At 42.2% G+C, this 132,810-nt stretch overlaps 2 protein-coding genes across 3 annotated transcripts; one reads left to right on the top strand and one right to left on the bottom strand.

The window, feature by feature from the left end:
- The first annotated feature begins 22,353 nt into the window (after positions 1–22,353).
- LOC120956258 (inactive dipeptidyl peptidase 10) lies at positions 22,354–127,783 on the top strand. Of its 2 annotated transcripts, none has more exons than XM_040377633.2 (17): positions 22,354–22,555; positions 45,926–46,827; positions 91,447–91,542; positions 98,017–98,131; positions 98,274–98,368; positions 100,914–101,041; positions 102,467–102,678; positions 103,307–103,466; positions 111,418–111,531; positions 117,380–117,503; positions 118,535–118,649; positions 120,168–120,282; positions 120,403–121,017; positions 121,092–121,444; positions 121,511–121,629; positions 122,060–122,245; positions 124,843–127,783. In XM_040377633.2, the coding sequence occupies exons 2-17, from the start codon at positions 46,798–46,800 to the stop codon at positions 124,891–124,893; spliced, it is 2,628 nt and encodes an 875-aa protein (XP_040233567.2). In that variant the 5' UTR covers positions 22,354–22,555; positions 45,926–46,797; the 3' UTR covers positions 124,894–127,783. The 2 variants fall into 2 exon arrangements, with proteins under 2 accessions (XP_040233567.2, XP_049465008.1); XM_049609051.1 differs by lacking the exon at positions 22,354–22,555 and adding an exon at positions 23,041–23,343.
- LOC120956259 (testis-specific serine/threonine-protein kinase 6-like) lies at positions 91,541–92,590 on the bottom strand. The gene has a single exon (XM_040377634.2). It carries the CDS (start codon positions 92,492–92,494, stop codon positions 91,577–91,579), a length of 918 nt encoding a protein of 305 aa, XP_040233568.1. The 5' UTR covers positions 92,495–92,590; the 3' UTR covers positions 91,541–91,576.
- Positions 127,784–132,810: the final 5,027 nt, after the last annotated feature.

Raw genomic sequence — 132,810 nt, 5'->3', positions numbered from 1 at the left:
GAGGATGATCGATAATGAACGTCAGTGAAATCGCTGCCGTTATCGTTCCTGACTGCCTTTATTAGTGGGCAAAATTTTACAAGGAGCAACGCTGCTGACGCTCTCCTCACTATGGTGATGGACCTCCCCGGCTCTTTCACTCACTCTCCACAGCATCATATTTTGGCAAGTCTCCTTTCTTGTGGCCCTGGGGTTGATAACCACGCACGATCAGGTTCGCCCCGGTGCGCTGATAGCAGTCATGTAGCAACATTTATCCTTCCTTGATCACCTTCGTCACCCTCCCAACTGCAAACCGCCAAAATGCCCTGGCTGGCGATACACGCGGTACCACGCGCCATCACGCCGAAAGGGCCGAAAAAAAGGCATTAAAAGCAATTTTCGTCACAGGCAGGTGTTTCCTGGACTGGTTTTCGGGATTGTGTTTTTACACGATCTCTCCCGAACGTTCTGCTTTCGATCGGATGTATTTTTGGGTTAGATTTTGTTTTTTGCCTTTGCATCTTTGGTCGCTTGCTACTCTCAGTTGCTTTCCTCTTTGTCACTCATTCGCCTCGAAAAGTAGGAAGCAAAAATTCCTTCACTGACGCATCATCGCAGCAATCTCCACCAACCACCGATCACCACCTGCTGCGGAACTGCACGGAGCAGCATGCACACTTTGATGCTTTCAGGGGCAGGGTGCAGGCAGATTTCGATCAGCATCGTATTTGAAAGGAACAATCTATGTTTCAGACGCTGCAAAGAAAAGGACGAGCAGGCGGTAGCGAAATACGGGAATTAAAAAAAAACTGTATCAAGCATAGTTATTTTATCTTCCTAAAGGTACCGTGAAACGAGCGATACACATTCCTACGCAGCTTCAGATGTCTGATCTCGGCACACCTTCGCACGTTCGGTAGTGTTGGAATGCGGAAACACGGGATGTGCCGAGCTGTTGAACGATTTGAATCAAATATTGATCCAGGCGATCCGGGCGATCGCCGGTCGGATGCATCTGCTCGGAATGAATCGGATGACGAAGAAAGGGAAGGATTCATCTTTTTTGTATGCTTCCGTGGCATTGTTGTCAAGCTGTTTGTATTTTAGATGGAATAAAAAATGGAAAAAAATGATCAAGTATCGGCTAACAGAAACATACAACAGTTTTTTGTGGTATAATACCACGTATTATTTATTTTTTTACATTCCAACTAATGTTTTTAAATTTGTTTCTATAGTTTAAAGTATGAGATGATAATTGTTAGCATGATTCTGTAATAAAAATCCTTTTTCTATCTAACATTATTATTTTTAAACATAAAACAAACAGCCACGTTCCCAAATTCGTTCGAAGATGAATGACAGTTGCAATTGCCTAGATATAATGGCTGCTTTAAGTTATTTCATCAATAAGTTGCTAAGTAATGCGTAAAATATGACAAAATGTTCAAACACATCCAAGGAAACTACAATTTTGGTCATTTTAGATAACCGCTTCGATCGTTCCCGCCTCGATCAAGTTTGAGAAACAGGCTGAATATGTCCACACAAACTGAAAGTTTATCTTATTTTTATTGAGTTAACATTAAACTGTCGTTTGGTTAGTAGTAGTGTCATTTTTGTGAATTTGTAGCTCTAAATATACATTGATTTGGAAGGAAGTGCTTAGTAAATATTCCGAGAACTCGCATGAACCATGAAATGAGTTGACTCGAATTATAAAGTGAGTGTTGAATGTGAGCCATGAGTAAGTCATTTGCAAATTCTTAAACATTCTTAAACATTATGAAACTTACGAATGATTGAATATTCATGACTGGTAAACATATTGATATTGGCTGTCTCATATTGATTGATTATTAAACACTTTGTTATTTATATTTGTGTTGGATACTGTGCTGGATTTGCTGAATTTCTGAGTCTCTAGCTAAGGTATGCTATTAAAATCTTTATTTGCTATTAAAATCAATACAGAATACAACATACAAATACAAAGTTCAATATAAAAATGGATAGAACTCAGTTTGGTATTCACTCTTTACTCAGTTTGCATTGAATTCAAATTTGCAGACACAAAAATTGTGACATGCTGCCAAAAATTGGTGCCTTACAGGCAAAGATAAATGAGTTAGAATCAAAATTTAGTGGATTTGTATAATTCTACTTATTTTCTATTTTCAATTAGATAGAAGTTCACATTGATTTGCATTTTTGTTTTTTTTTTTTGTTGTATAAAATTAACCATTTCGATTGGTTTTTCAACCATTTTTTCAAAAATCATAAATATCCTACAGTGAAACTTTCTTTTCGAAATATACCTTCCAATGCACTGCGCAAAGCAACGCGTGCTACAGCGAACCACCGATTGCCAAGACAATGTGCATGTTTTTAGTACTTGTTATCTTTGATTGCTTTGAAATGAGTAAAGAAACAAAAAAACCCTAAAGGAAAAACCTCACTTTATTGTTGTCACTTGAAAGCAGCTCCTAATGCAGATGGTGTGTTGATCGTTAGGTGTGCACGCGCAACAGGAGGCTGCCCTGTAGAGCTAGAAAACGAAAGAGACAAAGCGGAGATGCAACGAACAAGGAAACAGGACTAAATCAAATTACGTTCAGCTCACAGCACGCAGTGTGTTTCTCTTAAGAAATGGAAAAGAAGTATGGCATCTTAAGCCACTGAATAGCAGTAAGGACGAACAGCACCACCAACCGAAGCATCTTTAGAGTCCTTAGCCTGCTGCTCTCCTTCCAGCAGTGGGAGATCGCTAAAGATGGGCGATAGAGTGAAATATGCTCGGCACGAAGATGCTTTCGAAGCGGAATCCGGCATCCTTTCCAAACACAGCTTCACAGAATGCACTTGGGCTGATGGGTTCACTTTTTCATGGTTTTGTTTGTGCCTCTTTTTTTTTCTCTGCCCTGTTTTGTCTCCCTCCCGGACTGTAAAGAAAGGCTGCTTACATTCGATACATGCAAAGGACACCGTTCGGTGGCTTTTCCATTCGCTCAGGCTGCACAATTCACGGCCATTATGTCCGGAACCGTTCACACTATCCTAACGCACACTAGGGCACAACTGCCAAGGCGTACAGGCGTGGATCGCGCAAACGTTTCTTTGGAAACGATGCCGTACCCGGCTTTCAGGATGCCCGGCGATCTTAAAGAAGGTGCTTTATTTCGCTACCATCTGTGCCCGGAGCGCGGAGCTCCGCAGACACCCGTTTCGTTGGTGTTGCGATCGTCCTCCAGGTTCAGGTCAAAACCAGCACCACCATTAGCTTATGAAAGTGCACGAAGAAGCAACAGTTGAAGGAAGCAAGAAAAACCAAACAGCGAAACGAATTGCTCGCAGGCGTCTGCCATACCCTGAAGGTGGCCTTTGATTTCTTGTGGCTTCCCAGCTTCGATCGTGAGGCGATTTTTTTCCTTCCCTCTTAATACGGTCACTTTTATGAAAAGGATCAACCCGAGGATGCTGCTGCTGCTGCTTGTTTCAGCAGCCTTTCTTTTTTTTATAGGTCCGCTTGCTTTACATGTGCGTGGCACTGGTTAAGGCCGTTTTCTTCTTTCTCCGTTGAACGAGCGTGACAAAAAAAAAGGGATACGAAGCAAAACTTCGTTCAGCCTTTTTTTCGTCTCTCGCCTAACCCAACTCCCAGCTGTAGCGGAATCCTTTCGTGCGGTTGTTATTAATTTGATTGGATATTGTTTAACGTTCCTGACGGCGGTCGCATGGCCGTGCTTCCGAGGCATGCTGCCGGGCCTCGCAAGCACGGGAGCTTGGGACGCGCGTTCCGACAGCATGCCAGACGCACGCACCCGCACGCCAGGTGCTTTTGAGGTTTGGGAAGGCCTTCATGCTTTGGTTTTTTTTCGCCTTCCTTTGCATACTTAAGAAGAGTAACAGAAAAAACACAATCCAGCAGCCAGCAAGCTGGTGAGTGCAGTACAGTAAAATACGGCCCGCTCCACGCACCAGCCCGTGTCTAGACTATCGGGGTCCCTTCGGCTGACGGTTTGAGCCTATTGGAATTCGCCCAGCTGTACGACTCATTATCAGCCCACTCTGATCCGTTCCGATCGGCTTGAACAGCTTACAGTGGTTGCAGATTTACTGCAAAGCTATGCAGTTTGACTACTTCGAGTTACCGTTCGCTGCAGCTCTGGGGCTAAAACGTGGGAATGTTTAGAAGAACGTGTCACTTTTCTCGGTGTGTTTAGCTATCGTTACCCTTCGCTATGTTTGTTTAAGATAAATTAAATCTTTCGAAAAAGACTGTTATAAAGATAAACGATAATTGAAAAGCAAAAGGGTGTGATATTTTTGCGCTCGGTGTCCAAAATTGGTGCAGATAAGGAAGAAAGGAAGGAATATGTTAGGAAAACGAAGGATCTAGTGAACGGAGCAGACGTAAAAAGACTTCGTTTTTTATAGCTGAAAAAAACGCATTAATGTTGGTTTTGGCTATGCTTGAAGGAAACAATTACGATTTTCTTCAAACAGTATTCTTATATTGTACAATTTTTGAAAAATTTGAGTCTAGATGTGTGTATTGTGTGAATTCGCTCTGATACATACAAAATGTATGAAATGCGTATTGTGGAACAAAAAAAGCCAAACATATAATACTGACTACACAGATATTTAAAATATGCAATAAGAAAGGTAATTTAACCCGAAATGACGAAGCTGATAGAAAAAATGAACTGAACATTTTCAAAAATATCCATTATTTTGTGATATTCATCATGTTGATAAAAGTTAGTACGGACATGCAATGAATATGAACGAAACTGACTGTGAAAGATTGTGATATATGATAATTCTAATAAATCAAACCTTTTCTTATGCTTCATTAATGTGTAAATTGTGTAAGATTGGCGTTTCATTATTTATTCTAGAGTAAAAATAAACCAATAACATATACCTGCTAGTTCCTTTTGCACGTTGTTTTTGTAGTAATCTAGAATAATGATCTATTATTGCTGTGGGAATTTCTAAGAAATGACACAGTATTGCTCTTCTTCTTTTGTGCTATGACCTTCCCGAGCAATGTAGAGCTAGAGTTTTACCGATGAGACAAGTCCATCTATACTACCTGAAGATGGTCCAGACGGGATTCAAACCCGTCTGGCCCTGAGCGTCTATGCGTTAGATACTCTCAATGCGATAGGCCAGAGAGTATTTCAATACTTTTCAGTTTCTGTTGAAAATAACTCAGATAAGATACGTCAATCAATCGAATATGACATATTGAAAATATTAACTGAAATCATAATATATTGGTGTTAAAGTATTTAAAATGTTAAATAACACATGTTTTGTGTTATACGATTATGTTCTACGCAATTGGCTTCCTGCACGCGACAGTTATACACGAGGCTGTATGCAATAATTGGTTGCGTGCAATGGGTTGTGTGCAAGATTATGGCAACGTTTATGTTTTTCGATTTTCTTTTTGATGTGTGCACGTTCAGTTAAATTGATGGAATAAAAAATACTACTATTTTATTTCCTCTTATGAACATTTTCTATGTCCTAAATGTTCTTTTTATGTTTGGTATCATTTTTTAGTAACTAAAATCAGAAGAGAGAAATATAGGCTCTTTACATACAGGCGTTAATACACGAATTGTTTCGTACTAACTTTGAAATACAGAATAACTTTCTCATTCGGTCGATACAACAATTCATTGTGGTAAAGTAGGTAAACCAGACATCATCATCATCATCACTTATCTTCATCCTGTCATGAACTCAACTTTGCCTTCCTCACTCTAGCCAACCTCCCATACCAAGCCGTTACAGTGTGCCGTTTGCGTTGGAATGAGTATAGGACAACATTAGAATAAACAGATTTTCTGTGCAATGATACGCCTAATGACCAAGAAGGGCGTGCAAAAACTAGAGCAAAAAATCATCCCATTCTGCGAGTCTTAAAAAAATGGCATGAAATTCAGTTCGAACAGCCGTCACATGACGCAGGAGCTGTCTGCACAACAAGTCACACAGAGCTTCCCCCCTGTCAGAAACCTGCCCTAGACAGACGAGAACAAAAATCGTAACATAAATATTTGGTCACTTGCTCCATGGGGAATGGGGGCTTCATGTCACACCCAAAACTGTGTGGCTTATAGCGTATTTTTTATGTTCCAGTTCGTTTGACTTCATGAAATTCATATTACACACGCTTCTGCGCCTGTAGATGAGATTGCTTCCTAGAGGTCTCCACCGGACTTCTTGTTTTGCTCGGTTTGGTGTGATTTCTCGCAAATCGAAAAATGAGGTTTTAGATGCTACGGTGAACAACTAGAGGAATAAAAAAAAACACAGTGCCAATGAGCTAAGGATTGACCGAATGTTTCAAGAATGGAGAAAATGCACGTTATGGTGTGCTGCTTCGTCCATTTTCGTCCTAAAGGCTCGGTCGAGGCATCGGTTGTGGATGTTTATGCTGATTATGGCATCGTTTAGCAGATGATAGACGTAATGCTAATGTGTTCAAGGAATACCTCACTCTATCTCTCGTTCTCCTTGTTCTTCTAAGTGTTGTCAAACTGGTACTTCCTAGGTTTTGTTACCGCTCTCGGGGAATGCCGAGCTGGGTGGTAGCGCTATTGTCTAATAGAATAAAACGATACGACCGTGCCGTTTGCCGTAGAATCGGTGAAAGGTGAACTGGCAGGCCTTAACATTTGATAGCCATAACTACCATCTTTGATCCAAGCGATTAAAGTTTACGACCGAAAGGTTACCTCCTAGCCGTAGTTAAGATGAGAAATTGCTTCCTCACAACATTGTGCCTGCTGGAAGAGAGATTAATATGCGAGACAGCATGAGCAGTAGAGATTGGCCATAGAAGCAACAGCACACGAAACACCGAAACATTTTCCCACTAAACCAAGGATAATCAGCTAACGAGGATATTTGCACGCAGTTGAATCATTCGCACTACATCGTGCACGTTGCGGTTTATCATTTTCCACGCAATTAGCCTGACGTGCCGTTCGAAACGTTTGCTGTGAAACGGTGCGACCGTGTTTGTGGTTTTTCGCGTACGCTCCACCGTTCGCTAATAGTTTGATTGATGGTGTCAAAGTCGATCATTTTCTTCTATGATCCTGTGGTTGTTGAGGTGGCAAGCATCCGAGTTGGAAAGGTGCATGCTAATAACGTCACGCACAACTGCGATGGGTTTGCCAACATTCATTTGCAAGTCAGACAACGTTAATTAGTGGTTATGAATGATGGTATGTTATGAGCGGTATTGCACTGTCGTAATGGATACTCGCACGATGGTGGACATTGGTTTGAGATAACGCAAAAGGATAATCTAATCCACTAAGAGGGAGGAGTATCACATGTCATCATACAGCTTTGAATAATCAGATATGAATCACACTTTTCGTTAACGACCTTATAAGCGAAAATTTTAGTTCTGAATAACACATCAAAATATGTTATTATATAAGATGAGAATATTCCTCAACTTTAATATGTATGCAATACAGTACAATATTATATATTACACGATAAAGAAGTTTTATAACAACCTATTATTCTGACAATCTTTGAATCGATGTTTCTAGAAATCCCGTATCCAGCCGTATTAAGTATTAAGGCATAGAGAAGACCAAAAACTTACTCACTTACTTATCGGGCACTAAAACCGTTTTGCCGACTTGGTCTGTCTCAGGAGTGTCCGAAATCGCTCACGGTCTTGCACCTTCGTCTGCCAATCAGTTATCCGTTATCCCGACCTTAATGGCGGACGCCTCCACACCATCTTGTCATCACAATTCTGGCCTACCACACCGGAAAAAGAGACTTTACGGACTGGGTCGTCTGTTTCAATACGTAAAACATAGCCAGTCCACCGGATCCTGGCGAGCTTGATACAAGCTTGATGTTTCGTCAAATTTGGACAGTGTCCCTGTCTCAGAGGCGTATGTAAGTACCGGAACTATGTAGGTGCTATATAGTCCCAGCTTTGTCCGTCGCGATAGGTTATTTGAGGTGAACTGAATTATAAGGCTGTAGAAAGACTGGTTGGTAGCAGTATCCTTACGCGCAACTCAGCTTCCATGCTATTGTCAACTGATTTATAAGGCTGTAGAAAGACTGGTTGGTAGCAGTATCCTTACGCGCAACTCAGCTTCCATGCTATTGTCGTTGCTGACCTTTGACCCAAGATAGGTGGATTCTGGGACGACTTCAAACGTGCGTTCACCTATCTATACGTCACGCCTACTTAAGTTTAGATTTGTTGTTGTTAGGGTCGCTGATGTTGCCACCATCAGTTTGGTCTTTGCTTCGTTTATCTGCAATCCGAGGTTCCCAGCCGCTTGCTCGATCTCTTGGTAGGCTTCTGCTACATAGAAGAGCCGCAGACCAACGATGTTTATATCATCAGCGTATATCAGGATCTGAGTTGACTTATAGGATATAGTTCCTGAAGTCTCCACCCTCGAGTCTCGGAAGGCCCTCTTTAGCGCCAAGTTAAATAGAAGACAGGCAAATCCGCCCCCCAGACGCAGACCTATGGTGGTATCAAAAGGCCCTGAGAGTTTTGTATCCACCCTCACCTGGCAAGTGACGTTGGTCATAGTCATTCTAGCTAGCATTATCAATTCGACGTGCTGAAGGATCACGGAGAATGCTTCATAACTATTTTATCATTTCAGTTGTCAAAAATTTTGCTTTTAATTTAACCACCTCTAAATGAGAGTTTCAAAGCTGCCTAACGCTTACAACAGGCATCTAGTTCATCAAATGACCTCAAATGAATAAATATTGTCATCTTAATCTTCTTTTGTATATAATTATCTTATCTTAATTCAGTAAAATATTCAACAATCATCCCAACTTAAACAGGAAATGATACATTTATAAATCCGCAACCTCCGTAAAAGCATTGTCACGCTATTTTGTGTCCCATTATCGAACCATAAACGAAGCGTCCGACACTACCAATTAGCTATCCCGACAAAAGCCGAAACATCTTAATCAGATCTCGAAAAATCAGGCCACACCGAAAGTGCGTACCTTGTGTGTCCTCGCTCAGGGTGTTGTTTTGTTTGCCCAGCAAAACAACCGGTCAAACAGTGCTTTAACAACTTCTTCCCGATCCAACCACCCCGTGGCCGATTAAAGCTGCCAGTCCCACCACGGGGACCCAATTGTTTGAGTGTAAACAACCGGACGTGGGCCGGGTAAACTGCTGCCGAACGTCGTTAAATAACGAATATCCACGTCTCGCAGTTGTCTGAGCTAGCGCACACGAGACCTGTGCTGTTTAGTGTGCTGAGCTTTCTTTGCTCCTTGTTTTGTTATTTCCCCCCTCTATCTCTCTCTCGCACACTTGTCTTGTATTTTTTGCACTTTAGAACCATTTTGCTGCTAATATTTGCTCCACCATCATGGAGGAAACTTATTTCAGGCTTTGAGCCAAACCGTAAGGATAAGAAACATTTCGTGGCTCGCGGGAGTTTTTTTATTTTTTGGATTTGTTTGCATCCAACATATTCCAAAGCACAAACACAAGCAGCAACAAACATGGGCCGAGGTTTCGAACAGGGTATTAAATATTTACCAGCGTCGAGAGTGAAAGTTCACTGAGTGTCGCTGCAATTGGCAAACATTAGAGTATGGGAAAGAATTGAGCTGCTTTTTTTGTTGCTAACTTCACTCTGGTATTTGGTCCAGTGGTTGGTTCAAAAAGCAAATGCCGAACCACAAATTCTATAGCACAAGCAATGGAAAGTACGAGAAGAAAAGGAGTGCATGAAAACGAACTCCCACACACTGCAAGCATGGCAGCAGAGGGAAAAAACTAAAAAGCCACGTATAAAAAGAGGAAGCAAAAGTCGTCCTTTTTAGTTGTGGTACAGCATTATAAAAGCAAGTGACTGAAACTTTGTCCATCCAGAGCGCACACGGTGTCCGGCCTGTGCATCGGGATTGCTATCGGGCGAGAGTCGGCCAAAGAAGCGACAATAAAAAAACAACCATTAAAAAAACCAAGTCACCAAAGGGAAGAAGTTTGGCCGAGAAGCTTAACGAAATGTTTCCCAAGACCGGGTACCAGTTGGCGTGTAATGAGAGTTGCTAATTATTTTCAACACTCTCGCTGCCTCTGACCGGACGTCCGATCTTGCCGTCCGTAGTCGTGCCAGTTGCTGATGCCGTTTCCCACTTTACAGCTCAAGAATAATGATTTTGCATAACATTTCGTTCGACAGATTTCAACAGATTTGAATAAATTCTGTGTTTGCTTTTTGCTTGTGCTTCCTTCGGTCAAGCTGTGAAAAACATGTTACTGGAGAAAGAAATGAAAGAAAGAAGGGAAGCAAGGGCTATGGTCGAAGTAAGTTTGCTGCCTTATTTTGCAGAAAAAAAAAATAAAAATGGAAGAGGAAATTAGTTTATCGCTTCTGGTGAGTCCCGGCCCCGGATTGCTGAGGAGTTGAATGGACAGTTTTATGCTGCTCGAGATTCTGTGGGGAAATTATTGCCATGGAGTGGAGAGTTTTACGTTCAAACGATCATGCAGTGGAATAGTTGGACTCTTTGGTGTGTTGTAATTAATTTTATACCGTTTCTTGCGTAATGCACTTGATAGTAGAGGCACCAATAAAAGGAAATGTAGATCTTTGACATTTTTTTAGATTAGTTCTCTGTTTTTGTTGGCTATGTTTGGTATCATCATCTAAAATGAATATAGTTTCACAGTCCCCAAGTGAAATTGAAGTGTTGGTGTTGGTAAAGTGTTGGTTACGTTGAAAATAGAATTAATTAATGCATATGACCAAATGAAATGTTTTCGATGTGAAACTTGTGAATTGAAACTAATTACCATGATTTAATGTAATCAAAAACGATGAAATTATTGTTTTACTAACACTGTGAATAATAAATTGAGTAAGATTTAGAATTGAGTAAGACGGCTAAAGGCTAGACAAATAAACTAAAAACTGTTAAAAGAGAAAGATTGTTTGCTAGGAAAATAATAGCAAAACATAGGATCTTTTAGGAAAGAATGTGGTAACGAGTTGTGTGATGTTTTTATTACCGACTTATGGTGTTTCGCCCAAGCAACGCGCAACTATCGTTCTGGATGAATCAAATAGACGATCCCTTTAGTTCATCATAAACAAACTAAGATCATCGAAAATCAATCAGCAAAAAGTGACCACGAAACCCTCTTTTATATATCACTCGAGTCGGTGATCTTGTGTCGATCAAACACTCATCTCATAGATCTTGTGAAGCTCTTATTTAAATTGCATTATTGGGTAAAAATAATAAACCTCTTTTTTTTTGTCTCAACAACCGTTGTCGGTCAAGGCCTGCCTGTACCACTTGTGGGCTTGGCTTTCAGTGACTTGGATAAGGATTTTACCCCCCCCATAGCAGGATAGTCAGTCCTACGTATGGCGGCACGGTCCATTTGGGGTTTGAACCCATGACGGGCATGTTGTTAAGTCGTATGAGTTGACGACTGTACTACGAGACCGGCAAACCTCTTCTTGTGAACTGGTACGGAACATTAAAGAGGCATATCAAAACCTTTGATTTTCCAAAAAGAAAAACCACAACAAATTGCGGAATTTCCAATCCCAATTAAATTTTTTGTTGTAAGTTATGCAAATTCTTCAAAATTGTAAAAAAAACATAAAGAAGAAACACATAGCGTAAAATTAACAATAATTGAACTCACATCCTATTACCGTGATCGAACTTTCCCAAAAGCGACATGCGACAAAAACGAAAAAAAAAATCAAATTACACATCATCAAACGAGCCAATTGCTTCTTTCAGCAACCTTTTTCCACAACACATTGCCTACACCGCTGGATACCTTTGCCGGTTTACAGTTTTGATCAAACACTGTTTTTGCGGTTTTGCAAGGAATTATTTTCCTCTGTTTTTCTCGCAGCATCATCATCATCATCAGCGGGAGTGCGAAAAACAGCACCACACTGGTGTAAGCAATTATAATTTGAAGCATTTTCATCCACTCTCTCCCGCGGTGTACTATTTGTTTGACGTTGGATTTTCATCAACTTGGCGTTGGTGCATAGACGTGCAGGGGCTTATTTTAATTGTGACTGAGTGTGAGTTGAGTGTCCGAGTCTGAGAAGAAAGCAAAAAAAAAGTAATATACGAAGAGCACTGAGATACGTTCCGCTAGTATTTTTCAACGGCCGAAAACACACACTTTCCGAGCTAGGTCTGCTGTCTGCCTGAAGATGTTAAGGTCGAAAGCTTTCCAGGAACGAAATCGGAGCACGAAACAGAAACACACACACACACATACCTAAGCCTGTCTCGTTTACGAGAATGAGAACAGAGATTAAAAGCGTGCTTTTACGTTGTTTTCTTCGAAGGAATATTTTGTTTTCCATGGGATGCTGGAAGCGCCCGGAGGGAAATGGTTGTTCCCTGTGCACACTTTCGGCACTGTCTGGCAGCTGTGCTGCACGTAAAACGCTATCCTGCTTGTGGACATTGGGTGGAAGTAACTGGCAGCAAACGTTTGCGCAGGAATGTGGGAAATTTGATGGATGTTACGGTAAATGGATCAGTTCCTTATCACAGGTTGTGTGCGGGGGGAAAGTGTAGCCAGCGTTACCGCACACACACACACGCGCGCGTTATCGAACCTCCTGTTACGGTGGGTTCTTTAACGGTATTTCCATCAGTCAAATTCAGTGTCTGGTTCGAGCGAGTGCAAAGTTTCTCCTAGAAAGCGGCCACAGTTACATCGGAACAGAGCAGATCCCGTGTACTGTGGTGTTTGAAATCTTTAGAGGTTGTTTGTGATGTGATGAGCTTTTTTTTGTTAATGCATTTCGTTACATTTACCCCTCCCCCCCCCCCCCCCCCCGTTTGTTGTGTTATCTTCTAGAATTTCAGGGTTGTCGCTTTCGGGGGCTTAACAATCGGGGGGTCGAAGTAACCTTACACCAGTAGAGGACGGCTGATAGTAATTGGATTGAAGATGGTTATCTTCGAACAAGCGCGAGTGCAGGAGGCCGGTACGGGGTTTAACTGTTGGATGTTTAGACTGCTGCTGAAGGTTGTTTTTCGTTGCCTCCTTTGAAAGCGCAAAGGTCCTGCTCATTGCCTTGTGAAAGTGTAAACATATTTAAAAACACCCCGTTCGAGTAGAATAGAGGTAGATTGGAGAGGCACAGCAGGGGAGCAGTGCGGGAAGGAAAAAAACATTGTAATACTTTTATCGCCGAAACACACATTCTCTCGCTTCGCGCACACAAACGCAATGAATGCGGTTTTTCTCATCCTCCCTTCCCCTTCGCGTTTGTGTTAGGGCGTGAATGAGCTCTGGCAAGATTTCGTGTTTTAATTAGAAAAGCCAACAATCGGTTTATTGAAATGAACTTTTCGTCGCACGCAGACGGTGTCTGGTGGCGGTAATAATCTGGCAGCTGGAAAACGTTGGTACGGGAACTGCGCACGGGGAAGGTGTCGGGAATGGTATGAACGAAGCGCATAGTTAGGTATGTAATTGCATAGTTTGTGGGGCGTAAATTGAATGTGTGTAAGCTTTATCCGTTGGGAGTGCCGGCAGGCAGTATGGATACGCCACAGATGCTTCCAATGCATTCACAAGCACAATGGGGGTTCAAGGATGATGAATTTGCGCTTTTGAATTGGTTGTAGAAATGCAGTAAAATAGCAAATATGCACACCAGGAGCACAGAAAAGGTCGCATTGATTGGGTATTTAAAAGAGCAGTAAATACATCTTCAACTCGTATATTTCATCCATTCGTAGCTTCTCTAAAGCACTTGAAGGAATGTTTTACAGGATGATTTATGGATTTAAGGATATTTTAAAATTAGATCGTCTCTTATGGTTTATACCATTTTGATTGTATTTTTACTTTTCCTGTAACTGTATTGTATAATTGTTCAACTAATTTCTCTTTTGATCAGCAGTTTGAATAGTTATTACTCAGTAAGACTTAAAAACCGTTTTATTAATTTTTTTTTATTTGATTATTGAGTGATTGATTTATTTATTTATTTTATGTATTGGTGTATATTTATTTATTTATATATTTATTTATATATTTATTTATTTATTTACTCATTCATTTATTTATTTGCGTTTTATTCATTCATTTGTTTGTTAATATATTTATAATTTACTTCGTTATTTATTTGTGTTTACTTGTTTATTTATTTATTTATTTAATTATTTATTATTTTTTTTCAGATACAAAGGTAACTCTCCAAACTAACGCACTTGGTTATCGCTCTTGAATTTTCTTAACCTTTTTTTAATTCTAGGTCTAATGAAAATGTCCCTAAAAAAGCTTCATATGAATATCAAAACTTTTATCCGACATGCCAAATTCAAAACCGTCTCTAAACCCCATCTCTTTGCAAACTTATTCACAGCACAGCCACCACCGAATTAAAATTGAGCACCAACTGCTTTATGAATACCAGGTGAAGATGTACCACACCAGTAACGATGCACTCCAGCTTGGATGGTTCTTCAGACCAGACACACGCAGCACGACCGCGTAGTCGCTGTTTGACAAATGTAGCTGTTTTCCACCGATCGTTCAACAACAACGTCGAAGCGGTTTGCAAACGGCAAGTTGAATTTATGGTCCAACGCTCAATTGACGAAACGTGCCATGCCAGAACATCAACCAACCCGAAGCTTGCGAACCCAACCAACCAACGATTGAAAGTTCCGAGCTTAACCACAAGCGCTACACTCCAGCGCAACCACTTCCCGGTTTCCAAACCCGGAAAGGATGCTTCCCATCCACGTTGAATTATACATTAACTCAGTTCTCACCTTCACGCTAGTTTTGCTCGGTTCTGAGCATGACGGATGGTGGGTTAGTTTATTTTTACTCGATGAAAAACGGATCACATTTACCCGATTCGACAGCCAGCTCACGTTCCGGCCTCGAAGGTGATGAGCGAACGAGCTCTGATGGTACAAATTGGAGTTTAGGCAGTGTCGTGTACACACCGATCGGTGTTTTCGGGTTCGAAACGTATCCGCACGATACATTGATGCATGCATTATAGGTAAAGCGACCGGTCGATGGGTCGCATAAAAGTTGCTTAACTCTCCAGAAGTAAGCAGACAGACACTACTGAATGACAAAGTACGACGGCGAGTAAGAGAGTACGGTACATAAAATTGGATGCTCGACGATAACTCTCAGGCTGATGGTTATAGCTGGAACGATGAAGTTTGCGACATGTGTTGACGAGAAAGTTTACGATTGGTAAAAACTAGTAATGTGCTTCCTTTCGGGATATCACACAACATGACATGAAGTTTCTATTTTAGATTGGAAAATGTTTTGAGATTCTGGCTTTTTGAAATCAAATCTCAACTATTGACGCACGTGTCAGATGGTCAATTATGGTCGAATACCTTGCAAAATAATCAACGTTATTGATGATCTGCAAAATTATCTACAAAACAGAGAAAACAAAATTCAACTTACAGTTCAATTTACTGTCTGAAAGGGCTCAAATGTCTTTCAAAAGGCTCTTTTCATTTATTTATTTATTTATTTATCATTCAATGTTAATCACTATGAAAAGATTTCAATTTCTATTCTTAAATTCATTATATGTTTTAAAGCACTTTGCTTTGAATTATTTTGTTTTTTCTTAATATTTTTTGGCTTATGTAGTTCATGCCAGTCGTCGCTAAGCTAATGTGGTCAAAGAATAACTCTTTACTCTTTCTTACTTATAGCTTAAGCATAAACTATACATTTATATGAAATCATACCGTTGTTGTTTAATTGCTTTTAAAGTGTTTGATCCTGCAGAGATATTGGAAAATTAGTTCAAATTAATCATTTATACTTTCTTGGGCATTCATATGCAATTTTACGAAAGTTTTATTAAGTAGATTTGATGATCTTTTAGACGATTATGAAAGAACTTATTTCGAAATTTAATAATCCTAAAATATTGATCGATGCGTTATTAGATTTATACACATTTAAGCCAAATCATACAAAAAACACTTCCCTGAATTTCTCACAAGTAAATCATCAGTAGAATGTAAGGTTATCACAAAAGAAACTCAATGATAAAACACAGAAATCATGAAGGTAAAGAAGCATAACACTGAAGCTAATTTCAACCGAATGCATACACCGCATGTAATATATCAACACAAACTACCAGCGCCACAAACTAGCTTTATCATGCTTCATGTTCAGTGAAGCGCAACAAAAGCAACTCCCTCTTTGTTGCTCTCCCACAAAAAAAACCCTCAAAAGGGCAAACGAAATTCAACGCTCGAAAATGGCATGCGAAAAGTTTTCGTATTAAGCACCCGACACCACGTGCACTGTCAAACTCTCTCGCAGATACAACAAAAAAAAAACTCCTCCCAATACACTTTTCCCAATTGTGTGCGGTGTGAAATGCATCGAATTGCATCAACACAAGCCTGCATGTGCTCCCGCTTCCGGGGGAGGTGATGGGACATACAAGTTTCCCGTTGTACGTACACTGGCGCACGTACCGTCTAGGGAAATACGCCCGGAAATGTTCGTGCTTTTTTACATTTTACATTGGTATGAATAATTTTCCAAAAATAAAAAAAAATACCACACTGCTTTACAGTCGCTCTTTGATCTGGCTGTGCGCTGTAGTAGGGGAGAGTATTTATTTTGGTCCGGGTGAACCCGGGTCCCATATCTCGGAATGGCGTGAGATGTTGTTGTTGCACAGAGGTGCAAAGTTGACGATGATGTGCAAATTAAGCACCGGAGCATTTACATGCAAACGTGGACACAGATACGGTGCAGACCGGGTGAACGGAACAGGGACAGAACGCTTTCGGTTTACAGTAACACGCTTGGGCTGCTTTACGTGCCTTCGAGGGAGTAGATTGTCACGGTTGCCCTGCAGTGGGGGTGGTAACGCATAGCCGTTTACTCAGGACGTGCGTCACGCTTCAAAAGAGGAGGGAATCACACGGACGATTCTTGTAGCATTCTTGTTTAAATATGCAGATTTAAAATTAATGGCACAACAAAACCTACAACGTTTGCTTCGAGAGCTTTGATCAATGGCTTCGTTTATGTTCAGTGCTTGGGGCAATGTTTGTTCTACGGCAAGATGCACTTGTTATGTCCACATAATCATTTATTCTGAAGAACAAAAGTAAAAACGATTTACATTTGTGAAGCAGCATCACTAGCCTTACAGGGTTTCCCACGATTTATTGGTTGGTTCCCACGATTTATTGGTGCGTTCCCACGATTTTTTGGTCATTTCCCATAATTTTTTGGTAGCAACCCACGATTTATTGGTCGGTTCCCAAATATTATTGGTCGGTTCCCAAATATTATTGCTCGTTTCCCAAATATTATTGGTCGGTTCCCAAATATAATATAATATAATACCGACCAATAATATTTGGGAAACGACCAATAATATTTGGGAACCGACCAATAATATTTGGGAACCGACCAATAAATCGTGGGTTGCTACCAAAAAATTATGGGAAATGACCAAAAAATCGTGGGAACGCACCAATAAATCGTGGGAACCAACCAATAAATCGTGGGAAACCCTGTATCGTATTACAATGACACTAATTTGTTCATCATTGCTGCAGTGCTTTTTACTTGCTGATCACTTTATGTACTCACATACCAATGCAAATGCACTTTCTTCATCTATAAATGATACAAACATCGGATGGTTTGAGATAGAAAAAAAGGAACGCAAGCATCATCTGCATCATAATGTTTTTTTTTTTGCTAGCTTGATATGCAGCTAGCAGTAAGAGCAGTAACGAGTCATAAAGCGCGTGGAAAGTAGAATAAAACTGTCCAGCTGGAAAATGATAAAATTATAGCGTCATTACGAGCGTCCTCCATACCCTTGAAGCGATGGTAATGGATCGCTGTGAGTGGTTTTTTTTGTGGTTTGGAGATTGAGTATGGGTTTTTAATACAATTTGATGGTATTTTAAGCGATGTTTTAAATGTGGAAAGAGAAAAGCATACTCGAGCAGGAGCGATTGAGTAAAGCTTAAGTACAAGCATATTTTATTGATGTAGTTAGAATTGTTTGTATTTCTTCTGATGAGATTGTAGTAAGATTGTGAACTGCTGAGCTCATTGGGTCCTTTTTTAAAATTGAGCCAATTGTATTATTTAAGGTCAGTTTAACTGCATTTTTCAATGTTTCATATTTCATATTTACTGGATTATTAATTAATAAGTTCCTTTGTGGATTTTACATTTTCTCCGATAACATGTTTGAAAATGACAATATTCCTCTTGGCTTTAACCAAACCAACAAGAAAGCACCACCAGCAGGCTCATTTGCACATCAGACAGTGAAACGAATTAATATCCTATCCCATCCTGCACCCCGCAACATTTGAATTAAATTACACTCCTCACGCACGTTCGCACACACACACACCCATTCGCCTATCAGCTGACGCGCTGAGGCCCTGATGCAAAAGAGGCAGAAAATGTGTACCACTTTGCCAAGGTCACCCGAAAAAGGCAAACCGGCACCGATAAAGTGTAATAGAAAGCTTTGCTAGTCATCAGCGTCATCATTGCCGTCAGCTTCGTGATCATCATTGTCATCATTGATTGTGATTGCTGGCCGGGTGCACGGGAGCAGCACCGTCGACCCTTTTATTATTGGGCCAACAAAAGACGCTCGGTTGGGTGATTGCGAATGCCGCCGGTAAGCTGCATCTTGATAAACCTTTTTTTTTGGCGTGATTATGAGAAACTGGCTGCGGTGGGTTTGTACGTATGTCTTGTCTTTCTTGCCTGGGCTTGTCGAAGCAAACGAGCGAAATGAACGTTTCGTAGCTGGCCCAATTTTAGCGATCGGTAGATGTGCTCCAGAGAATGGCATCTTTGGGATGGGATTCATTCGATTTTATGAGATAAACACGTGTGCCAGCGTTTGTCAGGATGCGGGGCATCGGTTTTATTTCTGAAGCTCGTTTTAATGCCCAAACCTGGTTAGCCGTAAAAGTGATCAAAACGATAAATCTGCTCAGAAACCAATCACAAGAACGATAATGCTATTACGTATTGGTATATTAGACGTTTTTCCTTCCTTCCTACGCTTTTCCGCTCCCATTTCTACCGAGGGGGAAACAAACCCCAAGGAGAAACGTTGGCTTTATTAAAAGTGGCTCTAAGAAGACTAAAGTAAATAAAAAGCTGCAGCAAACATTGATTCATTCATTCACTCATCCAGATGCAGCTAGCTCTCCAAGACCACACGAAGAGCGTGTCCAGCCAATGACGCTCGCTTCCAAGGTGACTTTACTCCAGAGCTTTTGCCGAAAGACTTAGTGCACCCGGGAGACCATGGGGAGATTGGCACACAGTCTATTGACGGCCGGTGTTTAAGATTCGAACCGTTATCATACTTGCAGTTCGTTTATGCAGCAGGGGGTTGTAATTGGTGGTGGAATACCGAAGAGGAGGGATAAAAACTGCTACTAGAGCAGGATCTATAAAGGTTGGAAAAGAAGCTGCACCAGCAGCTATTAATCTTGCAGTGCAAATTTATGCAGCGTTTATTTGGACTGAACTTTGCATTTATTGCAGCTGCCAGTGAGGTTGGGCTTTTTGTAAGACTGTAAAATAGGATTGTAAAATATAAGGGTTAATATTAGTACCTGCTTGAATCAGATTATGTCTTTAAGTAGCTTTTATTAACTAGGTAGGACATACAATTTGTATTTTAGCGAAATATTTGTGTAAGCATTGATTAAAAATGACAAACTGCAAGCTCAAAAAAATGCTCTTTTGTTAAACAACCTCATGACAGTGGAACAGATGGACCGTAATAAGTTAGTTCTCATATAAATAAAGTTAGTTCTTATCCAACCTACTCAATAACAATAATTATGACGAGTAGGAAGACAAATATTAACAGCCTGTAGTGTTAGATTACAATCAAAAAAATAATCAAGGAAAATGTTAAAGTGCTCACTCACTATGATTGTATGAGAAACAATGCAACAAAACAACTTGTTTGAGTTTTCATTGTGATTCTTTGTGTAAAAATACACAAGATTAAGATAAAAATATTAAAATTTTCAACAGTTTTGCTAATTTACTACAGTTTTTTAAGCAAAAAATGTATATGAGCATAATGTTTGCTTCGTTATCACTGATTATCGATCATATTACAATTTTATTGGTCAAAAGTATCATACTGAGGCTATTTTTGTTTTTATAAATTAACTTCATTAAATAAATGGTTTATGGTTAATAAATAAGCGATTATTAAAAATTTTTGATTTTCTTTTTTTATCTTGCTTCTAATTTTGCCAAAAAGTTTCGATAGTAATTTAAAACTGAAGAAAACAGCCTTTTTTAAAAGGAAAAAGCTCTAAACCGAGACATATTAGTGGAAGTATGAACTCCTATTCGCACCTATCTTTCATAATGTTAAAGGTTTATTAATGATAATGATTTTTTTCTCATTCTTAGAAATGTTGGCCCTTTAACATACATACTTTAATATACCTTTTAAAGCAACAAAGTGTACAACGATTGTTGGGTGCATGTTCCCACTTGCCCCATGAGTGCCATTTATCCGCTGCAGCTAAACGAAACCGGGAACATTTCATCTCGTTCCACGGTGAGCAGCCCAACCGTAAGCATAGTTTTCTCTTATTTCCCTGCAGGAAACGACAGCGTGCAGTTGGCGGATATTATTTATCGTGAGTGATTTCAATTTTCTCTACAATGTCAAGCGTACCTCCGGTACGGTCTCGAGAGATTACACGTGTGTGTGTTTTTTGTTTTGTTTTTATCCTATCGTGTTGCACACCCATACTCCAGCAGTCGTGCAGATGTAATATGAGTCTCGGGACGAGCAGGAAGCCCACTGCCGTTGTGGGGACGGTGCGTGCTCGTGCAAAGTACGCTCCCGGTACGATTGTTCAACTCGGGCTGTTGGCAGTTTAAAAGTGTGGAAAATGTACTCGGAAAGTCCACACATTTCCCTCAGCAGCAACGCAGCAGGGGACAGCAGGTGGGTAAAAAATCAGCTTCCAAAAGCTTTCATCAGCTGAATCTATGTGGGGCATTGGGAAGAATCTAGCTTGGAACGAGGGGGCAAGAAAAGTAGGTTGACCGTTTTCCATTTACCGCTGGTGAAGTTTCATCCATTTTTTATTGTTAACAATTTCTCAAAACACTTTAAACCCTTTTCTGGAGTGTTTTATTCGTTTCCATGCCACGACAACACAACAACTTCCCGGAGCTACTAACAATTGGAGCGAGCAAAAGCGTACCAAAGCAACTAACGTACAAACAGAAGAAGATGAAGAACAAAAAAAAACATAATAAAATAAAAGCCCCAACAGGTATTTGGCAAAGGTAGCCCTTCTTCCCTCACGCAGACAAACACCACCAACACCAGAACAAAAAGCTCCCAAAATATTGTTTGGACGCTGATGGGAGCAGCATAAAAAAATACATATACACAGTAGCGTAGACGCGTACGAAGAGAATTTGTATTGTGAGACACAGCTTTTTTTGTACACTTATCCCTCCACGAGCCCTTATCGCTGTGTCAAACGCTGTGTTGTGTTGGTGACCTAGAGCAAACTGTTCAGCTACGCTCTCAGTTTTTTTCCCGCTCTCTCGCGCGCTCTCAGCAGTGTGCCTTGGGAAAGCGACATTTCCATGTGACGAGCACGTTGTATTGTGGTGTGGACTGTGGACATCCGCCAAGGAACCGACAGAGTCCTGGGGGCTATGTGGGCCTGCTTCCTGCGCATGACCACCAGCATGTCGGTCACTGTGCTGCTGTCGGTGGTAGTGTGTGCGATGCTGTGTATGTGTTGTTCGCTCTGTTTGTTATCCTGGCACCAGGACGTTACCGAGAGTGAGAGAAAATGAGACATTACTGGTAATAGTGAGTGAGGATAGTGGGAGCAATGTTCATCACTGTTGGTCTAAAAATGATGTGCTTTTCTTCTACGTCGAATATTGCTAATATTTAAATTAAATGAGAGAATTTGACATTACCACATCTTTAATATATGTTTTATAAATATTAAAACAATATTTAAAAACAGATTAATCCAACATAACTCATTTGGGATATAACGTCAGTCTGAGCAATTTCATTTAGTTGGAATTCCATCTCACGCTTCCCAAACCCTTAAGGGATTAATGGGGTCGTCTCTTCCGCGGAGCGAGCTCACGGACGCGCCGGAGCATAAATCTACATACTACTACTATTACTACTACTACTACTACTACACAACACACTCAACAGCTCCCGGCCCGCGTAGCAGTCTGTGGAGCTCAGCTGCTTCCAAACAGTCTGCCGATAGGTTAGTTTCTCTGTAACCGTGTGAGCATACAGTTCTCCACCGAAAGGTTGCGCTGCAAACGACAGTACCACCATTCCCTAGCTTCCTGGAGGCTGGGAGCATTCACATCTTTGTGCATCTTTGTTCCCGGGAATATCAGTGTCCCGTTGACGCGTTGGACAGTGGCGTGCGATAGGCTTGTGTGTGAAGAAAGGTAAAACATACTAAAGTGCCAATGGTGGTGAAACTTGTTAATGGCAGAGTTTCTATCAGGTGTTCCGTCTGCTCTTGCCCGTAATACGGATCAGAGTGTGCTGTAGGTGAATAGCTTCATCGCACGTGTGCGTTGTCAAGCAAAAATTACTGTCGTGCCAGTGAAATTATCTCGAAAAAGTTTGACCATAAAGCAAAGCAAAGCGCTCCAAATGACAAGTTCAACAAATCTCAACAATACGGTAGCGAACAGTTTTCCCTTAAATCACTACACATCACACATCTGCCTGCCTGCTCGGCTGTGTCAGGAACGGATTCGCTCTTCTCGGTACGCTCCCGGATGAAATGGAGCATCGCATTTTCTCGCCCAGTTTCTCTTGCTGTTTTGCTCTCTCTCTCTCTTCCTTTCTCCCTCTCGCCAAGGTTAGATAACTTCGCACGCTCTTTTCTGTCTCGTCCGCGCTCCTTTCTCTCCATAATCAGCTGTCAAACTTTTCGCACATTAGAACACTGCGTGTGTGTCAACTAACCGTATAGCTGCGTTCCCGTGTGCTAGTGGGGGGTTGTGGGTGGCGGAGGCGCAAATTACGAGCACATAAAAGCAGGCTGTCCCCGTTGCGTCCACAGTACGCGTGTGTTAGTGCGAGAGCTGTGTGACTTCCAGCTCCAGCTGTGTGTTCGCAACGCGAGTGAGTGCACTGATTCGCTTCGATTAAAGCTGTCCGTGGTGCAGATCGAACGTCTGCGTGTTGTGTTAGCGCTTTGGCAGTTTTGAAGGCAAGAGTAATTGTAGGTGATATTTAACGAAAGAAATATAAAAGAAGGTATAGGTACGATAAACGAAGATAAACAAAATACCCAACACTGTGCTGGTAAACGAAGAAAATTCATAACTTCTCGTCTTCAAAGGAGCGATATCAACCTTATCAAAGTGTACGGCAAGCAGGAAACGAGTCAAACGTCAGTGTCAGGTGTGCTTATTGCCTATCTGTGAGGTCGAAAGCGTGATTCAATTAGCTTTCCGTAACGCTTTCTTCCGCGAGGCGGATTCCGATACCTCGATTCACCCGAAAGAACCTTTGCGTGATTGGTTCATAAATCAGTGGCAATTGTACTTTTGACGATGGCAGAATTATGATTTCAGCAACCCACACACCATCGCGCACCGTGAGCTCCCGCCGGACAAGGTAAGCATTTCAATCTGCCATAACGGTTCCCCATAGCAACTTCTCATACCATCATTCATACCATCCGCCCAGCGCGTGGGAGAGAGAAAGACTCAACTCAACTCAACTGGATGGACGGTTTCCCGCCGCTATCTTAATTGCTGGTACTTTCACCTCCAGTTCCTTCCTACCTGGTGCCGCTGTGTGCGCCTTATCATCGCAGCAAGTTTTTGACGATTTCTTGAACCGACCGCTGGGATCTTTGCTGCCGTTTCGGTACCCGGGGCTACTGCCCCGTTGTTAGGCATTTTGTTGTGACCCCTTGCAGCACACGCCCCGGGACGGACGCCCGCCGTGCGCCGTCCGGAGGGTGGAAAGAATTTCTTCACCATTTCAATTCAATCACAGCGTGAAACGTGCTCGAGCGCACGGTGGGTGGTTAGGTACTGCCGCCGTTACTGGGTTACTGGGATGGAGGGACCACGGGCGGAACGGGACTCAGGCGTTGATTCTGCTTCCATTCAAGACGCGCTACTAAAGAATGCCAAGAAGAAAAGAAAGAAAACGCAAGTGAAACATTCAAACCCTACACCCTCTCTCCCTACTTCATCGCCCTGGTGTTGTTCTGGTAGGTGGTGTACCATTTTTTCTTCTGCTGAACCACTTTTTGTGGGAGTTTTTTTATGGTTAGAAAGGCAAAATGAAGGAGCGCCTGCATGACAAAATGAAGCTTGCTGTCCATGGCATAGCGACGGAAGTGGAGTGGTAACGCACAAGGGTAAAAATAGGTATTTTTAGGGATTTGAATAGAGAAGAAAAGGATCCAAGGGGCCATTTTGCGACACTGACCAGCTGTGCCGATTTGCCGGCCAGCAGCACACAGTGGCAGCCATGAAGGGAAAGGGGCCTTAGCCGTTTGGGAGTTGGTTTCGTCGTCCGAGCGGGACTTGAAAACGGTCCTGACTACTTAATCACGTCCCTGATTGGGGATGGGGGGCAAAATGAGCATACAATATGTAAAGAAATAAGAAAATGTTGCCATTGATGTATGGAGAGCAAGAACATGCTGTGAAAATATGTTTTTACTTTTCACATAAAACGCAAATGGTACCGAAAGTAAGAGGCAAAAGATTGAATGATACTTACATACCGATTCCTTCCAAAAAATTCAAAAATAGATGCGTGATAAAGCTGTGCCTACGCTATTGATTGAAAATTTTCAATCACCTCCTTCATTAGCAAACATCCCCGAAAAGGTTTCTCTCGTAGATCGGTCGAAAGGTATTTTAAAAATTAATTCATAACCGTTTAATTATCTGCTGAATAGTTAAACAAGAAAACCAATACCTGGAAATTATATTTACGCTTCGGCGTCCTCAGTTTGACGCTAATGAACAGTTTGCTTCTTCTTTTGTCCCTAATTTTGTTCGCAAAATGTTTGTCAACATTTGTTGTCCTGACAGCATTCGACATCAGGTAAGGGAAGCCATCACCTTTATTTTTGTTACTTTACATCAACCCTGACTTCGGAGAAAAAGGGACGCCAGGGATTAGAATGCTATTTGCCCTTCCCGGAACGGGATCTGATCGATTGACCTGTACTATCATGGCGCAAGGAATGTTTCCCCATGGTCTTGCATTGTTTATTATGTGGCGTTATTCATATTTATGTCTGCTTCTTCGTTTCCGTTCCCTTCTTTTGCATTTTGGTGGCATTCAATCAAAACCGTCGGTAACAGCAGCTAGTGACCGTACTGTACCGTCACCTTGAACGGGGTTGGCCTTCCAGAACGTGTTCGCTCCACAACCAAAGTCAAAGCCAAAGCCACATTATGCAGCAGTGTGCTGTTGGGGTACAATCAACAGTTTTTTTTGTTGTACTTCTTTCCCGTACACATATCTCAACACACAAGACCTGGCCAATTAACGGAATTGTGGCTGATCGATATATGCTAATTCGGTACAGCTTCTGCGTAGCGGCTTTTGTTTTGGATGTTTACAGGTTCTTAATAGTATGTGCGCCGCACATGGGGTGGGTGGAATGAAGCGTGAGAACGTAATGTTTTATGTATTTATTTTCCTAAACCGATACCTAAACATAGACCAACGACCAACGGCGTAGTGGCGTTGCGCGTTAGTGGGCACGGGTGTGGGCCAAACGATTTCCAGCGAATAGCTTTGTGGAGGGGGAAAAAACCCCCCGAACCAAGAAGGCCAGTGGTCGGTTTGGCCGACCAATCGATACGTTTTGTGCGATTACAATAATTCTTCCGAGCGGCTGGCACATTCCAGTCGAGCTGAAAATCGAAAGCGATGGTTTTGATACAACTTCGATAAAACGGAAAGGAGAAAAGGTGGAAACACGGGACGAGAAAATTGAACCAAAACATTCTCGGGCATGGATGGATGGTCGATCGTCTTAACCGGGGGCCATTGAGCTGAGGTCTTGCAATAACAATAGAGGGTTTTTTTCTGTTTTCCTGCTCGCTACTGCCGGAGGGTGCCGACCGTTGCGGTTTCGTTTTGTTGTGGAAGAGTTTAGGAAGTGTTGTGGAAAGTTTTTTTTTTTATTTTGGTTGGCAGTTGAGGAGTTACGTAGTGCTGATGGGACTAAAATAAAGGATGGGTCGAACAGCTTATCGAAAAAGGATAAAAACGTGCGGGGGCAAACAATGGGAAAGACATTTGATAAAGAGCAATCACAATCGGTTATGGGTGTGTCTGAGTGGGCGTGTGTGTTGTATTGGTTTGATATAAAGATATAATGCGTCGTTGTCTAATAATCATGTATCATCATTCCATTGTTTGTGATCTCGATTAGGGCGTTGATTATTGAAGATAATATAGCTGCAATAGTTGCGTTATCGACAGCTCGTAATGGGAATCTCCTTCGGGATGATCCTTTCCTACTCTCGCTACTTCGCCCGTTTTTACTTCGCCTGCACTATCTACCCCTCTCTCTTACTTCGCCATAGCGTATCATGTTAGAGCCGCTGTAGAAGAACAACGATGTTATAGTTTTATTATTCTAGATAGTGTATTTAAATAATTTTTATAAAGCGAAAATAAATTCACTGTCAAAAGTAACCAGTGGATACTAAATGGAGGCGCCTAGTACATTTGAACTAAAATCCTTATGGAGACGCCTGGTCTTTGACGCTGATCTAGGCAATAAGAACTATTTACCCATATATTAGTAGAAAGTTGGATTTACGAAACAAACTATTTCTGCACAAATCGTTAGTAAGACCTAGAATAACCTATGCATCACCAATATGGTGAAACAGTTCAAAAACACATGCAAATAAATGCAAATATTTCATAACAAAATTCTTAAAAAGAATATTAAATCTCCCACCTTGGTACAGTACTTGCATTATTCATAGAAAAGTTATTTTTATGATGGCATCTGACAATGAGAACACAAAATTCAATCATTCAATTCATTCCATCCAGACCAAAATTTTAACCATTTTTTTACATTCAAAATGTTGTATTAACCTAGTCAATGCTTGATTATTTGTATTATTTCGAAAGCTTTATTCGAAAAACTTTAAATGGTAGTTTTCTAAAGGCTTTTGTTCAAATATCTTCTACTACACTTTTTTTACATACAAAGAATTGAAGCATTTTTAAACTATATATTTTCTTCAAATTTAATCTACACGTTCTAACTTAAATACAGTCAGCAATACGGACCTAACCGGACCATTCCTACTGAATAAAAAAACATAAATAAAGTTATATAAAACATAAAAGATTATTCTAATGAACAATTTATGGGATACTTTCTAGCCAAACGGCCTACACATTCATTCAAATTGTTGCCAATATACAATTTCTCTCGGTGCTGTAAAACAAGCGTATACAACCGCGTTTACGTTGCAATCAAATAAACCATTCACTGGGAAAACCGTTGTAAAACAGCAATATGCTATCGTACTTTCCGACCCATTTTTTATCGCTCGTTTATGCTTTGAAAGTTTTGAAAGGGTGGGAAAGGACTCATCGAAACGCCACAGGGTGTCATGTAGAGTCGGTACCACCGCCTGTCGTTCATTGTTTATTGCATTTAGCATTCTGGACAGTGCTGCACGGTCGAACAATTGTTGGAACAGGAAAAAAGCGTAACATTTATTTATCAAATTCAATACCACCGCATACCGCGTGTGCTCGAGAATTGTTTTGTTCCATTTGCCACACCATCATATACTCACCTGGATGAGTTTTCTCCATCGTCCTTCAAATTATTGTACTTCCGCGTCCATTGAATCGTGTGACATGGGGAGATAATAAATGTTGCAGATAATATGTGTCACTGTCGTGATATATTTGTCGTCAGACAGCGCTGATTCAAGCACTGTGCATTGATTTTGTCCAGTGTTCGAGTTTTGTTACGTGTACGGTTCATACACATAGATGTTGGTTCGTTTTGTTTTTTGCGAGTCACAATGCCTCGGTCACGGTCAGTGGAGCTTTGCAATGAATCAAGTGCTGCCCGATGCTGCTGTTTCGAAATTGGGCCGTATCGAATTGTGAAGTGATTAATATTCCTATCCAGAGATGGACGCGTGTGGAAAAGAGAATGTGGATGAAGGACCTGTGTATTGTTCTATGTGTGCGTGTGTTTGTTTGTTCTACCTATCCTTGCATCAACCACACCGTATCGTAAATCCGGGAAGATAGGTGGTCGTGATTGTTCGGTTGGGCAATCGTATATTTCCGAAAATGACTTAAACATGTGTTCCATCGCAGCGTGGCGTTTGTCGTCCATTCAGCGCGTTGATCGATGATGCTCGAAAATCGAGATCAGTGAACAGATTGGGCGCTTGCTGTCAATTTCGTTTGACGGTAAAGCCTCATAGCTCTTCGATTCAAGGACGACCGAAAAAAACAACCAAAATACTAATAATAGACAACAACAACAGGATTGCTTTTTCGTGAATGCTAATCAAAACGGCTGCAGAGAAGTTACCTAGAGTTTGGCGCTCGGATTTAAAACTCGCGCAAAAATGCTCGTCCACCCTGGGGCGATTGATTAGTATGCGTCGCACGGTGTGTTTGTGCTATGCAAATGAGCTTTGTATTTTGTGTCTGGATAGATGAGATAAGCTTCGCGCCAGTTTGAGCCCGCCCGGCGACGAGTGGGTGAGTGGCAGCATATCTTGGAAATGTTTCTCTCGAACGCTGCGCTCCGTGTGCGTGAGCTTACAGAATGCTTTTATGAGAAATTGTTCTTCATTACAAATTAGCATTCTTAAGGCGTGGCGTGGAAATTATCGTTCAAAATAAATAACCGGTTAAATTAGTGTTGAGTGTTTTTTTTGCCTCTCCCATTTTTGGTTAATTGCAAAAAAAATGTTTTTATGTCTACAACAGCTCTAAAAAAAGACAAATTATTAGCAAGTATTCCAACACCATTCATTAAACGCATCACTTGGTAAACCGTACAGTGAAGATGACTTTCTTCATTAAGCAACGGTCTGACGATGAGTTTATTGAGAAACAATCTTTCACTCTCTCTCTCCCTCTCGCTCGAAACCATTTATCTATTTCTACTTCCATATATCGTTCTTTACCGTCGCAGCCCCAACGCTTGCTGCTGAAGTAAATGTCAAGTCATCAATTTCGAGATTTCTCCTTCGATTGCTGTAGGAAAATTAATTTGATCGTGTAGCGTTATATGACGGCTTTGACAGCTTTTTATCGCAACCGCTCGGAATTCAATTCTACCCCGCGTGTACGCTCTGTTCGCCTCTCCCCCCCCCTCCCCCCCATTCCTCGCCTGCACTACATCAAGAGTAACGTCAGCAATCAATTTAAGCATTGAGACATTATCGGGCAATATTCTATTTCATTTGTTCTTGCCGCGAGTGAAAAACACATCGCTACAATGTACGATCTTTGTTCTGTGGTCCCGTTGTTCCAGCTCCACCTACCCACCCATTCTCTGGGCATTCTGGCTTTAGTAATGAAGCAATTAGTAAATGGATCGCTTAATGTGAATCATGGTGCATGAGTGTGTGTGTGCTGCGCTGGTGAGTGTGGATAAAGCAGCAAAATCAATCTGGTTCAGTGGAAGCGATAAGGCAGCCAGAATCGTGGCTACCACTGGAAAACATTAAATAAATTATTCGACAATGACCCAATTGCATTTGCGTGCCGAGGGGATCAAAGATAAATTCACTTCGATGTGGATTCGATGTGCGGGAACAGGGAACGTAAAATGTTTATTGCTCATTTGAATGCTTTTTATCCTACAGAATATTTTTCACTTTTAATATGGTTGTTGACAATCATATTTTCTAGCAAATAAACTCTGGAATATAGTTCTATAATTATTTTAAACCTTAAAAATTATTGCGGAGCTACATTTTATATTTAACAAAACATATTTTCACTTCATTTAAGCTTGTAAAAAATCTTCTCACATAAAAAGGAAAACACATGACAAGGTTCCAGACTAAGTCATTAATCCTTCAATGAATAGCTTTTATGCCAAATATTGTTAATCATTATCTCATGAAAGGGAATATTGTATAGTTTTCTCCACGGTTTAAAACTATTTAGTACTCACTTGGCTAGTCACGCTGAATTTTTCCAGAGCTGATTGAATTTTTTCAAGCAACTCATTTTATCCAATCAATTCAGTGAACAAAAGTCCCCTAGCGTTTGCATGTGTGGTTTGTTCCGTATAAGAAAAAAAAAACTCGATCGAAAACTAAAACAAACTAAGCTCGCTTAAGCTTGCCAGACCAACCGAGCTCAAAAAATATCCTTCCTTCCAAGAAACCCACGGGATGGTACCGATCCGATAACGATGAGTCGGTACTTTTAACCGTGTTCAGAACATCCGATCAACTCGTTCTGCGGAGCGAAGGCAAGATGGTGCAAACGGGCAAAAGGGGACGCGCAACGGTGTGCCCCTGTTTGGCAGGGGCAGGTGGCAAAGTTTTACGAAACGCCAGTCAACACCTTTCGACCCGGTTTGCGGTTGACTTGCGTCTTCGGTACCGCCGATAGACTCAAATGAGCCATCGTCGATAGTGGTCCCTGCTGACTCATCACCGCTTACCGTCAGCGTTCCCCAAGCGGGAGCTTGTCCTTTAGGGTGGGGGAGGAGGGCTCTTTTCTTTTGAGCGTGAATCGAAGCTCGCGCGGACCACCTTGGGCGTCGCACGGTTGGTACAGTTGCGGCGGATGGTGAACATCTCCACCGTGGTTTGTGGATAAAGTCATCCCGAAGTAATTATCATGGTTCACATCCTCACCACTAGTGGGCGTCTTATACACACACACACACGCACGCCCGAACTGACGGATGACTGACTTTTTATGACGTTCTGTCACCGAAGTTTTATTAGATTTTCATCAACCTTGCCGCGTCGCCGTAGCAGATGGATTTTATTGATCGAAGCAGCCGGGAAAAAGGTTGCTACAATTGTCTTCGCTTGCCCGCTTAGTGTCCCGGTGTCTACTGCCAGCTGTCACATGTGAGTGGTACACGTGCAGTCGGCAGGAGATTGGGCGAGAAGTGTCTGTTCCTTCTCCGTCCTCTCGTGTAATTTGATGGACAAACTTCACTCGTCAAGTGGGTCGTCTCGGACCGGATGACGGTGCGTTGTCCCTTACTCCTCCCAAACCGTGTTTTGCCTAGGCCATGGCGATGGGGGCTCCCACTGCCATTCTCAGACAACCTCACCCACTGCCCGCTGGAATGTGGTGGGTTTTCCGCTGTACATGGGATTAGGGGATGAAACAAGGACGAAATCTTCCTTCCAGATGTTATCGCACAAGTGGACCCACCAGGCCTCCGCGGCGTAGGGGTGAAAGCGAGTGATGAAAACACTGGGAACAGATTGAAAATAACCAAAAGGGATTCCTTCCTAGGAGTAGCACCCCTCCCCCAAAGGGACACGGTTCTACCTGGGACGCGGGTCTACGAGACTAAAAATACATTCTTCTCTCAGTTCCGGCTGTTTCCAGCCCGAGAATGGTTATCTCTTTCATTCCGGCCCTGACGTGACCTTCGTACGGGATTACCTTTAAATATGAGCAGCGGCCATCTTACTTGTTCCGTGCAGCACTCCCCCGCTCAAGACGCTGTAGGTAGAAAGATTAAAATATGCCCCCACCGGATCATTTGTTACTGTCTCGAGCCCAACGTTTTGTTCGCGTACGCATGACGTTTGTACGAATTTGCATGAAGCAACCTCTGTCACGTTTTGGGTAATTTTATTACACTTTTAAACATCGTTCAAACGCCTGCCGACGGGAAATTTGTTGCAAAGATTGCTTTTTTATTGTCTTTTTATTGCTGTCGAAATGAAGCTTAAGCAGGTGGGGGCGGGCTTGCTAAGCGGTAACAGATTGCCAACTATCGTACTTATTACGCAAAGCTTCCGGAAAGATTAAACTGGGGCTTACGTTAAATACGTAGCGTTTGTTACATAAAGGTGTGTGTGTGTGTGTGTGTGTAAGTGTGCTTTTAAATGAAACTAAATTAAGGCAGGTATGAATTACGGACCTTCTTTCCGAGTAGCATAACGCTGCTGCTTCCCCTCCGTGAGTTTACAAAACCGTCGGTTAACTTTTAACGCGGTTTATCGAAGCCGGGGCTGGGAAAGTTACGATGCCTAGCTGTTGTTTTCCTACCTGTACAAGTGGGAGGCCATAAATGTTGTTTAATCTTTCGTCGAATGAAAATGGTGGAATTTTTAACGAAATTGTTCCTTGTTTACCTTGCCTGCTACTATTGAGTTGAGTGATAATTTGCTTTATTTGGTTGTGGCGATTGAATATTAAAATCATTGTGGTTATATTAAATTAGAAACAATGAAACAGATTAAGAATGACTTTAAATAAATAAGCGTAAATAATTATTTGATTTTTGATATATTTCACATCATAATTCAATTTTCATTGTGTACATTTTTACTGAATCAGAAAAAAATCAAATAAGAATTTTTGTTTTCCATTTTTAGCTTTGTTTTCCTTCTATATGTAATTTTATCTTTTTTTGTTTTGCTAGAATTATTCCTTCTGTTGCGCCACATGGCAGAGCACCTTAATCATCATTCTTTTTATGACACATTTTGCAAAATCCTCTAAGCTGTGCAACATCAAACTCCTAGCATCACGCACTGTGTTGCTTTATCCTTCACACAAAACAAAGCAATTTCAAACAATATTGCTTCTTGTGCAGTTTGCTTCATCCGTTGTGCAAAGCTTCATAAGATCTGCTACTGTGCAGTGGAGTTTTTCGTTCTTTTTTTCGTTTCGGTTTAAATATGAATGAAAGAACGCACGGAAGGCATCGCTTGATTAGAAAACAAAAATAGCCATTCGAATGCCCCGAGTCCGGGTCCGGTCAAATGCATGATTGCTACCATCGTTTGAGAATTTCTCTCTCGACCGGCCGAGATCCCCAGAGAGAGAGCTACTCTGCCTGCTTGCCTGCCTGCACCCAGTGTGGAATGTTCGGCCACATAGCAGAGCATCGTAATAAATTCATGCCAACAGCAATACAGGCATCTCGTTCTGTGCGAGGCAGCTGGCATGCTGGCCGCAAGGCTCCAGGGAGCTGGTCCAATGAACCGTACTCTCGACCAATACCCGCCAACGCAAGTTTGTAATTTATTTTGCAAAGCTCGGCTTTCACCCTCGCCACAAACGCACGCAGCGCCTGTGTAGGCATTCTCGGGCTGGGACTGGGAAATTATGCTTATTAGCAGGGGCGAAGGAAATTTGTGTGTGTAGGTCTAAGCTAGAAGTATTAGCATACTTCTAGCGGATTGCTAGGTATTTTTATAGTTGAGCTGTAGTTGCTTATCCGGATTAGAGGAATAATTTTCCTGTGACTTATTTATTTCCTAGCCGGGAAATGAATGGTTTACATTGTTTTAGGAATTTATAAGAAACAAATCTCTTACTAGACACGATAATAACTTTAATCATTTTCTTTTATACCTTAAAACTGTCTAAGAACGCCGAAAAAGATGATTTTTAAAAAAATATGATAATAAATAAACATAATAATGTATACATATCATATTTTTAAATATCAGAAAAATAAAATACAAGCTAGGTTTATTTGAAAGTGCTGTTTGTGTTTGGTTTGGATTTTCCAAAGCCTAAAATGGACTTTAAAATGATCATCCTGAGCTTACTGATACTTGAAAATACAGTGATACCACGCCTAACCAGTTTAATTAATTCTAGTGTCTTGCTCGGTATGCGAAAAACTCGTTGTGCGGGAATTTCTTATTCATATAATAAATATGAAAAGTGAAATGACTGAATCCAGAACCGCAAATCAGCTGGTATAAATGTATATAGGCATAATTTCAACAAGAAAATGTATTCATAATACCTATATGTGTACAGATATTAGTAGTTCACTACATGCTACAACTATTGATCCATGTTCTTGAAAAAGGGGTCGTTTGCTTTAGTATTTTCTTCAATATTTTTCAAACTTGACAAATCTATTGTTTCGAACACGTGAGTTGTGTGTTGAGCTACAGTTTCTCTCGGATTATGTTTATAGATATTAGAGAAAACAATTTCAAATCATCGATTGCATTGTTGCAAAATATCAATTATATAGGATCGGCTTTATTGGTTTGTTAGACATTTCCTACTAGAGTTGTGTTTCCAAAATAATCAAGTTTCATTACAATTTGTTAAATTCATTGGCATTAAATCTACAACAGCACATGTGTTGCTCTAATCGCAGTATCAAAACCCAAGAAACACTCGTCAATATTTATCTCATTTGTGGACAACTATACGGCACTTCTCCTCCTGGGAATATTTTATATTAAACGATTATTAGTATCGAAATTCTCATTTAGCGATATTTTTTTAAAGAAATGCTCAAAATTAACAATTGTGAACTTAATAGCACATCGGTAGCAAAAACTGTATCAAAAATACAAATGATATTATTCGTTATGTGATTTTTTTTTCATTATGAGATGTGTTCGTGAGCATTTAAATTTGCTCGTTTTGCGAAAACTTCCTATTAAGTGGTACTCGTTATGAGGGGTTTCACTTTACATGGTTCATTTGCCAATTTGTAGCTTCACCTTTGCTTGAATTCAATAATTTCACATTTTAAGCCAAACATTTTACAACTCTCCCCCTTTTGTTGCTAACAAATGTCACCGCACCGTCCCAGACCAGCTTCCCGGCAGCCGATCATTTGTAGCCATAATTTAACTTGTACTAGCCCGTTGCCCCAGCTGCCATGAATATGAACGATCCCATTAATGAGCACTCCAACGAGACGGTTGAGCACCGCACTAATCTGGCGTCGAGCGGAATGTCGAGAGGTCATTACACTGGGCTTTCGGCCAGGCCACCCGGACCGCGCCAAAAGAGGAAACCATCGCGCTCGAGTTAATAAATTGTGAGCGCTCCCTGGTGACAGGAAGTATTTTCGGCCGAACCTCCCGCCACGTCACTCAATCCGGCTTCCGGGCCGCGCCTATTCAACTGGTACCGAGCCGGCTCGCCTTCCACCTGACCCGCTGTCTCTCTCTATCTCTCTCTTTTTTCTTATTCGCTTTATTCTCGATATCGCGTTTCGAACATGCTTTGGGCCCTATTATTTCTGATTCGCCTACTGACCCCGACTGGCATTGTCGTCGGTTGGGGCAACACAACACGAACGAGAAAAAAAATCCCCTGGAATGATTACGCAGGATTCGTGCATGTCAACCGATTCTCGAGGTGGATTCAGTGGTTTGCTACTTCCGGGAAGTCGCTTTTTTTGTCGATCAAGTGGTTTCTGGCCGCTCGAAACCATGGTTGCGCTTCATTGTGTGCCTACACGTACACGCTACTATTATTTAATTTTTGTTTCTGCAGACAGAAAAGAGCGGAAAACGATACTTTTGATGGGTGTTTTTTCCCCCACAATACCTTATACCGTGTGCACCACTAGCATCGGCGCCAGCAGCTGGTAATGATGGCAATAACAATATCGTAAAGGTTTTTATGGTGACGTTTGCCAGACCAAGCACCACCGGCCGATGGTGGTTAATGTGGAGGAGCAATGTCACCAGCGTTGCAAAAGCGGCCCATGCCCAACAATCGGTAGTAAACAGATATGGCTTGACAGCAAGAAAGTAACAAAAGAAAAAAACACAACGCGTCAACAGAAAATTTCCACGCGTTCATAATGATGAAGATGATTAGCGATGGTTTTTATGCCGTATAAATAGAAACCGTTGTGTTTAGTGAAGATGTAATAAAATCGGCGCAACAAATCCTTTCCAACGGCGAACGGTTAATGTCCCGGATTCGAATTTAGAAGAAAGTTGTAGGGTTATGCGTTGACGGATTTTATTTCTTTTAGTGGGATATTCTTCGTTGGTAAGGTTTGGCTGTGATATTGTCCGGTTGTTTGGCCTTTTAAGCACCTACATTTGACAGTATGCATCAATCAGTGCCTCCATTTGGTGTTTTAAACATTTCTGTTAAAAACTCAGCGAGGTTCAATGAATTATTTCATTGGATTCTACACATTTCATCTCCTGACGGCCAATTTTGACTCCTTTAAAACATTTAAATTCGGGAACTAAGTTGAAACTTTTATGCTCATGATGTGACTTACACTAGATCTTCTTATTTTTTTCTATTTGACGTAACGACCAATGCGGTCTTGTCCGCCCTTGCAGGCTTCTGAGACTTGTTTAGAACCACCACGCAGCCGAATAATCAGTCTTTGCTACGTGGGGACGGTTCATATGCGGCTTGAACTCACGACGAGCATTTTGCCGTACAAACTGCTCGTACAAAAGTCGTACAAACTATATCATGACTGTACTACGGGACACTTACATTAATTAATGAGGGTTTTTAAGACTGAAATTGCTCAAAATGATGCAAAAATGGCTACCTTCGAGGGAAACATTGAGACTCAATTAACTTTTTTTATCGAATTGTGAAAAATTTCGTAAAAAATAAGTATGTCAGTTGACTCTTTTAAAAACATGAATAGGGCACTTTGAACATTTCGGGATGCATTTATACAAATATGTTTGAAACATTTTATATTTTGACCCTTGAAAGCTCAATTCTCCAGAAAATAACATTCCTTCCATGCTAAAACTGGTTTTAGTTTAAAATATTTACCTTACCATTGATCGATTGTCGATTTGTAACATTTTTTCCTGCATGAATGAATTTTTTATGCTCACACACACAAACACTACACACCGTAACGAGCTAATAAAACATTCAATAAAAGAGAACGATTTCGCATATTGTCTCCACCTCCTGTCATCAGCAAATAATGCCCGTATGCAGTAGTTTCGTGCCCAAACCCCGACCAGGAACCGGCAACGTCCGCAAACATTAACGTCGTTGTACGGATTGGTCGTTTAGCTTGACATAAATTTCAAAATTGGAAATCAATACCTGCACCGGGTCCGCATACCGAGCACTGCTCACACACACACACACATACGGCAGTGCTGTCGCACTAATAATCGCAGCGTGTGAACTGCAGCAATGCGGAAGAAGCCCCCGTACGATGCACCGGCCAAAGAAAAGAGGTTCAATGTATGTTTTAACTCGTTTGTCATACGATACGAGACGATATGTGCCTGGCATGTATCCCCTTTGGGTGCAGTAGGAGAGCAATTGTTTCTTTTCCCATGTGCCGAGAGTGTTTTCCAGTGCGACCGGCTCTTATCTTTTTCATGAAGCACCGTTTCGTTTTGAAGGTGTGCCAATGTGAAGAGTTTTTGTGCTCGTTATATCGCTAAAGAAAAATGTATCTACGAGTGTGTGAGTGCGTTTGAAATCGATATGACCACACATGCATCGATGACCGTTGGGAGCCGTTTGCGAAAAAGGAAGCTAACCCGCAATTCCGTTCGGTCCCGTCGTTTAAATGAAGCAGGACAAGAAAACGGGTTCAACAAGAACTGCAGTGACGCAGCCTAAAGTGGGGAAGTAGAAAAAAAATCTGACCTAAATATAAATATAGGCTCCCTACCATGGGAACGTTGCCTACGAACCACAGCTCCGACCAGATTGTCTGCGAAAAGCGAGAGCAAGTGAGACGGTGAATAATGGGAAAAAATGTGACCGGTGATGGGCGAAGTTAAAGTACCAACACTTGCATTATCAACCGACCGAGAGCTTGCATGCGGACTGAGTAGAATGCGTAGAAAGGCTTTGTCTGTGTATGTGTGGATGGGTGGAAAGAGGTTTAATGGGAAGCATGGGAGAAAGCATGGGAAAGTTTTCCACCTTCTGTCCAATTAGCTCCCGAGTGAGCAGTGTCCCAGAAGCTGTGGCTTTGCTGCTGCTGCTGCTATGGTTTGAGGGGAAGAATGTGTTGCTCCACGATAAGAGTTTACCCGCTCCATTCATCCAACAACTCATCACGCCACAGTATCACATGTTCTCACATCCTTAAAGCGGACGGTTGGACGGTCCCATTGCAGGCAGCAGTGGTAGGCCAAAGCCATATTTTCCCTCTGCCCGCCAAAGGGAAAACGGTTATTGTGGTGAAAAGGACTTGTCTGCTTGTAACACTCTCCCGCGTACCTCGTCAAGGACTTGCCGAGCTGCCTTGGGATGGCATGGGCCGAAAGGATTCAGGTCATTCTGTGGTTTTTCCCAATGAAAGTGTGTGCGTTTGTGCAGGGGAAAAGGATTATACAAACTCGGGCGGGCTAGGAGAACTATTTCTAATTTGCTTTCATTTCCTGCACATTCCTTGTTCCCGAGCTTTCGCGTGGTTTTCTCAGTTGCTGGTGACACAGCCAAGCCTTGTCCACAAGGATCAGCGCACAAACAAAGGCAGCAGGTACGTACGCCTTGTGTCGACGACCCAAAGTCCCGGATATGCTTCAACAACTGGTCGCATCCTTTCCCGATCCGAGCGAATGGCGCCTGCACACTGAAAAGGACCTGTGATGATCGGCTTGTGGCATAATGAATGTTCCAAACCCTAAATGGTGGTGCTTCTCGCACGTGCAGCTCTCCTTGTCAACAGGGAGCTGTCCTTGTGCGAAAGCGGCAACGACGTCATGCGTATATTTGTCTAGTACGAGCAAACCGTCCAACCGGAAGACCGCAGCGACCGGTAGAGGGGTGATGGTAGTAGTGGTGTCAATGCATGAGTTATGACTGCTACCGGTGTGACGGTGATAAATTCAAACGGATCGTTTCGACCACCCTGCACGTACTCGCTCCAAGCGTTTCTTAGCCCAACCGCACGGTTGCAACACGCAACCGGTGCGCGGGAAGTCATTCCCCCGGCGTGGGTACAAAATTTATGCAACCCGACAAAAGCGAACAGTCAACACAAGGGGGGGTGGCGACCAAATTGACCTTCCGTCTTGCGCCTTCACAGAGCGGAGCGCATTGCATGGGCTTTTTCCCGAGCGAAGGGCAGCGAATGGTGTTACTTCGGCTTCCGGCGGCGTCCTTTTATGGGCCTCAATTTCCGGGCTTAAAGAAAGCAGCCCAAACAAGCCGAAAGAACAGCCAGACAGCTGGACCGTGGACCTTCAATGGACAAACGCCGTTAGCGCTCGTAGTAATACAGATTAGATTTGTTTCAATTACAACCGAATTATTCCAATTTGTGGCCGCAAATAAGTAGCGACCGCTCGGCTGGCCGGCTCGTTACTGCGATACTGCGATTACTCTGCCACTGTCCTGCTGCTGGCTGCTTTGTGCGAACGTTTTCTGCAGTAATGAACACCCGGCACGCTGGCCGGCCCGGCGGACCCGCGTACAGATTTTCCCACGGTCAAGTACAGGTCGCTTTTATGGACTTTCCCATCGCGAACGGTGGGTGCCGCGTTTGTTCGTGCTTTTGGTGGAGAATTTCCACTTGCAAGGCGGTGAGTAATAAAACATACTACACCGCCCATCAACTATTCCGCTTCCCGCTGGGCAAAACGGACAAGAATGCCTTCATGGGTCTTGCCGCTGGGTGGAATAGTGGATTGCAGGGGTTTTCGGCAGGGAATGCATAGGGCAATGAAATATTGCCTGTCATTGCAAAACAACATTGAAAAAGAGTAAATAATTAAATACATTTAGTAAATCTCAGAACGTAGCATAGCTCTGTCTCATGGCTAAGCGATGCTTTCAAGATCATCATGTCAAACCAACAATTCTCTTATCTTAACATAAGTTTTCGTTACTCACAATTTGAGTGTTCAAAACAAAATATGTTGAAAATCATACAAACGAAATGAAATAGCATGCTGATATGCTAGAAGTACGTATCTTACAAGTCAAAATACATCCAGAACTAAATTGCATTTTGTTATCATCATGTTTCTATGCACTCCACACTTGTCGATACACCTTATTCGTACCTTTCAACTGGTTGGTATAAACTTGACAAACGAGCTACAGCAATCTACAAACATGCTTCGCTCTTCCCCCCGCAACCCCTGCCCGATCCTCTTGACCTCGCGCCGGAGGCCAAAACCGTTGAGGGAACGATGCGAATCTCGCATCATCCGCCTATCGTAGACACACTGCGCAAGGTGAAAATGTACATTTCCCATCGTGAATAATTGACATGCAATTTGCCGCCCCTTTGTAGCCGTGCTCGATTGCACATAAAATGTCCGTCGTCAGGCAAAACAGTAGCAGTAGCAGCGGCAGCAGCAGCAGCAGCAACAACAGCAGCAGTATATTCCGTATGATGAAGCGCTTCGCATGGCGATATAAACTCACGGTTTTTGGACGGAATCGCTATATCCCACGGGGGTGATGGTATGCCATGGCCAAGCATATATCTGGGACGACGACCGTTCCGAGTTGCTTTCCGAGAACGGCATGGCGTCTGTAAGATATGCAATCCTTAGCGTTCTGTGTTTGGTGAGGTGGAAAAAAGATGCCCTAGTCACGCGAGCAGAAGATTTAGGCAGTTTGGCAGAATGGTTTAGATGCTTGGGTTAGAGAGAGAATGAAAATTTCACTGCATAGTTATGATTAAATTATGGTAAATTATACAAACTAAATAGTAACTAATGTGCAGTAATGTTGAAGGTATTCATGTTGAGCCATGCAGGAAGTGTTGAATATTATTTGAAAATATTAAATTTAATGTACACACCACCCTACTGTGCCCCTTAGCAAATTGTATCCTAGGAATAATTTGCAAACTTTATTGAGCTGAAAGATCGAACTTCTTCTTCTTCTTCTTTTTCTCGTAACGTCCTGGCGACGCGAACATGCCGACTATACAAGGTTTTGAGACTTAATTCATTACCACGCAGCCGGATAGTCAGTCAATGCTTACTACGGATGGACGGTCCATTGTAGGCTTGAACCCATGACGGGCATATTATTGAGTCGTTCGAGTTGACGACTGTACCACGGGACTGCCCCAACGGAGGGAACTTATAGTTCTATAAAACCATCCACGTAACCATCACTTAAATAAAGTAATGTTAAGTATGATTGATAATAGTTTCAAACCACTGATCTTGTACTTTCAATTTTTCGTGCTGTCCATATTATAGTATCTTCTTTTAATTCCTGGATCGTGCTGCTAGCGTTTAGAAAGGGACAAAATGCACATTCATCATTCCAAAAACTGAACATGTCTGATCATGAATTAAATAAGAATGAGAACATGTTACTGAAACAGATGAAATACTGAAACAATAAGTGATTACAGATGATAATCTATTAACAAATGTTATAAGCCGTCGGTCACAACCTCAATGCAATAACGTCGTTTCGCCGTTATTTATTTTAGACATCCCATCACGCAGCCATCACCATCATCATCACCAGCAATGATGATATTGTTTTCATCTACTAAAATCATAAATCTGTTCATTCTAGATTGGTATGGAATAAAAACTACCAATAAAGCCGAACATTATTCACACCCGGTGCGGCATCCGTATTGGCATCCTTTTTCCTGCTGCCTTAAAGCTGCGTTTTCCATCCGCTGGCAAATAATAAATCCGACCAGAAAGAACGCAACACAACACGCGACCTATACCGACGGCATTATTGCCCATTAGTGTGCATCGTCTGAATGCCCGCCGTTTTCCGCTTCCCCGACTGAATGGGGCGCTGAAGCGAGACCACATAATAGCCGTCTTGTGCAACGAACTGACAGCACATTGACTAGCCGGGCTGCCTCTCCCACCAGCGTGGAAGGGGTCGTTGGGAATCGGCGTCGAATGCCGCCCTGCTGATCCCATACCACCATCGTTGCCATTGCTTTAAGTGACACTCGCTGTCACTATCATTCAAAGGAGGAGGCGGCCTCCACACACACACACATACACTTTGACACTGATTTTTATTGAACTTACCACTTCTAAGCAATCCTAGCGATCGGTGACGTGTCGAAGGGAGCAAATGGAGACCATCCAGTGTTAGAAGTTTGTGGCGTCGTGGTGGAAAGTGCGTGGGGGACCATGTTTGAAGGCAGAGCTTACTTGGAACGTAATATATTCACCAACTTTATGAAGTTTTGTTGCCTTTCAGGACACAATCCATAATACTGGCCATTTTTTCTGGAGTGCAAGAAACGTATCCCTATGAACGCGGGCACATACACACACAGACAAATCAGCGATTTATTCACGTTTTCTGATCCTTCCTCCTCCGTTACGCTTGTAGGAGGGCGTGTAAAAAGGCAAAACTTTATTATTGCCAATCCAAATGTCTGCCGGAAATGGTGACCGACGGAATCGTGTTTAGCCTGGGTCTAGTAATGCGCGTAGTTTTCCCCCTTTGGAGCACTTCTCGTTCCTACTCCACGTAGCTTAAAGCCTTCCCTTCGTTGCCAAAAACGCAATCGACGTGGGTTATTTCTTGGGTATGGCCATGGACGAACCGTTTCGTGCTTCGGCTCTCAGCTAACACGCCTTATCTACGAAGGAAGCAACGATCCAGTGTGTAGTGTGGTTTATTGACACCGTTTTTTCCTACCTTTTTTCACACACGCTACCACAACCGAAACGTAGACAAGAGAACACACCGAAAGGGATTACACGAGCGTTTTTTTTTTTGGCAAAACTTTCCTCGATCAAATGTGTCCTCTGCAGCTGCTTCCTGGGACGCACTGCTGCCGCGTCCTTGCGTGTTCCAGTTGCCTGTCGGAAATGTATTCGATTTTATTGTGACTTCTATTTAGATATTATACAGCCCATGCCATAGCACCGCTTGCGCCTTTCCTACTCCGTTACACACCCACACACACACTGCTTTGGTTCTTTATGATGGAAAATGGCATTTGTATTGCCGTTTGCCGTGTGCCACCGTGGCCTTGCGGGTCGGGAATCGAGCGTGCCAGTACGGTTGTACAGTACCGTGCAAGGTTGTACGGTGTTTGGATCGGCTCGCCCTCTATTACGGCACGAATGTAAATAAATTGTCTGTGTGGGTGTAGAATTCCTTCCAGTAAAGAAGATTTTATTTCTTCTATTTCCTAGTTATCGATAATCACGCACCACAATCACTGCAAAGAATAGACCAATCGGAGCGTAACATTTTTCTACCGAACTTAAAATAGAACTTGATGCTCTTGATGACATGAACACAATTGTCTTTTTTGTGTGTTGAATCTTTTTATGTTTTAACATGCATGATTTCATCATTAAGATATTGTTAACCTAACCATTATGGCATAGTTGGTTGTGTGTTTAAATAAAAGAAATGCTAACATATCTAGAATTTCTATTGGAATCCAGTAGAGCTAGAGCTAACAGTGAGTTTAAAAATTATAAAAAATATTAAAAATTATTCTATTCTCTATTTTTTGGACAGATTTTGATGTGGTATTTCACCTATAGCACATTTGAACTAGCCTTCAACTTATTTAGATTCACATTATTAATTTGAACTAACCTTCGATATCAAAAACTTGTTGAGGTTATACTATTTTCTATTGAAAAATTCATCCTTTCAAACAGTTCTAAATACTCTCGGTCCCTTTTAACCTGCACAAACTATTTCAATATTCCAAAATTCCGGAACGCCATCAACAAATACGATACGATGCTTAGTGTTTCCGGAAAACATTTGCCACCATATGCTCATCTGCCAGCACTGCCCGGTTTCTTCGGCACTGCAACCGAGCCGGCTTCCGTTGTTTTAGCATTTAAAATTGGTTTGCTCATGATTAATTGAATGTGGTTCCCGGTACTGTCCGAAAACGGGTCCCGTTTGGGCAAAAGTTTTGTGCTGGCCCTGAGCGCTCGACCGTACACCAACAACAGCAGCAGACAAACGGGAGAGCTCAGTAGTGTGCGGAGTGGTTATAATGGATTTTCGACCGCCCCAGCCCCGCACCCAACGGTACGACGACGACAAATGCGTGCAATTTGTTTTGTGCATCATGCAACAGGGCTGCCGCTGCACGGGGAGAATAATTCATTGCAGCTCGCCAATGTACGGAGCATCATGAAGGGGGAACGCGCAGCGTACGCGGGTGAACGGAAACGAAGCTAAATTGGTTTTAAATTCAATATTGCTACAAATCGCTTTTCCCCAAAGCGGTGGCCCAGAAACGGTACGGGTACGAGTGCGAGCGAATGGCACGACTCAGAGGCTCGTTGTGGATTGTTGTCGTCAATTTTGCCATCCCGTGAACGACACGTTCGACATGGCCATTTCATAGCGGACTAATTAAATGCACGCGATCAAAACTCTTGTTTTCGATTACGGCTAAGCGGCCTAATAAGTGCTCGTGTGCGTTTTCTGTCGACAGTTGGTACACTCGTCAAGCGGCATTGATTTGCTTTGATGTACAATCTGTTGTTTGATTAGCAGAGTTTTGGAACAAACTGGGAGAAACTTGCCCAGATGCACTGTTAATTGGAAAATTGAATAATTCAATTCGAGTATATTTACTCAAAATGAGCTTGGATTCCCCAGAATTAGTGTTAGAATTGTTATTTTCAGGGCATTTGTTCCACGTAATTTAATTTAATTAAAATCTTGTTTATGTTTATGACCACTAGAAGTCTTCACAAAGTGCTTTTCATCAATTTAATTAATTTAAACTCATACATCAAATTGAAACTATTGAGTTTAAATATGAAAAGTATAAAAATATCTTTTGATAGAATCCATTGACCACTTCTTAATACCAACATTGTATTTTTATTTCTTTCTCAGAGTGCCAGAAACGGACCACTTCTTCAAAGCTCATAAAACCCCAAATCATGAAAACAACAAGTACACCGAAAACTATATCAACAATGTCACCTCCCCCAGTGCAGCGAGCTGATTTTATGCAACGAATAAATGGCACGAAATAAAATCGTCCAGAAAATGAACTCATCGCTCACGACGGTGTAGAAAAAGAAACTCAACAACGAACGGAGCAAAAATCAACGATACAATGTGCAACACACAGACCAGCACAGTGCAACCGGACATGAACGAACTCATAAACAACGGACATCAGCAAAGTAAAGAGCAGCAACCGTTACTGCTCCTGCTAGCGAAGAAGCGATTACTCCTGCCAAGAAAAAAAAGCATCCGCTGACCGGGAGAAAAACAACCGGTCGAGTGCAACCGTGCAGTACTGCAATTGAATTGCATTCGGAAGTGAAACCTTTGGTCACCGTGGCCGCACGAGCAGGTCACCTAATCGCATCGCCGAGGCGGACGATTGTGCGGCAGGACATTTTGTCCGGCAAAGAAATATGTTCTTTGCTTCCTTCGTTCTTTGTGCGCTTAATTCGCGTTGAAAAGGACGAACAGCGGAAGAATAGCACTGAATGGGTTTAAGATTTGTTTACTCCTGGAGCAAAGAGAGAAAGCACCACGATTGTGGTAGCCCAATCAATGCTCAATACGTCCAATCAGAGGTTAAATTGGTTGTTAAGAAAATAGTGTCTCGTCGTTTTACCTGTTTTGTACCCGATCTGATTCATTTTTTGTGGTTCTTTTTAATGAAAATTGAGATAATTTTCATACAGTTTGGTGGATTAATTATCCCGCCATTGAGCTTCTAAAACGATAAAATCGTGTGACAGCACATTCTTTTCCTTTCTTATTTTATGCTCTTTTTACCAATCATTAATCGTTGTGCTTCTGTACAAAGAACTCAAACATTCTGATTAACTTATACCAAAAGCAAGTGGCAAGTCTTGCCCTCGATAGCTTAAGAAAAACACAAAAAAACACACACACAAAAAATAAAGTAAGCTCCAAACTTCCTCCCTTTTTCTTAACAGCAACGATCCTGCCACCGTCACCACCACCACCGGGTGGCTGTGGTTGAGCAGCTTCCCGTGATAAAGACATCGCCAAAAATGCGAAAGATCACCGTCACAGCCAACACCACCGCCGCTGCCGAGCGCAAAGCGGTGAAAAGTTGAGCGTAAATCGCGCGGAAAAATAAAGTGATGAAAAGTGGTCCCCTTTTCGCCCAAGGTGCTGTGCTGTGCGGTCCCATGTCCTGTGCGAGTTTGGCCGAGCGAGTGAGTGAGTAAACCGCCACCAGCACCAGCAAATGAGTACATATTTATAGGGCAAAAGCAGTGCAAAAATCGTCACGCCCTGATGGATAATTATAATTGAAATCTCTTCGCCCACTCCCGCCAGTCCTTGGCCCGGTAACGATAAGGCTTGCGTGGCGCGTTTTTGTGTTTGTGTGGTGATTCGTGAAAGGGAAAAGTTTCTTCTTTTGTGAACGCGCGCGCGTGTGTGAGTGGTGTGGTTCTGTGTATCTACCCCGGTGTTATTGCCACAGTAAGTGAGTGTGAGTCCGCCCGGTTGCATTGTGTGTGCAGGCCCTCTCCCCCCTGTACAGCGCCCGGAAGCGTTCCAGGCGAGACGCTGTTCGCTTTTTGGCACGCTTCCAGCCGTGAAGCACCGCGAATTGCGAATTGCCATAAATTAAAAGCATCCCTAATCTCTCTCCGGCTCTACCGGCGAACTCCGCCCGCCCGACGGTTGCGCTGAGCTGTTGCGCTTCGGGACAAACCGTCGAACCGTGCGTGCGTGAGTGTCACTAGCCCCAAGGGGGAAGCGGAAAGCAGGGACCACAGCACCACACCGTCTCGGGTGGAAACGAAACGCATCGGAACCGTAGTGCCGCACCACCATGACGGAAGCGGACAACTACGACGACGAGGTAGGTGCAATTTGCTTTGAAATAATTAACCGAAGCAGAACAGCGCGGCTTCGAGTATCGAGCACGGGGATCGGATGTTGTGCTCGAAAGAAATTTGCTCTAAATTACCCGAGCGATAATCGCACACAGCAAAGGGATTAGAATGCGAAACACTTCCGCTTTCCGCGGTCTTAAGGCTTACCGGGACTGGGAAAGAGTAGCGAACGATGCTCGTTGTTGTTTGACGCTCAAGACGGTCACAACTAATTGGCTATATCCTGGACGGGGTTTCGAGGGCCACGTGATTGATGGTGTTTATTATGCAGCAGGGCCAAATCCCTGCGGTATTTGAGCATTAATTTTGTGTGATGCAAGCAGGGAAGCAAGCAATAAAATGGTGGGCATTTTTTCCATTCATTTCTTTGAACTTTGAAAACTTTGAAATCGTGCTACACAAAAGAACTATAGCAACCAAATCCGATTAGAAATGGTTACTTACAGGGTTTCCCACGATTTATTGGTTGGTTCCCACGATTTATTGGTGCGTTCCCACGATTTTTTGGTCATTTCCCATAATTTTTTGGTAGCAACCCACGATTTATTGGTCGGTTCCCAAATATTATTGGTCGGTTCCCAAATATTATTGGTCGTTTCCCAAATATTATTGGTCGGTTCCCAAATATAATATAATATAATACCGATCAATAATATTTGGGAAACGACCAATAATATTTGGGAACCGACCAATAATATTTGGGAACCGACCAATAAATCGTGGGTTGCTACCAAAAAATTATGGGAAATGACCAAAAAATCGTGGGAACGCACCAATAAATCGTGGGAACCAACCAATAAATCGTGGGAAACCCTGTATCTGTTTCTTCCTTTGATTTGGGATGGATGAAGGTGGTATATTACGTTAAAGAACGCACTCTATCACTCTCTGATAGCATTGAATTACCGATAAAAAGAAATCAACTACAAAAATACTTTATTTTACTTCCTTTATGCCATTTAATTCATTTAGCCTTTGCATGGTCGAGCGACTAACTCGGCGTGGGATTAGTGTACTCTCTGAACGGTTTAACATTGATGTAGAGTTCTCAAAGAATAAGACATAACAAAAAAGATATATTGAATAAAATTGTATGGCCCTTTCCTACTGAGTTGAGTCTTTACATCCACTTGCATCATTCAACTCATTCATTCTCTATGACCCAATGCGCATTCAATTCCAGGAGTACTTATACGGTCTCGTTTTCCAGTGAATTGTTGTTGATCTGCAGGCAACGAAAACGTACTAAAACCGACGGTGAAAGAGCGTCAAATCAATCAAATTAATAGGACGGACACATTTCAATCAAACCGAGTGGTTCCTAGAAACCACTATGAGCTTTATAAGTTTACATCCAATAAGATGTTTACACGACCAGAAGTTCCAATACGACAGGAAGTTCTAATAAGATGTTTACACGACTACACATGATGCAACATATTTATTAAACAAATAGCAAGGTCCATAACGCACACTTTTCATCCTCCTAGGGAATTATTGCAGAGGTAGAATCACAAATATGTCTTACGAGATTATCAGTTTTATTAATTTTTTAGTTAAAGTAAGACAGTTTTAAGGTATAAGTTGACATGTATTTCAATCTCAACTATTTGCCCGTTCATCTCACAGCAATCTCAAATATCGCTAAAGTACCGAAACTCTTCTTCTCTTAGTAAAAACACAATTCTCTCAAAAACACAGAAAAGGACACAATAACTTCTTCTCTCTGGAAAACAAACAAATAATTATCCATTAAACACAGGATCAGCTTTCAATTTTGCAAGAGCTTGCAAGATCTCAAGCAATAGCTGCCACCCAAAATTCCACCAGATATGCAAACTCCAGGTGGCAATGTGTATTGTTACGTCTCCACCTTTGCGAGAATTCTCCCACACGAAAAAAAAACAGCAATATCTCACCCAAAAACCACTCAAAATGGTACGAAATGATCCGCAAAATTAAACAAATGTACATTCCAACATTGTTCGCCCCAAATCGTAACGCAAATAAAACGCGACCCATACACACATTGGGCTGTGTTGTGTTCTTCCATTTCCCATTTTACTGAGCTTTCTTTTCGCCTTTATTGCTGCAAAAAAAGGCCTGCGGTTACAGCTTGCTACTGTAGAACATTTTTCATTTCAACTTCAGTCTCCATTTCCTCGGAAACCCGGTGCGTGAGCGGACAGAAAATCGTTGGGCCCATGTGCGCGCGTGTGTGTGTGTGTGTGTGTGTGTGAGTGGGTATCTTGTGATACACCCCGCGGGCCATTAATTTTACCAAGAACAAACTCCGCCTCTATACAAACATACACGAGCCAAACGCAAACCCCGCAAAAGCAACATAATTGCTCGGTACCGTCGAGTTTGCTTCACTGGCACTCCTGCTCGCCGCACTATTCCCCTTCCCGCTATTCTACCGTGCCCAGTAAATCCTACGATAACGATAAGCAACAGCGCGCCAAGGGAAGAACGGCCTCGTGACTCAACAATTCCGGTGAATTTGAGTTTCCGGTCGCCGGGGTTTCTTTTACGGTGCTACACGTTTCCCCTTCCCGTGGCCACATAAAACGCATTCAGTACGTTTCACTTGTAGAGCGAAGGCAAGAGGAGAGAGGAGGCTGAGGGTCAAAACGACGCCCGGGGGGGTTACTGGAATGGAGCTCCCCCGATGAACAGGAACCGAGCGGCTTTTGTGGTGCTTTCCAGCGCTTATCGTAGCCATTGCTTTTTATTTGGGAGGCAGCACCGTTTCACGCCAGTCATCGACACCGGATGGGTGTCCGAAGTGTCGTGGCATTTGTCGGTGGGCAGTTTCTGTTGGTGATTGTTAAAAAATAAAATCATAATTTTTGTACCCCCCAGCATGGTTCGTACAGGAGCTTGCGGGTATGACTTAATCAATTATGTTGCTTTTCTTTTGATGAAGGTAATTTACGATAGTTTGTTTTGCCCTCCAAACCGGTTAACATGAAATAGTTAAACGTTTTCCACGCTTCGTTTAAGAAGTAGTAGCTTTTCTGAATTTCAAAAAAAATATTTAAAATAATGGCTTTTAATTGTCAGGTTTAGTTTGTTAACAATAAACGTTTTTCTTGCCTTAGAATTCTGTGCTCATCGCTTTAAAATGTGCTCGAAAAACTTGTCATTGATGACAACATAAATTAGATTAATCAACATCTACAAAATCATATGAATTAATCCTCATCAACTTACAAAACAACTCTGCAGAAATGCCGAAATTAGATTATCTTCTTATTTCATTCTTGCGTAAGCTGTACATTCTTGCGTTGCCACTGTACCAGATGCTTAAGTTCACGGGAAATTGAATGATAAAAATACTCCATAAATAAAAAAAATCCTACCCATCTGTACCTACCTACATGCGTGCAATGCAAGACAGCAACAAATCCCTGGCCGTGACATGCTGCCAGTCAAATGTCAATTCCAACTGCCACAAAGCCGTACCATCCTTCACCTTTTGCCCTTCAATTATATGGCAGCTGGAAAGGTAGATGGTTGCACTGACAATGCATAGGCGTTTGAGATTGACACAAAACGTAGATGATCATGACAATGATGGATGGAAGAGGAGCGTGGTCTATCATGTGCATTATTGTATTGCATAACTTCGATGATTTTTATTTTTGCATGATGTTTTATGTGTGGTTGCAAACCAGATTAGTATAACAAATTGATAGTAAATCTCTTACATGAACATGGGAGATTTCTTGCACATCTGTGAAAAGGGGTCATCCTTTAACTACGTAATGCAAAAGTCGACACCAAAGCTTTTGTACAATACAATAAAGTTTGTAGAAAATTTGATTTTAATAGTGGAGCCCTTTCCGTTTTAAGTTCGTTGGCTGAAATTTCAGCTCCGTCAGCTGTTTGAATTGTATAGCAGTTTTCGAGCAGCTATCTAAGTGTGTATAATATACAGATGGGCTTATCCCAAGGTGTATGAATTTAGAAGGCTGATTTTTTATCGCTTCTGCTACTGAATGAAAATTTTAAGTGTATTTTGTGAATTTGTCAAGCCTTCAGAAAGCTTGTTTGAAAAAAAGTTTTCACCCATCCTGTCAAAAAATTATATTCAAATTTGGTTATAAAAAAAGCTATGAGACCACTTGGACTACATACACTTTGATTCTGGATTTCATCACCAGATCTCTTTAATGCACCTTGGGATTAATGCAAACACCACATTGTTTTGCCATTTTTCGAGCAGGTACTCGAATCCAATTCTAGCTTTGAGGCTAGAATAATCTAGACTGAAAATTGCAGGCTAGTTTTGTGTGTGGTTTTGTATGGAGTGTTTACATGATTTCAGCCTCCAACTGTCATACTCCATACAAAAATCTGACTAGAATCGTGAAGGGTCCCAGTATTAGAAATTAAAAAACGATTAAAATGAAACGATTTCATTAAGACCAACATGTTGTCATCTTTTTCAATTTAAAAAAATCAAGGTCAATTAATGTCTGAAACTATCGTGTACACAACATAAGCACGCAACATTTCTGCGCTAAAAGCTATAACGCTTCAATACTCTCCATTAAATACTATCGGCATACAATTGAGTGTAATCATTTAATCCTCATTTAATCCTTCGTGCATACTTTGATTACATTGCTGAATGTTTGAGTTTAAATCTGCATTAAGGACAACTTCACGTTCCATTGATTTGCCTCACTATCGTTGCAGTCAATCCATTGAAGGATGAAATGATATATTCTATTGAACTAGTTTAAAACATTGCACTTGCACATCAAAATGTAAGATGAACGATAAACTCACAGCAGCAAACAGTTAATTTAAAGTGAAATGCAATTGACAATCGCAAACACCAACACAAGTAACGGCCCACGCGTGTGAATGTGGGCCACACAAACTCTCGTTGGGTTAAAAATTAAACTCCAGTGAAAGTTTACATTCCGGCAGTAAACTATTGGCAAAACAAAATTGCCAGCGCCAAAGTAGCGCTAAAGAACTTGGCTACCCGCAAACACCACTTGAAAACTGTCCACGTTGGACATCTTCAACTGTTGGCCCATGTTGACATACCTTCGCAATGCAACTGAGAAAGTGGACAGTTCGAAATTGAAAAGAAAATAAACTTCATCTCCAGCAGAAACGTGCAAACAAACAGTTCAGCAAGGAACTGTGTTGGTGGGTGTGTGTGTGTGTGTTTGTGTACGGGTCCCATTGGCCTGTATTTTATAGGGAAGTTACACTGAGCCGCACGATTCACTATCTCTGAGCTGAGCCAAGGCTCAAACTTTGTTGCAAGTTTGTCCCATCGCTGAGCCCAGTTTCAAGAGCAACGCGATAGCAACAAACAACGAAAGCAAAAAAAAAACGTTTTTCCGCCAACCTCTCTTGCAATAAAGCGGAAAACTTTGCGGCCGAGTATGCGAACGGCAAGGAGAAAAAAACGAGCAAACGAGCTGGAATCTTTTCAAGGAAAAAAGTTTGAGTTCCGTACCGAGAGGGAGAAGGGAGTTTTCACGTTGCACTATTGCAATCATAAATTCTGAAAGTAAAGAAGAAAAAAAACTTTACGACAAAACTCAAAACAAGTGCGATGGGAAAACAAAATCACATACCGATGCTGCTGAACGATGGTAAAACAATGTGCTCGCATTACGTTATAATGGGTACATCATCGCGCTGCAGGTTGCAAGGTGGGTGAAAGCGATGAGTTGGATTGGCGTGCGTACACTCCGGACAACTAAATATGCTGCTGTCGGCATGGTAACGCAGGTATCTCTCTGTCACTTCCGCAGTGCCTGATGGAGCAAACCTTAACTTCCATTCCATTTTAAAGTACGGAATGCTGCGCTTTTTGCTCCCGTTGCGGGATAAACGGTTCATTCTTTCTCTCTCTCCCTCGTGTAAGTGAAATAAAAAGCAAACCGGTACGACCAGTTCAGCAAAACTTACCAAGGGGGTCGGAAAATTAACTTCTGTTTTCTGAGTTGTGCAAAATGAAGCAACTTGATTGTTCCTTCGGATTGACTGCAATCTACTTCACAAGAAGGAAGCTTGCTATTGTCGACGATGTTGGCACAACATCACATCGCATCACAAGAAAGAAAAAAGAAAAACAAAACCGTTGCCACGCTACACTAAACGAGCGATGCGGACGCGTAATGATGATTATGCTGCTGATAGTTTCCTTAATCAAAACCAACCCAGGGCCCACCCCGATCGTGACGGTTTCGGATTGATGAACTTTTCTCCCCTCCATCTTTTCCTGCATTGCTTTCTTTCCTTCCTTCCTGTAGTGTCAAAAATTTTGCAGCCACTTTATGATGGCTCGGCTCGATTGTGTAACTATTTCTTTAGTGCGGAACGATGTGCGGCACTCTTCAACCTTCATCCGACCCCGTTCATGAATATTTCAATAATGATAATCGTGCACAGCCATCACGCGCACTTCCGCTCCCTGCATTCTGTGCTGTGCTTTGAAAATGTGCATGATATTTAAATTTCATTTTTCATTTCACTGCTTCTTCCTTGCTGGGTGATGATGATTTTCCTCATATTGGGTGTCTGCTATCAGTCCTGGAAGCCGCCGTGCAGGAAGGCGGACCTAGAACGCCCAGATTAGAGCACCAGCATCGGGCTAGATGATGTGCTAGCTCGGGCACACTCTCCCACCTACTACAGTGGCTCTAATCCAATCTGCTTTAAAGCGTTTGTCACAACGCACCAGCATGACGGCGAACAGAATGTAAGGAAGACATCCGCTCTCCGGATCGGGTATAAAATATAAGGGTGTATTTATTTTGATAAAATCCCACCGAACAGAACGAGCCGAGCAACCACGGGCCATGGGGTACAGTTGACGACTAAACTGAGAGCCACAGGCATTACGATTATCATAAAATGCCAGCCACTGCCACTGGGTGGATATGAATGGGAAAATATGCTTCTCCCTATAAGAATCGTTCGTGGGTTTCCCGGGCTTTTTCAATAGACAACTGAGGATGCATTAAAAATTCAGCGAAAAAAAAGAAAAACAAAAATCTACCCAACATGCAGAGTAAATCAGATGCAGCCAAAGGCTCATTCATTGCCTACAAACGCTGCCTGGCTGTCTAGCTATGGCATGGAGGCAGTTGTAATGCTGCTAGCCTTCGGCATAAATGCACGCCCACGTCGAGCGTTCTCCCCTTATCTTTCTGTCTGTTTCTTTCCTATCATTTATTTGAGTGTGGTTAAGCGGTAGATAAAACTCTGTATTTAAAAGATAATTTCTAGCCGTACAGAAACGGTTTATTTTACAATTAAGAAGAAGCATTTTCTTAAAATTATGCTAAAATTTGCACCATACGAAAGCGCTACCAGGCGCCTCCATTGTTGCCGGGAAGCAATTCAGCTCAACAAAAGCTCAACTTCCTTTGCTGGAGACCATTCCACCCTCTCGTTGGTTGAAATAGTGCAATGAAGTCGTTGCTATTGTTTTCCGAGTAAATGTGGTGGCGATCCGGCATAATAAACGGTAAATATTTAACCGCCGGGCATTATGGCTTCGTCGGTGCGCTTTCCCGTCGAGGAGCGAAGGATTAAGGTTTGGCCTTTCTTTAGCCAACAGTGGTGTTATCTATTGTTTAGAGATTTATGCTGAATTGATGCTTATTGTGTGGCTTTTTTAATGAAACTTTCTATTACATTTCATTTCGAAATAAAAGCAGCGTACAATGTGTAACATAAAATGCTCTTTAACTTCCCGATCTCAGTGCCGTTTCGAATGTTAAAACTCTTTATTTACCTGCCTTATACGAACGAAAACTGTTTCGATTTCCGATTCCGATAAAACATCGTTCGTACCATTCCATCCGTTCCCTTTCTGGGAATTAGAACCCTCGAAACCAAACCACTCCTTCCTTTCCATCTTCCCTACCATTCCCTTGACTTTCTCTTTCCTTAACAATCGATCGTCCTTAAATCATGACATTCCTTTCCACCCATCCCCGGAAGTGTCAAAACATGTTACCTGCATGCCCCCGTACTGCTGCAGTTCAATGCTTTTCACCTGTCCCGATCGATCGATTTATCAACCACTGCAGCAGCAGCAGCAGCAGCTTTCACCTTGCGGCCAAACCCGAAATAACCTGTCCATCCACCGACAGGACAGCTGCTCTTTTGCTCCTTCCAGAAAGTGGGCAACGAAAGCAATGTCTATATCTTGCAGACTATGTATGGGCATGTAGGAAAAGGGAGGAAGCCAAAAAACCATAACCCTCCGCTTCTATGCAGTATGCGGTAGGTGTCAATATTGTGCTATGACCGTCCTGTAACTTCTGCTTCGATGGTGTTTGGTTTTACTTGTGCTTTGCCATCGCTTTTTAAATTGGACAGCTTTTTATTGTTACTTTATCGCATCGCTATAGCCATCGAGAACGAGTGAACGGGAGAGTGAAAAACTAAAAAAAAAACTCAAAACCACAACCACTAGTAGTTGGGGCACTTTCAGCATCAGCCATTACGGTGACAGTATCATGCACAGTTTGATGTTACAGTTAACTCCATTTTTAGTTTGTGTATTGCTTATACCATTTTCATGTGGTAGTAGTTTGACATTTTCCACCACATTTCAATGGATGTAAATTATACTTTCCCAACTGCTGATAAATTGGGTCCAATGTGTGGGAAAAAGAAAGCGAAACTTATTTATCGCTTCATTGAATGTCAAGTTAATAGCGGCCTGCGGGATGAAATATTACACGTGCGCTGCACCATATCTGGTGATTATGAGCTTTAATTTCCAGTTGACGGTTGCAGAGAAAATATTGCCATAGGAATTAACCCATTAACACGGTATCATGCAAGTGATCGTTTGTAATTGAACCGTGCAATAAGCCATTCGCAAAGGGATTACGATATCAAAAAGTGGAAGCGGAAGTAAATTAAAAGTCACTGATCCATGAGATGGTTGAAATCATTACGTCAGCTATATACTACACTTGCGCTCGTTTCGTTTTGAATCCATTCTAGCAGATTTTAAAACGAAACTTCCACTGCACACAAATATTCTGATTAAAAGTAAACCGAAGAATGTTTGGTCAATATTGACGCGCTGCCACGATATGATCAAATAAATCACCACCAGCTGATTGAAAGGACAGACACTATAGTTACTGGTGACGTGACTGGGCACGTACTACGGGCTTAAAACTAGCCCTCAAATTCAATCTCCCTGACAGTGATCAATTGTTGTTTAGTTTCATCCCTCCGTGGCATTCCGTCCGCATTCCCATTCCCGTGCAAAGTCATGTCGTGCCTAATCAGGCCCCGGATGGGCAGCTCTTGTCCCGTTACCGAACAACCCACGGGCCAGGAAATGTTTCACTGCCCCTCTAGTGGTTGCTCGTCAGCCAATCTTGTCGATTGGAAAACAATACGCCAGCGCCCAGCCGTATTGAAGGCGGCACGAGACAGGTCAGAAAGGTACACTTGCGGGGGCCGACCACGCAAAAGTTCAAATTTAGATCTAATCAATCATGTTCCAGTCAGTTACTGTTCCGTTGAGACAAGTGCACACACACACACACACACACACCCAAAACCCAACGAGTAAAACAACGGAGCAAAGCACAGCCTCACCTGACACGGCTAGGTCCAGCGCCGTACCTTTGGGCTGACAATTTCTATCATCCTTTTCGTTTGTTTTTTTTGTATGCCTTGCATTACGTTCGCCCTTGTTCAGTAATGTCCTTGACATACCCCTGGGGGAGGCTGGAGAAATTTGTTTCGCCTACAATAAGCTAGCTGCTTCGGGGCCCGGCCTATGGTTTTAACCGATGCTGCTGAAGGGTATGTATCCGTGCCCGACCGATGGGCGGAGTTTACCATTCTTCGTTTGCGGAAAAAAGGTTAGTTAGCACACTTGATGAAAACTCATCAATCTTTGTTAACGACGGGTTTTGCTGCCACTGTGGGGCATTGAAGCAATGACATTTTCGAGCCGGCTTTTGAAAAGGTGAGAAACATTTCCACTCGATTATGGCAAACAATGCAACCGAAAAGGGCATACGCTTGGCATAAACGTTTTAATTGCTTGGCATTGTGGGTCACGGGGCAGAGAGCTGAAAGGCACTTAATTTACCACCACTTTGACAGTATTGTTTATGATTAGTTTAGAAGAATGTTATTTTTTATGCTGCTGGTTGATCATTTTTAAAGCTCTTTAAATTGTATGACTTGAAACAGTTCGATCAGATTTTTAGCCGACACAAACGGTGGTTACGAATAATAAGTTTAACTTCCTTCAAAATAAGTATAAATAAGGTACTTACATATTACAAGCAATAAAATAAAAAATAACAAAACGGGTCCAAATGCTCCATCCACTGTATCTGAGGGAAAACCTAATAAATTGTGCCCAAGGATTAATTGTGCTATTGAAATAAATTGTACAGATAACAAATGAAATAATTAAAATTAATCAGGTGGAAAGTGAATTCCAATCAGAAAAAAGGTAATAAAAGATACTGGAATTTAGCGAGCGGACAATTTTGTGAGATTATTCTATAAGCTGCAAGAGCTTCTAAGCCATTTAACCCCATGACACTGAAAAAAGGTCCATTTTCATCAAACCACTTACACCAGACACAACTTGTAAAAGCTGTTTGATGCTGGGTCAGCTAAATACCAGTTTTTAAAGATCACACGGCTGAAGTGTATTGATCGTGACTGACATTCAACAAGAGCTTTATTATTATCATATTTATTATCGTATATTATAGTAACTGTTTATAATATAAACTTTTTCCTAGTACTCATCTTCCCGAAGGTAATGGAATTCCCAACCTTAATCATAGCAAACCCGAACATTATCCATGACGAGTGGCCCATTCAAACCCATCACAACCCAAGACCATAATTAACGGTCCAAAGTTTAAGTCGAAGCCACCAAGCATCAATTATGTGAACCACTGCACCGAACAGCATCGTATCCGGTAATCGAATTAGCTGAAATGCAATGTAATTTCTCACCCTTTTGACCCCTCCCTCCTGGTGTTGCAAGATGTAATACAGCCCAAGACGAACCCCCCGCGTGACGTGAGCACTTCAGCGCCATGGCAAACATTTCTCGACCGTGTTGATCAATAAATTCTAATGAGATGCTAGCACCTTCCAAAATCGGGTGGCCAAGGAAAACGGTAACCATGCACAGTATCGGCCATCGAACCGCCAATTCGACCACAAAGGTCAATTACCGATCGATTCGATGAGATTAGATTGCTCTTTCGGCACCCGCACACTCAGTGCGTTTGTTTACTCCGCTCGAAACATACGTCGTAAATTTAAAACCCACTCCCCGCATTCGGCAACCATTTTCAGTCCAATTTCGATTGAGATAATCGCGGTTTCAGGGTGTGCTGGAAAAGTAGGGGTATGGTGGGGAAAATTATTTACATGCTGCGTATTTTCCTGCCACTGATCCCGCGTGGCGCGTACCCGATCGCTCTCGAGTGCGCCAGCCGTAACCATGCCAATCAATTTGCCCTATACAGACGTGATTGGTTTAAGCATCCAATTAGTGTTTGGGGATTTTTCACGCTGTTTCATTGCGTTGATACGATGTGGTGAAATTGTTTTGGGGGTAAACTGTTTCATTTTGTCGAATTTCACTCAATTGAAACTTACCGCAACAGTGCGTGTGAAATGAATAGCCAACGTAATCGGTAGGCTTGGAAAACTCTATGCAGGGAATCGATTTTTATTTTATTCTTTCTTCCAAAAACTACATTTTTTCTCTTTATTTTTTGCCTTTTGAGTCAAAAATCAACACAACTTTAAGAAACGGTCTCAAATGTCAGAAATTTCATTCCAACACATTGAAAAATCGCTCAATAAGCACAGATGTTCTTAGATTGAAAAGTTGGGTTCGAACTGTTTTCACACCCAGCGGACCCTTCCCAGAATGAACACAAAGCAAATATTTATGTTCTACTTGACCAGAAGGGTTTGCCTTTCTCGCAACGGGATGAATACCTTTCTCGGGGGGTTAATATCAATAAAATGCGAAAGGAATGTGAATTTATCGCTGGGAAAGAACAAAAAAGAACACGATACAAAAACAATTCAAGTTATGCAGTTAGAAAGATAAAAGCGTTTTATCTTCATGTTGGTTTGTGTATGAAAATCAACCGTCTCTCTTTAAGAAATTGTTGTTTAGTTTTTAGCAAAATCATGAGTTTTAAATTAATCAAAGTTAAACTTAATGCAAACTTTTCAGTTTCTCATTAGAACGAATGTGATCGTCCACTCGATTGAACCTATAAAAGCAAGAGATGATGCGGTGCGACAGCTATAACATAAACAACATCAATTTACCCTTGCACGCCTTTCACGTCACTGTCTGTATCACTGCCCGGTGTCGATTAATATTTCTCAACTCATTTCAAACTGTTCCAAAACATTAAGCAACGTTCAATCGCCATCGAGCGGTGGGGCTGAGAAAAATTGCACACTTTGCTAGCTGTTCTGCTTGTTCTTGGCTATCTCCGTGCTGCAAAGAAAGCCCGCTCTGCACCATGCAACAATACCGCAGCAGCACCGGAGACGATGGAGCGAGAAGCTGAGAAAATTAATTACGAATCAATTTATCATTACGTTCAATCGCACTTTTTCCTACCATCTTTGGACACACACACTCAGTGGGAGAGAAGTAAATGCCAGAGGTGTGTGTTTGTGTATGTTCAGCGACGAGACGAACCTGAGAGAGTAAAAACTTTTACACGAGCACGATTTAATGAGACGGCAAAATCGGAACGGCCACTGCCAGCCGGATGCATGGTGGAAAATTCGTTCTCGGCTTGTGTTTTTATTTTTCACCCTGGAACCTTTCAGATCGCTTTCGGATGAATGATGTATCGCCATTCAATCGATGCGAACACAAAAACTGACCCTGCTTCATTCGGGGTTTCCATTTTATCCTTGATCCAAATGACCCAATCAACGGGTTGATGGCGCTGATCCATCAACACCATTCGTATGCACACCATCGACGCTTCCATTGGTGCATGTTCGATAAGTTCACTGTGCCTGCAAGCGAGTTGTTGCCGTTCGTTTTCCCGCTTTAACACTCATGTGTGGCACCAATACGCACACACACACACACACACATACCCACGCTGGTTTAACGCACCTCAAATGAACGGCCTCTGTGCCAAGTAGTGCACACGAACGACGAAAGAGAGGCTGACAAGCGAAGCAGCAGCATAAATGATTGAATCATTTGCAGCAATAATTAAATTTACATTTTTCACGCCATCCTGCTCAGCGCTGCGATCGTGGCAATTGGGAAAGGCAGGTGGAGGTCGCGGTATGCCACGTCAATCATTTCGCATTAGTGGTGGCGGTATCGGTTTCCGGTTGCACTTTGGTTGTGGCGTTGAAAAATGAAGCAGCAGCGGCACGCAAACAGCCTTTGGTCGTGTGAACAAATGTGTTGATGGGATTGTTGGCATGCTTATCGGATCATAGTGCGAAGGTTTCCATACAGTGAAGCTCAAGCCGGTGAAGAGCAGATAAGAGAAGATGGATAGTAAAAAAATTAAAACAAAATACTTTGTTTTCGTTTTTTGCTTCAATTTGCACGTTGAGAAGTAATTTGAGAATTTCGTTTTAGTTTGTCGAACACCAATTTTTTTTAGAAAAATGGGTTTAAAACTAACTCATAATTTTACGTTTCCGCAAATAGACACCAACTGTAAAATGATGCATACAAGGTAACGTTTCCTGCCTCGCTTAAATAAGATATTCACCCTGAAATTCCCTTTCGCAACCACAATAGCGCACTATTGTGTGCTTCCCTGTCACTAATGTACCTCGTCAGCACCACCACGGGTCGACGTTCGTGACTTTACACCATTCCGTTGCTCCATTATCCATGCCACCTGTGGGTCGACTACACCACAGCGCCAGTTCCACTATCGTTCGTAGCACTGCTGCACAGGAAAGGCTTATGTGTATATTTGCACATGCAACCATCTTCCGCTCGACCAAACGACTCCTCCAGTGTCACGGGAAAGTAGTTTCTGATTTTAAAGGGTACATTTCCCCCTCCCCCCCCCCCCCCTTGGCTTGGTGGCTTGTTGTGCATACATTAAAGGAGTAACCTTACCGTACAGCGTCTTGCGTCGCGTGAAGTACTGGGCGCCTCCATCATCGGGCTCGATTAGTCACAGCGGGGAGTTTATTGGCAGCGTTATAATGTTTATCTTAAAGCAACGATCACAGCGGTTCACCCTGTACCCATGCCTTGAAACAAAACCCCCTGCCCTGAACGGAAACGTGCAGCAGCATTGGTAACGATTTATGGATGTAAATACGAGCTGAAGCCATAGTGGATAGTGCGGTTGTGTAGTGCGGTTTGCGCTTATCGCGCGGTTAAGGGGAAACCCTTTCGCTTCGGTCCAGCATTGGAGTCGGTGGTAGAAAAATGAAGCCACATTTCTTATGCCATTTTGCTACTGCTCCGTTCGCCTACTGGTCCGCTTTACTGTTGACAGCTATTTAAATTCATTTGAATAGAAACGAGCTGCAAAGAGAGCAAAGAGGAACAAGCAGTAGAGAGCGTGGTAGCATAATATCAGCTGTCAGCTTTTATTGGCCCAATTGTGCTGGGCTATGCATACGGAAAGGATTTGCTTCAGCAACTTTTTTCCGGTTTGTTTTATGTAGATGTGAAGATTGCTGAACTGAGCTTCTTTTCCATATCTTCGTGAGAAATGAAGTTGAAAAACTATTTTCATATTACCCCTCACATTCAGACGTGCAGACAAATGTAAATATTGTTCTTCTTACAAAATCCAACACATTAAGATGCTGTGGTTTCTTTACAACACAGTTATAACGTATGCCAATATTCATTTGTCTTCAGCCAATTTACGAACTAGCTGCTATGGGCAATGGAGTATTTTCTCTCCTTTTTAACCCCTCGAACCGTTATTCATCGATGTCAGATGCTAACCATATTTCCCCGGAACTGGCCCTGGCCGGTCCAAAAGCCGATTAAGATAAGCTTAGTTTAATGCCTGCACAATCTTCTACTGACTCGTAACTTTTCGCAACGATACGCTACAACACATGCCCCATGGCAGACGGCGCAAAGACATCGTTCCATGCCTAATGAATTACTTATCTAGCCTTCCGGAACCGCTGCCCGGTGGCGGACAGGCGTTGGACACCGAGCGCCTGTCCGTTAAGCGCAGGCGAAGCCATAATAATGTGCCCTCCGTTAATCCGCCAGCATAAACGAAAGTCGTGTCGTTTGTAGCAAACGGTTGCCTGTGAATGGGTTTATGGTTGTAAAATTTACGATGGTGTGATAAAAAAAAATTGCCACCGGCTACTGGCCACTGACACTGCTGACGGGGTTTTGCGGGAGCTTTCTTTATGTGCTATCCGGTGCAAGATTTCGAATCAATCACAAAGAGACAATCAGCTATATTATTTACTGCATGCGATACGAAACGCATAAAACAATGTAGCAATTTGCGAGCGCACGGTGCAAATGCATTCTCGGAGCGGATTTTTGCTGAGTGGCTGTTGGGGTTTGGGAACCTTCCAATGTTGCCAGATTCATCTACTTCGAGTGCCTGTGTGCTCGAAGCTACTTGGACGTAATTGTTCGTAACCAATCTAATAAGTGCGTTTATTCAATTTATGAAGATGACCTGTGGAATTATCTGTTCTGAAGATCAATGTCATCAATGCTGTTACAAATACATCTTTTTACTAACAAGAATTAGTAAATCAAACTAAGCAATGATGTCAATTCAACCAGTAGCAGCAAAAGCTAGACGCTGTTTTTGTAAGGGATTCATACAGTTTTCGTTGAAAATTTTCACTTTTCTAACAATATATTTACTCAACAATATATCCATATAATAAACAAAGACCTACCAATTGCCTACAAACCCAGCCATTTCTATGTTTATACCAAACCAAACAACAGTATCTTTCACTTGACTATCTTCATGAACCTAGCCTTTACCAGGCTAAGCAAAGCCAAATATTTGTTGTATATTTTTCACCATCTCAACGAATCAATCAGTTTATTTAATTTATATAAATATAAACATTACAGTTCATCAACATTTCACGCATAGGATTATAAATAATTATTAACCCACTTCATAGACTTGCCTAGGCTAGGTGCTAGGCAAGTGGGCCTTTAAAATTTCGTCCATTCACAGCTGGGGGTGTTAATATCTTCTTTGTTTTCCCCAAAATTCGATATAATTTTACCATCTGTGAAAAAAAACTAAAGAGACAACCTCATAAGAGTAAAACGGTGTACTGTTCACATTATTAACTGTTGCAAAATTATATAAAAATATGAAACTTATCCATTACTAAAGTAGTTTAAATGAAAAATTATAAAAAAAATCCTTCAAAAAAGTATTGTTCTTTTATAAATTTTTGTTTGAATAATAAGGGATAACAGACTTTTGTATATATAATTATATATAATTAACGAAATCTCTGTCTATGGCACCCTTCACGATTCTATTCAGTTTCTTATATGGAGTTTGACAGTTGGAGGCTGAAACCATGTAAACACTCCATACAAAACCACACATAAAACTAGTCTGCAATTTTCAGTCTAGATTATTCTAGCCTCAAAGCTAGAATTCAATTCGAGTACCTGCTCGAAAAATCAAAACAAGGTGGTGTTTACATTTATCCCAAGGTTTATTAAAGAGATCTGGTGAGGGAATCCAGAATTAAACTGTATGTAGTCCAGGTGGTCTCATAGCTTTTTTTATAACCAAATTTGAATATAATTTTTTGACAGGATGGGTGAAAACTTTTGTTCAAACAAGCTTTCTGAAGGCTTGACGAATTCACAAAACACCCTTAAAATTTTCATTCAGAAGCAGAAGCGATAAAAATCAGCCTTCTAAATTCATACACCTTGGGATAAGCCCACCTGTATATTATACGCACTTAGATAGCTGCTCGAAAACTGCTATACAATGCAAACAGCGGACAGGTTGAAATTTCAGCCTACGAACTTGAAACGGAAAGGGCCCCTATATCAAATTTGCTATTTTTATAATAAAAAATAGCATAAGAATAAAACCATAAAAAATCATACACATAAATTTAAAACATCTATTAAATGCTACCTCAAAGTAGGAGAAATCTGGCACCGCTACAATAAATCATAAGCGCCGAATGCACCTCCCGCTACAATGTCTTCTGCTTTGTTACATCTGTCTTCCAGCACACATGAAAAACGATTCCCATCGAGCTTCTTCTTCAATGCCTGTAACATTTGCTGCAGTTCTTTAAATGTTATTGGAAAGCGTATGCCAGAGGCTGGTGAATCTTTTGCAGAAATCTTTCTCCTGCATTTCTCGCATGATTTTTAAAGCTGCGTTGAAAAGTGATCTCAGCTTGCATTTATTATACATAGAGAGAGAGTGCAGCACGCCTCAGATTACGCCGAGTGGCTGAGTTGCATTCCCACATCTCACACGCACATAAATACACTGACACACATACACAGCCAAACACAGTGGCAACGGTCTCCATCGTACCCGAAGACGACAGCTTTGGCCAACCGCAAGCCAAAGTCCGCTGGGGCCATGCTGAGCGAGAGCTAAAAGCACAGCACGCGCCTAGACGCTCAACCGGCTGGGGGAGCAAATTTATTACCCTTTACCGTATGGCGCTGGTATGCACCGGCTTCAACGGACCATAATCATGAATCGTGGCCACTCGTGGAAATTCAATAGAGCCCCACCATCCGTCAGGATATTGGAAGGAAATGGAACCTGCCGCCCGGAGCGAAGCACACACACACACACACACACACACACACACACACACACACACACACACACACACATACACCCTCATCACCCCCAATCCACCCCCACACGGTGACAACGAAACCGTTCGGTTTTTAATGTGCATGCTACAATGTACACTTGCCTACCTCCGTGCGACCTGCGTCGACATTGTCTGTCCGGTAAGATGAATGTTTGTGTTCCGGGCATCTTTGTTCGGATGGCAGCAGGCGAAACCATCTAATGGGATCGAGAGGGGTGTGCATGTGTGTGTGAGTGGGACGTTATTTAAGCTCGGTTTAATAGGTTTACTTATGCAAATGCTCTCCCGGCTACAGCTGACAGTGGTGCGCAGTGCACTGTCGAGCATCTTTCAAAAGGCCATTGTCGATGGGGGGGGGGGGGGGTGAAGTGGGGGTGATTTTTTATCCCTTCCTTAAGCCTCAATATATTTACTATCTTTTGAACAATCTCGTCGCATAAAAGCCGCTACTTAAGGGTATTACGATGCCAAGGTTCGATGGACGCAAAAGGCAAATCGATGTTGACGTGTGTGTGTGTGTATGCGGAGAAATATACCTCTGGCATGCCTATGGCCAGGTTGCGAAGTGACCGTGAGAAGGTTAACTTTATCGATCACGAAGCCAATAGGCTACGGTCTTGACCTGGTCACTGCACAGTGGGAGCAAATAAGCCCGACATGTTTATAAGGGCATTCAAGTTCTTGGAATGTACAAACGGATTCAAAGTAAAGCTTATTTGAAATAATTGGGTTTTCCCTTTATTTTGCTATATTTTTAAACATTTTAGTAGTTGAATTTTATTCTTTACGAAACAATAACGATAGCTCAATATCCTCTAGGCAATGTAAAGTGCAAAGTAAAATTGGAGGTCCACCTGCACCCCTTTATCCAGCCGGTACCTGTCACGTGTTTGCTAGACACATGTGTTCTTAAGCTTACAAAGAACCTTCCACCACTGGCCCCACAATGCTCGGGCATTTGCATTCACTTGCATTGGACTAAACGCACACACACACACATACACGTGTTGGTAAAGTTTTGCTGTGCTTCATTCACAGGTGCGCACAGTGCATACGCCAGTGTTCGATTGTAAGCGCAACAGTTCGATTCAATCACAATGGCAAATCGTCGGTATCGGTATCGGTTCGAGTGAAATGTTACACTGTGTGTTCGTGTGTGTGTGTGCGTTACCAAAGTCAAACTTCAGATGGATGTGTAAGCTGTAAAGTTGCCAACAAAAAAAAGCCACTACCTTTGCTTGGAAACTTTATCAATGTTCAAGCAGAATTCGGGCAGTCGATTCGGTGCAATTGCCCTTAACAGCAAGCGATGGAGTACTTTCGTGTGCAGTATGAGCAGGATATGAAGGTATTTGCAATCGTAACCGATTCACTACGCAGCTGTGCAAATGCATCCATTTCAAATGCGCAAAGGTGGGGGATAAGAAGTTTCACTATTCCTTTGTTGTACCGCAGCGAATGTGAAGGTAAAGGTACATTTTACTGGTAGTGAAAGGATACAGAACAAAGCAACGAAATGCTAGAAAGAGGACTATGTGCTGAGATGTTGTAACAGTGATAAGAATTATTTATGCGATACAAGCAGAGGTATGCATTTCCTTTGTTAATTCTGCGTGCCGTCATTCAGAACATAGCCTCAAATTATTTTAAATTCAGCCTGTACATCCACATCTATTCCTTGTGATTACAACAATCTGAATATGTGCGTTTGATCTAATACATCAGATAATTTATCGGATTGACGTACTAAACTAAAGTGATTGTGATTTTGATACAACTGTATAAAAGACAAATCAGCAATACGATGTTCTTGTGTATATGAGCCTTAAGTTGAAACTACTGGTGAAAGTGAGATGTGTCGGAAAAAAAGTTATCAGATGATGATAACATTACTTGGCTATGCTTTATCCAGCATACGTGATTGTGGCTCTTTTTTTTAAACTAAAAATTATGGTTTTAGGGGTTGTTTTTGGCTGTTAGCATCATATTGCATGAATTTTCAATTCAATTTAGTTCGAAATATTTTCCTCATATTTACATTTTTTCGAAAAAAATCTTTTATTACAACAAAACAAGGAGAATAATTACTTATTCAGCATTTATTCCATTTAACATTACAATTCAACAGCAAATTTTATTCGACAAATTTTATGTACTTGGATTCCACACATAAAGCAACACAATTATTTGATCTATCTGTGAAGAATTTAACTGGCGATTAATGTACACAAACGGTGTTGAAATATAAAATAAAACACTAAACAATCCCTTTCAACGAAGTAAACTACAATTTATACTGAGCAAAATTAACTGCCATTTCGTTTCTGCGTATCTTTTAACAATGCATCACTCTAATACACACACACACAAAACCGGCCAAAGAAACAAATTACAAGAAGCAATTAAACAGCCCCGCAGAGATATGTTTTGTCTGGGTAAATGTTTAGAAAACATTCACGCTCAACAAATGCTGCCCAAAACCGTGTGCTTGTGTGCGCGCACAAAATAGTGTTATTGTTGGTAAAACAATGCAAACAAATGGGCACAGAAGATGGGAGAAGTTTGTTGGAGAAAATTCCACCCACACTTGACCACCAGCTGCGTGTGTTCGTGTATGGGCGAGTTTGGGACCGTATCACTCAACGGCAAGCGAAATAATATGCCCTGATTGACGCCACCGACTCACCCGCAAACCATGCCAAAGGGCATTCGTAGTTAGCTCACCTTTTGATCAACGTTTTATGAGAATTTCGCTCGTAGGTGGAGCGCCATACCTTGCCCACCCTTCCAACCGCTTAGCCATACATACAAAGGATCAGCCTGTAACGGCTTTGTTGGCAGCATTGCTATTAATCCGGGCGAGCTACAAGGGGAAAGCGAAATTACTCTTCGTGTGTTTTTCATCTCAAAATGTCACTAACACCGTTCGGGCAGGCATACAGGCGATGAAAGCGAAATATTGTGGAAGCTTCCATAATGGGGAATTTTCGCATGTGTGTGAGTGTGTGTGTGAGTGAGGGTTAATCAAAACTGTGTTGCTTTAATGTTGAATTTAATGCTTAAAAACAAAATTACTCATACACTGCTGAACAACGCGGCAAGCGCAAACGATCTTGTGCGTCACGTTTAACCACGAAGCATCTGTACCGCCAAGTCAATTATTTTCCATACACATGTTAATTACCGTACGCCTCATTACAAGGAATCGTTTGCTACACGCGTTGCATGCGAGCCAACCACTCCATCGCTTATTTATGCCGCCGCCAGGATTTATGCCTGTCCATGGCGCGGGCTACACACGTTCGCGCAAAACCGCTTAACCCACTCGTGCGAGAAAATCAGTTTTCGGCTGCCAAACGCAACTAATGTCCCGGCTGGACGGATTCGTTTCGACCAATGTGCTGGTTTGGGACGGCCGCCATAGCAAACGCACGCCAACAGTGCTTGTATACACACACGTTCGAGTGAATTAATACTTTTGCGCGATGCGTTTCGGCACATACACATATATAAAACCATTTCGGTAACAACTGGTATGGTTGTAGCCTGAAGTGTGTGATAATAATTTACGCATACACCATCCATGCCATGCCGGTTTGCGCGGTTGTGGGTTGATGGGTCGTTCGTCGAAACCAAGACACTTGCTGCTGGGTTGCTAAGCCTGCTCAATCGGTGGGAGAGCACATCAGTTGCCCCGATACCCGCAGGTTAATGCACGCCCGAGCACCGAGAACGACGCCGCTTGCGAGTGACCGTCGGACAATGCGGCTATCCTGGCAGGCGGGACACGTATCACATGTTTGCCGATTTGTGGTGACATTCACCAGCCTAAACGGATCCAGTTTTGGCAGGTTTCGCGTAATCCGATTGCTGGTGGGAAAGTTGGACGCGATAAGCTGCGCCGGGGCCAACCGGTGTGGCGTTGTTAAAACTGTGTTTCACAACTGCCTAAACGGTGCGTTCTGTTTTGGAGTACAGTCCAACCGAAGCGAGCGTGGAGGCGGTGGAATATGCATTTCTGTTTATCGTAATTTCATGATTTAATTGGTTCGTATAAGCAATCAGACTGTTAAACAATTATTTTAATCGTGAACGGTAAATGTTTATTCTTCAAGAACAGTATCAGCATTGTTGTTTTGTCAAGTAGAGTAATGGAAAAAAAACCCTTAAATTTCAATTATTCATCTACTGAATCAACACTAGCTATGAATTTGTACAAGTCACTTCCATTATCGTTTGAATGCACGATCGTTAGCTGCTTTATGATTTCCATCAACGTAATGACAGAGATTGCCAGTGATGACAGTGAAAAAGCGCTACAACGTAATTAAAAATGTAAACAAGCGTATAGAACGGAAATGGGTACAAGCTTGTTAAATTGAGTAAGAAAAAAAAAACAAACTTCCCAATGCACGCTCCCCAAGTACCGTAAAGTGACGCAGCACGGAAATTAACGCTGGCCCCGCTGAAACGCTCACTGCAGCTGTGTGTGCAGTATGAGTAATTATTATTAGTGCACTAATGAACGACTGGCCTAATTTATTCCGGCACGCAGCACGCGTGATGAGTGTCAATTTCCGATCGGCACTGATTAACAATTTCATTATTTGCAATGATGCCAAGGGCAATCAACGAAAAAAGGCACTTAAAGTTGATTAAACAAAGGCTGACAATGGGACGATTGTACAAATGACATGAAGAACAAACTAATCCATTTGATATAAAACCCCAATTATTTCAAAGGACAAAAACGATTAATTATTGTTATTCAACTTCACGCTACAAACCCCCGTAAACTTTAACACATTCCCTTTAAATCAAACATTCATTCCCGTTTATCGCACCGCTTTACTACCGACCGGGAGAGTAAACTGACCGATTCATTTCGCCCCATAACTTCCAGCAATTGACATAAATGCCAATCAACGGACTCGTTTAATGACACTTAAGGGAAACCTTAAACCACTCAATAGTGGCATAGCCTTCGGCTATAAAACACCGGCCGTACCACTGTCCACCAGGTAATGGAAACAGAATACCAAATCATGAGCCTCAGCGCCTACACATTCGCTCCATCGCACGTCTTAGCCAATGGGAACTGATGCAAGCTGATTCCTCGAACAATCCTCAACACATGTGAAATATCCAAGCGGGGCAGGAAAATGGTACGAGAACAATCATCACCGCACAGTGTCCAGTGGTGAAATGGGACCCTGCAAATGAAAAATTCTATGCATTTCATATGATTTCATTGCTCGGGACGAGTATATCGAGGCTCGTCGTAAATCGAGGCCGGCTCTACAACGAACAGAGAGATAAACTAATCGGCAGGACGAAACTGTGTGGATGTAAAACGATTCACTACAGAATAATTTACCCCACTATCAAGGAGCTACGTTCGATACAACTTTACGTTTACTGTGCTGTACAATCAAACACACATTCATATTTAAACAAACGAGTGTTTTCGTACGTGCTCTTTGTTAGCAACTTTAAGGTAATGCTTAAAGCTTACCCCTTAAAGCGCTTGGAAAGCATTTTATTGCTCACGATGAGCAGCTTATAACACAACTAACTAACAACTTCATTGACACCGAACCAGCCTGCGGAGTTCATTTTCTTTCGTTGATTACTGGGCAGCATTATCCTTTCATTTTTGCAAACACCTGCCAACAATCGGGACAAGATATTGCCAGTGCCAGCTCGGGTCAAATCGTCCAAAATAGCAAACATTACGAACACCGGTGCTCTAATATTTGGATTCAGCCACCTTTTGTTCTGTTTAGTTGAGGGTCGTGTTTAGTGAAGAATATTAAAAATGACTAGAAGATGTTTCAAGGACTGAAGACAACGATGGCAGCACAGTTCGGCTGTATTAGTAAGTTATACTGGGCATTTTTACAAGACGTTAAATTACACAAAAAAGAAAGCAGTTTATAAGGCTGTCCGTATGAAACAAGCAGGCCAAGGATAGAATTCCACGTTTCATAATTTTGTTTTATTATTTTAATGTAAGAGGACTTTTAAATTCAAAACACAAGCTGGACGTAGTTCACAAGATTTAGTTATCGAAAAACGATAAGAAAATGTTTTAAAAATTTACACTATTTCATCTTCAAAATTTTACTAGACATTATTTCCACTTCACTTGTTGCACATACCTGTTAAGTGGAACAAATCATGCAACATAGTCCTTTACACCGAAAACCAGTTGCAATAAAAGCATCAAACATTTACGATTTTCATTAACGGCCACCGCGGTGGTGATTATCATACGCTCATGTCACCTGTGAGGCAGAGGCAGCGTAAGCTTTTCCTGCAATCAATCTTCCTTCGTTGAGCTCGTACCACTGTCGTGTTCTTTTAACTTTTCACACTTCATTCGCCTCACAAAACCCACCTTATTCACTTGTTGCAAATGTGTGAATGAATGTCTATGTGTGGATCGGTCGGTGTGCGCTCGGAGCAGGAAATAGGTTAGGGAAGGAAATGAGTTTCTCACTTCTCAAATACTGAAAGAGCGTTCCAATCATACGTCATTCCCGTCCCTACACTTCTGCTGTACTTCACTGTAGCACCGGGTCGAGTTGATGGTTTGCATCAAAGGCCTGGACGGCTTCGCTTTTACCCCGCTGCAAAGTGCAATGTCACAAAAACGGTACTATATTTCTTCCGTAGCCGTAGGTTCACAACGGAAGAGAATATCGGGGTCGTCTGCCCCGGTGGGCATTGTTACTGCCATGAACGTAATCATAGTTTGATGAAAGTTCGTGTACGGTGGGAATGGTTCAACGGTCTGTCCGACGTTCTACCGGGGCAACCAGGGATAACCGTTGATCGGTAATCGATACCATACCGTGGCAGGGATGGGGTTGTTTAGCGTGATGGCGATTTAATTTGTTTCTGATTATGAAAAAAGGAGCTGGCCGATCGGTGGTAGATTGTTTGTCATTACTTTTTGATGTTTACTACAGTTTGATCAGCCTGTGATGGGAAAATGATGGTAAAGGTTGTGATGGTTTTTATTGGAAAAATATTTATAAAATCATTGAACTAAGATTCATGCTAAGCCTTTAATTTAGGGTAAAACTCAACTTAACACTTACTCATTTTGTCTCATGTTTGTTGTGTTAACGTTAATACAATATCCATTTATATTTTATAAAGGTATGCATCAACATTTGAACCATGTTTCATTTCATTTAACGAACATTCAGTCATGTTTGGTTCCGATGGTTTGCTCTCTCAAGAAGTCTACAGTCTACACAAAAAGTATGTCATACTAAAAAAGAGATAAATTGCAACTCTTATGTTTTTCAACACACTCCAAAGATACATAAAAAACATCCCGTGTGATAGAATCAAGAGAGCATAACTAATTTGCCATGAATGTTGCATGGCGTAAGTAAAGTGCACCATTTTATATGTGCTCAGCGTTGCATGGATGGTTGCAGTTTCTTCAACAGTTTCAAATTTGTTTCTCGAAGTGTAACCCTCTTCAATGCCATTGCACTGTATCGGCATTGCACCGTTCCATTGGTGCCACATCGTTCGCAGAGTGTGTGTGTGCGTGTGTTCTTACAATTGTTACAGATGGGTTTCTGGTGAAAGAACATTCACTCCCACCATGAACTCGGTTCGAGATTGTTTTTCTTCCATTTGTAGTGTGAAATGTAAAAAAAACAACAACAAAAAAACCAATACAATAAATTTGCTGAAAATTCAATATCGGGAAAGTTTCCCAATTGTTACACACATATTGGAGCGCTGTTTTTGGGTGGAGGGAAAACAACAGTCACGTTTGCCTGTGGAAACGAAAAAGCGGTTTGAACTGTGAACGAATTCTTTCGTCCTCGAACATCAACATCCACTTTAGAGAGGGCAAGAAAACCGTGTTAACAAGCTGAAAACTATATTCTTACTTGTCAGAAAAAAAGCGAAACAAAATAAAGCACATGACGCAAGGAATGCACACACACACAAAAATAGAACGAAGAAAGCTTCTCTGCACAGCACATAACGATGCGCATAACATGCGCTTAGCGCAAAACTTTCATTCGGTGTTTAGTGACATTTTAATGAGAAAGCATCGCTCCACTTTCCCTGGAAGGCGTACGTGGTGCATGCTACTTTGCAGGAAAAAGAAATAACTAGTCATAAAATTTCATCCTATGCTTCGGCTGCGACACAGAGAAAAGGGCTCTCCTCTGCTCCAGGGACTGTGTCAGCTGGGTGTAATAGTTCTATGTCCTTTCCACTGCTTACACGATGTTCAATACGCCATAAAAATGTCATTTCGACCATTAACCGTCCACCGAGTACTGGTCGAAGTACGGTACGTTGTAGGTCAAATTAGCTAATGACTTCCAGTGGCCGTAGCCGAGACGATAGGCGATTTCCCCTCCCGATACAATGATATTCATTAAAGCCACTGCTACAGGAAAGCTTGAGACAGTGACAGTGGCAAGAAGTGAAACAGCGCGAACCGTACACTTTTCCCCCGAACGGACGTACAGCTTGACGTTTGAATTCTTGGGCGCGTTTCCCTGCGCCAAGCATCATTATCACTAAATTAGTGCTGTGTAGTGGAATTAATTTAGCTTCTCGGTCGCTGCACGCGTAAGTGTCTGTTCGCTGGTGCTGGTGTACACTGCAACTCCTGCTTCCAGCTTTGCCACTTTAGCCACTTGAAAAATGGCAGCGTGTGGAGCTTAGTTTTTTTCTTCTTCTTGTTCTCCTTCTCCAACTTGCAATGAAGATGGCAGTTGTGAATGGTTTCCCTTTTTTTCTTCATATCACTAGAACCAGCCAGCCATTCAAAAGAGGGGTAAAAATTGAAGCACAAAACGAAAAAGCTTGCACCACTCACAATTGAGATGACAAACTCGATTGCCATGGGTTTCCCCCCCTTGGTACGTTTGATATTCCTTTATACGAAGCGTGTTACGGCTACGCAGTTTGTTCTCGAAACTCATGCGGAAAATTAAATGAAAGCACCACTGCAGGTCGGTATTTGAGGATGAGTGGCTCGACATCGTCATCTGTGCCAGCTTATCTGCCTGAGCCGGGTGCTCTTGAGCTGTGGATGGAAAGGCAAGGTGAGTCGCGGTGGTTGTCGTTCGGTTTGGTGTGAAGAACACAGTTTCCTTTGTTCTGTAGCGCTTGTGTGTTATTGGCAAAACACTAACACAAGCTTGCACAAGAGTCAACAGCGTGTTGCAACGCTTGCTGTGGAAGGATGGGATTCAGAAGCAAGATCTATTAAGGAGAACAGGTCGACGCAAAGCCCGTTGCTAGGTTGCCATTTTCAGCTCGCTTTTGACAGTTTCATGAAAAAGTGTTTACAAACAAACGGCTAATAGTGAACGCGGAAAAATGGACAAATGTACTATTAGGAAGATTATATTGGTTAAATTTCTTGCGGTCAATCACTTCTGGAGAATAAAGGAGAAGTAATTGCACTTTTCTCTGTATTCAGAAACATGGATAACTTTTTTAATTGTTTGCAATTCCGTGACCACGAATCGCTACCGTTTGCAACGGTCCTGCTGGAAGAACGAAAGTTTAACGGACATAAAACAGCACATTACATGTTCCAACTGGGTAACAGAAGTCCTATTTACTTTCATTTAAACACTGAGAGTAAAATAAAACATCGAATCGGCACACACAAGTACAATTTGCATACCGTCTTCTGCTTATAACCCGGCGACGAATGATAAAAGAGATCCTTGGATTGTATCAGCCATGTAATAATCTAACTGGATTCTAATTTTTGTATTATTCTAATAGAAAATGAGTGCAAAATGTTGAACAAAACTCTTATTCACTCCATAGCAACGTCCATCGCTAAACATAAACAATGTTCACTTTAACTGTCAAAATTTTCCCATGGCTTTCTGTCAATTTACTCTAAGCGCTTCGACCTGTTCTCTTTCAAAGTCCTTGTTCAGAAGGAACAAAGTTTGCAGTAAAGGTACCTGTACACTGCATCCATGTTTATTTTAATGTCAATATTTATCTTACAGTCATATCTTCAGACAATTATAATTTGAAAGGTTTTAAACTCTGTCGATGATGCTATTGTTATTCTCTTTTTATTCACCTTTGGTTTGAAACGTGTAAAACATTTGGCCCTTCAATAAGTGTTCCCCTTGGAACTTTCCTTTTATACCTTCAGATTTAAATTCTTTCAAAACTTTTGAAAACTTCCTCCATTTGCAACATTTATTTTATCTCAAAAAATGTTTCTTCACTTTGTATATGGTACAAACTTACAGATACTTTATCTTAAACTTATAATATACCTTAGTGTACCATAGCAACATGCCATGTGCAACATGAAAATAATTGCAATTATTGCTTCCGTGTAAAGGCGCCCTCGCAAACTTCACCAAGCCGGAAGCTTTTCATTCAATCCACAGCCCTGATCTCGAAGCAAAATTAAACTAAGAAACGATACTTCCACTTTGTTCAAACCCTTGTTTACGCTCCTGGCACATTCCCTCGACCGGAACAATGAAATAAAAAGCGACCTCGAACGATAGTCCAGACGACGAGCTGGCCAGGATCATCAGGAAAATCTTTACCATCGAAGTTATCTCCGCAGCAAACCGGCATCATTCTTTTATATATTTCCTCCCTTCTGGCGTATGCACAGCGATGCACAACGGCATGTACAAATAATTAAACAGTGTCCCCATGGGGCACTGGGGGCCGCTTCAAATAGCTTTCCGGGTCAGCCTAGACACAGGCCCCGGGTGAAGTGAAGAGCATTCTTAACGCTCCCCTTTTCACGTTCCATGGTGCGGTGTGTGCAGGCACTGCAGAGGCTGGCATGCATGTTTCGAACGCAACCAACCGGCAAAAGATGCTTCGTACACTTTCCACACCACAACAGCAACAACCACAACGAAGGAAACGATGTCTTGCCGAGTCAGCACACCACCACCATCGCCGGCCCGAAAGGAAGGAAAACGGGAATTCATTAACACCGAGCGGGACGCGCCCGGCGTTTGCTGCCGTGCTGCGCTGTGCACCGACACGTTCGCCATTTTTGTTTCCCATGCTGCGAAGCGTACGCTCGGTGGTGAAACTGCAGCCCGGTCATGTTTGCTCGATTGCAAGAACCACTTAGAAGTGATTTGTAGTGAATGAGGGAGGGTGAGTGGGTGTGTGTGTGTGTGCATGTGAAGTAGGGAAATGGCACAAGAGTCAACACAATTGTCGTCGCTCGCGCCGCTGCCTTTGATAGTGCAGCAAATGCAAATGTTTGCCCAGCCGCTGCATGCTTCGAAGAAGATAAACTGTTTCCATTGCGAGCGTTAGAGCGTGATCAAGCTGGCCCTGCCTGTAATCAATGGATGGTGGATTATATTGTGTACGTGTGTATGTGTGTGTTTTTATGATCGACCATGCATTGGTACAATTGTTTCGAATAAACATGCGGAAGGATAGTTTGTGTTTCGACAATCTTCGGGTTGAAATGTTTATTTTCATATTTTGGAATGTTTTGCCGACAGTTGGTTCTTCAGTTTATTTATTCGTATTTACAATTCATATCATTTGAAAAGGAATGATAATAGTAAATACATGTTAAATACCTATTAAAGATGAAGTATATTGTTCTTTAGTAGTTTCCCTTTCAAACTGCACTGCTTAACAATGTAATTAATTTAATTTATTCGAACAAATTGACTGTTTTCTACTTTATATTTAATTGATTTAGCCGGTCTCGTAGTACAGTCGTCAACTCGTACGACTTAACAACATGCCCGTCATGGGTTCAATCCCCAAATAGACCGCGCCGCCATACGTAGGACTGACTATCCTGCTATGGGGGAATCAATTAGTCACTGAAAGCTAAACCCACAAGTGGGTACAGGCAGGCCTTGACCGACATCGGTTGTTGAGCCAAAGAAGAAGAAGAAGAAGATTTAATTGATAAATATACATACAAAATTATTCTGAAATGAAGAAGTCAACATAAAAGAAATAAAAAAAACTACTAAGCTATATTCCCAAAATAGTTCTTCTATTTCTTGTTTTTGGGCCAGTCTCATGGTACAATCGTCAACTCGTACGACCTAATAACATGCCCGTCATGGGTTCAAGCCCCAAATGTACCGTACCGTTGTTGTGCTATAAAAGAAGAAGAAGTTCTTTTATTTTCTACAAAAAGTCTTCACATTAACACACATTTTATACAAGTATAACTCTCATACCTTACTTTGGACTGATTAACATGATTTTTCTGCGGTCCTTTTTCATAAGATTCCAATTTGATTCTAAATGAGACTTTTTAGATAGAGTCCACTTCCCGTCACGAAAGTATCCCAAAATTCTGAGAAACCCCTGCATAGATGTTGTGAGACCAACATGATGAAATTACATAAAAATGAATTAGTCATCATTTGATTTCTAGATCGACGGATTAATTTTTTTGCGCCTGGGCTAAACATAATATAAAACTATCGACATAAAATCGATTTTAATCATACTCAACCACCTGGACCGCACAAATTATCTAGTAATACTCAGCTAGCAACCTCAAGCAAAATTGAGCAGCGTGAAGACGCACAATGGAAAACAAACAAAATTTCTTCTGTAAACACCGTTGATTGTCGTTTAACAAACTCCAAACAAAACTACCATATTTTTTATTCAATTGCATCATCCAACCAAAACAATAACCGTCTACTGACTTCAACTCGATTAAAGTACCATTCCAGCACTCCCGAATGTGCTCCATCTTCCGGACAGGGAATTAATTAAATCATGTTCCCACTCACTGCACCGTAAGCCACTGCACTCTCCTGCTGCAATGTGCCTGTTCTACGATGCTAGTCGAATGTTCAACAACCCATCAAAAGGTTCGACTTCTTGGCCGAATGTTCATCAACGGTTCGAACCGGGCGCACTGATGGAATGCACGCCACCCGAAATGGCCAACGAGCCGAACGGGCCGGATGGGCCACACTCAGCCGAATGGCAATCATGTTTCCGTTATGCTAATGGGACCACCCTTCACGTTGCGTTCCAACGTGCTCTTGTGCTCCTGCCAAGGGAACGTTATTCAGCAGTAGTTGCCGAAATCTTGCCTGCTGTTTTCCGGGCTGCTCCAATTAGAGCGTTGCAAAAACGTCCATCAACGATCGCTCCCGGTGGCCGTGCACTATTATGGTGCTCTATTGGGGTCGACTGTGTGTGTGTGTGTTTGCAAATTCGACCATTTGTTTCACTGTACACGTGATGGACGAGTTACACGCATTGCTGAGGTGTAACACTGGCCCAACGAAACCTGTGTGTAACGAAACAATTAATTTCCAATTTTGATGATCGACAGGGCATGCTGAAAACAAGGTCAAATGAAGAAAGGTCAAAGCTGAGCATGTCTAACACGCTTTCGATGATGTTTCGCTCTATATTCTATCCAGTGTGTATGATAACATTTGCCTTTTCACATTTTGTTCTGTTTTTTGGTTGAAATAAATACATTTCATATCATGATAAACGCACTCAAACGAAACGAGCTTCCACTCGTCTCGTAGTCCCGGGCGCTGTACAGCGCGTACAGCGAAAAGATTCCTTGTAAAGTGACCCATTTATCCCCATTTTCACGGGATGCGCCACACGGTCGATAAATTTTGCTGCACATCGAGCACAAGAGCACCATCAAACCGTTCGTGAATACTATCGGGGTCATAAAACGAACACTTTATGACTTTTCTCGGTTTGTTGGTTTTGGAGCGATACTTGAAAATTGGAACCAGCCTTACGCTACATCCCGTTTTTTTTCTTCTTCTTCTTTTTTTCTTTATTTGGAAATGGCGTCGTGTCGTGGTGAACGCGCCTCCACGCGTTTGTAGGCCATGTGCTCAGTACGCGCCTTACCTGGCAGGAGATGAACGGTCCCGCGCCCAGTTGCCTACGCACCTGACGCGTAGTTTGGTTTATTTTATTCATCGGGCAGGGGTTTAGGCACGTTAGCTCAGCCACCAGAGCAAGAAGAAGAAGAAGCACAAGGCGTAATCGAATTTGGCCAGAGTCAACAAACAGATAAATTCAATTCCAAGCACCTACCTCGCTTTACGGTTGAAAGCGCATCGAAGTAAAAACGGTAACTTTGAATCGTGGCAGCAAGAAATGCGCCCTGCTTGATGTATTTTACGTTTGCCGTTCATTTGCATAAGCGGCTACAGTGTGTAGACGAGTTTGTACTATCCCGTGGGCCGATACGTTTATGGCAGGTGTACTGGTGATGGAGTTTGATTTTATGCACATGAGCAGTACGAGCAATATTTCCTGGTTTAACATTACGTGTGTCAAAACCGGTTGATTGATTTGGTGAGAAGTTGTCGGTGGGCGAGAGAGGTTCAAGCGTTTATAACATTTGAAAAAAAAAGAATAACGTTGATAGAAAGGTACACATAAAAATGTGTTCCAACTCATATATCAGTACAATCAATCGTGTTATTGATAGGAAAATTGTTGAAATGTTAAAATGTCATGTAAGAAAATTGACTTACATACATAAGTAGGAAGTAATACAGGCATACATTAATTTATAAACAAACTATTATGATTACAGTTGTGCATTTAATTTGATAAGCATTTTACCTAATTTATATTTTCAATGAACCTAGACAGGATACTCATATTCTTTGTAGGTTATACACTTCTAACGGAACGCTTTCTTGATCAAGAACTTAATTTTTATTATTCTTTACGTGTTTGCCCTGAACATTCTTTGGCCACTTTGCCACTGCCAAATAGGTTTATATGATCTTTACACAATTTATCATTATCAAAAGTCGTTCCCAGATTTCTATCACATAAAACCGATACGTAACAATTCGTTAGAGTTTCACCCAATCAACTTCGAATACACCTGCGACCCAGCAAGCCCTCCCCCTTCTTATCAACCGGTTCAACAAAACAACCAACATCTAAAGCCAAGCATCATCACAGACACAACAACAAAAAAAACGCAAAATCAACCATGCTGCATTCGTTAGGCGTACCGAACATCATTTCCGCATTAGGGAAAATGTCACATTCCACCAACAGATGAACCATGACACTACAGAGCATAGAGCCCGTTCGTTTTGGCCTTGTCTGGATGTTGGTTCAAAGTTTAGTCTCGTTTGATTTTTAGGGATTTGTACACATGATATCGTACCATTTCTTTTTTCTGTTTTGTTTATCCTTTCCGCAGATTTTCGCTGAGTTTGCACTTAATTAAACCATGAGGGATCTGTTCTCCTCAATGGCAATCGAATGAGAAACAGAAACAACAACAAAAAAACAATCCATTGCAATCCAAATCGCAAGCTTTGATGTAGCTTTAGCGCCGCCAAGACGAAAGCTTCGTAAAAAAGGAAACAACTCATTATTATGTACCATTGAATCGCTAGATAAATGATCCTCGGGATGATACCATCTGCCGCAACAATTTCGCTAATGAACGCTTCCACTAGAATAAAAAAGAAACAAACCATTTGCCTATTTGCTTTGTTTCACAACTCCTGTCCCGGTTCCCAAACTTTCGATGTTATCCGCTTACACGGTGCCATCTATTTGCAAACTAAAAGGTAATCTATCTTCATAACGGTTCACGCGGTTTGCGTTTACAATGCGTATCTTTGCTTCAATCATTCATCTTTAATGGGAAGTATCACCATCATGATGCTAGCATCATAATAAAACGCTTATTATCGTTACATAAAAATACAAAATGTGTTTAAAGAAGTGTCAAATTTAATAGCAAAATTTATGATAAAACTTTAAAATCGTGTATACAAGAATAAGGCCAAACACAGTAAATAAAATATACGTATACGTGTTGGACTATAATTTCACAACTCATAAGTAATATTTCACCAAAAAACCAAACACAACTTTGCATCATTTTTATAACGAGTGTGATACACTGTGGTGGTAAGCGAAAAACAAAGCACTAAAAATACATCTTTATCATTTTCGTTCCCCATTAGGACAGGAAAACTTTGCACAATAAATTATCCCCTTGACGTTCCCTGGACGATAAAACTTTCATCATTTCCAGGACCCGTCCAGAGTGTTCTTTTTTCCCATTTTTTTTGTATTTCACCGTCCTTTGCTCGTATAGCGTTTGATGCTTGGTCTCATCATTCGATCAACACCGGAACCAGCCAGCCTATCGGGGTGTATCCTTTTCGCAAATACGTATCACACCGGTTTATCCCACGCTAATCCCGATTATGCGTGAGTGTGTGTATGAGCGAGTATACGTGAGTTACGTTGCACGTGCGCTTTACTAGTTATATCCGATACTTTCTCTGTGTCGTTATATCTATTCAGGCACTTTTACATCCACACACACACCCCCTAGTAGGCCATGCTTCTTGGAACACGGATCATTTTTCCACCCGCTCGAGTGTGATTTGGCCATATTTGATGGAGTTGTTTTCTTTTGCCCCCCCCACCCGTTCCTGAACGTGAGCAAGATGAACACGTTCCCTCTAATGGTGGTCGGTGGAAATTTGTCATCTCGATCGGTGCGTCACTTGTCGCCGAGCAGCGATTTGATCACCAATGAAGAGTCGGTCTCAGAGCTGAACAGCGAAAGCTTCACGCTCGATCCCGCTCGAACGGGCATGCTCGCGTAGCCGGTGGGTACGTGTACGGTTTCCTACGGGATGCTTCAATCTCAAGGAAACGCGATAAGTGGCCCTAGACGTTGAAGAGGATAGACAGGACAAACACAACCCGGCCTCATCTATCTATCCTCCGTTAAACATTAGACCAAACAGACACACACACAGCCCTTCGAATGGAGGAGACGGTGGAAGGTGGCTATATTTTCGCACACAATATTTACATACCCTTCCACCAGCATTGTCTCACGCCGGGGGGGGCGTGATACACATTATGATATCTTCCTGCTCGTCTCTTGGCACTTTGCGTGTAATAAAAAAAGGGAAAAACCGTGCTGTGAACGCTCGATGCGCTCTCGCAGCTGGAGCTGTCTAGAGCTAATTTGTCAAGTAACAAAAGCGTACACAGCTCTCCTTGCTGGAACAATGGCACGCTCTCATCGGTGGGAAGGCGACAACGGTGCCACAATGATGGACGATGCAAACGATCCGTACATTATACAACCACTCGTACTCGGAGCAGTTGTTTGAGCAGCAAATTTTTAAAACCCCCTAGCGAACACAATCAGTTTTTGACGTTTATTTGATGGATGTTTACCTTCCAAAACGATACCAGCAATGGCATCGGAAAGGAAGTTTTATTGTACGACTCACGTGGGTTTCCGTGAACACATCAAAACTTGCCGCCTGGTGTTTCCTGGAACGAAGCCTTGGAATCAACGCACACGCCGCACCGGAATCACCACGAGCTTGGAAGCGTATCAATACCGAGAACTACTTATTGACGCGATGTTAATTTATCTGGTTATTGTGCAGCGTGCTTGGTGGAGGCGCACAGCAAACACTGTCCGAACGCGTAAGGTAGAACCGCTCAAGCATGCTTCTGGGGGGCGCGGTTTTCACTTCCAAGAATGCATCGCATTTGGTGACGGGGAAAATATCTACCCAAAGCAAGGAAAGCTTCATCTCAATTGCCACCACCGTACACAACCGTTGTCGTAGCACATTAATGTAAATTAGTTGAAGTGACTTCTTTGCTCTAAGTTGATTACAAATTGATGTATGTTTCTTGGATTTATTTCTTTGATTTACAAACAAAATTGCTAACCAAATGATGCTCATGAAGGATTTTGTAATTTCAAGACCAAATGAGTATACAGATAGGAGATAAATTATAGGTATATTGGAAAGATGATGTCCAGTTCTATGAAAACAAATACATTCTGAAGTTTACATAAATTATAATGAGTTTATTTACTATAATGGGTAATTATATTATATTTCTAGCTATATTCCCAAATATTTTATGGAATCTTTCCAAGCAATTTGATTATTGTTGAACACGAGTCTAGTAATGGGTAGCTTACGCTGACTAGTATTTCGCGTCAAGAACATAGTATCCGTCTTTGTTCCGTTTAACTTTTACTTTCATTTTTTGCAGTATTTAGCGTATTTCTTTAGGCCAGTGTAGAGGTTTTTAATTCTGGTTTTAGGATTTTTAGCGGTATAAGACGATATCTTCTGGGTATAACTTATATTATACCGTTTATATCATATTTTCTGTTTCATTATATTTCGTCGCCGCTATATTTTTATATTTTTATAAGTTATGATTATTTTATTATATTTTTATTATTTAAGAAGAACAATTCTGCAGTACTTAAGTATTACAAATATAACCAACAAATGATAGTACATCAAACATATCAACACAGGAAACACGATGCGCACGATGTGAACTCCCCAATACGTTGATCCGATGTTTTTTTGCTCTCAAAAATTTACGGCTTTAATTATTCTACTTCCTATCGATTCATCAGTTTGGGATGAACTTTTTAATTGAGTTTCGAGCTCTTTTAATGCACACGATTCACCAGCAAACAATTGACAATACGAAATGGGTATCTCAACTCGAAACCACAGTCACCCCGGACGCAATTAATTGTATTTCCAGCTTGGACCAGCTTTGTAAAAGGATTCTTTCGAGTCGTACCCTTTGCCCACATCACCGTATCCCGATCCTTTGGAAACAAAAGAAAGAAAGGAAAAACAGGATCGACAAGTGTAAACCCACTGCTGCCCATAAACGCCCTTATCTTAGCATCTTAATGCCGGCAGCGTTATCGAAACGCTCGCCATCACACGTCCCTTTTTGCGCACGGCATCAATCAATCCAAAAAACCAACCCTTCCTTATCGGCTTCGGCTGACCCAATTTCGTAGCTGTAACTGTATCCCGTAAAGTAAACGAAAACGTTCGGACATGTTGCTGCGTCGGACATGCTTACATGTTCCAAGCCCTTGTCTTGCTCAATGCCAGCCATCGCGAGCGAGCTGGGAAGGAGAGGGGAACGAAAGACCCAAAAGCGAAACATGTAATCGGTAGAGACAACACTCTTGACCCACTCATCTAACACCATTCCTTCCATCCATCCCTTCCCCTGTTTACGTGTGGAATTATTTTAATCCCATCAATGTAATTGAAGTTTCGGGCGCCATAAACAGTTATCCGGTCTGTTCGTCCTGTTTGCCTGCACCGTCATTGCCGGTGCTGTTTTCCCCGTATCGTACCCCCCTCCCCCTCACAACCCCATTGCACGCAGGCAGGCGACACACCCAGACATTCCGTTCGGTTCTTTTTGCAATCGAATTTCGATGATGATGATGTTGGTGGTGGTCCTGGTGATGGTGGATAGTGTCGCACGCTTCCCATCTCGTACGCAAATACCGTACCGTCATATCGATTTGGCCAGCAAAACCACTTCCGTCCGGTGGTGGGAAGGTGGAAAAGATGTGTGGTTGTGTGTGCAAGAAAATCTGAACCAAGGGCAATTGGGGCACTGCCGGTTGCGAAGGTCGAGTGTCTGTCGATCTGTTTTATCTTTCACTTCCGATAACTTGCCGAAAGGCACGGTGCAATGGGTGTAATGGGAATTTTGCGTCACGCCTGGCACGTGGTACGACGAGTTGGCCAATTCTAGGAAACTTTCTACCCCTTCTTTTTGGTGTGGTGAAGTATGGAGCAATTTAATTGGATTTCCAGTTATGAATCGTTTCTGATTTATTTAAAACAAGAATTTCTATAATATTTAAAATAAAAATTTCAAGTCACACTTAATATCATCAAGTCTATATAATACAGAGGTCGATGCATAGCTCGAGTTTGATCCACCATTTTCAAAGCTTGGTTTTGACAGCTTGTACACTTGTGCTGCACATGATTTCGTCCTAATTTAGGCACTGATCTTGTTATAAGCGATAATTGCATTATTATTCTATATTTTCTTGATATTCGTAAACTTTTTGTATTAAAAATAATGGAAAAACGTTATAAAAATGACCCAAATGTGTCTGGATACACTGCATGCACAACAACTAAATCTTCAATGAATGCTGCGATGAAACTAATAAAGCTTTTTCATCTAACTGTCAAAACTTTCCCACGCTTTTTAATCAAATGTTCTATATGATATAGACTTTGCTTAATACGTACAATTTTGTTCGATGCTTCTCTCCGGTAGATAACACCCTGAAAGCTTTCATCCAATAACGGGACACTTTCCGCTCATTTGCAGTCACTCACTGAAAATCGAACCAACTTGATGAAATTAGATTTCAATGTTTTTTCCCCGTACACGGAGAGTAAATTTATACATTCAGAAGCACACAGAAGTCCCAAAAATGATTCCACCTTCAACCAATACAACGATGATGATGATGGTGCAATTTTGTAAGAATATTTAGTCGACTCGAAAACGGAAAATATCAAATCAAATAATAAAAAGAAAACTGATTCCTCGCTCCTTTGCCAGGTAAACAAACATCACATTCACCTTTCCTCATTTCGGGAGCTTATTGCTCACCGGAATCGAATGTGAACATTTGCCACTGCAAAGTCAACCGTACCTAAGCAAACAACGGAAACATTCTTGCACGTTTCGAATGTTTCTCACCCAATCATCCTTTTTTGCTTTCATTTGAACACACACACACACTCGTTGTGCAGCTCAGGCAGTGTAGTTTATTAACGGAAAAATAGGTCAATACAGAAAATTACACTTTCTTAGCAAAGCGTGTGAGCAAAGTTTGTTGGGCAATCTCTTCCGAATCCGATTAAAGACATTGTGAAGTGCGATGCGACTTTACGGCATAACAAGCAAACGTTCTGAAGAACTTTTCGTTCCCGAGATTTTTGCTTTCGGAAACCTTTTAAACCTAACAAGATTATTTTACGGAAAGTGTGTAGCTATTTTAGATAACGGGGGCTCTGGCTGGTTTCAAGTTCATTTTATGAGGCTTAATATCGGGAGTTTATTTTCCCGGAAGCAGACCCACCTTCGGAAGGCTATTTCAAAGGGTCAGCTTTAAGAATGCAAGGTATTGTGGTGGAATGTTGACAAAGAGAAGCCTTTTTAGGTAATACAATCACTTTAAACTTGTTGAAAATGAAATAAATTAAAGCTTTGATTAAAATTCACAAGATTAAAGTATCTTCTTATCAAATCGTTCTTGTCAACAATCATTGACGCTCAGGAGCTCTTTTAGATCTTTCTTAAATTGAATGAATGCTCTAAGTTTAAGTGTGACTTTATTCACTTTAATGCTTTATAGCATACATAGCAATACATTTTAAACCACCATTGATAAATAAATATCAGCACACCACGTAACCACAGCATTCGAAAACATATTTTTGAGGTGCACGTTCCTGAACGCTCCCACATATCGAAAGAAACACATAATCTCCACCAATGGCGGCGTATTTTCCGATCGTCGTACAGAAATGCAATGAACTGTGAATTTTTTATTCGATTTCCCAATACCGAGGCTCGATTCTTTCCAACCTCGCTCACACACCTACGTTGGTGGCAAACAGCACACACACAGCAAGACTAGTGCACGGTGCTGTTTCGAGCCAACACCACAATGCAGTTCCGTCCCAGTCTGCCGGTAAGCCCACGAGATCACGTACTGGAATAAATTTATTTAATCCAATGATCAAATTTATTTCGAACACATTTGAACACATTGGCCCGTGGTTCAGCTCGTGCAGCGACCGCCTACGGGGTGCAGTTTGAGCTAGCATGCTGAGGGTCTGTTTGCTTGGAGGGTTTGAGGTCGGATTGGTGGGATTTTTTTGTCCCTGTTGAACTAGCCTCAAAAAGCATACCGCAAAGCTCGTGGACGGTAGACCTATGACAAAAGTCACACCAAGTCACACCGGGAAAACACCCTAGAGAAGACACGGTAGAGCAAACTTTTCCTGCCACAGCTCGCTCCCCAATGATGAAGACTAATTCAAGGATCATAAAAATTAATCAGTACCTTTCATAGAGCTTGCCACTGCACACGGGGGGTGGGCAGAGTGTCGTTCGCTCAAACGAACAGTTCATAATGTTTGACCCACAACCGAGGGAAAAGAAGCGTAATTTGGGTGCAATAAATTTCCACCTAGTGCACGGTACTTTTCGCAACACTCCAGCGCGCGCATCGTGCTTCATTGTGCTTGTGGCTAACCGCAAACGCGTTGACAAAAGCCCAGTATTAACAACGCCAACCAACGGACAGATGCTGTGGAGCAAAAACTTTTTCCCATTTTCGCTTCAATAAACTGAACTATTTCTCAATAAAATTTGCTTTTAGTTTGTTTTTTTTTTGTCGTCCTATAAGAGGCTTTGATCCAATTGGGGAAAGGGAGAAAACACCACTGCAACGGGAAGGTAAAATTTCACCATCCCGTAAATGAATTTTATTTTATCCACTCGAGTCGAGCGGAATTCCAAAACCAACGACCGAAAGGCATCCCTTAGATGTAGGCAGCAGGTGTAGGATGGGCAAAAAGGAGGCAGAAAATTAAAACGAGTGTCCTTCATTATGCAAAGGCTAGCAAAAACACAGCTACGGCGCGCAGACATTATACTCCTGCAGCGAACTTTTACCGTAGGGTTAAACTCTGTCAGGCTCAAAAGTTGTACAAGTGGGGTGCGTTTAAAGTACACTCACGCAAAAAAACAGTGGAGGGTAAAGTCCGTCCCTTTTGCTCTGGGCGAAAGTTTATCTGCCACGGTTCGTGACACCTTTGGGCCGGCACACGGATCGGAAAAGGCAAAAATGTGTACCTAAAAAAGACACAGCGTCTTAAAGTACTAATCTTGCGGGGGCTTATTGCTTGTGGTCAGTTTATGCTTTTCATTGAAATTCGTGTCGCTTGCTATCGATAATTTCAATTTCTTGTTTTTAGGGCAACTATTTCAAGCTTATCTGCTTTTGAATAAGCATTTTTTACAGGGTTTCGAGTAGAGATGTGCCTCAAGAACCAGAACTGTACGATTCATTCAATTCATCCTAGAGAACGAAGGACCTACGTTTTAATCTTCGTTCATCGATTCTTTATAAATATAAATGTACTGAGTTTGTACACGAAAATAACGTCCTATCGGTCGAAATAAAGAACGTCTTAGTACGCCAGGTCGTTCATTTCCCCCATACAAATATGAATATGAACCGTATGACCAGATCATTTACAAAAAGAACGTCCTACCCGTCGAAATAAAGATAGTCCTGGTCTGCCAAATAATTTTCTAGATTTGATAAAGTAATTCTTCTTGCGAAATGAAACCGTTTACCATATTACCATAAACTGAAACGAACGAAGGAATCGCGATTCACGTTCAGTTCATGTAAATTAAACAACTAGTACGTTCACGTACATGGAAATGAACCGAATTGCCCAAGCCTAGTTATCCGAGTCATATAATGGAATAGTTCAATCGGTTAAGAGAATGTTTCAAACCGGTAGTGAAATCGTGCAAGCCATCTGTGGATTTTTGCAATGATATAATGGAGTGCTACAACCTAGTTGTGGAATTTTTCAAGCATACTGTGGAGCGGTTCTCAGACTGTGGGTGACGGTGTAACAAGTTTCGATATTGATACCGATGATAATTTTTAAAAATATCATTTAGAGTTGTTTTCCGTGTGGCGTTCAGATGTACGGAGTCATTATTAAACATGATAAATTAGTAAAATTTACGAAAATGTTTTGAGGTACTTACGGCGCACACACAGTCTGACAGCCGCTCCACAGTATGCTTGCAAAGCTCTACAATTCAGCTGCAACACTCCATTATATGATTGCAAACCTCCACCGAATGCTTGCACGTTTCCACTACTCGGTTGAAACATTCCCTTAACCGGTTGAACCGGTATTCCATTATATGACTAGAAACCCTGTATTGTGTTGTAAAAATGTTTGAGAATATTTGTGAAATTATTCTCAGCAACACATCGTTCAGCGTAAAGCTTATAGTTGTTTGAACATACAAGAACTTGAAAGTGTATTAAGCATAAGGCATATTTAGACTTTGCGTTATAAGCAGCATAACATAAGCAGCTCAGAACATAATTCAAATTCAAATTCAAGAATTCAATAAAGTGAAATACGAAGTAATGGAATCCTTTCTAACTTGTCTTCAAAAGTATCATAAAAAATCTTATTCATTTTAACGATTTAAAACTTAAATACATTATACTACTACTTTATATAGAAGTAAAGTATTTTTTTTCAACTCATTCCTTTACTCTATTAAAATAACATTAAAAAAAACCTTTGTAATTGTTACCTATTAGACTAATTATTATTTGAAAAAGTTCTACAAAATCTCTTAAACACCAAATACTGCATCATACACAAAAAAGCTTATTGTTTCATGCACAACAATACTTTGCAAACCTTTTCATTTCTTTTTTTTTCATCAATTATTGTAAAGAAAATATTTCCTCTTAAAACACAATACTGTCGATAAAAGAGCTATACGATCTGAATACAAAGTGCATAGCTTCCGTTCAAAGCCTTATATCTATACTCACCCTAACGAACGTATCGAACACAAAAAAGCTCCTTTGCACGCCTAACCATTTTCACCGCCGCAGAGTCATGAATTATTCATTCGCTCCGACCGGATTGAGCTTTATTCAATCACACCAAAAGCCAGATCGTCAGCGCACTCGGGTGCATTATTATTCTCTCCCGTCAAATCAATCCACCGGCAGCGACAGCGTAGCTCAGCGGCCGGCTTTTGTTTGCCCGGTGGATTAAGTTTCATCATTTATGCTTCCCAAGTTCCCACACCTGTATGTGTGGTGTGTGTGTGTGTGTGTGTGTGTGTGTGTGTGTGGTGTGATCCGTCCGTCAGTATGGGGCTCATATTTTTCGCCCCACTTTGCACCAGGAAGTGGTAAACAGTGTCCGCCAGTTGCACCAAAGCAGGTGCAATCTGCCAAATGGCAGAGCGGTGAAAAAGGCAAAGCCGTATTCCACTAAGGCGGAAAGGATTTTAATTTCAATAATTCCACTTCGTGATGCATCCGGCATCCGGAAGGGAGCCACGAGAGATACGGCCAAGAGAGAACAAGCTTATTCTCTATCGGACGGAGCGGATGCATAACGCTCTCTGAGCTGCTGGTACAATCGCAATCAGCACGTAATCATCAGCTGCATCGTCAATGTTGCACGATGTGCATCGATGAGCTCCTACCGTCTGTCTCCTACCGGCCGTCTGTCTCGTTTGGACTGTCTCAGCTTCGGTGGGAGGGTGGTTTATTTTTAGCACGATGCTTTTTATGCTAAAACGAAAGAAGGAAAAATCAACCAGTCAAAGCAGCGCTGAAATGGACGGGAAACGAGAACGAAATGTAGCAGCATCGTCGTGCGCAGGAATTCACAATGAGATCCGACCCGGTGCGAACTTGACTCGATTGTTCCGGGAACAAACACCCTCCTCCTCCACCGGAAAGGTGCCCTGCAGGGTTGTGGAATTGAAACGAGAAAATGCAATAGGTCAGAAGCAGAGCTCGAGTGCTAATAAATGGATCTATTTCATCTCATCGTCTGCCAATGAATGCTTTTGTGCTTCTCAAATGTCTCACGCCCCATTCACAGTAACATTCCCCCATTTCCCTTTTATGGCATCGTCGGTTTGTTCAAATTCACTTTAAAACTTCATCCAATTCGCTGCTCGCAATTCATCTTCAACTTCAGTGGTCACACAGAGCGGGGTCCAATTCTGCACAGTAAACACCATCAATCAAGCCACGTTTGCTCCTTACCCAAGTACTACACTATGGAGGGTTTGGGAAGAGTTCCATCTACGGGTAGGAGAACAGAGCAGAGAGCAAAAACACACACACATACATCCCTTTATTTTATTACCATTTTTCAACACTCACTTCTACATCGTCGAATGGGAAAACAACAAACAGAATGCTGCTCGGTAGCGGAAGAGTTGCAGCTTCGTTTTAGGAACACACAGCCCCCCGCCCACACATGCACCCACACACGAGTCACACGGGTCACGAGTGAGGTCTATTTATCCATCTGATGGATCACGTTTTGCGATTATTTATGACCATTTATGCCCACACGCGAGCACGATTGATTCGAAAAATGCTAAATGCTTAAGTGTTCCGGATCGGTAAACGGAGCACGATGATGGATGTGATGGCATTACCCAAAAGCGGCAAACACGTCTGTACGATGAATGTTTACCACTTCGAATGGTTAGAATGTATGACGAATGTGATAAGTGGAAGATATTCATCGATTGTTTTGTCCTCCACAAAACAAGCAAAATCTTCTGTGCAGCACAATCAAGATACTGATCTTACATGGGCAAGCTATCTTAGCTATTAATCCTGGCGAATACAAAGACGGCCAAGGGGCAAACAATCAGAGCATGCCAATGGTTGATTGCCGAGGTTCATTTCAACCATAAAAATTGCTCATGCCAAAACATTACCCCTTAGGGATTACGTTGGTCCCGGGCTCAAAGATTTCCAACTCAATTTAAGCTTTATTGTCTTTTTGGGGATTCGGGATAATCTATTCCGAACTTCCTGGACGTAACTTTTAATTAATGCACCCGCACAAAACAGCGCAGCATCCCGCAGCATTGGGAGGAATCTTCAATTGGCTGTGGAATTAGCGCACAAGACAACACGGAATTCCCACTCAAGGTCACCTCAATTCTGGATCCCTTGTACTAATTTGATTTTTTTGTTTTTCTCTCGCTTTCTTCCTCCACAGCTCGTCTCGGCCAATCCGAACCAGCGGAACTGGCGAGGGATCCTGATTGCACTGTTGGTCATCATCGTAGTGCTCGCCCTGATCGTCACATCCGTGGTGAGTAGTCCCATGAGTCCAACCGACAGGCACATCACACCAAAACCCACGAGTCTTCCGCCACCTGCCCTATCGTAGCACGCACACTAACGTCCGGTTCGATCATGCGGTCAATCAGGTCCAGTATCGCTGGGTTCAGCTTCAGCCCCGGCGGATAGCCGTACTGCTTACGCTCCTGGTGCCCTATCGTGATCGCGATATTGCTCTCATCGAACGGCATCGTGCCGGTCACCATGATGAACAGTACGCACCCCAGCGACCACATGTCGTGTGCCTTCGGGTCGTACGGAATGCCTTTGAGCACTTCGGGCGCAGTGTACGCAATCGATCCGCAGTACGTCGTGCTCAGCTCGCTGGCTCCACGCTTCGGTTCGCTACACTGTTTGGCGAAGCTGAAATCCGTTAGCTTCACATAGTCCTGGCTGGCCAGCAGCACATTCTCGCACTTGATGTCCCGATGGCAGAAGCCCTGGTCGTGCATGTACTGTACCGCCCGCACCAGCTGCCGGAAGAACAGCTTCGACCGGCGCTCCGAGATTCGCTTGCGCACCTGCACGTACTGCAGCAGATCGCCGCACCGGCAAAAGTCCATAAACACGCACACGAACGGCCCGTACTCCTGGATCGACATTACCGACACGATGTTTGGATGGTTCAGCGCGAGCATGGCGACCGTTTCCCGCGGCAGCAAGCGCTCGTAGTCCTTGGACGTTCGGCGCCGATCGATCAGCTTCAGGGCGATGGCGTGGCCGGGACCGGTTTCGAGCAGCACCGGACGGTAGACGGCTTGGTACACTTTCGAGTACGAGCCCGAGCCGATGCACCGTCCGACGATGTAGCCCTTCGCGTTCAGGATGTTCTTCACGCGCATCCGGCTCCAGGTGGATTGCGCCTCGGCGACACCCAGCGATCCGGTACCAATTTTCGGCAAACACGTTGAATTTTTCTCCATTCTGATGAAATTTGGCGCTCGAAATTGCACACCAGCGTTCCGGTTTTGAATTCAGCCCGCTGGTGGTGTGGTTGGCAGGGTTGTTCAAGTAGAACTGCTCTGCTCCATAGTCTACTTAGACGAAAGAGATGCAAAATGGATTGATTTTTTTTTCAGAAACAGGCTGTTTTTGTGGTTTCTATGGACTGTCATCAATTTGAAAAACCCGTTTTGTTGGCATACCCCTTCTTTTGATATTATTTTGCTATTAATTTCCTACAAGTTATGCAACTGTAACAAATATAAAAAAGCGGTTAAATAGTACACGAGAAAAATTTTTTTTTAAGGACTCCATAAGCGCTTGCAACATATCTGTGATCGTTTTAAGTAATCAAACAAACCGAATCCCAAATGCGCACATCCATTGTCATTCACTTGTTCCTCTTTGCGCCAATGCATCACGTGGAATCCAATTTCATGGGTTCCTAGGACCCACGTCTTTTCTCCCTTCTTTTCGATTTCTCATCACATATGCGTGCGGCGACACCTAATGCAATTCTCCTGGCCGACCTTGAAACCGATCCGTCTCGATACGTCCTAGAACACTCGCTATTTCGATTCCCGTGACGATTGGATCCATCGCACAATTCAATATACCAAATAATTTAATTTGCCCAACACTCGAGAGACACCAGTCGTCTAGCAGCGGTTGCGCTACCTAACCGTAATATGAGAGAGAGAGCCCTTATTCTTCCAGGAACTGTGTCCACCGAAGGAGACAACCGAGGCCGAGCCGAGGCGTCGAGAGAAGTTCCCAAGTGCTTCTGCCGAAAAAGGAGCTTATTTCCCAATTCCTGCCATTCATGCACTTGACACGATGTGGTTAATTTCCTTATACACCCTTTTTGGGTAGGCGGCACGGTAGCCGCACACAAACACCGCTTACGTACCAGGGCCTGTCCACCCACGACGATTGGTCTGTGAAGGTTGGTCTAGTACTCGTGCTGAGAAGATGGAGGAACCGACCGGTGGCGTGCTCGAGTGGTCACCAAGTTGTTGGCAGAATACTTTTGACCTTATATCACCACACACTGGGCGAGGGGACAAACAGAGAGGAACACATGAAAGGAGAAAAGAGAAAGTCAACTCCATCCTTTCGGCATTGTGAAGCACCTCAAACGGTAAGGCATCGGGGCGAGGCTTGACTGTTGGCTTAAAGCCAATTTGTTGCAAATCCGTCAAGCCAGTGTAGATGGTTAGTTTTGGTTGATACGTTTAAAGCACAAAATCGGCCATTGAAGGATGTGAAGGCTTCATGTTTTGCTTAATTAGGTAATTGTACGTACAATGATAATTATAGTTTGTTATTTTATTGTTTGAGTCAAACATATTTCGTTTTAATATAATAATAATTATTCAATGAGCTTGCTGAGAAAAAGTGTTTAACATATTCCACTTTTCTATTGCTTCTGTGAATCTGAAAGACTCATTTGAAGCTTTTTTTGAACATAACCATTATGTAAACAACTACCTCCCGTTGGTTCGTTAATATCGGTTCAGGGTTCATTTCCCATTTTTTTAATTTTTGGTTGTTTTGTTACTGGTGCGTTAGGATAGGTCAACCATCACCAAAAATAAATCAATGCTTGAGGATTGCTCTTGCTTACCAAACAGGAGCTACCAGATGTTTCCATCGTGGCGCAAACATTCGTTCCTTATCTTGTGAACCGATCGGTAAACCAATCTTCTTCTACCTTCATTCGAATCCATTTGGTAATACACTCCAACAACATCGCTTTACTTTGCCATATTATTACAACTGAAGGAGCGAAAAGGGAACCACGCTCTAACGCTATTTCAAAACAGCACCAAGCGAAAAGGCTTTCCCTACATAATTGAGTACATTGTTCGCACACATATACACCGTTTATCAAGCCGCTGTTGCAACCCAACTCACCCTTTTGGGATGGTGAGACCTTCCACGAAGTACTGGGAACTTTAAATCAGTGCAACTCTTATCAAATTCAGTATTTTTGGTTTTCTTCAGTTTCGTGTTTCGCCAATTTGATGCGCCAGAGTAGACAAACAACCCGTTGACTATGCAGTTCACTTTGCAGCTCGTCAAACGTCTTAAGCCCGAAAGCTAGAAACAGTGGAAACACGAACAGTAAAAACAAACGAGCACGTAAGTTGTTCGCACATCGTGCCAAGGTTGGCCCTTTTCACAGCTGTTTTGAGAGATTGTTTATGCCTTCACCACAATGCACAGTGGGTTATTTTAGAACTTTTATTTAAACAGTTGATCCAATATGTAATTTGGGTATAAGTGAGAAAACATTATAAGGTTTATAAAGCACTACTTTAAAACGAAAAAATCAAATTAAACATAAATTCCTTGTAATTATTAGCCTCGCCTTAGATGAATCCTTATGATGGAGACGCCTGGTATTTATAACAGCACAACTAACGTTTCGCCAAATGGGGATTTCAATTTATTTTAATATTATTGGTATATTATTGGTACGATTTAAATTAACATTTAGGATATAATTCAATTCAAATCATACAATGTTATAAATTAATTTAAAAAATTGCCCTTTGTCCCAAAGCGAGTCCACAGTGTGCTTTCATTCACACACATTCACATTCACATTCACACACTTCACTTGAACGTCGCTTGCGCGAAACTACAATCAACATCTCAACACGTACAGTGCCGTCTCAATTTATTAAAATATAAACCATTTCTGCACCCCAAATAGTGTGTAATTAACACAACCAGCAACCTCTTGTAGGAGTGAAGTGTTCTGCCAGAGAGTGAAAAGCAGTTAAGTCGCAGTGTAGCGAAACATCAGCACCGTGGCATGATGCCTAACAGATCGGTCATCCGAGCACGTTCCAATGCCGGCTGGCTGTTTGAAAATTATATTTAATTGCTTTTTAGCTTCCGGCGTGCTGTTTGCCACTACAGCACGAACCTCAACATGGTTCGTAGTGCATTTAGAAGAGATAGATCGGTTATTGTACCACAGACATTTCGTACTCGTACAGTGCGTATGGTGCATTTAAACACGTCCGCTGCATACTAACCGGTACCAAACATAGGTTGAGGCACATTAATTAAACGTTTATAGTTATTTACATCCAAAATTAAATAACACCCTTAGTATGGGATATAAATTGCTTTTCAAAATCTATTTTTGAAACCTGTTTCTATGGCTGTAAACTAGCACCAACTGACACTAGAGTGTAATAATTTACATGCAGCTAACGGCACGGGTCACTCGTTGGAATAAACTGCAATCTGCGGCATCTGTTTGCAATAGAATCTGGTGCGCAACACTCAAAATGACTTCACCGCCTTACCCCGTACAATCCTTTCTCGCCTGTCCGTAACACCGAAAGGTGGTAACCACTAAAGCCTTTTCAATGGTTTCGGCGTTATTTGCATTTCTTTGGACCGGTGCTCACCGGAGCACCCGGTGACGATGTCGAAATGCAAATGGAAGGCCAGTGGTCGAGGTGGTTTTATAATGGAAATGTCCTCCACGTGCTCCACCTGGATGTCACTTGCTGCAACTGAGGGTGCTGCTGCAGTGCTGCCGACCTACATTTCAACTCCTCTTTTCAATTAAACAGCTTTTGCTGAGCGGAAATCACTGCCACGGCCACTGTACCACTCAGTGGCCCCTGCCCTACCACCCCTTCCCCTGGCTATTAGCATTCGTGCAGAAGGTGTGCAATTAAAATGTTTTAATTACTTCCAAGATACGCAAATGGAAATATATATATATATATATATATATATATATATATATATATATATATATATATATATATATATATATATACATATATATAAAGCGAGTCTGATGCAACGTACTGCGTACGGATGCAGCGCAAAACACTAGCGAAAATGTTTGTGTTGACAGCTTGCGCCGAAACGAAACACGAGACACGCAATGCTAACATTTTATTGCCACCGAGCATTCTCAATGGCCATTGACACAGTTTTGCCAACAATACCCCAATGTGCAACCGGGTAACAAATGGCTAAACGCATACCATCAACGCAACGCAGTTGAACGATACTATGGCAATGAAGCGCCTTTTTTGGAGGGAACATTGGCACGTGCAGCATCCTACGCAACGTGCAAAACGGGCTGTAGCGTATTGTTTGGAAGCGGTTTGTCGCTCACCGAACGCCTTTCATTTCCATTCTTTGGGGCCAATTGTTTCCGAAGGAGCAATGCTTCTGGCTTGTGTCAATATTGAACCTGAAAGTGCTACTGCTGTTATTCATGCTTATTTTTGGGCCATGTTTGAGGCTAGCTAACAATTTTCGGAATTCATTTATGCCAGGCATTTCAAACTTGTGACAACTTGTGTTCATTGTATTGATCAGGTACAATACTAAGAACTTGAATATGATGATATACATTACTATACGAAATTAGTTAAAAAATAAATTTATAATATTTAATCCACCAATAATCACATCCTTATTTTGTTTCTTAAAATGTACGGAATATCACTCGAATAGATGATCTGTAATTTAAATATCTGAAAGTTATTCTATTATAACATCATGTAACATACCCAAAATGATTAAACTATGATTTGATCTAACAATTTCACCTTTAAAAATAGTATTTTATTTGTAGTTTTTATCCTTCTGTCCACTGTTAAGCCTTAACTAGAAGTACAGTAAATGATTTCAAACTATTTATACGGCCAGAGTGGAAACTTTAAGTTCGGTTTAAGTTCAAGATTGTCCTTCGCTTTAATGAGAGATATTATATCTTATGAATGTAAGTCATGCTATACAAATTTTAGTATCTGGGAAAATTACCATTCAAATCCATTAAATCCATTTCAATAAAAATATACATTTTGTGAGCTTCAACACTATTAAAGCAAAATAGAATTAATAAAAGGTGAAACTTTCCTATAAATGTGTGATAAAAAAGTAAGGGTTATGAAAGCTTGCATTATTCGATTAACTTAGTGTGATCATCTCGTGCGGTCATCTCGAATCAATTTGCAGATAAGCCATGAATTAATTTAGCTTTATTTTGTGGATGATAAAGCAACGTTTGTTCAGGGTTTACCTTTGCCTGAAACTTACACCAAATGTCTCTATCAGACTAAGAAAATCCTATAAGGCATTCATCGCACACACCAGCACCAAACCACAGGATTAGCTCAATACCTTCCGGAATCTCTGATCAAACAACTCATTTTATACCGCATCGTTCTCATGCCTCACTTCCGACGCTTCTAAATAGTTCCAATAGTCTTTCTTGTCGAAGCTACTTAGTCTCTTCCTCCTTCTTTACTCCGCTCTATGCTTCAAAGGCCAACCTTTGGTCTTTGTACAGCCAGTTCAAACATTAATTCACGCCTGAATGTCAACCAGGGCGCACGTGTGTGCTTGCTACGATTTTACGACATTAAACCCTTTAACCTCAAGCGCTCAATATCAAACCTTCCGAGCACTAACCGCTGGCTATGGCTTCCGTGCCGGGTCTTGTCTCCTGCAGGTACTGCTGACACCCCCGGACGAGGGTCCTCGTGTGAAGGGCCAACGAATACGGTTGCAGGACATCATCGATGGCGAGTACGCACCGAAGAAGCTCAACGGCAGCTGGATTGGACGTAAGTTGCTCATCAGCTGCTCTGCGGACGATTTCTATACGATCGCTTCCTAATCTGCTTAACCGTCCGTTTGCTATTCCACATTTACTGCCACCGTATCTTACCCGCACGATGCTGACGATGACGATGATGATGATGATAGCCGATGAATTCCTCTACCAAAACCACTGGGGGGAAATCAGTTTGCTCAACATGAATAATCTCTCCGAACGGGTGCTGATGTCCAACACGACAATGGTAAGTGGGTTTCAACGGTTTTTTACTCAATATCTTCATTTGTTCTGAAGTATCTGATACTTGATTGGGATATTTCATCATCCAGTTTCCAATAAATCTAGTAAAATAAAATACATTCAAATTAAACCTAAGTTCTGGTTCGATGCGATTGATATAACATAGACTACAACGAGAAGGCTTTATTCAAGAAGCATAAAAAGAAAAAATAATCAGTAAATCGATTCAATTTTATGAACAACATTAATCAATTTATCTGCGATGAGATTTCTATCAAATCTAAAACACACACACACTAATCGCCAACACTTCCTGTGTCCTTGCTCTTGCTCTTTGCTTGTTGCAAAGAAAACGGTCTTCATCACGAGCACGAGCCGACACAACATAAAAACCTTATACACGAGCTACATCAACATCCTAATCTCATCATCTAAAATCTGATTTGCAGCTGGCGAAGGATAAGAAATTTTCCATTCTAGCACGAATGCTCGCTAGTACAGCCTGGAGTTAACTAAAAAACCACCAAAAAAATAAATGGTTATAAATACATCACTCCAACTCCGGCGCCACAAATTTGGCGAGGACACTGTTGCGAGCGATGTAATTAATCTTGTGTTCTTCTAAAGCTCACTTGAAGAAATCGTGGCGGTGATGGTACCTGCTGCCTTCAAGTGCGGGCTCGCCCGATGAGCAAGCCACAAATCCTTCTACTTTTGCACCACAGCACAACACAACACAACCACGTCACCGAATCCGGTTGTGTCAACCCAGCCTGCGAGCTTCGCTGTAACGAGAGTAGGCTTAATTTAATTACCCTCACCTTAAAGGGACAAATTTGGCAAAAACCGCCATCTTAAAGCATACAGCTTGCAGGCATAACAAAAAAACAACATGTCCAACCATCGTTTGTTGGAAGACGCGAAGGATGTTGAAAGGCTGAAATGGATTAAAACGACACCCCTGCCAACGCACAAACCGTTGGAGCCTTTGCTGTACGCGAACTTGTTTTCGTTGCTCCTCGATGGGAAAAGCTTCTTATCTTACCGATGATCAACATCTTCTGCCAATGTCCTCATTGCGTCTGGCGTGTGTACGGTTTGTGTTATTCCAATTATTCATCGACACCCCCAAAGCGGCTCCTGTTTGTGTGGCTTGTTTTCTGGCTGACTCAGTTGCCAACCAAACCGTCCCCGAGTTAAAATCTCAATCCAATTTTCCAAAGTGCAACTCAGATCAACCCGTTGCTTTTTGCTTGCCGGATATGAACAACAAATTGAATATTCATCGAGGAAGGGTGGATGGGAAGAATTATACAAACAACGTACTGAATGCTAACTTGACGCGTAATAAAGATCACAAGGTGAAATGTATTCAACACAGCGTAAAAAGATGTTTTCGCCAGCCGCGAACAGCTCCCCCTTTGAGCTTCCTTTCCAACAGATTGTGAGGTGCGATTATTTTAGCAAGATCATCCCATTAAACATACCATTGCCTCATGCTTAAAGCAGTCAGTAGGCCGTGGTGGAAGTTTATGTTTTATTCGCGAACTTCCCACCGCTAACACAAGAGGGAACTGTCAACTAGCCGTAAAACGGAGCAAAGAGAAAGAGAGCGAGGGATTCTAAGGCCGGTAGAGTCAAATCACTATCAGCCACGGTCTTACCGCCCCTTCATGATGATGTACGCCGCAGTACATTTACCCCAAAAACTTTCCCAATTACTTTCACGCTGCGAGTACCTGCGGTGTAGTTTGCGCCTGCCCCGCACAAAACTTTGCTCCATGAACCGGCAGTGTATTGTTTATATCCAACACGAAACCAAACCAAAGTTGGAAGAAAAAAGAAGCAAAACAGTATGCAAGATAAAAACTCTTTCCCTCGTTTGGGTTGCCCCGTTCGGGCACTCACACAGGATCAACCACACCATCCGCGATAAGGACGAATATTTCGCAAAGCCAAACCAGCTGTTCGCGTCAAGTTCAAGCCATTCTTCACGCGATACGGCATGCAGACGGAGGGGCAATGTGGAACAGATTGAGGAGATGCTGGCGTTACGAAAATAAGCTATTCTCGCTTAAAATATTGGTACCAGAGTTATTTTACCGGTGGAACTTTCTGTTCCATCGATCGTCTGCCGCAATGACATTGAATCTGAAATAAACAGAATCGCAAGAAAGAGAGAGAGAAGGAATGGGAGTGAAATAGAAAGAAGGATAAAGAAAGAGAGAAAGAGATGCAATGGAGATCATCAAATAATAAAAAATCAACAAAATCTGATCAAAAATAATTCAAATGGATATAAACACAGATTTGATCAAAATTATTCCACAAAATTTTGTATGTAGCTTTTAGATTTCAGCCATATTATTACAAAAAAAACTGCAATTAAATCCTTGAGTCTTACTTTGAACATTTTTTACAAGACGATTAGTAGCATTTTAAGCTTTCTATCCCTTACAAAACTATTGACTTAGGCAGTAATATTAAATGAATACGATTATGTCGTACAATTTCCTCTTCTACAAAGAGTCTTCTTTCCCTCGACACAGAAAACGCTCGCCCCGGTGAAGTTTTCCATCTCGGCCGATCGACGATACCTGCTGCTAGCGCAAAACGTCCAGAAACTGTTCCGGCACTCCTTCCTGGCGCAGTACACCGTCTACGATATCACCACCAGGTAAGCCAGACATTGTTTTCCCTTTTCGACAGCAATTAAAAATTACAGCAAACGCTCACAACGCGACGAAGCACGATAAGCGTCAAAGCGCACGCAATAAAACAGATCCCTCACACGGCGCGGCGCGCGCAAACACACCAAAACCCCTTGCTCAGGATGTTTGATTTGTTTCGAAAATAATTCCTTCCCTATAAAACTTCCGTCCATCAGCGCAGCTGACCGCCGGTAGCGATAATGTTTAACACACAGACACGCTCTGTCACACAATAGTCCTTTCCCCCAATGTCCCTTTCCAACAGAATTGCTTCTCCCATTGCTCGACGAGCTTTAATGGACGCTGGAGTTTCGAAGGGGCGAAAAATTAACGCTGCCCCCGTTTGGATGGTAAAAGAGCACTCGGACACAGAGAGACACACACACACATATACAGAAAAACTCACCCGAAACTGAACCCGGGAACCGGAAAACTCGTGATGACGTGCTTTTAATGGCCCATTAAACCGGAAGCCCAACTGACAGCTGCCACTATGGTGCGAACGGGTCCCTTTTTTTGCCTTTTTCCGACTGGCAATCTTCGGTCAAATAAAAATTGTTTCACGCTGTTGGATCAATTTGTGGCCTTTAAGTGACGTGACATCCGCAGAAGGCACTACGGGGGAGGTTTTGGCTGGTGTGTACTGGCCGCTGGTGCGAGCCAGTTTGCTTTCCTGATTGGACGATAATTCATTGATTTTTGGTGCTTCCGTTTGGATCTGCTTCTTTTTTTGTTGTTCGGGACTGCTGCCCGAACTGATCAATCGTAAACCAGGATATGTTGACCAAGCTCAGCTGTGAACGCTGTGAGAGGTTGATACTTTGTGAGCTCAGTCATGCTTTGTTTCACCCGGCAGGCTGTTTTATTGCGCTTCGACCACAGTAAGCATCATGTTTGATGAAGTAGCTGTAAAAATGAACAATGTGTCCATTTGGGGCTTCGTTTGGTACATGAAGATCAATGTCCATACTAAGCTACTCAATAAACTCATGCAGGCTTTTATTTATGCTTGATAAAACGCATCCCTTTAATGAAATAATCCTTAAACCTCTGAGCTGCAAACCCCTACACACAAAGGACCTGCAATGTTCCATTAACAAACTTGTGCTCGCGATACTACCAGCTAGTCAAGCTGCTAATTTGCTCCACACCCCCAATCGAATCCCAGTGGACTCTTGCATGCAAAACCTCAACCCAAAACCTCCACCAACACCCGGTGCAAACATCAAACGTCTGCGCGTTGCCCTGAGAGTCGCTAAGTATGCATCGTGCTGTGGGTCAATTACGAAGCAATTACCAGCACTGTACCCTGCACCGGTTTGCACCCAAACATCGACCATACACCGCGTCTAACCGTTCCTTTCCAATCTAAAATGGTTCCTCGATTCTAGCGAAACGATCCCGCTGACGATCAATTCGCAAATGGATGAATGGCCGTACCTGCTGCACGCCGAGTTCACACCCAAGGGACAGTCCATCGTGCTGGTGTACGAGTACGACATCTACTATCGTCCATCAGCCCGGGCACTGCAGGCCTACCGGCTGACCAAGAACGCTATCCCCGGCATCGTTTACAACGGTGTGCCCGATTGGCTGTATGAAGGTGAGTGGGGGTTTTTTGTTGTGGTCGGTCGAACGCGGGCGGATATGAGACCGTGCCAAATTCAATATTGATCAATGTTGTGCTTTATTTTAGTGCCATTTAATCGAATGATTTTATATTTTATTTTCATATTTTAAATATCTTTTAGCTAAAAATTGTTGATTCGGTCTAAACATTCATAGCTCTAAAATCTGCCCTAATATTTATGTTTATAAGTAGAAATAGCATCATTTCATGTACACAAGCTTTTTTTAAACTTGGTAAAAGCCCTTTTAACATTAGGAGAACAATTATTATTATTATTAACAATTATTAAGAAACAATGCTAATAAATCATTAAATTTATTGACCTTTCTTTTTTTAATTGATTAAAAAAACTCGATTGAATCACGACAGCAACAGCAAAAGTTTAATTCCTCTGAAAACCCCCCTTTCATCCCGCATAAAGCTTTCACCATAATGGCATTCAACCAAAGCTTAAAAGCATCATATGGTACCCGCCCCCATTGCCAACCAGTAGCCATTAGATGCAATTGCGCTACATTGACTCGCTCCGGTGCAATTATGTGATTTTTTAATTAACTTACCCGGTTCGGTCCGATGTTTCACTTTCTGTCGTTTTCGCTAGAGGAAATCCTGCACACCAACAAAGCCATTTGGCTTTCGACCGACGGCCACCTGATGCTGTACACCACCTTCAACGACACGCTCGTGCAGGAGCAACAGTTTGCCTGGTACGGCACGGCGACCGGTGACATCAATCTCTACCCCCAGATTCGCTCCCTACGGTAAGCGTTTGGATAACATTTTTGTTATTTTTTGCTATTGCTTTTTGCTTTTCCTCCGTGCATTTCTAAAAGAAAGCGACCACAGCAAACACACCACCAGCGGGACGATGAAAGAGAATATAAATTACCCGCCAAGGATAAGCCATTCGACGCAGAGCGCCGGGCGGGCAGTGTGAAACGCGTACTAGAAGAAGCCAGTTCTATTAATTGCGGTCGAGCTTTTGCAGCGCTTGAAACTGTTGGCGAATGCGTTGGGAAGCTAGACGCTTACACACACTTCCGTTCCATGGGTGTATTTTCCTAGGGTCACTGTTTACAGCCACTGCCCGTACCATTAGAGCCAGTAACATTCAGTGTTGCTAAAGTGTTTTTGGTAAAACTTTTCCGCATTAGCAGCACGGTCACGTGCACTGGTTTCTGGTGGATCGTTCGAATCAATCGATTCAGTTTTTGGACCCGAGCGAGATGCTGTTTGGTAGTCAGCTCTTCTGCCAATGGTTACGCTGCTTAAATCATTCCAAACATTATCAACTCGTTCAGAGTGTTCTTCGGTGCGTAAAAACATGTGTCATGATTATCGACCCTTTATACGGTCGAGCAGATTACGGTCGAAGTAGCAGAAGTTGCTGATTTGAAATAACGAGCAAGTATTGTGATGAGACATGCATACGTATCTCTTCAATATTAAGAGATATGAGTATGTTTTGCAAAGTAGGAGCCTCTCTAAAAAGTAAAATTTGTTGATCGGTCTAAACATTCATGGCTCTAAAATTGGACATCCGATTGAACATTTAATTTCCTCGTGGGACATTAAATTACATCATTATATCGTTTTTATATTCGGCCCTTATATTTATGTTTATAAGTATATAGTTGAAAACCTTTGTTCATAAATTAAGAATGATTAATCCGCTTTTTTATTTATTAATTTATTGTGAACCATCATTTACCAAATACTTTCATTATTTCTTTTTCAAAAACACATCAGTCGTTGAAAAACAATTTATCATACCCTGCAATATCACTATTATCGTCCTCTCAGTGAATACTGCATAGTATCGTTAATGTCCCTCAAATGGCACGGATTTGTGCCGAGATAGAAATAGCATGCATAACACAAAGCGCTCAGATACTTTGCTGTCCGCTGTCGCATTTATTGTCACATTCCTTGCTTGTTTGGTGACAGGAAAAAAAAGGACAAATGTTCGAAAAGGAATTTAATATATTCAGGGACAACTGATGCTCATTCTACACTACGTCCAGCATTTGCATTGTCACTTTTTCCAACCTTTTGAATATGGTAATAGAATGAGATGGTGTTAACGCTGAATACCGGATATATTGAATGTTATATTATCCTAGAATTTTGGATAGCAAACATCGATAAAAGATAAAAATAATATTTAATACTTTCAACTATTGACAGTAATGAGAAAAACATTTATATAACTCGTACCATCTTTATACGAATGCCATTCGACGTAGTTTTCCCACTTCAATAAACTCTGGAGCTCATAGCAAGAGACACCAACGAACGAAAGGAGCATTGCAGCAACAGATAACCAAAGTATCATTTCTTCCGGACCCTTTTTCGAGCATTCAATTACGCCAAACATTCACCTATCTTCATTGCCATCGTTGAATCATTTCGCCATTGTTACATCGATTGCAGGCTAATAATAATAAAGCGAGAAGTATGAAGGAGAGGGAACGAAAGAACATGGAAGAGAGTGATATTTTTGGCTTTCCACATTTTCCCAGCCGCTCCGTACATTCGCTGCTTCGATGAATTCATTCTTCCCTACATTGTGCCATCCTTAAAAACAATTTTTGAAATGATCTTTAATACACCGAACCACGGCAAATGCTTCGATTACACAACCGTGCTGGTTGTGATTATTTTTATTTTTCAATTTCCTTTCCATTTTTGCGCCGAGTAAGGCAGGAAAACTCCGTACCATGCTACACGAGACAGTGGAATGAGCTTTTTTTATGTTTTCCCTTTCACTGACAAGGCAGAAAAAAACGAGTGTTGAACGAAGCTTTGTACAAACGTGCTACGCGGCAACCGAACCTGATGATTCCATTACTCGTCTACATCTACACACAACCTCGACAAAGTGCACCTTGTTTGCTGGTGCTATTCTCTTGTTTCACCCCTTTGCGGCACCCGCGTAACGGCCCTCTTCCGGCACACACACAGAGAGAGAGCGACAGATTCCTTCCCTTTACATCCTTTGATGCTTACATCCGTCCGTCATCCGGTACAAAATCCGGATACCCGGTACACCCGGGCGCAGCCATTTTGTAACATTTCCCTTCGACATTTGCACCCCTGCATCCCCCTCATTTATGCGCGCGAAAGCTTTTCATCAGTAAAGGCGCTCATCTTACTTACTACGCTGGTTGGAGAGACTGGCCCCGGGAAGCTAAGCGTAAAAGCATAAGCACTGAAGGACATCCACTACCATTTTTCACACGTCCATCTGTGCTCACGCCTTGCTTTTCCCCGTTTTCAGCATGATCATATCCTTTTCTTGCCTGAATATCCGAGGTGTGTGTGTGTATGTTTCATTCTTAAACTACCCTTTTTTACTGCTCACATGTGTTTACTTACTCAGCCTCATCCATTCCAACGCCAATGTTCGGTAGGACAACTTTGCATACACAAGCAACAAAACCCCTTCGGGGAAAGAAAATCCGCCTCTCCTTTATGCTCTCGGATACGCCCAAACAGAAGCTCACCGTGTAACAGGAGCGCTTGGATGAATAGCCTAACGCGCGGCTGCTTCCGCACTTATCATTTGCCACATTGCCTCGTTCACGTTGCAGAGGGCGGTGGATCAAGCAGGCGGTAAGCAAAGCACAAAAAAAGGGATGCGAAACAAGGTAGGCGGCTTCTCTAAAACGATCAACTAAGCAGCAGTAGTAGCGACGGGGAGCTTTCTTTTTCAGCTTTGCTTGCCATACAACCTTGTTAGGCGGCGAGAACACACATCAAGGATCACAATTGATTCCTTTGCTGGCATGCAGCAACCAAGTCAGATCGTCAATGCTGCGCATCATTTTCTCTTCCTTTTTCTTGTGCCGAAACGACGCCATTAAAGGATAAAACAGAAGTCCTAAATGACGTCGTTTGTGCTGCTTATGATTTCCTGTTCGCTGTGGAAAGGGCTGTAGCAAACGGGTGAAAAACAACGGGCACATGGTGCACACATGCAGCAACTGCTATTATGGTTTTGTGCTGGAACAGGATCCACGTTGAATGTTAGACGACAAACAGCCTTGGAAAGTGGAAGGATTGTTTGTGTAATTTTGTGCTGATAGTTTTGTGCTCAAGTTCAAGTGCAATTGAAAAACTGCTTGCCTCTGGTAGCATCTGTTTCATTTAACTCAGATTTAATTTGTTTTTAAGGCATGGGAATCATGGAATCATTACTAACAGGTTTAATAATATGGACAAATACAATAGTAGTAAGTACAGCAAGCCCTATCGGAGTTGGATAGCTTTGATCTAAAGCTGCAAATTATTCACAAAGTTTTTGAAAGGATTTAAAGTTCAAATGAAATTGAAAATGAAATTCACATTTAAACGAAATTATTCCGCAACATCATGTAATGTATGCCTTCTTTACTAAAGCTTACAACTCTTCTTCCATTTATTGTAATTCCATTTCATTCGTTTCATTGTTCATTTATTGCTCTTGAAATCATTTCTATTGTTCTATTACGTTTTCTCTTCCTTCTCTATGGTCTCGCGATCTTCCGACAGACATACCCGAGTGATTCTGAATGAGCACGGTCCTTAATTTAGCGTGTATCTAATACAATTCATGACAATTTGGAAAAAAGCTTCCTGAGAAATAGATTCAATTGTTTTTTGGCCGCTTGATATATCTACTACACAAAGTATTTGTAAATGAATTTGCCTCTCTTTAGAATCACTTTTCGTGCTCTATTTCCCTTGCTCCACCAGAGATGGTACAAAAATATCATTTAAAGGGTATAATATCTTCCAAAACCGAGGCAAAATCAACGGTATGTGATAGACAATCTGAGCAACTCCTGTGAAAGTTCCATTCATGTTTTCTTCAATGAAGGCCAACGGTTTTCTTACCATTTCAACCTTGAACCGGGTGCCTAGATATATAAAAAAGAAGAAAAACTACCCATCATCAAGCTCGTTCTCTGGACATTTTCTCTCCATGTCCATCCATAGAAAGAAAAGAAAGGAATTCCATTATACATGAAAAAAACTACACTCTCTTCGCCACTGGGCACGGTATTATCCTTTCGTCTTTTGTATGTGTGTACTTGTTCCAGCGGATCGTTTCATGTTCGCGCGTATCCCGGATATGCTTTCCCGATGAGCTTCAACGAAAAATCGACACACTCAGGAGCACACCTTTTCTTTCCCTTTCGCCTCATTGTGCGGCTAAGAAAAAGATATTTATTGTGTTAGACCATGACCATATACCCTCTTTTTTTGTGTTGCTCTCGCGTTTAGATCGGGTATGTTTTTCCACCCATACAACCCTTGGTTACCTCGCCGGAATGACATATGTGAGTGAATTATTTAGAATATGCTGCTGAATGGAAACCCATAAATAACACAAATGAAAAATGACCAGCGCCGGGGAGTGAGGGGCGCATCGGTAAAGAATGTTTGCTGCAGGAGGGCTCAGAATCGAGATCCAGATAAAAAAACCCCTTCCACTTTGCTTTTAGATGGAATGTGGAGAATGTATGTTTGGTAACGATCTATGCGATTTATGTTTGACAAATTGCACCGAGCTTGAACCGTAATTGTATGCTACTGGAGGGATAAGCTTAGCAATTCAAACAATATGCTCACACAACACACGCAAAACAACATGCTGTACCACTTCTGACGCAGAACTCTGAGCTCTTAAACATGACCATCCACATCCACTGAACTGATGGCAACTGTAATAAATGATGAAACGAAATGATTATTGATGAGTTTGGTGCAGCCCATCAAGGGCTGTCATGCTATCGTGATTTGATTTTGATGGAACTATGATAGTGTTGTGTGTAATATTTGATCGATTGACAGTAACTGGTGGTTTTATGTTATTAAAACATTAGTTTTAAGCAACACATTTAACGATTCCAATGATAATTCGCTCTAACAGGATACATTTCAGAGCTTATGCTAGCTTTTGGAATTTTCCATCGTCAGGTAAAGCACACCGGAGCCTCTCGTTCCTATGCTTCACTATCTCCACTCACTGTAAGCTTGTTGATCCACTTTACCCAACTGTAAGCAATGCCAGATGTCTGCCGTGCACATTACACAAAGTTGCTCATGCGATCCGGCCGGCATCCTGGTGTCCGTGTTGTTAATCGTGCTCATTTCATGGAAGAATGATCAGCACAAACATAAGCGTCAGGTTACACAACTTTACACGCTTTGCATTGCAACTGTAATGTCACAGCAACCGGGCAATGTGATGGAAAGTTAACGAAGGTGAAAATTTGTTTGTCATATCCGAGGTACGTTGAGCGTAAGTTTTACATTTCAAACAAACCGTGTGTAGCCGGGTGTACATGCTACAGGGGAGGAGTTAGTTTGGCTGTTAATTAACTGTGCGAGGAGAGACACTGCATCGAAACTGTGATAATGATACACTTTTCCACTGCGTAAACTGTTTTAATTAATTTCATAGAGTCATTATTCTCGGTAATGCTGTATTATTGGGAATTGAAACAATGTGATATAGTTGTCCAGCGCACAATTAATAGTTGGAGAGACTACATTTTAGTTTACTTATTTCATTTTATCGAATTTATCCAATATCACAACAGCAGCTTCCACATTTCTAGCCAAAAACGTCATTCTCATTTCACAATTAGCTGTGGTAAGCATCTTCATCCAGCCGTTCCCACATCTCGCAGGATCTATTAGCCACAGTACATAATTTATTCACTTTCCCGAATTCCCCCACCGATCTCTATTATTAATGAGATTAATAGTTCTCGTGTGAGCATCCTGGGAACGAATGGCAGCTTCCGTTAAGTTCTTACAATACCCAGCACAAGCAAAGAGACGCTTTGAACTACAACTTTACGGAAACCGAGGCGCTCGTAAGAGAGCTGTCACCGATAGTACCACGACCGATCTATTGGACGGAAACTTTCAGCAAACTCAATTCCTGCCGGAGTACTTTTCGCCAGCTTATCAAACTCTTCCTCAACGGTACTAATTTAAAGTCCCTTTCACTAAGCGTTTGCGTGCCAAACGGGATGCCCAGCAGGGAAGATCCAAAGTCTCAAAACCAATGCCAACACCACCGTTCAAACGGGAAAAGCCCATATTAGAATTGGAAATTTCAAGGACATTTGGCTGAATTTCCAAACTTCTAATGATAGAGATTTACTACTGCCTGGGATCGTTCGCCCGCCCACCGTGCTTTAGAGCTTCATTTGCAACTCCGTAATTTCACTAATTGGAAGATAACTCAAACTCTACATCCCCTGTGGGGAGAATGGCAAAGAACCTAAACGGATAGCTCCCCCGATGAAGTCGTGGAAGGAATGTGAAAACTGTTTAAATATTTACATTGCATGCTCGCAGCAGTCTCGACACGTCAATGATTCATCGCCTTCCGGCAAGACATCGATACGACGATGCGTTCGAAATGGGAAACCGTAAAGTGAAACAGAGTCCACGGCAATGTTTCGCCAGCTGTGTGCTCCTGTGGTTTGAACTTGTTGTGCTTAACTCTATCTTTGTTACGTCTTAGAATCATCCTTTTTTGGATGTAGCTTTAAAATTATGCACTCCTTCCACTACTTTCTGCTTATACAGAGCAGAAGAGTATTTATTTACCAAGCACAAAACAACCATCTCAAACTAGGTCAACGCCTACTCGATTAGAATTTATGTCTTTTGCATCTGCATTTTATGGGAATTTATTTCAGCTTCAGCGGAAAGCGAAACACCAACAAATACTATTCCAAAGTTTAATTTAATTCATAATTTTAAGATTTCCCAACTGACGCCGGTTTCCTGATTCTTCGCTACGCTACCCAACGTCTCGTAAATGTTATGATTCAATAAGCCAATCGCTCGCCCAAACACGTCACCAACACTAATGAAACAATGGAAGCAGCACGTGCAAAGTTATGCGTACCACGGGAAGTTGGGCCTGGAAATTGATAGCCTTTTTCGGTCTGTGGAGGATCTCGGACTCGGTTATTATCGCGCACCACACTTCAGCTATAGGAGCAGGATCGTGAAAGGGTGAACAGCTTCTGCAATAAAATCACAACCATTTTACTATTTTCCTCTCGGTGCTACAACACACCATGGATGCTGCTGCAGCCAGCTGAATGGATAAACTTTTTCCAAACCCATGTTACCATTCCGTGAGTAAAGGGCTGAAAGGAAGCACGCTGAATGCTTCAAAGTTCAAATGGTGTAGTTGGTTTTTTTTTGTAGAGTTAGAGGAGGTTAAGGAAAAAAATGCACATAAATATAGCTACCGAACCCGGTGATGGTGCAACTTTTCATCGCTTTCCGTTTGACTTTGCTGGATGTGCTTTAAAAGGTGCTCCTCTCGGGTGCTTTTTTCAGAATGGAGCAGGAGAATGTTTGCCGGTTCGCGCTAACCGGCCACAGCGATGCTATATGAGAGTGTATGAGGAAGTCGTTTAGTTTGGAAAGCGTTCGCATTGCCATTGGATGTTCGTTGATGGTAGCATTGGATGTCAAGTAGATACACATGTGATACGTGGAATAAACCGCTTTATCCACCCGACTGGAACGTTGCTGTCGTAAACATGAGAATCAAACCGCTCTAAGGACTTCCTCGTGTTTAAACATTTGCAATATCCTGACCTTTACTTCCGCTAAGTTGATTTTTTTTTAAATGATAATTCTTACATACCTAAACTTATAGCTCTGTTTTTGCTTTTTATTCTACAGGTATCCCAAACCGGGCACCAGCAACCCTACCGTCACGCTGAACGTCGCCGATCTGACCGACCCGAAGAGCATTCGAATGAACAAGCTTACCCCGCCACCGATTCTGCTCAATCAGTAAGTATGCAGACAAAGATGAAAAGATCACTTCTCACCACTCGTAACCCCTACCCTCGGTGGGTCACAAGTTTGACAACAACTTGGCGAAAACTTATCTTATCGCTTCACGTTCGTGCCCCAGCATGCTTAACGAAATCGCTTTTCACAGAGTTTGAAAGTATTTTTCTCTATTTTTTATTAGCAAAACTTAAACCCCAGTGATTGAAAAATATGCAGATAGATTTACCGATGTACGGAATACAAAGTAGATGAGACAAAGTTTCTTACTTGAGTGCGCAGAGTGCACCAAAGCTGCCAAAGAATGTACTTTTCACAATGTTGTGTTATGAAATTAAGCAAAAAAGTTATTTTGTGTCACGTAGTCGCCATCTTGACTTCATGCCACGTGAACAACCCTTTTAAAACGGTTTTCATAATTTCATTCAATGACAAAGCGTTAAAAACCGATTTTTAAATTTAATAATAATTTTGTGATATAGCCGGGAGTTCTAGACCATCGGATCTATACCATGACATCTCTCTAAGGACCAACGTATGTATGTGGTATACTGTTAGATCATTCTATACAAAGGCATTCCTAATTATTATAATGCTAAAACGTGAATTAATACTCCTGGAATGGTTTTTTATACTGGAATAAAAACATAAAATATGTTATAAAGAATAGCATAATGATTTTTATCGTAAAAAATTGGTCGCTTGATCGTCAGACTCGAAAAGAACATTATGCTACAATCACCAACGGAGCTATACACTTAACATTCCATTATAATAAAGATAGGTTATAATGCTAGGACTCAAATTCAACAATTGAAAGTAAATGTCTGAGTTGAGAAAATGGAATAAGCGAGACAAAATGCAACAATTTGATGAATAATGTGAATAAAATGCGTACACTTTTCTACACTGGTGGACATAAAAATAGGAACTTTTTTCTGTGACCGAAAGACATAGTTCTTGTCAGAAATATTTGGTAGCCCTGAAAAGGACTGTTTAAGTGGTTGTTGGGAGGAGGTGTTGCGGTGTTCCACTGAGCGAAAACACATTCTAACGGTCAATCTGGTGACCGTTATTCGCTATCACTTCCTGACAGCGTTTGGCCATATCGCCGATGAGATTACGGCATTCGCTTCTGTCTATGCGTTCCCACATAAACTTGCAGCGTGTCCATAGATCATCGGCTGAACGTGCAGGCTGGTTCTTAAGCTGACGCTTGAGAGTTGACCACAGATTTTCAATCGGGTTGAGGTCAGGACTCAACGCAGGCCACGTTAGAACTTGCACATCCTGGTTTGCCAAATAACATTTAACTGTTCGCGATGTGTGCTTAGAGTCGTTAGCATGCTGAAAGATGTAATGCTCTTCGTCTCCGAATTGTTGTCGGGCGTATGGCAACATCTTACGACTAAGTATTTTTCTATACCCTTCCGAGTTCAGTGTCCCGTTGATACGGAACAAAGGACCCGTGCCGTGCCAGGAGAAGCAACCCCACACCATTACGTGGCCGCCTCCGTGACTAAGGGTTTTTATCGTATTTTTCGGATAATACGCCTGATTAGGAAAGCGCCAGACGTATTTAATGCCGTCCGAACCATCCAGATTGATTCTGGACTCATCCGAAAAAATGATTTTGCTCCACCAAAAGATGGATGCAGCTAAATGTTCTTCGGCAAACCGAATGCGCGCTTCTACGTGGTGCGGCTGCAGCTTACGAACCTTCCTCGGTCTCCGGGGAAAAAACCCAGCGGCGTGTAAACGTCGAGACACCGTTTTCGCCGAAACTTGCAAACCAAGCTCCTGCTTGATACGAGTGCAAGTTTTGAAAGGATCCGCCCTGATCATCTCAACAATCCGCGCGTCAACGTCGGCCGTTGTTTTTCGCGGACGACCTGTCGATTTACCCGTAGCCTCGCTACGAATGGCGTTGTCCACAAACGTCCGCGAACGGCCGAACGCCTTGCAGATTGTCTTGATTGGCACGTTCTCACGATACAGCCCCTGAATGTGTTTTCGCTCCTCTGGTGTGCAGTGCTTTCCGCGACCCATGATGATTTTGTGGAATTTTTAAATAGCAACCTTTCACCTTGACCACTGATGGAAGAATGAAGCACAACACGGTTAGGCTCTCCTTTTATACTGCCGCAAAACGCTGCCGGCACTCAAAACTCAGATAAGTAGCGCACCAAAAATGAGAGTATAAAAGGCAAAATTCGGCTATTACAAATTCAGTACGCCTCGAACTGTTAGCGATGACACACCTAGTGTATGCAAAAAAAACACACAAAATTTTTTTCCTATTTTAATGTCCACCAGTGTACCTAACAGCGTGCAAATCATTATCTCACCGGAACAAAATGGTGTAATCTATTACAATCATCGCTCGTTAACTATAATTTAAACTGTTCAAAAAAGCTTTCATTTTTCATCTAAAAGCATTCGCATGGTGATTTTATATCAGTTCTGCCAATCATTGATTACCGTGCACTTACCCACCATTACCAATACGTATAATACGTACCATTAGTTAGATGGAAAAATCCATAGAATTCTAGAACGTTATGGTGAACATTACAAGTGTGAAATAATGCGTTTCATATATAAACACACCATCACACACTATCTGAGGCACATTGGTACTTTTGTCACCATGATCACACGTACAACATTGATCCTGATCGTCGGTTCGGTGCTTTTGGCTTCCTCTGGCACAAACGCTAAGCTTGAGCCGGTAGAAGAGTTATTGGCCGAGAAACGTGTAACACATTTACTAAGTTCCATTCTTTCCGCATTAGACGATCCTCAACCAATTGTAATCTCCCAATGCTATGGAGATGGTTTTGCGGAATCAATTATAAACAACGTTCTGCATTTGTGTGGTTCTACCTTTCAAAATCCTTTAGTTTACAATCGACCACCTTCACTCCAAGATGAAACAGCTGGTGTAAAAGGTGTAGTTCACAAAGTGAAAGTGTGCATCGTTTTTAAAATCAACATCACCTACGATCTACCCCCACGCGAGCTATTTTACTACACTCAGCAACAGTTTTGGGATCACAACGCTTATTTGGTGATCGTATTCCAGCACAAAGCATCTATTAAAACAGCCCGTGCACTTGCTACCGCGCTTGAGTACTATAAAATGCTGGGACTGTATCGGATACTATTTCTGGCCGTGGAACTACGCACCGAAACGCTTACTCTATACACCGTAAATCCGTTCACGAAACACGTTCAACTGCTGGGAGAAGACGAAGCCAACCTATCACACTTCTATCCAGAGTATCTGTCCGATCTGCAAGGATTCCAGTACAGGATCGTGTCCATTTCGATCGATCCACTATACATCGCTGGCAAGCTGTACGGACCGGAGGTGAATTTAATGCAGGACATTGTGCGCTATCAAAACGCTACCTACACTCTGCTAATCGAACAGAACCGCACGGATCGGTTCATTGAGCGCGGGCTTGGTGATCTTTCGCTATCGAAAAGCTTTCTTGTCGGATCTTCTCTGCGACAACATCACGCCATCCCAACGCATGGTGGCATTTGTGTGCACATACCAGCCGGAGATGTGATCGGCTTGATTCACTTCTTCGTCAAACCCTTCCACTTGGACGTGTGGATGTGTGTGGTGGCCAGTGTTGCAGTAATCATCCTCTGCAAAGCTATTTTTCGCGGAAGAATATCGCTAAACGTGGGTTTCTTTTTCGGCGAATCGTCCGGCAACTGGGCACGCTTTAGCGGCTATGATCGAGTGTTAATCGTTATGCTTGGCTTGCTGATACTGTTCTGTCAAACGCTTTATGAAAGTCAAATACTCTCACTGATCGCACTGCGGCTGTACGAAAAACGGATCGATACTGTGGCGGAGCTGTTCGCCTCTGACTTTCAACTAATAGCCCTTCCAATGGTGCGCAAGTTTGTAGTGGCCATCTTTCCGGAGATTGAACATCGGCTTCCTGTACACGAGCATCTGCCGTATGGAATAAACACAGATAGGGTACAGAATGCCGAACGGCGCACTACATTGGTTCCTTGCTCGTTTCGAGTGTTTGCAACGGTTAGAAACAACCCGATGGATAAACAGTACTACATCATGCGCGACGCTTTCATACCTATGTTGGAGTTTTTCACCTTCAATCCGCATACAATACTGGAGCTCAAGTATCGCACCTATCGCCAGTATCTGATAGAGGGTGGATTTTTTAATTATTACACCAGTTGGTATGAGCAACTTGTGCAGAAGGTGAAGCATCAGCAAACGTCTCACCTTGAAGCAGAAGTGCTGAAGACAGAAACGCTTGAAGCTATTTTTCTGCTCTATCTGTATGGGGTAGCAGGCAGTACAATCGTATTTTTGTTGGAAATTGTTCTGACATTGTTTTCTCTGATTCAGCGCAAGTTCTTTGGGAAATAATATTAACAAGGTATTTTAAATGCAGTGTTTTAATGTGGGCGTTTTTCATTCTTTCGACGTGTTAAAATTAATGAGAGCTTTTCGTAGTTAGTAATGTTGGTATCTCGCAGTGGTTGAACTCTTTAAACGGGATTTATCAGAATTGCACGCGACCCGTAATTAATAAAAATGGTTCCCTTCTAAAACATGTACAAGTGTGAAACAACAAACTCATTGCGCTCTGCAGATTTACATTAAAATTTACAAAATAATGCATTGAATTTACTATTACGCATGCTTTGATCTTTCAAGAATGAATATTCGAAAATGGTTTAATAAATGGATTTCTTTTAATAAAATTAATAAATTACCCGAAATTTGTTACAAAAACATGCCAATGCTCTGTGACTTCTATTGTAGCTAAGAAGTACGCGACAAATGATTTTGGATATAGTAGAAGTGTATCCAGATTAAATGTTAAAAATTAAACAAAGTTTTTTCCTTTTATTTTCAATTATACAGAAATCAGGGCCATTTCATTCTAAAAACTAGCATCCGATTGCTACGTAAAGCTCATCTAAAACATAAGCATTAATTTCAATAGCTATTCAAAAGCTCAGCTCAATCGCAAAGCAACCTCCAACGATGAGTGCATTCTTTAAATGTTCCTTCCCTTCCAAATGAATGCTTAAAAAGTAAAGCGTCGTCCAAAAATCGGCACGCAAAACTCAAACACATTTACAAAGTTACGGTTTAGTTGAGATGTTTCACTTTCAACCTAAAGACCGTGATGATTCCCCGTGGACTTCATATCGATTCAGTAAAATTAACATATGGTCCACGTGGCCAGCAGAGGGCATGCTTTCATTTACAAGATTTGTTTGTACCAAGGCGCAGCTCCCGAAGCACAGACGCTCGTTTGGCGCTACGGGAATCGATCATAACAGGGCAAGTTCGTGCCAGCGAAAGGAACAAAGTTGCAAATGAATTAGTGAGCAGTTTGACAAACAACTTTTAACAAACTAACTTTTGCTTACCTTTCTTCGCAAATTGAGGAAGACAGAAAGGAGCATAGAATCAATATCAGCAAAATTGGGATATTTCTCCGCTGCAAAGCATTATGGAAAATTAAATAACATTTTAAAGGAAAACAATACCAATTAAAAAGGTTGAGCAGTTTATTTTATAATACAATAAGGGATTTATGATTTGGTTGATGCTCATAATTCAATAAACAGTGCCTTGCTATCCTCACCATACACGGTTCCATGCTCGAAAGAAGTTAATCACAATCACTGCCTCGATCCCAAACCATTCAAGACTGTCAGCGGCTCTGTTCGTACTCAATTAATCTACACATTCGATCCGCTCCGATAGCCGGCCACCTCACGTAGGCAATGTCTCTGTCCATCTGTTTACGTTCGCTTCTTTCTCCCTTCCCTTTCACAGAGAGCATTACTTCACCAGCGCATCCTGGGTGTCACCGTCGGAGGTCAGCGTAGTTTGGATGAACCGACCCCAGAACCTATCGGTCGTGACGCTGTGCAAAAGCCCGATGTGGTACTGTCAGGAGGTAATTTGTCTTCCCAACAGCATTATCCTTGTCCATTTGCTTTTCTCCCCCCTCCCCCTCCCTTCCCCAACGCACATCCTAGCACCCCGTTGACGATGGGGACAATCATGAAATCGTAAGTGGCGAGAGCAATCCGCCGAGATGGCTTTATTCCAAATCTCGAGCCACCGACGACGAAACAAACGAAGCGAACGTAAGAACACTGTACCATACAACCGTCACAGATCAAATGCATACGACTAAATCTCACCGAGATACTTAACATCCAATCCTCGCCCTGTACCGTTTTGAAGCACGAGCACGAGCAGACTCACCTCTCAAGCGTCATCATGCCGCCTGTCTCTTCAACTAGAACGTGCGCTCGCTGAGTGACTCGAGCGTGTACGTGGGAACGTGAAAAAGCTCAACAATCGGATGAGGGAGGGTGAAGCTTTTCTGGCGAACAGAGCATTTCAACTGTGAAATTGAAACAATAAATCTCTGACCAACGCTTTCGGTCACCACTGCCACCAACATTACAGCGAAATTGGCAAAGGGTGGCAGGTGAAAAACACAGCAAACTGAAAACCACCAGGCCAATCAAAACCATTGGCCATTCTCGTTGGTGCAATCGTCGCGAAACGCCCCATGAAGAATACCACAACGTAATGACATCGTTTTTCGGCGGTTTCCTTTATCTCGACAGAAAGGAAAGCTGTAAACGTGAAGGGGTGACGAAAAGCGTTCTCCACTATATAAGCACGGATTACCATCGGTCGGTAGTTTGCGAACCCGGGAGCCACAGTGGGGCGGTAAGGAGTAAGGCCAACACTCGACTAGCCCCAAAGCTGCTAGATCAAAGCCACCGAAGCTGAACGAACGAGCGAATGAACCCAAATGAATGCCCTGCCCCGACACTAAAAGCGACATCATCCACTTTGCAATGTTTGTGAATTAAGCAGGATTTATTCGAGTGCGTCTCTCATGCTGTTCTTTCGTGTCCGATTTTTTTCTTCTTTTTCTTCTTCCCCTTTCCCAACCTCCCAACACAGACACACCGGATTAGTGGCGATGGACGCGGCTGGGTCGACGAGATGTCCGTACCGTTCTTCAGCCTTAATGGCAGCTCGTACATTGCCATCTCACCGTTGCGCGATGGATCCGCAGGTAGGTCGCATCGTGTGCCGTGGTTAGATGCTTCTGTTTTTTTGTCGCAGTAGTTGTTGGATAGGTTAGAAAGCAGGAAAGTAGGTTCCGTTCCTTACCAACGCCACAAACCAGATGCTTCCGGATGTGAAGACACATTCTCGCGCGAATGAGAGTCTCTGTACCGCTTCCGGCACTGTTTTGCGTACATCGCGCATCCGTATTAATTATTTAAGCGTGTGCATAATTCATGACGTAGATTTAAGGGCACTGTAGCCTGTCGAACATTACAATGTAATGGAAGCGTCATCATGAGACTTCGATTCGGAGATGATACTTTTACTGTCTATTTTGTTAAAACTGGAAAGTTATTATAACAATTGGAAAAGATGATACTAGAATTGCTAATACTACTAAACTCTATAAAAAGGTTTAAGACTACAGGGGCTCTGAGGGATTTTAGGATGTTTCTTGATGTCTGGATGCTCTGCTTTAAATCCTCCTAAGATTAAAAGATTATTTCGCATGATTTTCTAAATCTTTTGTTTCAAAACGGTTGAGACAATGCCAATAAATCGTGGGAAAATTTCTAAATTGTAAAGAAAACAATAACTAAATAGTGGGAAAAACTATAAAAAATCGCAAATAGGTAATAATTCACCAAAGTTGTTAAAAAATCGGAAAGGACCCAAAAAAACTTGGAAAACAGCTAAAAAAATATTTTTAATGATAACTCATTAAGTTTTTGATATATTTATAAATTGTTACACTTTTTTAGTAAAAAAAATCAAAGGATTATTTAATCTAACATTAACCTCCATGTAACATAAATAAATAAATCATTTGATAATAAAAAAGATTATTGAAAGTAAATATAAATGAAAATAAGATATTTTGAATTGTAAGCTTTTCTGATGAAAATGCTCTCAAAATGTGTTTAAAAATAAATGAGTGATACCATTCTTTCCTTATTTTTGAACATGTTAAGGTACACTTTCTTAAACAAAAAGTACCCGAAATAGGAATAACTGAGAAATTGCATACTTACTAACAAACAATAAAAAAAATTAAAAGAACCTTCAAACATACTGCCCACGACGAACCGTCTATAAAAACAATGACCCATCCCTCCCAAAAGAATAAACGATGTACGACCTAATGCTAAAGATATGTCATCTTGCCAATTTGTTACCGTGCCGCATCGCATACTGCATACACTTAGCGCCCGGAGACCCTTCGAAACTAACCATACGCTACCGCCAAAACGGACTGAACGGACAGGCACATCATTCATTCAGGGTTCGGACAGTACCGTACCCCAAATAAAACTCGACCGTCTTGTCAGGCTCCCTGTTCGCCTCTCCTCTCCAATCCAAACCGAAGATGGATGTTCCGTTTGATCCGGTTCGGCACCAGCTTCAAAGTTTCTCCATGGATTTAGCTCATTATTCAGTCACTCCATTATCCCCTGTTCATATACATAAATGATGATAGCCTGTTTTTTTTGCTTTCTCGTCCGTTTTTTGCTTACTTCCCAAGGACACTTCCGGCACCTGGTCCACGTACACATCGGCAAGAAACGCATCATACCATTGACGCATGGTCGGTTTGAGGTTAATAAAATCCTCCACTGGGATCAGGCGAATAATTTCGTGTAAGTTGGCTGAGCTTCAACAAGCACACAAACCGCCGTGCCCTTTTAGTGTGCATGTGTCTCTAGAAATGGTGTAATTTATCGTCGGTATTATTTTCCTCCACTTCTTCCACCCGCTAGCTACTACCTCGGTATCCCGGAGCATTCACCGGCCCAGCAGCATCTGTACCGGGCCTCCTCACTGCCACCGAAACAGGGCACCTCCCCTCGACCACCGCGCTGTCTCACCTGCAGCCATCAGCACAGTGCGCACGCGCACGTCACGATCAAAGCATCGAACCGGGTGCAGCAACAGTGGAACGACGATTGGGAGGATATCGAGGACGAGGAGGAAGAGTATGTCGAGGAGCCGATGACGACACCACCCACCAAGCGAAAGCGAAAACCGTCCGAGCCGGAAGTGGTAGCACCACTGCCGCCAATGCCCTGCCAATACTTTACCGCCGTCTTTGCGCCGAGCAATAGCGAGTACGCACTGATCGAGTGTCTCGGTCCGATCGTACCGTTCAGCGCCATCTATCGCATCGTGCCGGACCTGGCCAAGAGTCCGACGCAGGTGCTGTACTACCTGCAGAACAATACGGCGTTGGCCGAGCGCATCAACAAGGTGGCACTGCCGCAGGTCAAATCCTTCCCGGTAATGATCTCGGGCGGATATCATGCCCAGGTGCGACTGTTCCTACCACCCGGTCTGCGGGAGGATGAAATTACGCGCTATCCCATGATCGTTCACGTGTAAGTATTTCTTCCGAAGGTTTTAAGATGCTTTCCTATAGTAATTACATCATATTTTCCCTTCGATTCTTCAGCTATTCCGGCCCAGGTACACAACTCGTCACAGACAAGTGGCGCGTCGATTGGAACACCTATCTCGCGGGCACGAAAGACTACATCGTAACGCAGATCGATGGCCGAGGATCGAGCGGTCAAGGCTACCAGCTGCTCCACGAAGTCTACCGAAGGCTCGGCACGGTCGAAGTGTCCGATCAGCTTGAGGTGGCCGAATATCTGCGCGACAGTTTGCACTTTGTCGACAAGCGGCGAGTCGGTATCTGGGGCTGGAGCTACGGTGGATACACGGCAGCCCTGGCCATGGCCAGCCCGACCAGTCTGTTCCAGTGTGGCATCAGTGTGGCGCCCGTCACTAACTGGAAGCTATACGGTATGTCTCACCCAGGCCTTGACTTGAGCCATAACTCATCTCACTTTTCCTTTTTGCATCGTTCAGATTCAACGTACACCGAACGGTACATGGGCATGCCGAACGTTACCGACAACTACAAGGGCTACGAGGACAGTGATCTGTCGAAGCACGCCGAGAAACTGCGAGACAAGCAGTTCCTGATGGTAAGCATTCGCTGACGTCCATTAGACCGTTAGGCATTACACATTACACTAGGAAAAAAGCACAAACAAACCGAAAAGGATCGATTGCAACCATAGAGTGTGCTAGATTACGGCTATCAACCCTATACCCGGTGGAGGATGGGAGCAAAGCGCAATCCTTCATCGAGTAATTTCCTTTCCCACCATTACTGGATACGACCAAACGAACGGACGGAAGGAAAAGAGACCCCCGGTCGAGCATTTTCGCCGTCATCGCTCGACAAATTTATGTTCCGTACACCTCAACCGCCTCTGCCTCAGCTCCCGTCGTTGCAGTAGGAACGCGCGAACTCGCTACCATTACATTTAATCAACCATTTCTTCGGAACTCACCACCCCGATTTCACCCAACTGTTCCGCTCTTCTCATTTCTCGTACACACCAAACACAGGTTCACGGTACGGCGGACGATAATGTGCACTTCCAGCAGAGTATGGTGTTCTCGAAGGCACTCTCGAGCAAGGGAGCACTGTTCAAGCAGCTGATCTATCCGGACGAGGGCCACAATCTGGCCGGCGTGAAGAAGCACCTCTACCGGTCGATGACGCTCTTCCTCGAGGACTGCTTCCGGAAGCTGGTAAGTTAGCTTGGCGAGCCGAGATTGGGTCGAAAGTGCCCGGGATAAATCTTTTCACCCCCGGGTGGCAGCACCGCGGCCAGGCAGGGGGGGCATGGTGTCTGCGATTAATGGGCACAGTGCGATGGTTGGAGAGGAGGCGAGAGAGGCTTTACTATTCTTAACAGTGGTAAATTGATGCTCCACGCATTACACTCTACGAAGCGTTCCTTGGCGGGATGGCGCTAGCCCTTGCCACAGCAAGGCTCCATCGGCGCCATCTGAATTGCAAATGGTGCGTGTGGTTTTCGGAACGTTTTTACGGTTCGGTTGTAGAACAAACGTCGAAGCGGTAGTTTAGCGGTTCTTTAAGGCAGTGCTATTCACCGTTCTTATATTTCTTCTGCTGTTTTATTGAGATCATCCTGAGCGTTAAAAAAATTCAATCTTGGAATGTTTCAGTCCATTTAAACATTGGAATTATTCTACAACTGTTGTGTATTTTCCATACCAAATTAACGGTGACGTTCCGTTGTATTGGATTTTAACACTTGTGCACATCAAAGACTCGTTATTATTTACTTTTTTGGTTTTTAGAATAAGTTGTTAGACTTTAAATATAGTTGAATCATTAAAGTTACTGTTTCTAAAACATATTTTAGTGACTTAATGGTAAAAATCAATCGTGCACAACCTTTTCAAATATAAAACAATTTGTTAACGTTTGCTACCGCCTGATATTCTGTTTGGAGTGTTTGGATATTGTACATAAATTTTGCTGCTAAATGACAAACTCTTTGTAAACAAAGGAACGCACCAAAGTTGGTTGACAAACAGTGTGTAATGCAATAAAAAAACGTTTTTATTTTGCTTTTATTCAAAGATGTCACGGTAAAAATACTCAGTAATGCTTTTGGTTTACCTGATTTGATCTGTACAGCCTACCGCTTCAATTTTTTCATTACATTATAATTAGTAATCTCATTGACCTTAGCATGAAAGTTGTACACAGAATTTAAGAAAAAAAACTCATCTGTCAGGGCATTAGCACGTGTGGTCTAAGAAACGACATTTCCATCACAACTGGAACCATCACATAAGAGATCTACGTCCAGGAGTGCCTGGTAAAGCATCTGTTACCTTTGCGAATGCAACATAATTCAGATTCATAAATTCACATAATATTCCTGTATTATCTTCTCAAAAGTTTTGTTTTAAGAAATTTTCCCAAAATACACTTTTTGTACATTTTGAGGGGCTTTTTGGGTTTTCCAGTATTTAAGAAATTATATTGAATCGCAAAACCCATTGAAATCAATAATTTAATCATCATGACGAGCATCATGTTCCAGCTTGCTTCAACTTCTTCAAATTACTAAACCAATTGCAATAATGTTTTTGTATTTATATAAGTATTACAAACGGCTAAAACAATGTTTTGGTATTTTTCAAATGTGAATTGTTTTTAAATTCCTTGAAAAATAGCATCTTTGGCATCGTGCAATGACCTTCGCCTAAAAGGGCACACGTTGCGCCTGGTTTACATACTTTGTAAAACATAGATTTATAAACCACTGAAATTGAAAACGCATAATACGGTGTGTTGGACCAACCACTGGACCGTTAAGTAGATAGTTGATTTAAAAATGTATTCAAATCTCTCTTCTTCCCCTTCATCCCACTCTAGCTCACTGAGCTGTCCCACGGTGATGAAGTTTTGCCATCTGCACAGCTTTAGCAATTAGCCACATAAAACGTTCCCGTGTAATGTGCACATGCATAAAACATTTTCAATCGTTTCGCTAACCCGCCAGCATCGAAACACCATCCTGGTAAACCATTCCTGTTTGTCACGTAACGGCCTCATATCGAAGCGCTCAAGACAAGCGCACCAGCCAGCTTTTGATACCTTAATTAACATTCAAAATCATACTGCCAGCGTACCATCACCAACCGTAGAGCTGCAAAGAGCGAACTTTCGACCAACCGTAACACCAGGGCAGGACCAGAGTAAATAAAGTTTCATTATGTCCTCTACTACCCCTCATCCCGCCGGCAAAACACAAACCACTTCCTGCGTGTGTGTGACGGTGTAAGAACAAACTTTTTTCACCAAACTTTTCCTCGCGAACGCACCCCGAGTAACGGGCATTTGCTCCTATCAGAGCTCGAGGCACTGGGAAAAGAACACTCCACCGCGGTCCGCGTGTTTCATTAATAATAATGTGAAAGCACATTTGATGGAGCTCGGTGCGTTGCGGGATGGCGGATGGGAAGCTTTTCCCGGCCCCGGGCGTACACGGCAGTTCAACCCCATTTTGGTTGATCGATATCGAGCAAACAGGCTGATAAATTAAGCCATTTGGCCCCAAGTTGACCCGCCCGCGCTAATAAACCTGACATCACATCACATTTCAGCGACAGTTACACGCCCCAGGGAAACGTCTCAATATAATGCTGCCGTTTTTCCGGGCACGCCTTGTCCCGTTCTTTCTAAATTTACTTTCAGCGTCTTGCGTATTGTTTTGCGTATTTTTTTGCTTTACTTCGTCTTGCATTCTCGTGTCAAATGTTAATGTTCTTTCTTTTCTTTCTGTCTGTTTTCTTTTCTTTTCTAGGTGCCGCTAGATGTAAAGCCCGGCCTGGGCAATGGTGGCTCCAGTGATTAATATTTGCTTGATTACTTCGGTGCTACTGATTCAGCTTCAAGTTTCATGTAAAAGTTTCTCACTCTTCTCTAGCAAAATCGCTCCCTTTCTACACTTGCTCTAGCTCGGACAGCTTGTCTGCACGGGAAATGGTGCGCAGTGATGGTTACGCACGTGGTAAAACTACCAGGATCAAATAGGGAAAAGTCTTCCCGACATTCTCCCACCCGATCGATTTCGATCGTTCCGCAGCAACATCATCACTCGCAGCGGATGGTAGTAACACACGAGACACCTCTCAGTGCCTGCCCAAGGCACCAGACCCTAACAAGAGCTTCATGCGTAAACACACACGCACGCACCAGCCCGTGAAAGTAAGGAAAGGGAAGCGAAACAACAAATAGGAAACAATGCGTTACACACAAACTTGTAGTTGAGCCAATTTCTGCGTAGTATCTGAAGTAGGATTTTCACATGCCGAGTGACTTTCTCTTTCACTCGGCAGCACGGTAGAAACGTACAGGAGGGAACGGGAGAACGGGGCGGGCGGGTAGAAGCAAGAGTTACTCTCAGCTGGAGTGTCGGACCCGGCACAGCGCAGCGCATATCCTTTGCCGCCACAATGCCCGGGCTGGCCCAGCGCCCTTTGGGCCTCAAAATTCAAACCCGCATTCACTTGGGTGAGCAAATACACTGCATCATTAAAACCGGCACCTCGCCAAACGTACGCTTGCCATCGAGCGTACACCGAAGCGGCACGAGCGGCATCACAGACGGAAAGCAAACAGTCGCGAAACATTATAAATACCCCAGGTACACCGGTGTGTGTATTTGTGTGTTAGAATAAAGGGAATAGAGTATAACCGAGACTCGAGCAAGATTCTGGGAACATTCGTCAGATAGTTGGCCGTGCAATCGTGTCGCAGTGATGTTGGCACGTTTTGGCGCTTCAGCGCTATCCCACGGTATCCCGGAATGCCCTTTAATTGCCTTCCCACTTGCAGTTTACTTTTGGACTATTCCCATACACTCTTGAGTGAAAGTCAGACAGAAGAAAAGGGGAAAGAAAGGAAACAAGCAAAAGCCATCACTAGAACAATTGTCTGCAAACAGAAAAGGATAACAAGAGCACATGAAAAAGCAAGTAAGTTCTTAAAGAGAAAATCACCAAACAATGCTATAATAGTAAACACAATAATGTAAAGCGACGACATTAAAGATAAACAAAACAACACAACAGGAGCAAAAATGAGGACAAGAAAAAATAATACGGTTGTGACAAATTAAACCAAACAAAACACGAACAGCGTGCGACTGCGAAGAGTTCAGCACACGTCATCGAGGTGGAAATGAATGCAAGCATCACCTGCTGAGTGACGGCATTGGCCGGAAAGGTCGTTGTCCTTTCTAACACATACAGGCATGCGATACACCCCACTGAGCGTCGTCACCCTGGGCTGGGCAGAGACAGTGCAATATTAAAAGGTGTGCAGCAGCACCCAAAGGAATTCGAGCTGACTCGCGCATGAACCCTTTCCCAACTATCTTTCCCCAGCATTATGGTTTATAGAGTTTAAAGCTAAACAAAACTGTACATATATCAAAACGAACGTGTGATAGTCGGAATCAGTGCGGAAACCGCGCTGAAATGGTGGTCTGTAAAATCAACAGCAACAGACCTTAAAGCGCGTGCAATGTAACAATTAGCAATCCCGCGAGAGGTAAATAACCACAATCGTACATTACCCTGTTCGATTGGGCTTGGGTCGTGTTTGGGCAAGGTGGCGTCTTTTGGTTGAAGAAACGGTGTATAAAAGTTCCCATAGGAATGTTTCGGAAAGTGATGTAGTTAATAACAATAATATTAATAACAATAATAATAGTGGTGTTTGTAAATTTATCCCTAATGAGATAACAAGAAACAAGTTCCCGATTCTTATGCAGCCATGTTCGGCGAGGACGAGAGAAGTGATCCTTTTCCAGCCTCATAAGTCATAATTCCTATCATATTTCCTTTTGCTTTATTGTGAGTATGTATAAAATAATACTTAAATCCATTTACCCTTCCCATACGGCTTTGCTTTTAACGAATGCGCGTACAGCACTATCTTCTGTTAATGCATTCAAGCTCAAGGTTTAAAGCAATACAACTAGAAACAAACAAAAACAGTCATATCAACTACCACCTGAACACTGTCGTACACACCAACTCAAAACATCAGAAAGTACATTAAATCGATATCTTTGCACACAAGCTCACAAGCGAGCCATCTTTTTCAACTGTTTGTTTCAATCTCCTCCACTGAAGCTGCTCGCGAACAGAACGTCAGCCTATGCGAATGGGAAAAGCTAATCGTACTGATCTATCTGAACCCATGCGCCAGTGCGCTAACCCAGTGGAATTAAACAGGGTTAGGCCCCAGTTGGAACTGTTTTTATTTTCTCTCTTTCGCTTTCTCTTATTTACACTGCCCAACCTCCCCGTTCTCCAGGGAAATGGAAGGTACGGTGCGTAACCCGTTGTTTTAAATTTAATTAACACCCCGGAGATGGTATCATCCCGGAAAGCCACCGGATGGCCACAGCTCGTGCTGCGCTTTCGCCAACGGGCCCACCCGAATGGTCCTTTCGGGTGGCGCCATTTTCAGGCAAAAACCTCCAAGCAGACAACCATCTGTTGAAACGAAGGACACTCCCAAGGACACATACACACACACGCACACACCCACCGAGCGGATGTGGGTTTTCCAATTTTCTCCGAACCATTGCTTCCCTCCCCCACCGAATCTTTCCATATTTGGAGGACACAGATTTCATGGGTGTTAAATTAATTTACGATTATGATTTTGCTCGATTTCACACATTTGCCAACCGCACCACAACAACCGAGAGTGGGTGTACGTTTAGGGGGGGGGGGGGGGAGACGGGGTGGGTTGTACATGGTACAATTGCCAATTTCTCGTACCGGGGACGTTCCATTCCCTTTTATCGGGGTTTCTCGGGGCGGTGTGTGTGTTCGGTTGCTCCGATGCCTTTCCCGATCGAACATGGGGTAGAGATTAAACTCAAAGCTCTCTGCTAGTCTGGTGGGAGCGTGGGTCTAACCGACACACTGAACCGAGTGTCGAGTTAGATTAGAGGAGTTTTTTTTGTCGTTGTTGTTATGTGTCCTTGCTTTTGCTAGTAGGATTTTTATTTCCAGTAGGTTTATTAGAATTTATGAGAACGCTGTTGAACGTTGTGCCATTGCGTTGAAGGCATGGCCTTCAGTGTCGCCTAACATTATGAGGTGTGACACCATGAAACCGAAGGGCCAAACGACTGGGTTTTTTTGGGGGGGGACAGGGACGATTGATGATGTCCGTTGAAGAACTCTAATTCTCGATGGTCTAATCCCTTTGGAAACTTATTTGGGTTTTAGACCCCTTTCTGTTCTTAGGGCTCTAATTTAACAATTATTTATGATATCTTTCATTTATCAAACCCCAACCTAACTACTCCAAAACAATGCAAACATTTCAAAACGTTATGAAATTACACCTGTTTTGCTGTACGAAAGCCCTAACGCAGCCGGGAGCAACTATACCCAAATGATTATGAGTTTTTCCGCTCCTGTTTACCTTTTGCTTTCCAGTTACGAACCTCATTCTCATGCATACACCGATACGAAGGGTTTTACGATTCAACCATAAACCGCACGCCCTCTTCATCACCGAAGATGGATCGTCAAATCCCGTTGCGAGTTTTGATACTTTATTATTTACCTTTGGCAGCCATTCCAACGGGGGATGATGCACGAAAGGATGATGCTCTCAACATGCTGAAGGGGTACAACAACAAATAAAAAAAAACCCTCATTCTACACCCAAGCGTCGGTATTATCTGCCAGCGGCCAATACACATGTGAATACGAGATTTGCGTGGCTGTATGCGTGTGCGTACGTCAACGAAACAATTCCAATGCATACACCGGGGCTGGTTCCCCAAGATTACAAACAATCCCTGTGCCCTTTTCCCCATCTGGCTGGTCGGAAGCGGGATGTGATGTGAAATTCAAACACAAATACTCTCCAACCCTCTTCCTCGGGCAACACGTGTATACCTTCCCCAAAATCCATACCCACGTTATCTTATTTTTTAACCGCGTCACGGAGCTTTTGGATGGAAATTTGTGATGAAAGCGCGCGCACACTCTCTCTCGCCCGTATATCAGTTGCACGATGATGCGTGGAAATCATTACCCCGCTCTGCCATCGGAACAAAGAGAGGAAGAAGAAAAAGAACGTATAACTTCCAGCTGAAAGCTTTCGAAAGGATGAGTTTTACCTTTGAGTTCATATGGCTTGACTGTGTTCCATTAGGCTGTTGTGTAACAGAGACGCATTATGCCACACGTCCTTGCGCGATTGCTTGCGGTGGTGTGCGGTTGCCTAGAGCGCAACCGACACCGAGTCATGTTTCTGTTTTGTGTAAGCAAAAGGTTTTGGAATGTTAGGGGTGAGAGGGGAGTGGGCAGGCTTGCTATCATTGTACTTTAAGAAACAATTTAGACCGACCAACATTAATCACTGGATGGTGATGTTTGCAATAAAACGGCGCCGAATAATAACGCGCCCGTAGTACCCACGATAGCGCCGCCGGTTGCGTAAATAAATGGCCACCGTTTCCGTTAATGGTTTCTGAGCGTTCGTAAACTAACTTTTTCGGCGGGCTTTTGCACGTGGAAAGGGTTTTACTCTACCAAAACGCCTACCCCCTGATGCTTGTATTCTTGCTTCGTAATAGGCTGAGAGTGTTATGTGAACGCTTTTTCCCCCCAGCAACTCTATACCTTTTCATGTGATGTGCTCCCTATACCTCGTCATTCCCTAGTTATGACGAATTAATCATCCGATCAAATCGAAATTACTGTTACGAGAAAAGTTATTCCTTGTGTCCTTTGTGTGTTTGCATCTTTCTTTTGCGTTTTGGGGGTGCGTTAAAACACGTGTTGATGAGTTGCTTTCGGCGATAGCATATCCGTTTCGTGTTGCTTCCTTTAATCCCATCGAGACGCCTGTGTGTGTTTTTCCTCTCTCTACTCTTTCTCTCTCTCTCTCTCTCTCTCTCTCTCTCTCTCTCTCTCTCTTTCTAAGCGTCTCTTTCAATCATATCAGTGATATAACAGTAGACACCTTTCTGTGTGCTCGATACATTTACAGGGCAATCAACGCATAGCAATTATCACACCTCCTCGAACTCTGCTCAAGCCATCATTGGTAATCTGATGCTGCAATAGAATATAAACTACAAGCTCCCGTTATAAGCTACCGATAACTTAGCCAAGAATTAGCGTGCAAATAGTCCTACCATTCGAAACCACAGACAGTCGAAAAGTAGCTAATATAGGTTAAAGTTTGGTTCTTGGATTGTAACAACATGTTCTGCTCCTTTTGTTCCGTTTGCTTGCTAGTACAGAGAACCAGAATAAAAGCAAACATGTCAATAAGTAGATAAAGTACCGCTCTATTACTTCAACCTTCAGCAATAACCCTTTTCAATTGGTATGTTTTTCTTTGCAAAAGTCCCTATTACTGATACTGCTGAACTGAGCAGCAGCATACTGGTTAGAGATTTAATCGTTAGCGAACACATAAACAAAACCAATAATAATTATACAATAAAAAGAAGAACAAAAAAACAGATAAGATCCTAGCAATAAGACCCCAGCTCTCCTCTACTAGACCTTAAACCGCACCGCAATAGCGGATGTTCGAATAGTGTAGCGAATAGGAATATAATAAATTAAGGGTCCAAACAAAGCAAGAAATTAAAATTGTTGAAAACATGAGTTTAAAACTTATATACCATACATAGTTTCAAAAGTTGTAAAACCAAAAACTCTTCAAAAACGGTTCAAAAGAGGTCGACGTCAAAGTGACGTGTGCAATTAGCAAAAGCTCGAGTTTACTATATAGATCAGGCTAGTAGTAGAAGTAGTAGTAATAGTAGTAGTCGATGTTGGGGCCACTCTTTCTTGATCCCTCTCTCTGTTGCTCTGTCTCTAGCGTTTGGTTTTGGAGAAGAGAGAAGGAGAGAGAGAGAGAGAAATGGCTCGAATCCCATGTGTCCATGAATATGTGTGCGTGTTTATGGTGTGCGTAGTCGTTAAGTAGTAGCAGCCTTCGATGTTCTTCTTCAAGTTTTGCATAGCCATTCAAAAGAGTGAAAAACGATGGTTTACGTGTACATATAGCAGCATTTTACCACATACGCAAAGGAATGTTTCTTTTGTGCTTAAAGCAGAACATAGTTTATGTAACGTCAAGAAACATTATTTATACCAATACTCTTTGTATTATAATGCGTTGCATTTCACACATTATAAGTCGAAAACATTCATCAATTTCTAGATCCATTTGAAGCGCTTATACCTGTACAAAGCAAACACGAATTTCTAACAAAAGCTGTTCAATAAAAACATATTACCGAAAAGAGAACCGTTCTTTTCAAGCGCTAAATCAAAGAAAGGCAACCATGTTAAGAGTATTTTTTTCGGAATGATTTTAACAATCAAACGATTTGATGAATGCAGGGCGTTTACGCTGGACGAACCCGTCCGATCAAGGGTGTGTCGCCCCCTGTTTTATCATGCGTCAGAACAGAAACAATTCTAAACGAGAGAATTTATCATTAAACGAAACCAAAGAGGAACGCAACGCAGTGTACTGAGCTAGACGCAAACCGCAGTCGGCACAGAAACAGGGTTAGTAGCTATCATTCGTGGTTGCCACAGAAAAGCTCACCGTACGGCAAATAAAGTTGCGCCCCACATTGCGTACCGTATTGTACACAAGCCGCATCCACAGTTGCGTCCAAGTCGCAACGTTGTATGCAAGAAAGTCGAAGGAAAACAACCCATCATTCGTCACGATGTGCTAGCAGAAAGATGGTACATTTATTGTTTGACCATGTAAAAACGTTTGAAAAATAATTAAATCAACTAACAATTGCACGTGTATAATATGAAGCAAAACACTATGACAATTACTACTCCAAAAACAAACAAACAAAACTACGCTTGCGTCACAGCATCAAAATTTGCAATTTCAACGATTTGGAAGGGCAGCAGTTAGCTGCCTCTGCGATATCCTCTCCCTCGTACCACTGGGTTCGTGATAGTGTGCAGCCATTGTGTTTGAGCAGCAGCAAATCACTCTAGCAATAATTGGGATCCTCATTCCTGCGGGATGTGGGTTCTAGACTTTCGTACCGTTTGCCTTTTTAAATTACTGCTCTGTAATACGAGACATCTTGAAACTGCATGTGACGAGCGAACAAGCCAGCAGGCACGCACTCTACTCAACCACCGTAACCGAAACAGTTGTAGAACGTAAGCAAGTGAAACTATCCGATAAAACAAACGACACATAAAACTGCGTAAACTATTATGTTCGCTTCTAACGTGAGGTGAAATATTTAATCGAAAAACAACAACAATATGTACAAAATAACACACAAGCGCCGGAACGCGTGCTGGCAAATGTACGCAAAAACGCGCGGCATTACGCATTACCTACACACAAACACACTTCATTGCATAAGTAGTGAAAGTAGCAAGAACATATTGTTCCCCCTTTTCTGCAGCAGAGCATAATGCGCGTGGCGCACATTCGGCCGAGAAGGATGTATTTCTAAACCCCACCGACGGGCGGGCGTATCTAAGCTAACACTGTTACCCATTCTTTCACTGTTATTCACATCTATTCTCCTACTAGGCTATTGATTTGTTTCTCCATAGTTCGAATTTAACCGGTTTTAAACGATACAATAAACACCCCCTTGTCACTGTTTGCCACTAGTGGGGATGGACCATCTGTTCGTATTCATATCAGCGTCAGTCCAATTCCTTAACCGTCGCTAAAAGTAGCTAAATTCTATGGACTACAGTTCTACTTC

This window comes from Anopheles coluzzii, chromosome 3, assembly GCF_943734685.1.
Source record: "Anopheles coluzzii chromosome 3, AcolN3, whole genome shotgun sequence".
NCBI classification, from domain to species: Eukaryota; Metazoa; Arthropoda; class Insecta; order Diptera; family Culicidae; genus Anopheles; species Anopheles coluzzii.
The sequence above is the reverse complement of the archived record's forward strand: the minus strand, read 5'-3'. Positions and strand labels throughout refer to the sequence as shown.

Coding starts and splice junctions, on each gene's coding strand:
- LOC120956258 (XM_040377633.2), top strand. CDS start 46,798: ATGACGGAAGCGGACAACTACGACGACGAG. Junction 46,828..91,446: donor CGGACAACTACGACGACGAG/GTAGGTGCAATT, acceptor CTTCCTCCACAG/CTCGTCTCGGCCAATCCGAA. Junction 111,532..117,379: donor CCACCGATTCTGCTCAATCA/GTAAGTATGCAG, acceptor TCCCTTTCACAG/AGAGCATTACTTCACCAGCG.
- LOC120956259 (XM_040377634.2), bottom strand. CDS start 92,494: ATGGAGAAAAATTCAACGTGTTTGCCGAAAATTGGTACCGGATCGCTG.